General features: G+C 43.3%; 3 protein-coding genes and 2 pseudogenes across 14 annotated transcripts in view; 2 read left to right on the top strand and 3 right to left on the bottom strand.

The window, feature by feature from the left end:
* Positions 1 to 27,125: 27,125 nt before the first annotated feature.
* Positions 27,126 to 66,197, bottom strand: Anxa2 (annexin A2). 2 transcript variants are annotated; one of them, XM_021171402.3, is made up of 13 exons: positions 66,098 to 66,197; positions 55,652 to 55,717; positions 51,652 to 51,751; positions 42,863 to 42,957; positions 39,014 to 39,127; positions 35,836 to 35,926; positions 35,046 to 35,125; positions 33,722 to 33,781; positions 32,329 to 32,422; positions 31,253 to 31,348; positions 30,788 to 30,846; positions 29,151 to 29,273; positions 27,126 to 27,476 (listed from the first exon to the last, which is right to left on the bottom strand). In XM_021171402.3, the coding sequence occupies exons 2-13, from the start codon at positions 55,697 to 55,699 to the stop codon at positions 27,417 to 27,419; spliced, it is 1,020 nt and encodes a 339-aa protein (XP_021027061.1). In that variant the 5' UTR covers positions 55,700 to 55,717; positions 66,098 to 66,197; the 3' UTR covers positions 27,126 to 27,416. The 2 variants fall into 2 exon arrangements, with proteins under 2 accessions (XP_021027061.1, XP_029337810.1); XM_029481950.2 differs by lacking the exon at positions 66,098 to 66,197 and adding an exon at positions 65,658 to 65,792.
* Positions 66,198 to 68,788: 2,591 nt separating this feature from the next.
* Positions 68,789 to 69,556, top strand: LOC147002058 (large ribosomal subunit protein eL8 pseudogene; annotated as a pseudogene).
* Positions 69,557 to 83,270: 13,714 nt separating this feature from the next.
* On the top strand, positions 83,271 to 83,546 carry LOC110302363 (dynein light chain 1, cytoplasmic pseudogene; annotated as a pseudogene).
* Positions 83,547 to 88,537: 4,991 nt separating this feature from the next.
* Ice2 (interactor of little elongation complex ELL subunit 2) lies at positions 88,538 to 122,315 on the bottom strand. 4 transcript variants are annotated; one of them, XM_021171916.3, is made up of 16 exons: positions 122,202 to 122,315; positions 121,137 to 121,278; positions 119,635 to 119,739; positions 114,169 to 114,418; positions 112,829 to 112,948; positions 110,958 to 111,095; positions 110,318 to 110,434; positions 109,753 to 109,912; positions 108,841 to 109,022; positions 104,833 to 105,856; positions 104,082 to 104,257; positions 99,419 to 99,548; positions 95,508 to 95,592; positions 94,322 to 94,372; positions 92,642 to 92,900; positions 88,538 to 89,135 (listed from the first exon to the last, which is right to left on the bottom strand). In XM_021171916.3, the coding sequence occupies exons 2-16, from the start codon at positions 121,175 to 121,177 to the stop codon at positions 89,007 to 89,009; spliced, it is 2,967 nt and encodes a 988-aa protein (XP_021027575.1). In that variant the 5' UTR covers positions 121,178 to 121,278; positions 122,202 to 122,315; the 3' UTR covers positions 88,538 to 89,006. The 4 variants fall into 4 exon arrangements, with proteins under 4 accessions (XP_021027575.1, XP_085700889.1, XP_029337402.1 ...); XM_085844762.1 differs by lacking the exon at positions 88,538 to 89,135 and having other exon boundaries at positions 92,670 to 92,983; XM_085844763.1 differs by lacking the exons at positions 121,137 to 121,278; positions 122,202 to 122,315 and having other exon boundaries at positions 114,169 to 114,270; positions 119,635 to 119,734.
* Positions 122,316 to 138,699: 16,384 nt separating this feature from the next.
* Positions 138,700 to 144,179, bottom strand: part of Rora (RAR related orphan receptor A) — a 734,084-nt gene continuing 728,604 nt past the window's right edge. For all 8 annotated transcript variants that reach the window (XM_029481367.2, XM_085844758.1, XM_085844757.1 and 5 more), the window contains one exon: positions 138,700 to 144,179. This exon is cut by the window's right edge and continues 3,764 nt beyond it. The gene's annotated coding sequence lies outside the window, so the exon portion shown is untranslated.

Below are 144,179 nucleotides of genomic sequence, written 5' to 3'. Positions count from 1 at the left end.
GACAAGGGGGACTTTACAGCAAAGGGGGATCCCCAAAATCTCTTAGCTCAACTTCTTTCCAACCCCCCATCCCATCCTCAGAGGTTGCCTCTGCACTGGGAAATGCAACACGCTGGTCTGAACGGCTTCCCCCTTTGCTGAGCAGTTCTCCTGGAAGGATTCTCAAACAACGGCAAAAGACTCGAAAATCCAACGCAAGCAAGAATCCACTCCAAGCAGTTTGTCCAAGTTCCTGGCAGGAGGCAGGTGTTCCCTTCCACGTAAACAACGACGACGATTTGTTTTACGTGGATGGGCCCTTCTGAATAATGGTTTCGTCATTAAACATCTGGCTTCTTCTTAGCAGATTAGGCCTCCAATGAGGAAAGTGTGTTTATGATTCTAATTTGAAACATGGCACATTAATATGCTGATTCTCATCGTGTTTGCCTTAACCTGTTTGGAGAAAATTATGACTACAAATATCTTGTACACAACACCTCTAACTACCAGCTTGTACAAACAACACGAGAGCCGGAGCCACCTCATCTAGACGACTGGAAGCACTTCAGAGGCGCTCCTGATTAGCGTGTTGGCCGGAAGCCATATTTTACACATCAACTCAGCATCTGTGCCAGAGATGCCTTCCCATCGTAACAGACCCGCCTCTGCTGTTCCTAATAAGCGCATGCGAAGGAGCCAGATGGTCTTCGGGTAACAATTCTGCCTTTTCCTGAGCTAGGCACACGGGAGGGAGGGGAGCCTGAGCCGGCTGCAAGTCAGATTTCCTCAGGCTCCAGATCCCTGCGATGTGGTGTGTAAACAGCCGACCCACGGGTGGAAATGAGGGTGCTATTCATTATTCATGCCTGGCACCTTGCCATCTCCTGCTCCCTTGAGCACTGCCTGCCTGCGGGGGCAAGGAGAACGTCAGAAGTAGGAAGAAGCCCCATCCGGGCCCAGAGATTCTGCAGGCTCAGCACTTTTGATCCCTGAGGAAGAGCTTGCTCACTTCTGGTCTAGTAGTGTTACTGGGAAACTGGGGGGTCCCTTTTGTAGGGTTCTCAGTCTCCTTAATAAAACCATTTAAAATGGACGCAGATGGAAGCTCAAGGAACACTGTATTCGAATTTGAGAGAAAAACAACATGGCCGGCAAGGTGAAAACTCTATCTGGAGAAGCTGTCTGGAAGGTAGATGGAGATAAGGGAGAACCGTGCCTTTAGAGTTAGGGTCCGAGAAAGCAAGAATGGTCAAAGCAAGAATGCTCAGCAGTGGTGGTCAGCCAGCAGCTGTGCTGGGGCCTGGAGGGTGGGAGTAGGTTTGCTTCAGAGAAAGAGCAAGAAAGCCCAGAGGATTCGAGAAAGCATCCTTGGAATTTTAGCTGCTCTTTTAAAAAAAGAGACTCAGGCTAGATGTGGTAGCACACCCCTTTAACCTTAGCACTTGAGAGGCAGAGGCAGGAGGATCTCTGGGAGTTCTAGGACAGCTTGATCTCCAAGTGAACCCCAAGCCAGCCAGTGAGACACTATCTCAAAATAAAACAACACAACAAGGCTCCTGAGTTGGAGATATGCTTTGCCATAGACACCCACTTGCACATGAATACATTATTTCCTACTGTGAGAACATTCCACTTACACTAAATAGCTCATCTAGCCCCCCCCCCCCAAAAGAATTTGTCTTTGGAGCTAGAGAGGAAAAGAGGGAGGGAGGGATGGAAGCAAGAAGAGGGACAGAGACAGAGACAGAGACAGAGACAGAGAGACAGACAGAGCTCAATCAATTTGTCATGCAAGGGTAAGGACCTGAGTTTGATACCAGAACCCATAGTGGCATAGTGGCATAAGCTTTCAATCCCAGCACTGAAACTCTCTGGGGCCTGCATGCTAACCAGTCTCCCTTTCTTAGCAAGTTCTAGGCCAGTGGGAAACTCCGCCTCAAAGTAAGATGAGAAACCCTGGCTTTGTTCCTTGTTGTCACAGTAACAAGACTAACTCAGGCATGATAGCACAATCCTGTAATCCCTGCAGTATAGATGTGAGGGCAGGAAGATCACAAGTGCAAGGTTATACTTATCCAGGTACTGAGTTTGAGGCCAGCCTGGGCTACATGAGGAGAGGGAGTAAGAAATGACATCAGATGTTGTCCTCTGGCCTCCACATCCATGCACACATTCACACACACACACACACACACACACACACACACTTTTTTCACTATAACTGCCACCTTCGTCTAGTATGACCATACCACACCTCTGTTACCACAATGGTGTCCTTCAGTGACCACAGCCAACCTCTACTATCTGCCTGAGCCCTGCTTTCCAGATCAGGAAACAAGGTCAGGCTAAGTGCAAAACTTGGCTAAGGTCAGCCCTAGAGAGGTAGAGATGTGACCCAAACCCAGGTCATGGAGCATCAGCTGTAATCACCACACATCCCTGGCTTTCCATCCTGGGAGGTAAAGATTTCATACCCACCAAGAACATAAGTGGCCACCAGGCACACATTGTCATGTAAGGACAGGCAGGACGAGAGCTGCCTGGTGAGCTGGGGTTTGATATCATAATTTAACCTGAACACCGGTGGTTCAGGAACTTGTCCTTTTGAGGTGGCAAAATGAAACTTAAGGAAAGGTTCGTGTATTAATTATCCTACTTTTTTGTGTATGGGTGTTTTTGCATGCAGGTACATCTGTGCACCAAGCACAAAGGGCAGAAGAGGGCATCGTGGGATTGGAGTCTCGGGCAGTTGTGAGCTGCCTGAGGTTGCTAGGGATTGGATCTGGTCCTCTGGAAGAGAAGCTAGTACTGTTAGACTCTGAGCCATCTCTCCAGGAAGGGATTGTGTTGACTCGCACTCTGAGAAGACAGTTCCATTATGGTGGCAGAAGGCCTGGCAGCAGGAACGTGAGACAGCTGGCCACATCCCATCAGCAGCCAGGAAGCAGCGATGGATGTTGGCGCTCAGCTCACTCTCTTTTTTGTAATCAGTTCAGGACTCCAGCCCATGGGATGGCGCTACCAACAGCTAAGGTGGGCCTTCCCTCCTCAGTTAACATAGTCTAGAAGAGCCCTCACACACGCGCCCAGAGATGTGTCCCCTAGGTTGAGTCTGAATCCTGTCACGATGACAAACAACAGCAGCCATGACAATTGGGTAGCAATGCAGAAGACTATGGGAGTGGGGATTAACTCAGAAAGAACGCCTTCCAGGCCTTCAGTAATAAAAGAGGACATGCCCGACTCCCTGGGGAGCAGGGTATAATTGAGCAGTCATTTGCTCCTAGAACTAAAAAGCACAGGGGGTGGATATAAACCAAGAGGCAGTTAGATTTACAAGAATCAATACTAACTTTAGATCTCAAGTACACAGGTCAATGGATCAATGAACTTCCCCCACACTTCTTCAGTGCTGGGGAGCAGGAAGAATGACCAACTAGAACTTAAAATATTCAGTGGCAGTTGTGATATTGTGTGGTGCAGGTGGGTGTGTTCTTGCATATATGGCAGTCTGCTATGGACAGCAGAGGTCTTTCCTTGGCTTTTCTCCATCTTTAATTTTTGAGAGTCTCTCACTGAAGCTTGGTTGGCCAATGAGATACAGGGATCGCTATGTCTCTGCTATCACCCTTGGCTGGTGATCAGTACTTGCCACCACGCCCAGCTTTTGACATGGTTTCTGAAGATCAAAACTCCCTGGTTGGTACAACAGTTATTTACTGAATGACAGAGCCATCTTCCCAGTTCAGCTGTGAAGCATGGAGTTAAATCTCAGAGGTGATTTACTGTATTAAAAAGAAAAAATCAAAATAGTTTTTTGTTTAAAATTGTGGCCTTCAGAAAATGTGTCTGAACCACAGCCATTGAGAAACAGCTGAGCCTTTCGTGTTTGTCTTGTGAGTGGCAGAGTCTGTGCAAAGCTGCTGCATCCATGGTAAACAGACACCACACCGACTTCAGGTGTTGGCTGCAGGAGTCAAGCATGAAGCCCTTCAAAACGCCTTGTGGTTAATCTACAGTCAGTTTTTAGTATCTCCAGATGACCACCAGGACTGGCTCCACGAGGGCGTGCCTGGGCCCTTCCTCAGTGGCTCCATAAGGGTGTGCCTAGGCTGTCCCCAGTGGCTTCATGGGGTTTGCCTGTGCTGTTTCTCTGGGTTTTGCTGCTACCGCAAACTTGGAATCTTTGGTAAAACGGCCCAGCACCTCCATTTTGCACCAAATCTTTGAGCCCAGAATCAGAGCCTGGCACACAGCCCTGTGCTCAGCATCCAGAGCACAGTAAGAAAACAGACAACGGCTTGAGGAGTTCCAAGCAAGTGGATTACTCTGGAAGCAAAGCATACAAAACAAACAGGACACTTACTTAGGAAAGCAGGAAAGGGGCAGATTTCATTCCGTGATACAATCTTGGATTAGAAGCTGCAAAGATGAAAACTATTTATCAGAAATACTGCTCATAAAACACACACACATGCATCAGGTGTGCACACCTCTATAGACTCATGTGCCTCGTGCTTCTGAGCTGAAAAATAAGTGTTCCTGGACCCCTACAGAGCCTGTGTCACATACAGCTGATTCTGCCGTGGACAAGTGAGGGCCGAGGGTGGGACAGAGGGTAGGACAGAGGGTAGGATGGAGGGTAGGACGGAGGGTAAGGCTCCCTCTTAGTGAACAGTCCCCAGAGCACCAGTGCTTACCCTGCTTGGATCCTGGAACTCTGATGAGGGGCAGAAGCGGGAAGAAGAAAGGACAGACGCATACACAGATCTATCTTGGATGTTCAATGTGTTTATTATGCACAGATGAACAAGGAGGTAGGAGGATTGTGTACACATGAGCAAGGATGCAGACTTAGTATGCACAGATAAACAAAGAGGCTGGGTTAGTACACACAGCTGAAAAGGGAGGCAGAGTTAGCTAATCTTGGTAGGAGCTGCCTTCAGGTGGGGAAGGAGTTGTTTCGGAGTTTCTGCAAATGTGATGACCACCCACAAGGACCAGAGGAAGACTTCACTGTGCCTCTGAGACTCACCTGGGGAAGGCTTTGCCAGTCCCACAGGTCTGAGCCTTTGGGTCCTTCACATGGCTGTTCCCATCTTAACAGTCCACATTTACTACAGACTTCTCTCCCTACACAGTGACTTTGAAGTCTCTTAGGATCGAACCCTGTTAAAATTGTGGAGTCTCGGAGCTGGGGAGATGGGTCAGTGGGTGAGGTGCTTGTCCAATCCTAGAACCCATATAAAATACAAGCAAGGCAGGACTGCCATCTACTCCCTCTGTGCTGCCTTGGAAAGAGACAGACAGATCCCAGGAGCTCACTGGTTACGCAGTCAGTGAGCTCAGGGTTCTTCAAGAGACCCTGTCCACAAAATAAGGGGTGGAACTGAGGAGATGGCTCAGTCTGCAGTGCAAACATGAAGGTCTGAATTCAAATGCCCAGACCCATTTAGAAAAGCAAGGCCTGCTGATATACAACTGTAACCGAGTGTGTGAATGATAAAAATGGGAGTGGGGGTGTTCCAGAGCTTGCTGAGTTTAATGAGAAACCTAGTCTCAAAGGATAAGGTAAGAGATAGTGGAAGGCATGCAAGATAGAAATCTGGCCTCCATATGCAAGTACAATAGTACACACATACAAATATACACACACATGCACACACACAAACATTCACACCCACACATGTGCACACATACAAAAACACACACACATGCACACACACATGCTAAATAAAGTGAAGAGTGACTGAGAGATGCTTGACACCAGTGTCTGGCCTCCACTCGTGCACATACATGGACATAAATGATGCTTGCCCACCCCAGACCTCCTGCATCAGGACCTCTGGAGGTAGCCCAGCACTCTGAGCTTTAGCCAGCCCTCCAACAGACTCTAACCTATACATCAAATGAGCCGATAATCACTCTGCAATGTGTTTTTAGCTTGTTTCTGTTTCTCTTTCTTTATCCTCTCTTCTCTTCCTATAGAGACTGCATCAAGGAGAAACTGTGTTCAGGGTCCTGGACCATCCCCTCCAGATCATCCCCCCCATACCATCCCACACACACACACACACACACACACACACACCATAGCGACCATTCCCAAAGATCAGGCTCTCTGCTCTCTGTAATATTCTATTTACCTCCCACACTTTGTTTTTGCCTTCTCATTCGAGACACGGTGTGGCCCCCCGAGTCCCTGAAGAACAAATAGCCCATTTGAGCGCATCAAGCATCCTATTCATTTAAACTTATCCCCGTTGCTTAACGTCTGCCTCAGAAGCCGTGTGATAATCTTAATCTAAACAGCTGAGCTAATACTTTCAGACAAAGGGGGCTTGGGGTTGGGTGAGCCTCAGTAGGTTGCCCACAGAGGGAAGCTTGTTGAACTCACACATAAAAAGAGAGGAGGTGGGCGGCAGCTTCCCCGGGCCGTTACACTGATCATCCTGTCACGTTAGTTAAAGCATAAATCCATCCCTCAACCTGACAAAATACCACTTTACATCGTTTTATTTCACACTTTATCTTTTATAGCCAATAAAACACTTAAAAATTACAAAGGTTATATTCTCATCCATTTTGGTGCTAAGTGATAATAAATTAACTGGACATGAATGCTGTCACAACACAGATGTCACCGGAGAGTCTTGAAAGCTGACCTCCCCTCTGTTGGAGTCCAGAGCTGCTTATCAGAGACAGCTTGATTAGAATTTAAGCTGGAGCTTAGGATGACTCTGACAGTCACAGTCTATATAGTCAAACTACAAGCTCGCTTCCAGTGCTGTATGAGATCTGCTCTTCAGAGCCAACAAATAAAGGAGAGGGTGAGAAAGGGTTTCCCAGAAAACAAAAAGAAAAGCCACCTTTTATTAAGTTTATTCAAGTCTCATATCTTCTGGGGGGACATATGTTTGCTCGTGTGTGTGTGTGTGTGTGTGTGTGTGTGTGTGTGGTTGTGTGTACACTTTTGTGCCTGTATACCTGCAGGGACTAGAGACTGTGTTGGAAGTCTTCATTCCTCCCTCTCCACCCTACCTCCCCACTCCTAAGACAAGGTCACACTGAGCCTGGAACACACCCATTGGCTACACTGACTGGCCAGCCAGCTCTGGGGAGCCTGAAGTCTCCACAGCCCCTGTCCCCAACACTAGGATTACAGGTGAATGCCACCACACTGGGCTTTTTAAAAAACATTGGCTGGGGATTTAAACTCACATCTTGCTTGGATAGCAGACACTTTACGGACTGAACCATTTCTCCCTAGTCCAGCTGCTTAGCTTTGGGTATAATCAACAGTTTGCAAACTTTGACAATACTATATACACTTATTGGATGGACCCAAAATATATTTTTATTTATGTAAATCACGAGGCCACTCTAGTTGTTACACGAGCTGAGTTAGTAAGCAACAGGCATTTAGAATAACGGCTGGAGTGTGGCAAGGGCATAGCTGCATCAGCTCTCATTGCTTGCTACTCTTGCTCTGAGTTCCTAACACTGTTTTTCATCAAGTAATAGAGCTACAGTAACAAATGAATCATGGACCAAATCAGCACTCTTCCTTCAGTGTTTTTCAAGGTCATCCTATGCCATCAAACAGAGGCAAGCAAATGCATATGGAAGCCCCGAAGACTTACAAACAAATATTCATAGTTCAATATGTATCAATGGCAGAAACACCTTTAAGTCTCAGTTTATTTTCTGTAGCTATAACAGAATATGCAATTCTGGGTAATGTATCAAGTAGAAATTTTGGCAGCTTATGGGTCTAGTCTAGCACAGTCTCAACCTATGGGTCCTAACCCCTTTGAGGTCAAAAGATTCTTTTACAGGGGTCACCTAAGACCATCAGCATATCTGATATTTATAGTATGATTCATAACAGTAGCAGAATTACAGTTATGAAGTAACAACAAAGGTAATTTTATGGTTGGGATCGCCACAACATGAGGAACTGTATTAAGGGGTCCCAGCATTAGGAAGGTTGAGAGCCACTAGGCTGGAAAGACCAGGAGTGTAGTCCTGGTGTTTGGTGAGAGCTTTCTGGCTCCATGGTAACATGGTGGAGAAATGTCACACATGAGACAAAGCTAATGTGCCATCTATGGACTCTTCTCACAAAGCCATAAATACTATCATAGTGTCCCCGACCTCCTGACCACACCTAAGCCTACTCCCCAGAGCCCCACCCCTACCTCCAAACACCTTAACATAGGAGTTTAAAGGTCAAGTTCTAGAAGACATATTCAACCCATAGCATCGATTTATAGGTTCTAACTTTCTTCCCATTTTTCATGTGTGTGTGTGTGTGTGTGTGTGTTGGTACATATGTGTATTTTACATGTGTGTGGCATACATGTATTAGTATTGCCCAACAACAACTGTTAACATTCATCTCTATTCCTCCTACTTCTTTAGATATGCACATATTTTTAAACAAAAGCACACTAACTCCTGAACTTTTTTTTTTTTAATCAACAAGCATATCCGTAAACGTGTTTCCAGAACAGTTAATTTCCCTCTGGTACACTATTTTAATGACGGCACAGTATTCTTTTGTAGATACTTGTCTTAGGGTTTCTTTGCTCTGAAGAGACACCATGACTAAGGCAACTCTTATAAAGGACAGCGTTTATTGGGCTGGCTTCCAGTCAGAGGTTCAGTCTGTTACCATCATGGCAGGAAGCATGGTAGTATGCAGGCAGACATGGTGTTGGAGGAGCTGAGAATTCTACATCTTGATTTGCAGGTAGCCAGAAGGAGACTAGGAGCCCTCAAAGCCTGCCTACACAGTGACACACTTCCTCCTACAAGGCCACGCCTATTCCAACAAGGCCACACTGCTTAATAGTGCCACTCCCTATGGGCCAAGCATATTCAAACCACCACAATACCATAATCCCTTTAAGAACCACCCTCTTCAATTGGATCTCTGTCCCCATTTCAGTGATGTTAGTGATCATGAACATTCCAATGTCTTTTTATTCACAACTTTGATCACAACTTACTTGGGGTGGCTTCCGAGGGGTGGAGATAGGAGACCAGACATCTCCACAGTCTAAGGCTTGACGCCTACTCTTAGGTTGCCTTTCAGAGAGCCTGAGTCACGAAATGCCATCATTCTCCCTCATCTTCCCCCTCACTCCATGATGCTAGGTTTTAATCCATACACTTGGCATTTAAATTTTTTAACATATCCATTTTGCCAATTCATAAGTTCATTGCCAACTTGACAGGATCTAGGCTCACATAGGAAACATATCTCTGGGTGAGTGTGTGAGGGAGCATCCAGACTGAGTTAACTGAGGGGGAAGACTCACTTTAACTGTTGGTAGCACCATCCCACGGCCTGGGTCCTGGACTGCATGGAAGGAGAAGTGAGTGAGCACCAGAGCCCCTCTCTCTGCTTCCTGACTACAGATGCAACATGACAGCCACTTCATGTTCCTGAGGCCATGATGGACTAAACCTTCACACTATGAGCAGAAATAAGCCCTCCATCCCTCCATCTCTCCCTCTGTCCCTCCCTCTGTTCTTCCCTCCATGCCTCCCTCCCTTACTTCCTCGAGTTACCTGTATCTTGTTATACAGCAATGAGACCAGTAACTATCGCGCCATTAGCTAAGCAGGCCATTTTCTGCAGCAGCTGCTTTACCTAGGGCACTGGCATAGCTCTCCCATTATTCTAGCCGGAGTTTGGGGCTCTGGTGCTCCTTGCTCCCTACTGTGATAGAACTCACCCACAGGTTGCATCAAAATGCAATCCAAGTCCAGCAGTTCTGTGCTGGTCCAAGATGCTGTCTAAGAAACCCTAGATGCTGCTGATCCATAGACATGGCTCAGGGATTTAGATCATCTTCTCACTGGTCCCTCTCAGTCCCCCAGATATGCCTCCATTTCCCAAGCAGCCTTCTCTGGGCAGGTCCCCTGCAGAATCAAGATGAGATTCCCCACCCACTCCTTGTGTTGGCTTATATAATAACGCACTGAGTTGCAACGGGACCTCCATTTCCCCATCTGCAGAGTGAAATAAAAATGAAGAGTAGCTGGCCTTGAAGCCTATCTCATCTCCACCAGGAAGGGATGGCCCCCTGCTTAAATAGAACTCCGTGCCTCTTAGGTTCCCTCTCCCAAAATTTGTTCTTCCCATTTCAGCTTCCTTTAGAATATTTGAAACACTAACCAAGCTTTTATTTCTTAAAACAAACAAACAAACAAACAAACAAAAAACAATTATCATACCAATTCTCTTTTCTATTCCCTTATAATGAATGTCTCTCCCTCTTTCCAGAGGCTTCCACAAAGTTGCAATCAACTCCCATCAAACTTGCCAGAACCTAAAGAAAAACAAACCACAATAAACCATCACATGTCTTCCCTCTTTTTTGTTTTTGGTTTTTGTTGTTGTGCCCGTGTGCCACGGGGTTTGTGTTTGGAGGGGACAACTTATGACTTGTGGGAGTTCATACTCTTCTCCACTGTGTGTGTCCACTGTGTGTGTGACAGAGCTCAAGTCATCAGCCTTGGAAGCAAGCACCTTTACCGGGCTGAACCATCCCAACCTCACCTTCCACTCCCAACATTCATTTTGAATATTCTGCAAACCCCTTCCATCCTGCATGTCCCTGTGCCCCTTATGTTTTGAGCTGTTCGCCATTCTTTGTCCTACAGTTTCGAGGAACCTCATCTAAGACTCGTTTCTCTGAGGAGCAGCTAATCCAATTCCCCACCATCACCACAAAGCTTGCTGATCAATAAGAGAACAAATCCCATATTATTAGGTCCTGTTTGATCTTCAAATTTCAACTACATTACGCTAGCTCCGCAGGAGAGGCGCCAAGTTACCTTGTAAAAATAACTTAGGGAAGCACCCAGTTGAAGAGAAAATGAATTTGCAACCCTTAGAATGTTCCAGAGTCCCGAACGTGTCCCGCAAGCCAAGCAAAATGCAAGGATTACTTTCCCTGCCTTCTCTACGCATTTATACGCAACCCTCCTCTCTCCCTGCAGAAGAACAAACACTCGTTCTCTCCACAAACATTTTAGTGTATCCTCCTATTAGGGGTGGCTTAATTCCGATGTCTGCTGCAGTTTGTGTTACTGAGTTGCCGCAGACTCTGAGGAGGGTAGGGAAGGCCTGTGAGGAGCCTCGCTGCAGTCTGTCTGCTTAGATCACATCAAGATGGATACCTCATCGGGACCAGCGTGGAAGCAATCGCTTCCTTCCTCCTCCCTCTGCTCAGAGAGCCTCCACAGGGATTAGATTGTTATCCAAGCTTCCTGGACTCACTCCAGATGCAGACTGCAAGGCCGGCTCCAAGGGAAACTTTAAAAGGTGACAGAAAATAGACCTTCAGCAGAGCGGGTTCAGAAAACCCACATAATAACCTTTGCCGAGTTTAACTCCATCTTAGATACCCATAAATAGACCTGCTTTCAGGAACTAAGAGCTAATCCTACAGCGATAATACAAAGCCCCGTCTCTCATTCCGCAGCACCGTGCAGATTGCCTCAAGAATCACGAGCAATCTCCCCGACTCCTTAAGCTGTGTAATTCATTTCTGAGCACCCGTTCGAGAAACCTCATTAATTTAGGTGGCCTTTTTGCTGTACATCCGAGGCACACAAATATTTGGTATTTTTACCCGAGGTCGGAGTTAAAGAAAAAAATTAATTTCTCATTTTCAGAAGGGATTATGAACACGAAACACTGTGACAGTAACAAGCGTCCATTACCTGATTCTCTCTCTCTCTCTCTCTCTCTCTCTCTCTCTCTCTCTCTCTCTCTTTCTCCCCCCCCTCACATGCACACACACACAAGTAGAATACATGAAGATAAAATTGAAAGAAAAATGGGAAAGACTATTATAAAAGCAGTGAGTTTTCTGTAACCCCACCTCAACACTCCAATCAAACATAAGATGGAAGAGCTTTGATTGGGGAGGAAAAAGAGAGTCCTTTGAACATGGACGGGTGGGTGCTGTATGCAGTCACTTCACCTAGATTTAGCTCTCTGAATTACCAAGTCCCTGGGTGGAAGCTACACAGTCACCATTAAGCTGAGTTCACAATGGCCCCTAAAGGAGCTGGGACTTCAAAGGTGGCTCAATGGGTGTTTTCCGTTCTTCATTATCCCCGATACATGAGTAACCTGCACTAAACAACCCACTCTGCCTAATTAAACGGAATCTCTTCCTCTCTATTAAATATTTAGAAGTGCCAGCTGGGCATAAACATGTCACCAGAGAAGGTGGGAGGGGATACCCTCTTGATACTGGTCAATAACTGACTTAACCTCCTTTAAGCAAAGCTGTGGTCTGAATAGCACCAGGGCACATAAATTATTCTAATTACTTTATTATCAGTAAAAACTGTTTAGAGGTAAAATTGTGTTTATTCTCCACAATTATGCTCACAAGAACCATCAGGATATACAATCTGGAGGTGTGGGTCTTTGCTCCAGATACCAGCAGATAGCTTGTGGTACTTTCTTTTGCAATTCTCCATGTCTCTAAAAGCTATGACGGTATTTCCTACCATGGTCCTATCCAGATTAGATAGCAAGGTTTTGTTTTGTTTTAAAAATATTTTTATCATAGTTCTTAGTATTTTTAAAAAGACATTTCATGTCTTCTTTGAAGACGGAATTTCTCTTAATGTGCTTCGAGTTTGTGTGGTTTTTGTTTTGCGGTTAAAGCAAGAAAGGTGTGCAAATTGTTTGCTCCTTTTTGAAACTGGTGGAGGAATTACAAAGCTCTTTCGGCTCATCAAAGTAGTTTGGCTTGCATGCAAGGCTCACTGACAGACCTCCTAACCTTTTTTTAAAAATCATATGGTTTTTATTTGTAACAATATTTGTAACATAAGGTTTGTTCGTTATACAACCAGAAAGAAATTGTAGAAACCAAAGTGTTTGATGGCGATTATGAGTTGAGACGCTTTGTTGGAGCGCCCTCTTGTGACCAGGCTTCACCAGTGCAACTTCTGTCCTAAAAAAACATTTTTTTTATGATTATTTATTTATTCATTCATTTTCGGAACAGCATTGATCTATGGGTATAGACATAAATATTTAGAGGAGACTTTGACAATGCATCTATTTTTCAAACAGTAAATATGTTCTCCACTTAGACTTCTGACATCCCCAGCCACAGGCTTTTCTTGAGCAGGTTTACAGTGACAGGCATGGATCTCCTTTGAAGGGAGCCTCAAATCCAGTCAGAAAGCAGTTGGTTCCCCCCATAACGACCAAGTCATTGGGCACCTCCTAACTCCAAAAGCACTGAAAAAATGTATTTCACTGAAGTAAAGAAGTAAGTGAGAGTTTTTAAATGTATGTGAACGCTTAAAATGTACATACAGGATTTCCACAGAGCAGAAAGTGCTTTGAAAACAGAGACAGTTTGCACCCAACCCCAAGTACCCATCAGGAAGTCACAAGGGAGACACTGCTTATGCCCTGACTCAACACCTCTGTCAGATGCCAGTGGTGGGATTCAGATAGAACCTAGATGGCGGCGGCGGCGGCGGCGGCGGCAGCGGGGGGGGGGGGGGGGGGGGGCGGCGGCGGGGGGGGGGGGCCCAGCATGCTGTAAAGACATGTTTCCGTTGGTTAAGTCCTTAGTGGTTGCTGTCCTTGGATGAAATGTGGTTTTTCTTTGAGACCCTCCCTCTTATACTTGGACATGAGAACTTCAGCAAAAGAAAAGACATTAAAGGAGTTAGTTATGCTAACTATGTAAAATGCAGTGTTAAACATAATGTTAACTATGTAAAATATAATGTTAACTATGTAAAATGTAATGTTAACTATGTAAAACATAATATCCTAAGTAAAGTCTTCTGAAAGCATTTTTATGCTGCAATGTTCACTAAAAATAAAGTTATTTGGGGAAGATTGTTGCATTTTACCAGGAAACCTGGGTTGAGAAATTAATATATTTTGAGGGCTGGAGAGATAGCTCAATGGTTAAGAGCACCAACTGCTCTTCCAGAGGACCTGGGTTCAATTCCCGGCACCCACATGGTGGCTCAAAACTGTCTGTAACTCACACTCTCACACAGATGTACATGCAGGCAAAACACCAATGCACATGATATAAATTTTTAAAAAATGTTTTTAAAGAAATAAATACAATTCAAAATCGCCATGGTTATCATTCATAGAACTTTCTCTTTGAGATGAGAAAATGAGCATGCACTTATTACATATCTTTAATTTTATACAGTTTAAATTACTAATTTCGGCATTTAAAGTGTAACAGAGTTTCTTATTCATATAAGAAATTAAAAGCTCAATAATAATATAAAAAAGGAATTGATGAATGAAGACTATTTTCTTGAGGTAGAGTCTCAAAGTAACTTAAATTATCCCCAAACTCAGTAAGTAGCCAAGGATGGCCTTGAACTTCTGATCTTTCTGCCCCCATCTCCTGAGTGCTGGGATTACAGGCCTGGTCTATGCCGGGTACATGCGGTGCTAGGTGATGAACCCAGGTTGGTGTCTGCCAAGTAGACAGTCCACCCTCTGAGCTACCCTTCTAACCGAGGACTCCTCCTAGACACAGGAAATTGTAGATCTTGAAAAAGCTTGAAGCTATAGTGTTCAAACTAGACGTTTTACAGATTTAAAAACAAAACAAAACAGTTGAGGGCTGGTGACCTCAGTTAAACCCCTGAGATCCACGTGACCAAAGATCTGACTCCTGTAGGTTGTCCTCTATCATCGTCCCCCACTCCCATCCCCACCACACACACACACACTCACTGTGGCATGTGTGAACACAAGTACACACCCACAAATGTGAGTTAATTTTTTTATTAAAAAATACAGTTCATCACATGAGGCATGCCCGTAACCCAAGCCCTTTGGGGACTAAACTGGAAAATTGAGAAAATTGATGAGAATCTATATCAATGAGAAAAGAAGAAATACAAACAGCAAAACAAAGCCCACAGGTGGGTAGAAGCTTATCCACAGTCAAGATAAAGAGCCACCAACCTGGAACTAAAGCTGGAACCAGAAGAGCATCCTGTTTCCACAATGAGTGCAGCTCACAGTGGGACTCTGCTGCCTTTCGCTTCTACTAAAACTTCTGCCCGCTGCTGGGGGCGTCTTTGTTACTTACTAGTCTCTCTGTGTCTCTCTGACTCTGTCTCTGTCTCTGTCTCTCTCTCTCTCTCTGTCTGTCTGTCTGTCTCTTTCTCTCCCTCTCTGTCTCTTTGTCTCTTTGTCTCTATGTGTGTGTGTGTGTGTGTGTGTGTGTGTGTGTTCTCGCATGCACAGGAACGTGAGTTTGCACATGTGGGTTCCTGCATCTACATGGGATGCTGAGGGTGGCCTTCAGTGGCATTCCTCAGAGGGCCCTGTCTCCTTGCTTTTTGAGACACTGTCTCTCCTTGACCGGAAGCTCACTGGTCACATTAGCTGGCAGACCCACAAGCCCCAGGGATCCACCTGTCTCTGCCCATCTCCGTCTCGCCAGCACTGAGATTACAAATGTGCGACACCACACCCACACTTTTATTTTCATTGATGTGGATTCTGAGGAATGAACTCAGATCCTCCAGCTTGCACGACAAATGCTTCGCAGACTGTCTCGTTCTTTATAAATCATAACCGGATTTTTTAAGATAAGAAAGGCAGCTTTAGAAAACCCTCCATGCAACACTGGAAATAGGGCACCCTCTCTGAAAACTTCTGGAACTCTTATCCCATGCCTATTCGTGCCAGCCACAGTTCTTATAAATTACAGAGTGTGGGGCTGGAGAGATGGCTCGGCCGTTAAAGGCTAGGCTCAACAAAAACTGTTAAGAATTACAGAATGTAAACACCTGAGAATAAGAAGTTTGCCCTGAGGACCACAGCACACCTCGGAGACTGACCTCCATAGTTAGTAGGAATAACTTTTAGTCACTAAAGGAGAGTCCACAGGCTTTGCTGTAGATTTTTTTAAATTCCAAAAATCAGAAGCCCTCAAGTCTCCAGCAAATCCAAGGCTGTGGCCATTCTGCACTTCTCCACAAGGCGGCGCTCTGCCTCATTATAAACTCCTCCAAGAAGTGATGTTCCCAGCCGCAGAACAAATGGAATTGTGAACTGTAGAGATGGTTTCATGTGCCTCTGTGCTTAGTGTCCTGACGTTACAGTATAATAATCCGCTCCTCCCCCCAAAGTGGAAGCCTGTGCCTGCCTTGCACCCTGAGGTTCTGGCTAAGAACGTGTGATGCTCTGAGGGTTTCAAACCTGGAACAAAATTAGGTATATGCAAGAGACTACGTGTGTGTGAATGTGTGTGTGTGTGTGTGAGTGTATTTATGTGTGTATGCATGTTTTGTGCATGTATGTAAGTGTGTGAGTGTGTGAGAGAGTGTGCGTGCATGTTATATGAGTGTTTGAGTGTATGTTTGTTTGTGTGTATATGTGTGTGTAAGCATGTATATTTGCATGTGTGTATGTGTGCATGTGAGTGTGTGTGAGAGAGTGTGTGTGTGCATGTTGTATGAGTGTATGAGTGTGTGTTTGCATGTGTATATGTGTGTGCATAAGCATGTATATTTTGCATGTGCGAGCATGTGCCTTCTGGTCTGGGTTTGTATGAGCGTGTGCTAGTGTGTGAGTTTGTATAAGTGCAATGTGAGGTGTGTTTTCCTATGTGAATATGTTTATATTAGTGTGTGAAAATGTATATGTGATGCTGTGTGTGTGCGTGCTCGTGTGTGTGTTTTCTGTCATGTGAATTTGCATATGTATTTGTGTGTTGTGACGTGTATTTGAAAGTGTGTGTATTCTGTGCTCGCTTGTTCTCTCTCTCTCCCCTCCTCTGGGTATATATGTGTTAGTGTATGTGTGTATGTGTGTCTGTTGCTGTATGTGCCAAACCCCACCTCCTATAAGCCCCATGGCCTTCAAAATGCCACCACAACCTGAGACCCGGATCTCAAGTGTGCTTGTGAAAGACATTTCATATTCCAGCCAAGATGATTGCCCAAGCTCAAGGACCCACAGTAAACTTTGAGCTCCCTGATGGTACTGTCCTAAACATTTATCTGCTCCTTCCCCAGCTCCTTGCTACATCTTAAAACTTTTAAAATTATTTCAATTTGATTTTATGTGCATGAGTGTTTTGTTTGCGTGTATGTCTGTGTGCCATGTGAAGGCCATAGGAGGTGTTGGATCTCCTGCAGCAGGAGTTGGAAGTTGGCATGTGGGTTCTCGGAACCAAAATTGGGTCCTCTGCCAGAGTAGCCAGTGCTCCTAACCTCAGAGCCATCTCTCCAGCCCCTTGAATTTTATGATTAATTTTGATTTGTTTTTTTTGTTTGTTTGTTTGTTTGTTTGTTTGTTTGTTTTTGAGACAGGGTCTTCCTATACTGCGCAGGCTGGCCTTCAACTCTTCGGCTGAAGAGCCCATCTTGCCTCAGCCTCCTGAGTGCTTGGGACTGTGGGTCCGCCTCCCTCTGGAGCATATAGTTAGTGTTTAGACAGCTACTTGAAAGTAAATAGGCTTCGGCTGTAATAGGCAAGGGGCCAGGGAAGTTCCTACTATTTACAGTAACAGCCACCCCCACAGCCAGATTTGTTTCTTTGTGGCTAAATTCTCAATGTCAGAGAGCCGTGGTTTGGCTACATGGAAGCAGTGGAAAGGGGTCTGTTGAAGGAGAGCTGCTGATCGTCTGATCGTCCTAAACACAGCCACACATCCTAAAATGGCTTTTCGGCTGTATCCAGCAGTCACCCATAAGATTAAAGATTACTGCTTCATAAGCTTATGTATTATCCAGTGCCACTGTAAACTGTCTTGATTTGCACCCTTTGTGGGAAATGTAGTGTCAAACCTCACCTAACGAGGCAGTTCCTCTAACACCCATAATGATCAATCTTTTAGAAACTTTTAGAATTATGTTATTATTTTGTGTGTGAGTGTTTTACCTTCATGTACGCTTGTGCACCATGTGCGTGCTTGGTACCCAAGGAGTCCAGAAGAGGCTGTGAACGCCCTTGGACCTGGAGAACCATGTGATGCTGGGAGTGCAACCCCAGCCCTCCACAGTGCTTTTAACCACTGACCCATCGCCCAAGCCCAGTGAATTTTGTTGTTTACTTGATTCCATTCGAAATTGCTATGCATCCATTTGTCTAAGAATTCATAAATTCGTTGTTTTTAATAGCTGCGTAGTACTCCATTGTGGATGCCAACGAGTACTTGCTGACAGGAGCCTGATATAGCTGTCTCCTGAGAGGCTCTGCCAGTGCCTGACACATACAGAAGTGGATGCTCATAGCCATCCACTGGATGGAACACAGGGTCCACAATGAAGGAGCTAGAGAAAGGACCCAAGGAGCTGAAGAGGTTTGCAGCCCCATAGGAGGAACATCAATATGAACTAATCAGTACCCCCAGAGCTCCCTGGGACTCAACCACCAACCAAAGAAAACACATGGTGGGACTCATGGCTCTAGCTGTATATGTAGCAGAGGATGGCCTAGTAGGTCATCAATGGGAGGAGAGGCCCTTGGTCCTGTGAAGGTTCTATGCCCCAGTATTGGGGACTGCCAGGACCAAGAAGTGGGAGTGGGTGGGTTGACGAGCAGGAGGTGGAGTGGGGGGGGGGGAATAGAGGATTTTCAGAGGGGAAACTAGGAAAGGGGATAACATTTGTAATGTAAATAAGGAAAATATCTAATAAAAAAAGAAAGGAAGGAAGGAAGGAAGGAAGGAGGGAGGGAGGGAGGGAGGGAGGGAGGGAAGGAAGGAAGGAAGGAAGGAAGGAAGGAAGGAAGGAAGGAAGGAAGGAAGGAAGGAAGGAAGAAGAAAGAAAGAAAGAAAGAAAGAAAGAAAGAAAGAAAGAAAGAAAGAAAGAAAGAAAGAAAGAAAGCAGGCAGAGAGAGAGAGATTGCTATGCAAACATGCCTTTGGGTATATCTTCCATGGATAATCTAGATTAAGTTCATTGAAGTAGGTGGCCCTCTAAAATTTGGGCGGCACCATTCCCTAGGCTGGAACATTCTACTGAATAAACAGGGAAAAAAACGAGCTGAGCACCAGCATTCACATTTGCTGTCTCTCTTTCTGTCTCTTCCTCTCTGTGTCTCTCTGTTGCCAGCTGCCCCACACTCCTGCCAGTGTGCCATCTCACAATCCCCTGTTCTCTTAACTTCTATATTTGTCACAGCAGTGACTGAAGTAACTAATTCAACAGTTCAGCCATTGAGTGATACACGGCTATACCAAACAAATTACTTCATTGTGGTTTTAGGAGGCCAAGAAAGCCCTCTTGTACCCTGACCTTCCTCTATTTCTTCACATCCCATTAATTAAAGACTGTGCTTTCACTAGAGTTTCAAAATAAGGCCAACCATGTAAATTTGCCTCTGGGAAAGGTGTCCAGCTGTGTGATGGTTAATTTTAATCATCAACTGATACAACCTAAAATCATCTAGGGAAGAAGAGAGTCTCAGTAAGAAATTATATGCAGGGGTCTGTGGGTATGTCTGTCATGGAAAGGCTAAATTTCATTAATCAGTGTGGGAAGACCCAGCCCACCCACTCTGGGAAGCATCATCCCCTAGGCAGATGGTTTCAGAACAGTGTAAAAGTAGAGAAAGCAAGCAGAGAATGAGTGACCAAGTGAGTAGGCATGTGTACACCCATTGCTCTCTGCTCTCAACTCAGCGTGACATGATTATCATTTTGAAGTTCCTGTCTTGATTTCCCAACCATGCTGGCCTATAACCTGGAGTTGTATGGTTGAATAAAACCCTTTTATCCCTTACTTGCTTTTCATCTGGGTATTTTATCACTGCAACACCAATGAAACTAGAATAGAGCATCCAACACAAACCAAACCAAAAGCAGATAGTAGTGGTGTTGGTATTTGTTCTTTGTTTTAGAACCAGGAATCAAACCTAGGTCCTTATAAACCTTTGGCAAGTGATCTACCTCAGGGACATAATCCCAGCTCCTTCTCTTCTTATTGGTTTTTGAGACAGAGTCTCAGTATAATGCAGGCTGGCCTGGAGATGTGTATATACACATATACATCATATACATATACATATACACATAAATACCTATATCTAAATATGCTTACACAGCATCCTGATGACCCCAGAAGGAGAGCATCCAGGAAGTAGGTTGAGAGGCCTCCCATCCACTCCTGATGATGCCCCCCAGTTTTGCTCAGAACTGAATGCAGCAGAAGGCTCTCCCCACCCATGTGCACCACCGTCAGGATACCCATACAGAGTGGCTGCTGGCTCACTCACCCCTCTCACTCTAGTGTGAAGAACTGAGCTACACATTCTGATTAGGAACGCATGGCGTGGACTGGCACGAATGCAAAAGAGGGCATTAGAGGGGGCGAGGGGGCTTCTCTCACACACAGGAAACCTGCTGACACAGAGGATGCTTCAGTCTTTCCACAGAAAGGCTGCCTGCCACGGACAGAATTCCAACCACAGTCAAGCTAATTGAATGCACAAATGTAATATTTTTTTCCTGGGTACCTCCAACTTAACACCCAACGAGATGGCATCTTTCACATATATTTACAAAAGCCTTTCTTCACCCAGCAACGTCGGTTCAGATTGCTTATAGATGCTGAGATAGCAAGTCACCCTTCTAACGCAATGAGATAAGTCATCTCTATAAACTTTGCTTGCTCAAACGTACAGGAGTGAAAGAAATCAGGCCTCAGGCTTTTCTCAATAAATAGAATGAACAGCTAGGACTTGGTGGCTGCAGCGTGTTCTGCCTCATTGCTAGGAGATGTTTCAATTTCTCCCTTTCCTCTTCCCCTTTCCCTCTCTTCCCCTTCAGTGTGTCCCTCCCCACCCCTCCCTGTTTTTCCCTGGCACCAGAGTTTTCATCTCAATCATCGATAGAAAAAGGAGGCAAAGATACAAGCCACTTATCAAGCCCTGAGGAGAAGCCTAGACGCTGGCGTCCTTGGAAGGCTCAAGATTGATCTAAAGGATTTTTGTCCTCAAATCATTTTTCTTGCTAAATGTAACTAGCTACTTTGTAAGCCTGGTTTCCCCTGCTTTAGCTCTGGCTACTAGTAATTTGCATGCTGGAAACTTCATCTTCTGAGGAAGACTCTTACACATCATCATTTGTCCACTGTCCAGTAATCAGGCCAAGGGGATATGGGACCTTTGGGGTCTTCCCTTCAGCTTCCAATTAAGATTTCCCTCTTTTTATTTATCTTATTATTTGATTTCATTTTTAGCCCAGGCTTGCCTTCATCTCCAGGAAGCTGGGGATAGTCTTGGACTTCCATTTCTCCTGTCCCTACCTCCTAAGTGCTGGCATAATAGATGCACAACCATGCCCAATGTCCAAATTACTAGGAATCAAGCCCGGGGCTTCATGCATGCTCCAGCAATCACCTACCAGCTGATGCCCATCCCTTGCCTTGGTTTCTTGCTTCTTAATATGAAAGCCTACTTCCAAAACAAAAACAAAACAAAACAAACAAACAACAACAACAAACCCTAACAGACAATTCCGTTTCATACATGCCCTGGGAAATACAGTATAGACAGACCCACCATGTCTGGACACTCAAGTTGTATACAAGCACATGGGTGAAGTGGATACATGTAAATGGTTTCAATGTGCAAAGCATGTTATGTTGTGCCACATGACCATCCTAACCCACATACAGGTCAGGGGGAAACCTCCTGTGCATGGTCAGAGTGTGACATCTTTCATGGTTACCTGCCACATCCACGGCCCTTTATGCCTCAAAGAATAAAGTTAGACTTTTGGTTGTGATCAGGTGACAAAATACTAAAACCTGTCTGACATCTTTCTCTATCTCTTTGCAAAACAAAATTGTTTGAGAGTGTGCCAGTCTCCCAAACCGCGGCCTTAGCTTCAAGAGAAGCTTTGGAGAATGGGCTGGAATCTGGAAGACATTGAGATGGAATTCCAATGGCCTTGGGATTCTGAAACACACTGGACAACCACAACTCACAAAAGAAGACAGCAAGCAGGTCCTGACCCGTTTTCAAGAGTCCTTCCTCATCAGCTTGCCTTTTGGGGTTTTTCCTCACACCTGTGGGAGGATCAGGGCCAACAGATAAGAGGCTGGGCTCTTCCCGTCCCTCTGAGTCTGACTTCCCCTTCATCTTGCTGCCTCGCCCTCCTCCACCCTAAGCCCCGAGGCTCATTTTCTGGAGAGAGTAAAGCAAGCTTTAAACTTGGGCAGAAACACTGCCCTGGCAGCCTCTGCCCAGCCCTTTCAACTTGCAGTTCAGCACGATAATTCGGGGTTAAAGAGAGAGGTCCCACTTCTTATGCAGTTCCTTGAACTCTGCCCCCAAGCACACGGATAAGTGGATTTGGGGATTCAGAGCACTGATTCTAATGTGCTGGGAGATTATTTGACTAAACAGCCTGTTATTGGTAAGGTACCTTAGTAGCATACTGATGCATTATGGGCCCTATATGACCCAGGAGCCACAATCCATCTGAATTTCCATCTCAAGTTTGCCCAAGGGTCATCATAGCAAGGCAGTCAGCCACACTCAGCTTGCTCAACACTGCTGCTGCTGTCTTTGCTTTAACTGCATTTGATTTTCTGTATTTCCAGACTCCCCACATCTGTCCAGAGCTCATCTCACGCACACATTCTGTGCCTGGTTAACACCTGAAGACTATTTGAGCACAACCTTTGGCAAATAGAAAAGTCTCCTGATAGAAAAGTATAGTGAGGGGTTTGGGAGGGAGCCACAATTCAGCTTGGGGAAGGTACTGATATAAGCTGTTGTCAACAGGACCTGGGGCCAGCAGCCTACACCCAGGGTATTCACATGTATGAACACAGGTGATGATATAGAAACACACATGCTTATCTTTACACAGTCCATTCATGCAAGGACCTGCCAAAGACCAGGAGCCCTAGGGAAGGCCATGACTGGCCAGACAGAGGATCAGGGTCACACTGAATCCTCATTGTATTACAATTGTGTTGCCAAGGCCAAGTCTAAATAAATGCACTTTATTTGTTCTCGATTCACTCAAAAATCACTTATCTGGACTGGTGGGATTGTAAACTAGCCCAGAGTCATCATGAAAGACAAGAAGGAGGCCCCCCATAAATATTAACAATACCCCAGCTACGCCACTCCTGGGGATTCACCCCAAAGACTTCAAGCCAATGTTGTCCAGAGACGCTTACACATCAGCACTAATCCCAGTGGGGCAAGTACGAAAATAACCTAGGTGTCCAGCAAGAGTAGAACAGATAAGGGAATGTGGTTTGTGGACACAGTGACTTTTTTTTTTTGAGTCATAAAAAGAAAAAAAAAAAGAGCCATGTATTTGCAGGAAAATGAATGCAAGCAGAGATGATCATATTAAGTAAACCAAACCAGTTGCAGAAAAGACAAATGTCATATTTTTTTTATTCAAACATTGATGGTTTTCTCTCATTTGTGACTCCTAGATTTTATACATTCACACACAAAAAAAATTGTGTGTGTGTTTGTGTGTGTGTGTGTGTGAGACTAAAGTAGATGTAATACTTTCTAGGGGGGTAAAGGGGATCGATCAGTAGGGGGCAGGTGGCCTGGAGGAAGCATAAGAAAGAATGTGTTCAACATAAACTATATACATGTATAAAGCTTAAAAATAAATTTTAGAACTCCATCAGTGTTGAAGGCCATACAGCTAAACAAAACATCACTTGCCACCCACTAGCCTTGTGTAGAGAGCAGGGCTGGTTATGACAAGTACCTAGCTTACTTCCCGGGGACTCTTACTGAGGCCTGCAGAAGGTGATGGGAACATGAGGAAGATGTTTTTGACATCTGTCTTTGCATCTGTCTGTCTTCTCTTGACTTTTGGGCTATAGACACCTACAGCCTTCCATGAGTGAAAGCTCAGAGCCATGACAGGGACTCAAAGACATAGCACTAAGGACTTAGGGAGAGAACCTGGTGGGTAGGTAGCTCAGTGGGTCAGTGGTAGAGTGTTTGCTTAGCATGCACGAAACTCTGGGTTTGATCCCCAGTATGGGAGTTTGATGGTTTTAAAAGTCAGCTTGCCCTACTTAGACTCAGCTGAGCAGGAGTATCAATTTAGAAGTCATCTATATCAGGTTGACATGTTGGGATCGGTGGAGGATTCTCTTGATTGTTTTAATGGATGTGAGTAGGTCCAGATGTGGGCAGCACCTTCTGGTAGCAGCCCAAACCAAAAAGGATATGGGAGAAGGAAGGTTATCAGCTTTTTGCTGTTTGGCCCTTGTAGAGTCAGTTTACCCCAATGCTGCTGCTGATGCTGCTGCTGGTGACGGTGATGGTGATAATGCTGCTGTGGTGGTGATGGTGATGGTGATCCCTAAGTCCATTTTTCCAGACTTCCAACTAATGACCAGCAGCTCTCCAGAAACCCTCCAGGCCTTTAGTGCCATATTGGGGCTGCTGAAACATCCAGTCATGTAAATTGAACAACCACCAAGTTTTGGATCTTTCAGGTGTGAGACAACCATTGTTGGATTATTTTGACCCTATTCTGTAAGCTGTTTTAATAAATCTTTACATTTTGTTTTTTATATAAATTCATTCTATCAGTTCTGTCCTTCTAGCCCAGTGGTTCTCAACCTTCCTAATGCTGTGACCCTTAAATATAGTTCTTTATGTTGTGGTTGACTCCCAAACATAAAATTATTTTGTTTCTATTCATAGTAATTTTGACACTTATGAATCATAATGTAAATATCTAATATGCAGATATCTGAAATGCAACTCCTGTAAAAGGGTCTTGTGATCACACACACACACACACACACATCTCAACCCATAGGTTCTGAGAACTGCTCTCTAGAATCTAGAGGACCCTGACTGTCTTAGGGTTTTATTGCTATGAACAGACACCATGACCAAGGCAAGTCTTATAAAGGACAACATTTAATTGGGGCTGGCTTGCAGGTTCAGAGGTTCAGTCCAGTATCATCAAGGCAGGAACATGGCAGCATCCAGGCAGGCATGGTGTGGGAGGAGCTGAGAGTTCTACATCTTCATACAAAGGTGGCTAGCAGAATACTGGCTTCCAGGCAGCTAGAGTGAGGCCCATACCCACAGTGACACACACATTCCAACAAGGCCACAATTCCTAATAGTGCCACTCACCTGGTCTCTTGAGTCATTGACTTTCTCAAGGGGCAGAAGAAATGAACCACTTACTAGGCTGCAGTTGAATCTTTTACCAATTGTATGACTGGCATGTCCATCAATGGATGAGCCACTGGGATCTCTATGGTGGGCCTCCTCCCAGCTGTAAAGACTCACCACAGACTTTACACAGATGTTTCCTCCTTGCTCTCATCTACCTCAGTCCTCTCCATAAAGAAGTGCCCTTCCTTCCCTTGTTCCCAATCCACTGTGGGTGGCCTAGCCCAGCTATCTGAGCATGCTTGCTGTAGCCTGACTCATTGGCAGGCAGGCTCTCGAGGTTGGGATTGGATGCAATTTATTTTATAAGTCTAATGACTACCAGAGACATTTGCAACACTGGCTACAGAATCCAGGCTGGGGACTTAGTTCAGTAGTAGAGTGCCCACTAGCATATATGAAGCCCTGGGTTCAATTTCCAGTCATGGTGACACATGCCTATAATTCCAGCACTTGGGAATTGGAGGCAGAAAGTCACCTTCAGCTACACAGTGAGGCCACATGAGGCTTCCTGAACTACTTGAGACTCTATAAAATACATACATACATACATACATACATACATACATACATACATACATACATACAAGGGATTGGAGAGATGGCTCCGAGGTTAAGAGCACGTACTGCTTTTGCTGGGGTTCTGAGTTCAGTTTTTAGTACCTGAGTGTGAACCATCCCTCACAACTGCCTTTAACTCCAGCCCAGGTGACCTGATGCCCTCTTGTGGTCACTTCAGGTACCTGCACTCATGTGCACATCATACATACACACAAGCGCACATACGTCATCAAAAATAAAAATAAATCTCTCAAAAGTAGCAAAAACCAAACCTGTAAACCCACCCTGACAAAGAAAACCCAAAATATCTCATCCTACCTCAGACTTCTCCCCAGTTTGTGGCCACCTCAGATACTCACTTTCATCTACCTTACCCACAAAAGAGTCCCTGGGACCTTGCCCCTGGCCCTCTCACCTATAGCATGTGGATCGATCCAAAAGAAACTTCCATTAGAGTCCAGGTATTCTTTTCCCACCAGAAGTGGGGACTGAGCTTAAGAAATATAGAGTGGCCAGGCATGGTGGCGCATGCCTTTAATCCCAGCACTCGGGAGGCAGAGGCAGGCAGATTTCTGAGTTTGAGGCCAGCCTGGTTTACAAAATGAGTTCCAGGACAGCCAGGGCTATACAGAGAAACCCTGTCTCGAAAAACCAAAAAAAAAAAAAAAAAAAAAATAGAGTGACTGAAGCGAAGAATTTTTTTTTTCTTTTGTGTGGTGCTAGGGCTGTGTACTTGTGTGTTATAGGACACTATCTCCCAAACATGGCAGGACCTTTGCCCACTTGAAATCTCAGTAGCTGTGATACCCACTCAGTCACATAGCATGAAACAAGAAGGGGCTTGTGAGACCCCTTCCCCAGGGTGTACTCACCATTAGTGGGTTACGTCATGAGTGTGGGAAGAAGTGTATTGCCCACCCTACCCCGACTTGAGGATACATAAGACATATACTTCCTGGGAGGGACAGGGACATTTTATTCAGTGGTGAAGTTTCCCATGCCTCTTCAAGTAACCCTCAAGCGAGGTTCTCTTCTCTTAAGTAACTCTATACAAGCTCATTTGTTCACCAGGTTAGACTGGGGTGGAATCATTTCTCTGGTGTGTTGTCAGCGTTCATCTGGGTGAATAAAACATTTGTTGTCCCCAGGGAGAAGTACACACACACAGACCCAGATAAGAGCTGTAGTCCTTGCCTAAGGGGTAAAATTTGAACTGTATATAATTTTAAATTCACTCATCCTTTTTAAAAGTGCATCTGTATAGTGGCTACCAGAGGGAAGAGATAAGTTCTAGAACTTTCATCCTCTAGGGGCAACCTCCCTGGGTGAACAATCAAATCCCAAGTACGTCTGCTTTCTGAACAGTGGCTCGAAAGCAAAGGCAACGGCATTCTTGTTTCTAAAGTAAAAACGGTTTATTCACGACACAGTACATAAGAGGAAGTGTCTCATGTCACAGACGCTACGCCCCACTCCCTGGAATGTTCACTTCTTTGGCATAAAGGAAGAGAATGAGGAGAAAGCCAGGCAAGGGCAGCTAAGATGGGGAAAGGGTCGGTGGCCCTGTTGTCATCCTCACAGGGAGGAGCTCAGGGGTCCATTAGTGGAGAGCGGAGTCTCTAGAACATCAGGTTGGGGCACAGGTAGAGCCACTTCTGGGTGATCCACTGTGCTGAGCCCTTCAGTCATCCCCACCACACAGGTACAGCAGTGCCTTCTGGTAGTCACCCTTGGTGTCTTGCTGCAGTGGCCAGAAAGAAAGAAAAGCAATTGTAGTGTCAGAAAAAAAAAAAAAAAAAAAAAACAATAGATTGTACAGCAACCCGCCATAGCCTTGATGTACCCTGGGGACTTGCAGGCCTGCACAGTGGACCAAAGCCCTGGCCCTCTGAAGCACAGTACGAAATGGTACGTCTTCCTGTCATGACTGCGAGGGTAGAGAATGTCTCCCACACTGCAGGTCCGGCAGGGCGTTCTGCAGCATGCCTGAGTTTCTCCTGCACCTGGGCCCTTCTGCACAGGACAGGGTAGAACCTTGGCTGCCTCCCTCTGAAGTTTTGTGGGCTTTAAGGATGCATGAAAATAACTAGTGAAGTGGAGAAATAATTTCTAAGAGCTTTGCTGTCCCTGGCTTTAATCGTGTGCCCTAAGAAGCATGGCTGCACTGACCCCCGAACACACACACACACACACAACTGTCCTTGGTGACCATAGACCAAGATAGATATAGAAATGTCAGGATCTTTTAGAAAGGGGATTGCAGCCAAGCCTGGTAATGCACACCTATAAGCTTAGCTAACTAGGAGGATGAGGCAGGAGAATCACAAGTTCAAGGCCAGCTCAGATATCTTAGTGAGAACCCTTCTCAAAGAGAAGGAGGAGGGGTTGCTTTCCACACACGCGTGGGGACCTGAGTTCAGTTCCCCAGTTTAAGAAGCCAGGGCTGGTGACGTGCAATATCACCCGCACTGAGAAGCAGAGACAGGAGGATCTCTGGGATTCACCACCCAGCCAGCCTCATTCAGTCACTGAGTCCCGACTCTCAGTCAGAAATCCTGTCTCAGCAAACAAGGTGGACAGTTCCTGAGGAATGACTCCAGAGGTTGACCGCTGGCCTGCACACACACATGCACACCCACACCCAGACAATACACATACTACCACCCCCCCCAAAAAAAAAGTTTAAAAAGCTGTGGATGCTAGCTCAGTGGTAGAGGGCTTACTTAGCATATGCAAGGCCTAGGCTCTGTCTCCAGAGTAATACCCTGGGAGCTGAGCACAGTGTTAACACCAGGAATGCTCCAGCCTTCCAAAATGCAAACACTAAGTTCACAGAAGAGGTGGACTGGTGAGAGACAAATGGTCAGGCCTCTCTGAGGATCTTCAGGAAGCAGGAGCATCATAGAATACAAAACACCTTTGGCCTTCAGAGTCCCTCTGATTGTCACCAGGTCATGCAGGATCATCACTATAAACACCTATGACCACTGTAGAGTGACACTTGTGGGAAATGTATAAACCTTCTTTGAACCTATGAGCCTATGAAAATCATATAGGCTACTTTCAATATAAATCCCTGATTCTTGGTGCCCAGAGTCTATTCTCTACGAAATGAGAAAACAGGAAGGTCACCACTCTGCCATTGTTCTCTACAACCACCTGCACACACACACACACACATGCACATACACATATACACATGCACATACACATATACACATGCACATAGTCATACACACACACACTTGTACACACACACATACACACACAAATACATACACCCACATAGTCATACACATACATTCAGACACACATGCATGCACACCCACATAGTTATACACACACACACACACACACACACACACACACACACACACCATGCCTGGCAGAGCCAGGTCCATGCCACAGGCTTTACCTGGATGTAGTAGTACAGGGACTTGCCATATTTCCTCTTGAATTCAGATCTGATTTTCAGCATGTCCACTTCACTGCGAGAGACCATGATTCTAATCAGGACCTTGTCTCGAGTCCCCTTGCCCTGAAAGTCAAAGTGATGATCAGAGCTACGTTCCTTGACAAGGTTGTCATTAAAAAAGCACCCACCAGTTTTTTCTGGCTCTTGTGTGTGTTTTTAAAAAGATTGACTTCTGCTTTTTAAAGTGTGTGTGTGTGTGTGTGTGTGTGTGTCTAGGGAAGCCCTCTGGAATCCAGAAAAGAGTGTCAGATCCCCTGAAGCTGGCATTCCAGATGGTTCCTTGCTGTCCAGCCTGGAGCTGGGAGCCAAACCAGGATTTCGACAACAGCAGCCAGCTTCTTTAATGCCTGCACTCATGTGGGTCGTGATGCTGTTATCTTACAAGACTTAAAAATGCAGTGCTGAGACTGTTTCCTTAATGAAGACGAGCACCTTAGATTTCCAAGCACATCTGAATGTTTCAAGATTTATTTTTAAATTTCTAAGTATGTGTCTGGGGGAGCCCATAGGTGTACATGTAGGTGCACACAGAGGCCAGAAGAGGGCATCAGATACCCTGTAGCTGAAGTTTCAGGAGCCTATGAATGATTCAAACTAGAGAAGCCAAGGGGCCTCTGCAGGAGCAGTGTGTGCTCTTAACTGTTGAGCCGCCTCTCCAGTCAGCTCTGCTTCTGACCGCCAGCCTGCAAGTTTGCATACGCAGCAAAGGGCTGATGGACACTTAGGGATGCAGAGAGGATGGGCCGGCACGCTGTTCTTATGGCTCTTTGTGAATGCATGAAAGAGCCTGCACTAAGGAAACTATCTGTGACAGGGAGCCCAAGGAGAGCAGGCAGAGGGTCGACATGGACACGGAAGGTGCTCCAGAGAAGAAAGCAGGGGCCTGGAAGGCAGACCAGTCCTGGCAGGACAAGAACCAGAACAAGGCTGGTCGGGGCAGCTCATGCAGGAAGATCACCCAGCTGTGCATCTATAAAGCTGGCCTTGGCTCCAGGTGCCCTGCAGGGTTTCCTGCCAGGACTTAAGGGAGGGAACTGAAAAGCTGTTGTGTAGTGCCTGCTGATGGTCACTCACATCCTGTTTGCTTTTATCCTGGGACTAATGGGACACCATAGCTGAAAGCCCCAGCAGAAATCAGACACCGTTGTCACCTTACCCTTTCCCTCCAGTGACACCTTATTCTGGAGCTGCATCGCATGTATTTAAACAACTGAGAGAAGATGGAATGGTGCTTTCTCACCTGCCAAATACAATCTCAGCTAGCTAGTGGGAACCCATCCTCTAAACTAATGCTTATCAACCTGTGGGTCTCAACCCCTCAGGGGTTGCATACCAGGTATCCTGCGTTTCAGATATTTACATTGCAATTCATAACTATAGCAAAAGTCCAGTTCTGAAGTAGCAACCAAATAACCTTATGGTTAGGGGCCACCACAACATGAGGAACTGTATTAAAGGGTTGCAGCAACTGGAAGACTGAGAACCACTGCCCTACACACTAGTCACAGAGATTCAGTTTGAGCCAAAACAGAGGCGGAGCCTAGTGGAAATGGAGCCTCTGGGCCAGCAGTCCTTACCTTCATGGAGTCGTACAGTCGGTCAGCGAAGTACAGGGGCTTGTTCTGGATGCACTGGACTGTGGGAAGGAGACAGAGGTCAAGTCTGCCCACCTGACCCTAAGACACTGACCAGAATGGGCCTGTCCATGGGCAAAGGCTGTAGAAGGCTAAGGAAAACTCAGAATCTTGTGAACTAGTAGGCTCTACCCACTGCGGCACCTTCAACCACGAGGTGCAGAGGTCACTGATGACCGGGTGTCTATGTAAGCTTGCCCAGTATAGCCCTCCCTTCTCCACACCAAATTGTCCTTCTTGGCAATTTAAGCCCATTTCATATCTTTAAATCTACAGTCAATCCTAAAACTCTCTAAGACATGCAGAAAAGCCACCACACCTCTCAAGTCCCCTTGAAGCAAGCGCACAGCCATTCCTTCCTCCCGTTTCTGTCCTCCCTGCCAAGGTGGAAGGGCCATACTTGCTCACCCAGGTTCAGGAAGGCGTTCTCCAGGTCCCCTTTGACCTCTTTCTTGATGCTCTCCAGCATGTCATAAGGGCTGTAGCTCTTGTACCTTTCGAACACTAAGAAAAGCAACAAATTATATCAGAAGTGCTAGTCAAAGCTGCATGGATGATCTGTGTAATTAGATACTTTGATTAAACAACAACAGCAACAAAAACAAAACAACCAACAACTAGAGGTGATTCCTGATGCATCCTAGGGGTAGGCAGTCATCTAGGGGCTGGTGGTCACCTTGGTGGACCAGAGCTGATTTGTACCTGTCTTGCCAGAGGACCCAGGTCTAGCTCCTATCCCTAATGGCTCTGCCTAGGCCACAGAATGTGACCATCCCTATGCTCTGTCACTGGAATCCATCTGTGTGGATGTCATGTGAAACAGTAAGAGTCAGGTGGTCACATCCTGTACTTCAACAATCATGGCAAGAACAAAGGATCCTCTAGTAAGAAGGGGAATAGGGGAGGCCCAGGGAGACGGCTCGGTTGGCAGCATGCTTGTCTTACAACCAACCAGAAGGCCCTGTGTTTAGCCCCCAAACCCAAAACCCATGACTTGAAAATCAAAATCAAAACAAAACAAAAAAGCTAAACACGATGTTGTGCTTGCAATCCCAGCGCTGTGAAGGCTGAGGCGGGTGGATGGCAGGTCTCTTCTGTCCAGGTTACCTAGCCTAGTTTTTTAATTCAAGGGCAATGAGTCTAAAAGACAAACCAGACAAACAAAAACCACCCCAGGGTGAACGGTTCCAAAGGTGTGACACCTAAGGTTTACCTCTGGCTCCAATATGCACAAATACATCCATGTGAACACATACATACACACACACACACACACCACAGTGAAACAAGCTAACATATCAAATATTGAACATATTTGGGGACAGAGGATTCACAGTGAGATAGGAGGCCAAGTGATTTGATAAAGGAAACTGAAAGATCTGCGTGGAGAACAGGTGTTGTTCTAGAGATCTATCTGCTCCTCAGTGCAGCCTTCGCCACCTGAGAGCCTCCAGGCCCCGAGGCCTCGCTGGCACGGCACCCACCTTTCTGGAGGTGGCACACACTGCGCTCAGTCATGATGCTGATCCACTTGGGGACATCAGTTCCTTTCCTCTTCACCCCGGCATCATAGAGCTCCTGTGGGAGATGCAGCCAACCAGAAGTTAACCACACGCCCCTTGCAGAGATGCAGCCAACCAGGAGAAGTTAGTTAACCACACATACACCTAGCAGAGATGCAGCCAACCAGGAGAAGTTAACCACACACCCCTAGCAGAGATCAGCCAACCAGGAGAAGTTAACCACACACCCCTAGCAGAGATGCAGCCAACCAGGAGAAGTTAACCACACACCCCTAGCAAATGTTACTTAAAAAGCCTGTTCCAAGAGACAAGTGAGCACACGAGCCCATACTGCAGGTGTGACCCACAATGCACCACTTAGAACAGGTGTGCTCAAATTTTGGCTTCTGGGGCCACGCTTGAGCTATCTCCCTAGACCACAAAGCCTACTTGTAGCACTTGTTAAAAACCTTTCTCTTATACTTGAGCACTCCCCAGACTATATTAAAATGGAGGTGCATGATTTTGTCTGCAGCTATTATGACTTGCTTGCTTTAAGACAACCAAACAGCTGACCCCTCTGGGTGAGGCACACCTAGTTCGCAGCTATCTAAATTAGCTTTATGAGGAAGCCACAGGCCCCTTCCCCACTGAGTGGAGCAGGGAGCCTTCCTAGCCTGGTGTGCCTACCTCATCTGCTCCGGCTTTCCTACCAGCTTAGTGTCAGGACCTAGCACGTCTGTGGAGTCAGAGCCTGAATGAGCCAATGGGAAGTGGGTACAGAGCTGGTAACTGACCCAGGCATTACAACTACGGTTCCTAGAAACAAACCACATATTCTCAGATGGGCTGAGGCTTTAAAAGGCCCATTCCTCCCTTAGAAGGGATATCTCTTAGTTTTACCCCTCCCACGGCTGTGGGCTGGATTCATGGACACACTTCTAATGATGAGAGTATGACAAGAACGTGTGACACTTGAGACCAAGTCATAAGAGCATGAGGGCTTCTGGATCCCTCTTGGATCACTCTAGGGAGGGCAGCGGCAATGTTGTCAGGGACATTTCAAGCAGCCTGTGGAGGCCTACATGGAGGAGTGCTAACATCTCTTGCCAACAGTAAGTCACACATGAGCCACGTGGGAAAGAACCCTTTGACCTGGCCATGCTCTCAGTAATTACAGTCCTAACCAACGTCTTGTCTACAACCATATGAGAGACCTTGAGCCAGAATGATCTGATCAACCCAGTCTCCATCCCTGACCCAGAGGATCTGAGAGATAACAAATGTTAGTTTGAGGTTATTCATTGTACATAAAGAAATAGTTGCGTGCGATACAACCCCTCCAAATACACACGCCAGGAAGCTTGGCACATACCCGGGCATCCTGGTCAATCAGCTCGTAGTCAATAACTGAACCATCCTCTGCTCGTCTGCCCTGTAGGGGAAAAACAAGAAGGACCATCAGTTTCCTCTCCAACCTGGGTGAGCCATAACCTCATTCCTGAACGAATACAGCATTTCACATGTCAATCTAGACAAGGCCAAGGAAGAGAGAGATGGTCAGGGAAGGAAGCGGGTACGCTATGTCTCACCATTGCTAGCCAACCCTGGGTACCCAAGCCTGAGTGAGGATCTTACTGAATTCATGACCCACGTCCCAGAGAAACTGAACCCATCTAAGTCTCGTCCGTCAAGCTGGGTATAACGGTGAGATTCATGGCAACTGAGAGTGCCGTGATGATACAGTATGTAAATGAAGGGAAGAGCTATTGTAGTAAACAGTAGGCTGAGCCCAGAAGTGCTAGGACGGGGCCTGAACTGAACCCTCAGGAACCGGCAGTATGGTGGTGGCTGGGGGTGTTCTGCATTCACAGGCAGAAGGGGAACAGGTCTACAGGTGAGTGGTACAACACCCAGGGCCATCACAGAGCAGAAAGAAAGAAACACAGTGATGAAGATGGAGGTTCCCAGGCCCAGGGTGAAAGTGGTGGGGCTTTCTGGAAAGGAACAGCAGCTATGGGTTTTGGTCAAAGAAGCAAGATACAAGTAGATTCTAAAAGGACCCAGAGTCTGCAGTGCCTGAATGGGGAGCAAATGAAGACAGGAGAGTCACAGAGTTGTCACTGTCATGGAGATGCAAGTGGGCCAGGCTGCAGCACACTCCTCAGTCACTTGCCACAGGGCTCCCTGAGAGAATTCCCTTCCCTTGACAGACTGGTGTTTAGATGCATGCCGGCCGGAACTAGAGATTCACGGGAGACATGCCTTACATCTACATTGATGCGGTAATGTTAGCAAAGCACCTCAAAGACCCACACATATGCCAAAGGACTAGTGAGGCAAGGTTTGCATGTGCGCGCACACAAGTGAAAGGTGAAAGGAACAAGGTCACGTTAATGCGTCCGCTGTGGCCACAAATAGAGGCAAAGTGACCTTCCTTTAGTCACTCGGTGCAGGTTAGCACAGAAATCCAGGCCAGAGCTTGGGAGCTGCCCACCCCTCCCCTGGCCCCGGCGTCCAGTTGTCCACACGGTTCTGCAGGATAAGAAATCCTATTAACAAATATGACAGTTCTGCAGAGACGGGAGTGCAGCGGAATTTCTGAGCAGGCACAAGGATTTAGTTAATTCCCTCCCCAGTATAGAAGGAGCTGAGCCTGCTGTGGAAGGAGGCAAGGGGTGGGAGGGAGAGAGACCAACCTTGGCAAGGGCGACCATCAGCTTTCGGAAGTCTCCAGATGTGTCAGAGATGATGTCCTTCTCCAGATCAGTCTTGTACACTGAGGAGACAACACATCTGGCTTGACGCCTCCCGCAGGCACACCCAAGCACCCACTACAACTGTCTGTCACCCACCGAGTTTCAAAACGCAGGCATTGCTGTGTTAGTGTGGAAATAGCCTGAGTCCCCAACTGAGGATGGAGTTTCTAGAAGGGGGTCTCCTCACATGAGATCAAATCTAGGGTGACTGTCAGTCTAACGGACAAACAAGCCTAAGTCAAGCCCAGGGGTCCCCAGGTTCTCTTTAATCAGCGAACTCGTCTCTGACTAAAATATTGTTTCTCAAGCTGCTAAGATGGCTCAGTAGATAAAAGTGCTTTTGGCCACATCTGATGACCCGAGATCCAGGCACCGGACCCCCTCACAGTAGAAGGATAGAATCAGCAGCTTTGAGGGTTGTCCTCTGACCTCCACGACTGTGCCTAATGTGCTAAGGGTGTGCTTGAAACCCCAGTGCTGTGGAGGCAGAAGCAGGAGGCATCCCAGGACTCACTGGCCAGCCAGCCTCGACTAATTGGTATGCTCCAGGCTTAGCGAGAACCTTGTCAAAATGCAGGTGGATGGCTCCCAAGAACACCCCCTGAGGTTGACCCTTCTCTTCATACTCATGAACGCAAGCATGCACGGAAGCACACATGCAAGAGTGCACCCGGGGATGCACACACACGCTCTGGGCTAAGAGGGTGGGTCTCAGAAGCAGGCTACTCACTCTCCTTGTACACTCTGTTGATCTCTTGCAGCTCCTGGTTGGTTCGTGAGCAGATGATCTCAATGAGGGAGTCCTCGTCAGTCCCCAGGCCCTGGGAAGCAAGACGCCCAGACATCAGCAGCCTCCCTCACCTCATCAGCAGCCTCTCTCAAGGCTGGCCTCCGTCAAGTAAAAGGCAAACAGATAGCTCTGTCAGGGTCACCTGCCCCTCCTGAGCAGCCTGTGCTCTGCTCTTCAAGCACTACATAAAGCTGCCTTTTCTTTTCTTTTTCACATCACCAGATCCCGAGATGTTGTAAAAGCAGAACATCTATATTCTACTATGTTCTTGAAAAATGAATGAGAAGAGACAGCCTTGTAGTATCCCTGGGCGCCAGAGGAGGCCGTGGGGTTCCGACTCGCTATCTGTCTTTCTTAGTTCCTATCTCAGCCACCCACTATTTTAATAAACAGGAAATAGTTGTCTTCATTGACCAAGAAATGGTGTGGGGCCGCTGTCAGCAGCTGCCACAGATTAGAACATCTCCTTAGCGGAAAGGTGCTAGTTAGGATGAAAATTCGCTTCTCTTCTTTGAAACGCAAAAATGGCTTAATGTTTAAAAAAAAAAAATGCATCCTGTTACTTCCATTTTTGCTTGATTACTCTGCACTTTTCAGGTATTTAGGAAGAAGGAATAACAAAAGTGCTAAATAAGCCTAGAGGCTAGCACTTTATTAGGAAATGAGAGTTTAATGAGTGGGATATTTGAATTTAATATATACACTTTTGAGCGTGCTAGGGAGCTTGAAAGGACTCAATGAAACGTGTATTTCAAAGCTGGCTTCCTGATCAAAGTCAAGGCTTAATAACAAGGGTCTTCTAGTACATGTCTTCTCGAATATAGAGGTACCACTTTGAACTAAGTAGAATTACAACTGTTTAAAATGTAAATCAATTATAAGGTGTTAATACAATAAGAAAGGTACTTACCCACATGAAAAGTGTGTCAGCTATTAATTAAACTTATTAGAGAGTAGATGCCCCTTTAAAATGTGCCTTGTATAATCTAAGCTAAGCCCCGGGTTAATAGTTAATTTTGAATCTTAGTCTTAATCTCATCTTTGACTCTTCTCCCCGGGATTTTAATCATAGTTTTTTTTTCCACAGGTTCCAGTGAAACCCCAAATTCTTCCCTTGTTAGCCAAAGGTCTACATAGCACTCTGAACCTCTCAAGGGGTGTGCTGAGATGATCACGGAGCATCTCTGAGTATTTCCAGGGAGAGGCAGGCTTTTCAAAGATGACAGAAATAAAGTCTAACTCATGTGTCAGAAGAAATCCTGGGTCCTGACACCGAGGGAAAGTGAGCCGAGCGCAGTATCTCGCCTCCCATCGCCCACACATCGGAGAAGTCTAATAGGGCTTTATCTCCACTTTCAAAGGTGACCTTGGCAATTTCTAAAACTTGGCCCAAGCTTTCCACAGCTTAAGAATAATTCTTATCACAGGGCCAACCTCTCCTGTGACATATGGCAAAACACTGCCACTGGTATTGCCCGATGTGGAAACAGATTTTTTTTTTGAAAGCATCATTTTTGCTAACGTCACTTGAAGATCTTCGGAAGAGTCACTCAACCATGATAGCTAATGGAAGAGCTGGCGTCTGGTCAAAGATGGTGCAGTTAAAGCGCCTTTCCTTGGACCCAGTTACTTGGATTAGTGGAGTGACTGACAGCTCACACAGGTCTGCTTTAAGTCAATAATAACTCGACCATAGATACCAGTGAAATCACATAAATCTCAACTAAGTGGATTCTTGACAAAAATAAGATGAACTGATCCAAGTGTTGATAGTTAAAGAAACCTGGGGAAAGATTGGCTTACACATGACCCCAATGGCCCAAAGGCTTGGCAATCTCAGGAATGCTACCATCATCAAAGCTGTTGTTGGCATGAAAAGTACACTCTCCTTCCCTCCTCCCCCTCCTCCTCCTCCTCCTCCTCTTCTTCCTCCTCCTTCCTCTCTCTCTCTCTCTCTCTCTCTCTCTCTCTCTCAGGTCTCAGGTATCCCACCCTGGCCTTAAACTCCCAATACAGCCAAGGATCATCTTGAGCTTTTGATCCCCCTGCCTCCACCTCTGGAGTGCTAGGATTATTAGCCTGCACCCCGTGCCTGGTGTGTCACGGCACTGACTGGTATCTCCTCTGCATTACAGCCTGCCTAGCATGCCACTATACTAGCAAGAGCTATGCTGATGACCTAAAAAAGAGACAGAGAGAGATTTGACAAATCCTACAGTGGCTCTGGGCTATCAGTTCCAGGGTTCTGGTGGTACTTTACGTGTGAAGGGGCCTCATTCCTGGTGTCTTCTCCAGAAAAGATGACAACCCAACAGGGTGACATACAGCTTCCCCTCATTGAAGATGCCTTACCAAGAAGTACCAGCAGAGGGCAGCCTCAGATTATCCAACATGTCACAAGTACACAGAGAAGGGGCCCTGAGCTTTGCTGTGGCAGACATTTGTCTATCTCTTACATTTGAGTAATACTGGGTAGCTTAGGTGAGCACAAAATCCAAGGGCGTTTCTAAACTAGAATTTACTAATTTAACCTCAATTCCCATGTTCAAAATAGCTTTGCAAAGTCAAAACTTAGATAACAATATTATGTCCTGCAGAAACTTCCCATTGGATTCAGGTGCCAGTCCCACCTTGGTATCGATCCTCACCTGCACTGCATTGCTGATTTTTGGACTAAATCCAAATTTTGGCCCAGCAACGGATGGGGGGGGTGGGGAGGGGGAAGCCAGAGGAAGCAGCATCCAGGAGGGCATGGGCAGAATCTGCAAGCTTTACTGAACAAAAGCTGTTTTTCTTTCTCCTTAATACCACACATATCCTCCTTAAAAAGGAAGTGCAATCAAGGAAGCAGTTTTCCCAAGAGGCATTCCAATCGCCCAGGTGCCGAGTCTCAGCAGCTGCTAGCCAGCCTCTCAGCATCAGGAAATTTCTTTGCCGTCATTAAAAAAGAGAGAGATTGAAATATTTTTGGTTCAAATCCTGACAACTTATAGCATTGGGGGGAAATGACTTCAAATAAGACTCCAACACAACTGACAATCACCTAGTTACACTCAAAAGGCTGTAATTCACAGACACTAATGGGCAGGTTGACGGATGACACCCCACACATGTTTACCTTCATGGAAGCTTTTAGTTCCGAAGCATCATACTGGGCAGGTGTCTTCAATAGGCCCAAAATCACCGTCTCCAGGTGGCCAGATAAGGCTGACTTCAGCGCTGACGGGAGCTCCTGTAAAAGGGAGATGTCTCAGAGCTGCTTGGAACCAACGTCCACTCTGGAACCAGCGAGACAGAAATAAGATGGCTCTATCTAAAAAGCAGGCTATGTGTGAGTCTTTGACCACTCTGCGGTCTGGGGAGAACTTCCTCGTCCCCTACATCAGACCAGGAGGGCAGAAACCACGTGGTAAGGAAATCCACTAACACCCAGGCTGATCACTAGATAGAAACTGCTGTAGCTGATAGCTCCTGAGAGGAGAGCTAAGAGTGGAGTCTCAGGGAGACGCGGAGAGTCCCAAGGTCACTTTCCAAGGTCACTTTCCAAGTCAAGCTGAAAAGAAGTGAGGCAGAAAGACCAGTGGAGTCCTGCAGGTCTATAGAGGTCCCAGGGAAGGCGTTTGTGATGCTGTTCTAGGGTGGGACCTTGTAGCCTGCAGCTAGCTGTGCTAGCGAGGCTGGAGTGGGGGTGGGTGCTGAGCTTTCCCTATGTAAAACACTGCACCTCGCCCTGAGCCAACTCCCATCTCCTCCAGGTTGGGGCGATGAAGAATATGATGTGAACTCCAGCCCCTCGGAGTCCCTTTCAACTTCCTGTTGAACAATGTCATCATCATGCCACTATCATCATGAACACACAATCTTAATAAAGTCGGAGGTCTGAGGCAGCACTCAGATATGTAGACAGATATCCTTAATTCAGGGTGGCTCTTAAAGATATTTCCTCGGGGATTGGGTACTCACTAGCCATGGGAATGGACGAGGCCACAGCTGCACTGAGCTGAGCTGCATTTATTTTTATGTGGTGTACGTGTGTGTGTGTGTGTGTGTGTGTGTGTGTGTGTGTAGGAGCATATGTGGGTAAAGGTCACAGAACAAGCTTAGGTGTCATTCCTCAGGTGCCCTCCACTTTCTGGTTGAGATAAGGTCTCTTGATGGCCTGGAACTTGGCCCTGTAGGCTGGCTGGCCAACAATTTCTGAGGCTCCACAAGCCTCTAAAGGTGACATACAGCAAGTGTCAAGAAGGTCAGACCTGAGCAGGGCGGTGGTGGCGCATGCCTTTAATCCCAGCACTTGGGAGGCAGAGGCAGGTGGATTTCTGAGTTCGAGGCCATCCTGGTCTACAAAACATGAGTTCCAGGACAGCCAGAGCTATACAGAGAAACCCTGTCTCGAAAAAACCAAAATAAATAAATAAAGAAAGAAAGAAAGAAGAAGGTCAGACCTGGCGTGGATGCAAGCAAGCATTGGGCCCACCCCATTCACCTTCTTCTTCTGGCTTCTGATGCCCTAACCATGCATGGGAGGTAGGAGGGTCTTTCTAAAACAACACATACCAATTATAACACCAGCTTTCCAAATTGGAACCCTGAGGTTAAGTGACTCCCAACTTGGTCTGCCCTTGACACTCCTCCCCCCAACCTCCATCTCTGCTCTCACCTCAGGGGACATCTGGGCACCTACTGGATTTTTCCACTTTGACTTGAATTGCTCAGAATGCCCAGTATAGGACTCAGCACAAATAAAAATCCCAGAAGGGATCAATAGAACAATGAGTGTTCTCTGCGTAGAGAAACCTTGTGTCTAGCACTAGTTTGAAGGGACAAAGCATAAAATGCAAACTTCCTCCCTGTGTCCCTCTTTTACTAGCTGTGACAGTATCTGCAGCAGCTCACCACCTGGGCAGGGTCCCTTTGTCCCTCTAGACCAGTGGTTCACAACCTTCCTAGTGCTGCAACCCTTTAATAGGGTTCTTTGTCCTGGTCAGAAATGCCACGGTGATCCCAGCCACAAAAGTATTTTTGTTGCTACTTCATAACTGTGTGTTTGCTACTACTCTGGGTCATCATGTAAACATCTGTTTTCCGATGGTCTTAGGTGAGCCCTGGGAAAGGGTTGCTCAACCCCTGAAAGAGATCATGACCCACAGACTGTGAACCACTGCTGCAGACCATATCTTGACAAACAGTGCACCTAAAACAATACTAGGACGTCCTTTAGAAAATTACCTCAGGCAGTTGCGGCATCTTCCTGTGACAGATAATCACCCTGGACCATTAAGTATCATCAGGGCAGTGGGCTGTCCTTAGCACGTGCTAATGCCTGTGTGTTTGCTGACCCTTCTCATGATTCTAATAATGTGTTTACTCCAACAGGCTCTGAAGGATCTGCGTTCTCCAGCTACCTAACATGTGTGCACACACAGTTCCAAGGCCACAATGAATGAGCAGTTATTTCCTTCAGTCCAGAATAGTGGATCTCCTGTTCCAACGGGAACTTGGCTCTTGCGGCTCTCAGATCCTTTGGGAAAGCTAGAGACATAAAACACTCCCTTCTGAGCCTCACTGCAGAAGATTAACACACGTCATACCGTGAAAGGAGAATTGTAACGTGTGTGGGATGAAGGGAGCTAGCTGCTTTCCCATTTACGTCCTTTCCCAACTGCTTTGGAGCATGGAGGACAGAGCTTCAGCCAGGCTTGACCTGGAACTCCCAGGACCTGGTGGTCACGCCAACTCCAGGAACACACAGTTTCTCCTGGCATTCTTTCAGGTCAACGCTACTGTGGCGGGGAGTGAAAGCCTCAAGTCAGGCGGGAGCTGCATGAGGTCACCCTGATGGCATTGTCCGAATATAAGTCAAAAGCTTTTAATAGCAAAGCGTTAAGATTAAGTAGCATATCCTGAAAGGTAAAATGTCCTAGTGCTGTGGGAAACTAAGGTGGACAAGACGGGGCCTGCTTTAGCCACGAGTGGATAAGCAAAGGAAAAACACACACAGAAAACTCCATAAACACTAGGAGCGAAGCCTATTGAAGATAGCAGGCTGGACCACAGCACTTCAGCCAGGCTGAATCTGAAGACACCGTGTGTGTGTGTGTGTGTGTGTGTGTGTGTGTGTGTGTGTGTGTGTGTAATTTAGAGCTCTCTGAATCAGTTAAATTGACTGTCTGGGGAGCCCCAGGAATCCTTTCTAGCGTCCCTAGCACTGGGGTATTTAGCTCGTTTAACGTGGATGCTGAAGATTGAACTCAGGTACTCATGCTTGTGTGACAAGCACTTTACCAACGGAGCTGTCTCCCCAGCCCCTCCGTGTAAATGAGAAGCACACGTTAGGATTCACGCCCAGTGGAGGAAACCATTCTGAAATTACATTCACAACACCTGACGAAGAAGCCAGAGAAGCCATGAGAGGAAGTGAGTTGCTACCTAAGCACAGCAACGACATAGAGTCAGCACATAAACCAGTGGGACCATTGCTTCTCTTCCTTGTCGTCTATTCCAGAATGCCTCCCTCGTGTATTCCAGGATGTCACCTTTCCATTCTACCTCCCACGGGTGTACCTATGTAAGCAGCAACCCTCTCAAGGATGTAAGAGGGAAACCTTGGACATCCAAGAGTTCTAGAAGGATCCTTTTGGTTAAAGAAGATCCACAACTCACAAAAAGAAAAAGTAATGATGGACGGGGGCAGGGGTGGAGAATGGCTTAGCAGGTAATGGTGCTAGATGTAAAAAAAAAAAAAAAAAAGCCAGATGCGGTAGCACACATCTGTATCCCCAGCATTTCTGTGACAAGATAGAAATTGAAGACAGGGAAACATCTGGAAGCTTTAGGGCCTGCCACCCTACGGTATGCAGGGCAACACAAACAAGGGACACACACACTTATTAATTAAGAACAGAACAGGCAATATCTGAGAACATTAACTCAACAAGGCCTGCCCTCCACGCTAAGGTTCCAGTACCTTTTTGGTCCTTCTCTGATAGGCGAAGGCAATGTCCTGCCTCTGCACATTGCTGCGGTTTGTCAGGATGTTGACAATGGTGACCTCATCCACTCCTGTGGAGAGACAAGTTATGAACAGTTACCCCACCACACGCTTTAGGAGACGTTCACACAGTGAAATCCACATACTCTCTCCCAAACCCAATACTAGAATGTCACGACTAGCTCATCCCAAACACAGGCACCCTCATTACCTTCTTCCCCAGAAAGCCTTGGACCTTGGGCCTCAACCCTTTAAATATTTGCACTTAAAAAGCTATTTTATTCATGAATTGGTTTCCAAAATCAACAGTGGGAGGTACACGTGTGGAACTCTGGCAGTCAGATGGAACGAACAACAAAGATTTTAAATGAAGGTCTCCAAATTGCCACTTAACTGGAGAATTAATAGACAGAACCTTCAAAATGAATTAATAGAGACAATTATTTATATTTATTGCAAGATTATGGCTGTATAAATGGCTAGGTATAATTTTTATAATTATACCAGCTGTCATGACAAATGAGTCAGGCTTAATATGGCAGTTATATTTTAATAGCTAATTGATTAATAGAACCACACTTATTGAAGACGAGATTGTCTCACAAGGAAAGTATACATCCTATGCTTTCAATCTTCAATAGGTGACTTTAATAATCAATTTTACAACTGTATTAAAAAAGAATAAGTGCTTTAATCTAAATTAAATCTAAATTGGGAGTTTTGAAGTGCCACCCAAATGTTTCAGTACCTATTTTAATTGGAACATGTGTATTTACAAAGATAAGCAAGGTTCGAGGTATCTGAAAGTTTCCAATTTTTATATCAGAAATAGTCCTCACATGTCATTTAACTCAGCAAAGCTCAGTTTTGAGGATTCGGGCAGCAAGAGAGCTTTCCGCTGTCTGACTATGAACTTTGCCCAATAAAAGGAAAAGCCTTTGCCATGACTGGGTGGGCAATTCCAGAGTCTCTAAGCACACAAGGTCACTTACAGACTGCACCCATCTTGTCTTACAGAAAGTCAGAGGCATCCCAAAGCACTTGGAGCCCAGAACTATGATGTTTGGGTGGCAGAACAATGAACAGTTGGACAGGGGAAGCATCCTGATGCTTCACGCGCATTTACAACGTGATAATTTCCGGGTATAAAAAGAAAGATGCTTTAAAACGTTTATGTACTCATTTCCAAGTGGGGCCACATACTAACAAATGTCTAGCACTCCACCTATGATTTTAGAGCAGTCAGTGTGAATACAGAAACCCTATTGCTAGACACTGGGTTGGGTTTGAGGATACGGATTATCACCCTTGTATGTCCAATAAAGGACTGATTAAATAATCTCATTTTGTCCACATGCTGGAATACTATGCTATGTATGTGGTCATTTAAAATAGAGCAAGGAAGTACTAACTGATTTGGGGAAAATACTCAACATACAAACAAAAAAGCATGCTTGTAAACCAGAGTGCCCAGTATAATCTGAATTTTATTTATTCTTTTTTGAGGGTTTTGCTGTTGTTGTTGTTGTTGTTGTGCTTTTGTTTGTTTGTTTGTTTTTCAGTTTTTTTGGTTTTTGGTTTTGAGACAGGGATTCACCCAGCTGGTCTCAAATTCACAGAAAATCTGCCTGCCTCTGCCTCTGCCTCCTGCCTGCTGAGATTAAAGCTGTATGGGTATACAAAGAAACCCTGTCTCGAAAAACAAACAAACAAAACCAACAAAGGAATATGGATCTGTGTAGAAGGCTGGATCTAGAAGCAGATTTATCAAAGGTTTCGCCGTATCATGCTGATGACTACAGAGAAACTGAACAGAGATTGTCTACAAGTGGGCAGCTCTGGACCCTAAACCCTCTAAACCCTCATCTGCATCAGTGCTGTGTCACAGGTAGTTGCTGGCATGTCTCAAGAAGCCCAGCATTCTCTGGGCTTATGTGCCTTGACTGGCACATAAGGCATAACCTATGCCAAAGCACAAGAATACCCATTGGTGATATTATCTTTAAAAAAAATTATTTATTATGTATACATCATTCTGCCTGCATGTATGATCGCAATCCAGTAGAAGACACCAGATCTCATTACAAATGGCTGTGAGCCACCGTGCAGTTGCTGGGAATTGAACCCCTGGAAGAAGAGACAGTGCTCTTAACCTCTGAGCCATCTCTCCCGGTGATATTATCTTTAGACCACTATTGCTTCTCCTTGGCCTGACATCCCAGTGGGTGAAACAGTTTGTTCCTGTGGAAAACTATCCAGCATAGCTTGAAGCTGCAGGGATCAAGAAGCCATTGGCCACCACAGTCTAAATACAGATGAAAGAGGTGGGGCAAACACTCAGCCATCCAGGTGGGCAATGTAGTCAATACTGATGGCCATGCCTTCAAGGTTAGCTCCAGAAATTAGAGGATAAGGCTCTGCATCTATGCACTGGGTTCTTTCCAACTTCTCACTCCCCACCATTTAAGCAAGGACTGACTAGGTAGAAGGATCTGAGATCTAAAGAAACTGTGGGCCAGACGAAAGCGTCCACAGATCCCCCTACAGCTGCATCTACAGGGGGCTGTGAATAGCTCAACTTGGGTACTAGGAACCAAGCTTGAGTCCTCTGCGAGGGCAGCGAGCATTCTTACCTGTTGGGCCCTACTCAAGTGATCTTTGTAAAAACTTATCCAACAGACTCAAATTTTACAGAAGTAAAGCGGCCTAAGCCCAACAAAGATCCAAGATGTAGAGACACACGGGTGCAGGGTCGCAGTTAAGCATGTTTTCCTTGGATGAAGATGGTTGGCTAATCTAATCACCTGCATATTTTCAATATTCCAATTGAAGACATGGTAAAAAAAAAAAAAAGGTCCATCGTTGTTCTAAGCAGAGTCTACCTGAGGGAGGTCTTTGCATGACTGACAGCTGAGTTCCAGCAGAGACTTTGAGGGGCCGGGTCTTCTCAGCTGCCCACCATATTTTTCAAGCATTAAAAAGGTTTCAAGCATTGAATCCAAACCCACAAAGCCCGCCCTGCTCTCTTCCTCTCTGCGGGCAGAAATCCTTGGCCCGCTCTGGACTCCGGCATTCCATGGAAAATGCGTGTCTCCACTGTCTCTGGCAGGGAACCAAGAACCCTCTGGAACAGGATGCTGATTCACAACACCAGAGACATGCTGACTGCACAGAGAGTGGATTCTGTCTGGCTGATGAGGGCTCAAGAGGCCTCGGGGTGGGAGCTGTCTGGTTGGAAAGAAAAGGAAAATTGCTTTATCTAGTTGGGGGCGGGAGGATAGGCCTACAGCTCAGATTGCTGGCTATCTTGAGATCTTTGGCTTAGAAGAAATCATCTGTCTTCACAAAAGGGCCTGAAGTATGCCAGAGAGGACCGGGCCAGGGAGTCAGGATCTGAAATCACCTAGGAGACAAACCTCTATGCATGACTAGTGAAGGGTGACCTAGGTAGGATTGACTGAGGTGGGAAAACCCCACTGTAAATATGGACAGCACCATCCCATTGGCGGAGGTCCTTGAGCACTGTGAGGGGAGCACCAGTATTCCTCGCTCTGCTCCATGCCTGGTGCAGTGTGGCTGGGCTATACATTCCTGCTGTCCTGCCTTCACCGCCATGATGCACTATACTCTCTGACTGTGAGCCAGAGGAAACCCTCTCTCCCTTAACTCGCTTTTGTTCGGCATTTTGGCCCAGGGATGAGACAGTGCCAAATACAGGAGGTCTCTGCATAAGCAGGGGAGGCGATATTCTGAAAGGTACCTGGGACTCAAGCATATACGACCTTGGGGCTCCATGCTTCTCTCTCTGCACCTGGCTTTCCCAGATAGAAAACAGGGACCATCGTAAGACTTAGGTTGCTAGGACACAAAAAAGACTGACGGAATGATGGGAGGCAAGTCCCTCCCTTGGCTTCTCAGACCCAGACTCAGCCGCTGCCTGGATTCAACTATTGGCCTATGAAAAGACAGGGCAGAGAGAAGCCCAGGCCATGTTTGCTTATAGCTTCCATGAGGTTAACAGTGCAGTTTCCATGTGAACAACGGAAGCTCCAGAGAGCTGAGACAGGAATTGGATACCCAGGGGAGGGGCTGAGGAGCATCAGGCCTCTGACAGGTGTGCTATAGTTGAGGGACAGAGACCCGGTTCAAGGACGGCCTAGCTCCACGGAATACCCAAGAAGGCACTTTAGCCCAAAGATCAAACTTCTATTCCCATTCTGTTCTGATGTCACCTCGGCTAGGTTTCTTAGATAGGACCTAAGGCCTAGTCTCCTTTGTTATCAGTATGGGATGCATTTGTCATCTAAAAACCCAGGCTTGGGGGTATAGCTCAGTAGGTAGAATGGTTGTCTAGCATGCAAGCCCTGAGTTTGGAACCTAGTGCCACATAAACTGGGTGTCATGGCACATCCTTGTAATCCTAGCACTTGGGAGGTGGAAGCCAGAGGATTAGAAGCTTTAAGTCATCTGTGGCTACATGGCAAGTTCTGCGATACAAGAGACCCTGACTTAAAAATAATTTAAAAAAAAAAAAAAAAAAGCCCTTCGAATTCTCAGAGAATAATCTAGTGTGTTTCTAAAATTCCACCTAGAACCAGTAGGAAAACACAAAGAAATAATAAAAAAAAAAAGTAATGTGTGTACAATGTGGGCACCTTTTTATGCCCTGGTACCCTAGTTGCCTCAAAGAACAGGAAAGGAAAAACCTGAACAGCTGTAACAACGGAACCCTGCAGGCTCACCCTTCACTCAGCCCACCATGCAGATGCCAGATTAGAATCTGGTTTCTTCCAACGTTCGTGGGTGAAACTGGTTTTTGGATCCCCTCAGTAGAAAGAAGAAAGGGCTGAGGAGGGAGAGGCAGCCAATGAAGCCAGCAATGAAAGAGCCCTGGGCACTCCCTCCCCAGTGCTTTGCAGCCACCTGGTTCCTGCACAGCTATGCAGACAATGCTCTTAGACAGGAATGCTGTGCTCAGGCGTTAAAGCAGCTGTGAAGGCTCAACAGGGTCTGACTCTGAGAACAGCTGTCAGATGAGGGCTGGTTTGCAGTGACCCGGAGCCTCAAGCGAGAGGCCTCTGCAAAGGGAAGAGTGGGGCCAGTTTCCCTTCTAGTCGAACAATATGGCCCTGGGCCAATGAGTTACGAAGGACTTCTTCATGGGGTGCGCCCCACAGAGGCACCCCAATCTTACAAGAAAGAGGTTCTGCTCCCCAGCCAGTATGCCTCCTGGCACTTTCAAGAGAATACACTCCCTTAATTACTGCACCCAGCTGCTTGCATTCACCTGCAAAAGGGACCCAAATGACTTGTCCTGGCTCCCTTCTCCGCTACATAGGAGAGTGGTCTTGTAGCCTTGCTGGGAATCTTAGGTGGTTCTATTTTAAAATGTTAAGAAAAAAGAAACTCACTTCTATAGTTGGAATTCTTGCTCATGAAGAATTGGGGGGGGGGGGCTCGCCCTTCCGGAGAACACAAATACTGCTCAAATCAAAACTGGCAATAATAGAGCTACTCCCAGCCCTCCCCTCTGCAGACGCCAAAGCTGTTCAGATTCACTGGCACCAGTGCTAACTCCAGGGCTGTGCTGTTGCTAATTACCATCTATTTCATGGAGTTGAGATTCATCCTTTTCTAATTTAGCTGACTTTCCTTTCTACTTATTTGGACCCATATGGTAAACCATCCCCAGCTGTGTTGAACACTCCATAGTATATATTTAACCCAAGGCCAATCTAGACCAAGAAACTCCTACGGATCAAGTCTCAGAAACCTCTTGTTAATTAAGCAATATTACTACTTTTGCATGACTTAACTCAGCTTCTAACCAGACATAAATTAACATAAGGTATTACACCGTCCACCTCCGGGCCAGAGAGCAAATACAAAGCAACCATGCACTGGGTTTAGTTGATGCAAGAAGATACATTCAGTACCCCTCCGACTAGAATGGAAGAAGTTGGCTCACAAGAGGGAGCTAAATTCAGCTGGTGAAGGTGGGGCAAAGCTCACAGGGACTATTCACTTTTCTGGCAACACCCAGACCCTGTAATGAACCTGTGCTCCCTGTCCCAGAAGTGCATCTGTGCTTCCTCTGTGCTCTGACACCTGTACAACTTTTGAATGCTATGTGGGGGTTTTTAATCTCCTCACACAACCTCATGGCCCTGGGCATTTATAAAAGGTTAAGAAATAAAACCACGTAAAAAAAAAAAGAGAGAGACAGATCTAGAAGTTAGTAAGTATAGCATTGTGACAAGAAGGAGATTCCACATGAAGTGGAGACCCAGGAGACACTGAGGTGATCAGCCCTACACAGGTGTAGACACAGGGAGTCCTGGGGACACAGGGGGAAGACAATCAGATCAAAAGCTTGGGCTAGCCTAAGCCACACTGCAAGACCATGTCTGGGGTGTGGGGAAGGAGGATATTGGAGTAGAGCTATGCTTGGCAATTGTTAGGGACTCAGGGATAAAAAGTTCCACACCTCTGGAGTAGCAAAGGCAGATAGGCACCCACCATCTGCTTAGCAGAGGTCCTCAAACCTTCCTGATGCTGTGACCCTTTAACTCGGCCTCTCATGTTGTGGTGACCCCCAGACAATAAAATCATCTCATTGCTACTTTGTAACTATAATTTGCTACTGTTAGGAATCATAATGTAACTATATGATACACAGGGTATCTGATATACACTCCCTGTGGGAGTGGAGACATTCTGGCTGAGAACGGCTGGCTTAGGGCACTGTATGGAATAGGAGAAGAAGCTAGAAGAGGAAGCAGAAGGGGAATCCTGTTTAAAAGAGAGCCACCATAATGCCCAAAGGTGAGTTCTCACAGGCGGGCGCTGGGAGAGGAGTTACTAGGCAGAGCCAGATCTCTGTGCACTCTGCCCCTCCTAGTAACTGCACTGGTGTCTAGCCTCCTCTCACACCCAGTCCTCAGATTTCACAGCAATTATTCAGCCCGGGGCAATGGGCTCCGTGCTCCTCCCCTCCTCGCTCTGACGAGCCTGCAAGAGCCCAGCTCACCACCTCTGCATCAAATGCAAGGCCACAGGGAACTGGCAGCCATCCTTCAGCCCTTGGTTTGTGTTTCTACGGGACACTCAAGGTTTACTTCTGTTTCCTTTGATGTCAAGATAAAGCCAGCTCCTGATCTGAGGCGAAGGTGCTCAGGAGTGTCTCAATCACTCCAGATTCCTGTCAGCTCATTATCTAAGTGATGCTACTTATCTGAAATATCAGGGGCATGCATTTTTAAAAAGAATTATTTATTTATTTTGTGTATGTAAGTACATTGTAGCCTACACAGACATACCAGAAGAGGGCATTGGATCCCATTTACAGATAGATGTGGTTGCTGGGAATTCAACTCAGGACCTCTGGAAGAGCAGTCAGTGCTCCTAACAGCAGCCATCTGTCCAGCCCCCAGGGGCATGTTTTTAATGAGTTTGCCCTGCCTGTCTAGAAAGGCAATACATAGCCATCACAGATAATTTGGCAAACACAGAAACAGAATATATATTGAAAGCATAAGAGTCAATAATTCATAATTTCATAATTCAATTACCAATGCCTTTGATTTTCCCCCTTTTAAGTAAAAAATTATAACTGTCATAATAACATATGATATACTCGATTTTGTCTTTTTTTTTTCTGCAGAACTGAGAAGTTTAAGGTGAATGAATGTTAAAATGAGCATATTAAACTGCCAACATTGGTATATAAATATCTGCAAAATACACGTAAAATAATACATGTTAAATCTTATACTGTAAAGAGGAACAGACTTAAGAAAACTGTTACTCGCTAAAACCACTAGGCACAAAAAGTCAAGGACAACATGGAGCATTAAATGATGGGGGTTGGGTGGGATGAAGGCAAAAAGACACAGATGCCCCCACTAGTGCTGGACCACAACTGTGGAGGGTATCCGATGGCAGCAGGATCAGGCTGCACACTGGTTTTCACTCCTGGAGATGCTGCTCTAAGTCAACACAAAGGAATGAGTCTAATCCTAACCGCTGGCTGCTATGTCACAGAACTATGTCCAACTCCAAGTAAGAACCAAGGCCAGAAGACATGAAGCGTGTTAACTAGCTAGCTCTCAGTTGTGCCATATGTAAATTGGGAATGACACAACATGACACCTGAAATCAATCTGAGGGTCGGCTAAGCAGGAAGCTTCAGAGCGGCTCAATGCAGTATCTGCTCCTGGTGAGCACTTAATAAATATTGGTAAAGACGACCAAGATGATGATGGTGGTGATGACGTCAGACACTCCTGCCCACACAGGAATGTGGGGGCCCATGGCTCAGCCCTCGGGACTTTCTTGGCTTAGGGAACTACAGTGTTTTTCTGCTGACTCGGGGAAGGCCCGGAAGTGTGAGTTTTATTAATGTGTGAGTATCAGCTGTGGCCAGAGTTCCTCTGTGCAGTCTTTACATTCCAGTAGGCTAAGAGCTTTCTCATGCCGGGATAAAAAGCACCCTTTGTGCTAAGCTTGTAAAAGACACCATCTTTGTCAAATGACTTAACTATTAACTTGCAGGGTATGTTCTACAAAGGCAGGCGGAGAAACCGCAGAATCTAGGCGTGTCCAATGGTGAAAGAGGAATTGTTTTAAGAAAATAGATGATATGTAGTGAGTGTGTCTGTGTGTGTGGTGACTGAAAAAGGCATCTGATACTTTCACCGGTGGTTGTGACTCGGCTGCAATATGAGTTCAAGGCCGCCCTGACGTGGACAAGGCGCATGGCCTACCTTTGGTCTTGACTGCTGTCTCAATGTTCAGAGCATCCCTCTCAGCATCGAAGTTGGTGTAGGGTTTGACTGACCCGTAGGCACTTGGGGGTGTAGAATGCTGCGATGAGAACACAGATACAATCAAATTATACCCGGCACACCCTCGCATTGAAACAACACTTTTGAAACCTGATTCTGTGCTCTCGCTCCTCTTCACGATTCTAACCTCTTTCATACTGCGTAAATAGGTGTCCACAGACCATCACACACCAGTTGTCTTTTTTTTTTTAAATATATATATAAGAAGGTTCATTTTGATCCTGGGAATGCAGCCCAATAGCTGGAAGGCTTGTGTAGCATAACTAAGCTCTGACTTCCACCTCTCAGAACCACATACACTGGGCTTGGTAGCCCACACCTGTAATCCTAACACTCTGGAGGTAGAGACAGGAGGATCAGAAGTTCAAAGACATCCTATGCTACATTATGAGTTTGAGGCCAGCTTGGGCTACATGAGACTATATCCAAAAGAAGAAGAAGAGAGGAGGAGGAGGAGAAGTTTGCTTGCTTCTACAAAGAGCTGTCCTTCAAAGGCTCCACTAGTTTAGAGCATGCTGCTGTTCCTCCCCTCTGCATTTTATTTGTAGTGGGAGCTTCAGAGCAGAGGGCACCAAGCTGGAGATCTGGGATGAGTACCTAGTCAAGTTTCTGAAGAGAAAGAAAGTGGTCTAGCAAGAATTTGAACTAATTTAAACTGTGGAAATGCCTGGAAGATGAGTGTGCACTGCCGAGCCTTCACTACCAGCCTGTGCTGCCCAGATTCCCACTCTTTAAACAGTGGATGCCAGGCTGGGGGTGTGGGTCGGTTGGTAGAGTGTGTGTCCCAGCTGCATGGAGCCTTGAGTTTGACCCCCAGCAGCATAGGGGCGGGGAAAGGGTAGCTCCAGCACTGGGGAGTGGAGGCAGATGAATCAGAAGTCCAAAGTGCATGCTCTCTGAGCTGTGCAAGGGAAGGGACTTCTGCCAGCACTGTGCTGTGAGTGCCCACCTTGGTGCCACATCCTCCTTACTGTGACAAGTTCCTCTTCCTCTCCGTTCCACCTCCTCAGTGCTCCCCCTGCCTTCTCCAGGATGCCCCCTGCTTACAGGGCTGGCACATTTTCCTTATTGTCTTATAAATAGTCCTTCCTTTTTGGAAACCTGTCAGAGCCAACTACTTTTCCGGGCTGATAGATGGGAGCCTCTGCCCACTCCCCAAGCTAATGGCCGACTTCTCTATCTGTTCTCTCTTCTACTCACTTAACATCCCCCTTCCTTTGAATGTTCCCGCACGATAACTTGCCCCAAAATGAAGGGCAGACAATGAGTTTGTGTGATATGTCCTTGGTTGGTGGTGGTCCCAAATCCCCTACACAATGGCTCTTCATCCTGCAATGCCCCCTCACAGCCTCCCTGGTACAAACAACGAGTGGTGTTGTCACATGCTGATGATGTTCAACCTCAGAGCAGCTCCTATAGAGAGTCAGCTGGCTGTGGGGACGTCAGGGATTGCTGAGCCAGCCCAGCAACCACACCATTGGGTTCTTAGTAATGAAGCGACACGTGGAAACAACTGAGACACAACTCCAAGCGTCCCTCAGGATAAGCTAGGACTCTAAGTTCATAGTCAGACACCTGTTAATTGGGGCCAAATGGTAAAGCTGGTTCATATTTATAGTTCTGAAACAACACAAATGCATTAACAAAGTTGGTCCTTGCCTCATTTCCAGGCATGACCAATCTCATAACATAACATTACCATCTACAATGTTCACTGTAGCAGGATTCTAGCAGAACTGTTACATCTGGCCTGAATCTGGAATGATGGCACCTGGGCTTTGGGGGAGCCTTTGGCCAGTGGTTGTTGTCTGAGATTTTATAGAGTTATTCTTTTGAAGGACTCTCATGGCCTTTGAGGCATGCCTGGCAAACAGAATGGCTCTGCATGGCTAAGGATTCCTTAGGTGAGAGGCCTTTCAAGACAGCTCCTAGATCAGATAAGTTTTGGTATTCAGAAACTGACTTGCTAAAGGTGCCCTTTTGTGTAACAATAAAAAGAGCTTTCTGGAAGCTGTCAGTGCTCAGTCCTTGAGAGGCTGAACCCCTGCTGCTGAGAGGCCTAAATCCATCCTGTATTGGCTCTCTTTTCTTGAATTGATCAGTTGATCAATTGTCCCATGTAACCCAGAACACCAACAGTTCATGCTCAAAAAAATGAGGTAATTGAGTTAGTTGGGTCCCCTCCGTAGCTCTCCTGGGCATGCGGCCTGTGGTGTTGTGAGTTGGACACCAGGGGCTCAGGCAGGGGAACACTCTGGGAAGATGATGATGTGATGTGCAGGTTACATGAGAGACACTTCGACCGAAGCGCTTTCTGCAAACGTCCTCATTCTAAACAGGACCACCAGTCACTTATTGACAAGGGCAGGCAGCCAGTCATGCACCACGCCACACTTGGCTTCATTGATCAGATGACATGCTGTCGTCATATCAGTGAGTGGGAGAAAGGTGGGTGTGGGCCTGTGGTAGTTCTAGAAACATAAAGAAATGTCTATAAAACTCACTTGTCTGAATTTAAGTAATTTGGTAAAAGTGATCTTTCCTTCCCATAAAATATTGGGCAATGCGGGGCATTTTTTACTTTAGCTGGTTTAGTCCCATCTCTCCACACAGGGAACACGTACACCTGGGGCAGAGTAACTTAAAGAGATGACTGGAAAGCTCTCTCACAAAACTTCTTAAAAAGGGTGTCATGTAGTCCAGGCTAGCCTCCAACTTGATAGATAGCCGAGGATAAGTTAGAATTTTTAATCCTCCTGCCTCCATGTCCCAACGCTGAGGTTATAGATGTGTGCCACCACGCCTGACTTAGGCACTGCTGTGGATGGAGCCTATGGCTTCACACAAACTAAGCTAGGTATATACTCTACCAACCTGGCCATAGCCACAGCCACCTCTCATGAAACTTTATACCAAGAACAATCTCATTATCAAAAGGCATTAGATAAAATCCACTGGAGAAACAAATTACATAATGGCAAGACTTGTCTAGGCCCTACCAGCAGGCCACGTTCCAAGAAGAGGAAAGATTTCAATGAGGGAACAACAGAGGCTTTAATATTTCACACAGTCTGTGTTTGAACAGGCCCGTTCATTTGCACATCATGAGAGCAGGTTCCACAGACAACACAGAGGATCTTGTACACATGACCCAAGTTGTCACCTGTCTTTTGACAAATTTTAATTCTGAGCTCCCAGATAGACAAAAGGAAAACAACAAAGCCCTAGGATTAATGACATAAATTCAATTCTTTTAAAAATATACATTCTGATTTATTTTAGAGAAAAGATTTCCCGGGTGCTAGAGTAAAAATAGAAAAGCCAAGGCTTCTGAGGTCTATCCACTCTAACTGAGGAACTATCGTGGCTGGCAGTTGCTTTGAGAGAGAGTCACTTCTCTTTGGGGATGTGGCCATGATAGGTTCCATAGTCCAGTAGACGAAGACCCATGCACATATGGGCAGCACTGACTGAACTCAGTGGGTTAATAATAATAATAATAATAATAAGCCATTTGCCTAGAAGAATACCGCAGATATTCTAAGAAAAAGACATAAGAATTGTTTTTTGACATGCTTGAAGCTTATGATAAATAAAACCCTCAAGGGTTGACATTAAGAACTAGCATGTCATCAAAGCAGATGCAGTAAGTCCAACAAAACACAGTTCCAGCAAAGAGTTCCTTGCACAGATGCTGTCCAAGTCTCATTCGATGCCAAAAACGGTTTTAGCACCATGACATTTATTTCAAATAAAATTGCTAAGAACAGTTAAAGCAATGAGGAACCCAGGCACTGGGAGACGCCTAATAATGACTGAATTATGGCCCCATTTTCTTTGTATACACAGCAAGATTGTAACACAGTTCAACAGATGTCCAATTTGCGAAATCCCACAAAGTGAGTTTAGATGGACTTACATCACCCTCCAAGCTGAGCTTGCACAGGATTTCGTGGACAGTAGACATTTTGAAGAAAAGAAAAAGCTGAAAAAAAAATACAAAGTCTTTATTAAAAACACACACACACACACAAACTTCTTTTCCCTGAAGCACAGCAATTCATCACACTAATGTCTTCTTGGACCATTGCATCTGAGGCTGTTAAAGCAAGTGCTTTTTTAAAGCAGGCAATTCTCTGTCTTACCACTGGGAAAGTTAAAGCTTAGAGACAAGTGTCTTAGGTTGGGGATGGACTTCGGAGCTGCTCTGTCTCTTGCTCTGGTTAAACAGGACCTGGCAAATTCTGGTCTGCGAATGCAAAACCTAAAAGCTCCCCGTGGCAAACACCACTTGTTCAAACAGAAAACATGTTCTTCCATCAAAAGTGGCAAGCACAAGCCGGGCATGGTGGTGCATGCCTTTAATCCCAGCACTTGGGAGGCAGAGGCAGGCAGATTTCTGAGTTCGAGGCCAGCCTGGTCTACAGAGTGAGTTCCAGGACAGCCAGGGCTATACAGAGAAACCCTGTCTTGAAAAACAAACAAACAAAAAAAAAAGTGGCAAGCACATCAAAACTGCCATGACTTGTGTGTTGCTCACAGTGACTTCACATTGTAAGAAAGTCAAGAACTGGGCTCAATAGTGCCTCCATGTTGGCCCAAATGGAATCTTTTACAATTAGCCCCACAACTGTTTTTCCCAGTGACACTCGGAAGGTTCAGGGGCTAGACCATGGGTTCATCTATAACACGCTCACCTAATAAGTACAAGACTTTGGTTTGATCCCCAGAACCCATATGAAAAAGTCTGGGAATCTCGAAGCACTAGGAGGTGGGTGGCGGTGGGTGGATTTCTGGGGCTCCATGGCGGCCAGCCAGCCCAACCTAATTGGCAAGGCTCAAGTCACTGAGAGCCTTGCCTCAAAAAGCAAGGTGGATACCACCTGAGGAGACCTCTGACCTCCACTCACAAGTGCACCCAGGCCCATACATATGCACATGCATGCGTACATACGCAAAGAAGTTATTAAACTGTTCTTAAAATGCAAATAGACCAACTTTCTGATATGAACACATCTCTTTGAGGGCTGATCCTGCATTTAGGATTTAGAGCAATTGCAATGTCATCATCATCCCCTAAATACACTTCATCAGTCAGGCCTGCTATCCCGATGAAAGGCCTTTGCCTATTTGTGGAGGAAGTTCTTGGGACGGACAGCCCCACATGCCCAGCCCCCATCACCAAGATTGATTACTACTGAGACAAGATGAGTCATTCTGCATTGTCACACACACACCCCGAAAAGAAACAGCTACCTCCCCAAAAGGTTGCCAACAGTGTTTGCACCAGCAGTTGTCTTGGTACTTGTGGGAATTAAGCTCTCTATTCTGTTCAAGGAACTTGCTTTGCCTAAATGTTTTCTTAAAATATATATATTTTAAGAAATATAATATGTTATATTTCTTACAATATATGACCTAGCCATTTGCCCAACTTACAGGGGAGTTCTGAACCAAGCAGAATCTAGGCTGTGTGAGGTGGGAGGTTGGGGAGAGAGCAGCAGTATTCATGGTCAAGATGTACTCACTTCTTGCAAGATGCTCTCTCCCTCTCCTTCTCTCTCCCTCTCGTTCTCTCTCCCTCTGAAGCCTTTTAAACCAGACAAAAAAGGAAGCTCATCCAAGACCTTTAAATTACCTTCACTCCCTCAGCTTCCTCACTGTGTCAAAATCTTGCTGTATCAGTAAACTGTGGTGCATCCTTCCCCCCCCCCAAGGAATATTATTTGATGCTAAAAAATTTTCCATCTCAGAAGACACAGAGGAACTTTAGATGCACATTCCAGAGCGATGGGAACTGGTCTGAAGAGCTGCAGATGGCTGATTCTGGTTATAGGGCATTCTAGAAGAGGCAGCTCTATGGAGACGGTGAGATGATGCTCAGTGGCCAAGGTCAAGGGAGAGATACAGTTGGAGCACTGTGTGTGTGTGTGTGTGTGTGTGTGAGAGAGAGAGAGAGAGAGAGAGAGAGAGAGAGAGAGAGAGAGAGGTGTGTGTGTGTGTGTGTGTGTATACACACTTGCCAACGGCACACATTCGAAGTGCGGGTGCCTACAGAGGCCAGAAGAGGTTGATGGCTTCCCTGGGGCTGGAGTTCAGGTGACTGTGATCCACTGATGTGGGTGCTGGGAACCAAACTCAAGATCCTCAGCAAGAAAAACAAGAGCCCTTAACCTTAAGCTCTCTCCATATTACTACTTTTAACAGTATGCTTTAATGTTTTTAACTTAAAACTGTACTGTGCGCACAGGTGCATGCCCTGGCATACACTCGGAGGTCAGAGGACAACTTGTGGTTGGTTCTATCCCTCCACCATGTGGGTTGTAAGCAAGCACTGGACTCAGGTCCTCAGGCTTGGTGGCAAGTATCTTTTCCTTGCAAAGCTATCTCACTGAACCATTTTGTTGTTGTATAATGTGACTAAGAGGAAAATCATATATGCAGCTCCCATTCTGTGTCTTTGTCAGAGTAAAGTGGAACTAGCACTCTTCATATTAGTGCTGGTCTAAAGGAATTCCAGAAAGCCACAGTCCAATCTCAGTCCCCAGAGGCCTTTTATGGAGCCTATACAGACATCTTCCTTTGCTGACCACCCCCCAGCTCTGCGGTCCAGGTGACTTCAGCTACGCAGTACAGCAAGTTTTGATTGAATTGTTCTTCCAGGCTGTCTGCCCAGCTCTGAGTCCTGCTTGCTCCTCGGATGGCTGCCCTCCCCCAAGTGCCCTGCAGATCAAAGACATCTGATGTACTACTTCACATTCTCAGTTCCGGTTAATTCTTCTCCCACAGCCCCGACTCCTTGAGAGGACAAATAAGGGGGATTTGGGGGAGCCCCACAAATCTTGCTTTCTGTGCCAGCATTTATAATCATCTGTTCTTTTGTCAAGTCGCTCCTCTCTGCTGCTACCAACTCAATCTCCCAATCTGATCTTGTCAGATAGTTAGAAATCAAGGCCACTGCTTCCTCCAACTCCAGGGGAGCACAGCCCTCAGAGATCAGCATCAGGAGTCAGCCATACCTCCCCCTATCCATTCCCGGGAAAAAGATTCAGTACTCAAAAAGTGCTGCTAGCCTTGGCTTTGTCTGTAGCAAATTGGTTTACTTTCTGGTTCCTGTCATTCCCACCCCTGTCCCCTCCCCCTCACAACGGGGTGTCATGGAAATGGAGAGATGCTCAGTTGATAAAGGACTGACCACAAAGGTGTAAGGACCAGAGTTCAGATCCCCAGCACCCACCTAAAAGCCTGGTGAGTATGACAGTCCATCTGTGATCCCAGCGTTCCAGAGGCAAAGACAGGAGCTCTCTGGAGAAAGATGCCTCACTAGTCCAGCTGAGAGAGAGAGCCCCTTTGTGCTGAGATGTGAAGTTTGATTCTCATTGTGTAACAAGCACTCTTCACTATTAGCTCCTAAATATGACCTCAAGAGGGGGTTTTAATATGTAACATTTACATCACAACCATTCTGTACCAAGGAATCCAAAAATATCATAATAAGCCCCAAGTCACAGAGATTGACAAGCAATATGTAAGTGCCTATGCCCATAAATATTTCCTATCTCATTCAAGTTTAATGGCAACCCTATTTTAGCTTAGAGATAAAATACAGCCTTTGCTCCTCTACCTCACCCCCAGGCTGTGCAGTGTCTCGCAATAGGGAAGTTGCTAGAAGAAACAGAGTGAGCTTGCTTCTCACTAGGATTGCTAAGACTCTAGTTTGATTACTGAGAAGGGGTCAGTGCGTTACAACTCCCCAGGTCAGCAAAGGCCTTTGCAGTGCCAGTGAAGTCTCCAGACCCTGGTAATGGTCAGATCCTCCACAAACTCAGGATAACCACGCACTGACACGGCGCTGAAGAGATGAAGAATTCTCAACCTCAGCTTCCCTCCTGTCATGGAAAAGGTTCACTGCTGAACTTCAGTAGATTTCCATTTACCATGGAAACGCATCTTGGGAGGTTTCTATGAGGGATTTCCCAGTGTAGAGTCATTAGAATGGGAAGACCCATCTTAAATGGGAGTGGTACTACGTCGTGAGCTTCGGTCATAAACTACATACAAAACAACACAAACAAAAATCCCCAAAGACAGTAAGTACCCTGAGATTCAGCTTTCATCTCTCTGAGCTTCTGGCCTGTGTGTGCAATGTGACCAGCTGCCTCCTCAAGCTCCTGCCTCCCTGCCTTCCCAGCTGTTACAATGTATCCACTTCAACTATAAGCTGAAGTAAGCCCCGCCCCCTTCACCGGGCTTGTAGTTGGTTAGGTATTTAGTCACAGGAACCTGAGAAGTAAGGAATAGACCACTTGTATGAGAGACACTTAAGAGAATAGCCCTAGCCTGCAGAAAAGCAGGGACCTTTAAGCCCTCTGCCTTTGCCCTTTAGACCCTGATGGCTCCTCAATGGAGGTTTAACATCACAAAGATCTAGGAAGTAGAGGGCCTAATGGTGAGGCCTCTATGCGTAGGCTGAGAGAAATGAGTCATCAGCCAGAGGAACACGTCATCGGGGATGGAGATAGTAGGACTCTGTGGAGGAATACATACCTCAGCATATATCGTATCTCAGGCAAACAAGGGGACAGGCGTGGTAGGAAGCCATGTCCATGAGATGACCCTAAAACCCAAGGGCCCGAGCAAATGGTGCAAAGTTAAGTTTGGTTAACAGAACGGTGGAAGGTGGGAGGGCCAAAGTGACTAGACCAGTACCAGTTAGTATTGACCCACGCACCAAAACGCGACATTTAAAGAGATCTACAAAAGCCAGCTGTGAAGTGCCACGCCTGTAATCCCAGCTCTTAGCAGTGGAGGTGGGAGGACGGCAAGTTCATCGTTGCCTACATACTGAGTTTGAGGCTAACCTGAGCTACATGAGACCCTGTCTTAAGGAGCTCCTCCAAAATGTAAGACTCAGGGTGACTTAGTTGCAGACACAGCCACCCTCCCCTTCTGCCAGGCTGCTCCCCAAAACTGCATCTCTCTTCCCTGTACCTCAACTTCACCCAGCTGACCAACTAGTTTCAGCCTGCATACCAGAAAGAGCTATCTGGTGAGCTATCTGCTAGAGAACGCTAAGCTAAGCAGGCTGGGACCTGGCTACACTGTGAAAAGGGCTCTTTCTCAGGCAGGTGTTTTTGTTTAAGAAAATAAACCAGCCAAGTCCTGGCAGACTGAGAGCTACACACCCCTCCAGCCAATCTCAAGTGGCTCTGCCCAACCCCCACTGGTGGGAAAACAGGCCTGCCTCAGCTCCTCCCTAAATGAAGGGAACAGAGTGTCTCCTGTGGCCTTGAAAATATTAGTAAATGAGACTTAACCTGATGGCTCAAGGCTCTCAGGGGGCAAAGCCTGGCAGTAACACAATCTGTGGGGCTCTTACAAGGTCAGCCAGGCAGTCGTTTGCCTGTAACAGACAATCTGTTTACAAATAATTTATAGGTTTGTCTTAAAAAAAAAAAAAAAAAAAAACAAAGAAAACCTAATATCTAGCTCTTATTACATTTTATTGTTTTGTTCGAAAAACCTTAGTTACAACAATGACCAGAAAGTACAAATGGCGTTCTTTTTAACCTCTCTCCTGTAAAAAGAAAGCCAAACAGAGGTTTTCAAAAAACCTGAGGGAAAGAGTCTCACAGGCAACGCTGGAAACAGTAAAAATAAGATTCACAGAGTTAAAAAGTGCTAATTCCTGGAAGCCCAAATATTAATTTGAAACAAACAAACAAACAAACAAAAAAACAACAAAAAACCAACAACTAAACCCAGGAGCTTGACAGGGCTGGTTTGTAGGGAATCCAACCTGGCAGTTTCAGAGACACACCCACTGGCAGTTTCAGAGACACACCCACTTGGAGAGTGGTTAAAAAGACAAGTCTGTTGTTGGGTTACCCAAAACAGATGCCTAGCAACCACCGCGATGAATCAATCAGGGAATGGAATGACCTCAAACCAGGATTTTAAAGCCAGAATGTGTGGGGGTGGGAATGTGGAGGGCTGGGTTTCCCCACCACAGCCCTTACTGTAGGTCCTGGACATCGAAGTGTACAAACCACACTGGGATTTTAAACAACAATTAAAAAAAAAAACCACGCGTGAATGATGGGAGAGGGAGTTCCCACTGTACCCCACCCTTCACCCCGTTAAATCATCTCTGGTTAACAGAACCTTCTTGAAGGCCCATACTTTCCCCCTTAGTTTTATGGTTCTGATTAATGCTTGAGTCACAGGGCCAAGTTAAGCCCCAGCACTCCTGGAATTCTGCCCATGGCCTTGATCAGACTCAGAAGAGGCCTCTCCAGTGCTTGCCGTCCCCCTGGCTGTCTGATCTGAATCAATATTTGTTTGCTAGCTACACACACTGCCACGTTGCCTTGGGAGCTGATAGAGTTGGAGCTGGTGGAAAGAGGCCATCCAGGAAGAAACACGTTCGGGCTTGAGGATCGAAGCCTGGGGAGCATCTACAATTCAATCTCGGTGTCTTATGGCCCGCCCACACACTAGGCTTCCAACAAGGCACAGCTGCCAGAGAAAAGTCCAAGTTCAAGATAATCCACCACACCCTGAACCTCCCTCCCTCTCTTTAAGTCTGTGGTTTCTTCTCCCTCCTCCTCCTCCTCCTCCCCTTTTCTCTCTTTAGACGAGGTCTCTTCTGTAGCACAGGCTGGCCTCAAACTCACTATGTAGCTGAGGGTGATCTTGAACCTCCCACCTCCCGGTTTCATGAGGTGCTGGGGATGGAATCCAGGACTTGTTCCTGTAGGCATGTACTCTACCCATTCAGCAACACTATCAGTATTTCACTATAGTCTTAGCACATGAACACACAAGCACCCTCCATATAAGTCAGGCTAGGTCACTAACTCTCCTCTCAACATGCCTAGTACTATCTGCCTGTCCACCAGGAGCACTCCATCTTGATCAGTGGGCATTTAAGTGAGACTTTAAGTCATAGACAATCATAACGATGTCACCTTGCCCAGATCTCCTGCCCTGCCAGAGCTGAGTGTGTAGAGGACACCTCCCACACTGTCCAGTCATGGGGCTTGTGCCTTACTCTTTTCTCCTGACTTCTGGGACTGATGGTACCTAGTGCATAGCAGGTAGTTCACACACTGGGCCTTCCTGTTTTAGGTCTACTTTGTCATTTCCAAAATAGTCACCTTTTTCAATTTCCTTTCTCTCACAGGAGCAGGCAGAGAGCCAGATGACGACGACAAAGAGGTAGCAGAAGGGACGTGGGAGATCCATGTGGCCCTATGACTCCTTAGAGCTGTGAGTGTCCTTTGGGTGTGGCCAGGAGACAAAGGGCACACACAAACGGTTCCATGTCATTCCTGTGGTCAGAGTGTCCACATCAAGTCTGGGATTGGAACTAGACTGCTCCCGTGCTGCAGACGGGTACCCTGAGAAGATCGGAGCTCAGATCATTTAAAAACTTCAGTGTGTGTCCTAGTGGGAACATCTGGAGATCATATCAGTGGACCCACCCAGAATCACAAGTCCCCTCCACAACACGGATGGGCACTGCCTCTGGTAACAAAAGGAAAACCACGCCAGACAGGGAATGGGTGGAAAGAATTTCTGTTAAGGCCTGGAATTTCCTCTCTCGTGGCCCACAGCTAGAGAAGGGTGTGGCCGGGGGAATTACTTGTAGGTGCAGAAAAAGAGAACACAGTCAACTTCTATTCAAATCTCACAGTTGATTCCGCAGACAGGGTGAACCCAGGGATTCTGTACACTTCTTTGGGATAAGCTCAACGCCAAGTCCAGCTCTATTAACAACTGGATGAAAGCCAGGAAAGGAGACCCAGCTAGGTTTGGGAGTGGATATTAATTTGAGGAAAATATAAAATGTCAAGTCAAATTGCCATCTGCCCAGTCAATTCGCTTATCTTGTCTCTTGTTTTCTTTCCCAATAGGTTCAACATCTAAAAAGTAAGGATGTGTGAGTGTGTTTGTGTGAGCATGTGGATATGCACGTTGTGTGCATATTTATGTGTATGTGTGTCCAGTCCACTGCTGCATTCTCAGTACCATTACCTGTGATTAGGACATCATGGATACCTACAAGATAGTTTGTAAAACAAAATGGCCCATAGTGCCTGGTACTCCTTTCGTAACACAACCACCTTTGCTTGATGAAACAGGTCTCCCTACAAGCCAAGAGTTAGAGCAAAAATTCCCATAAATGCTCACACATATTAATCTAGGCCCAAAGGTGCAGGGAGAATCCACAGTCCTCAAAAATCAATAGCAATTTAGAAGAGTGCCTGCCTTGCCAGGAAAACTACTTAAATCAGAGACTAGCCAGGAAGCCAATGACCAAGACTGCCTGCCTAATGCCAATCAATAGGGTACTTTAATAGCTCAAAGACACAGGATGTGAAACATTGAGGCACCAGTCCAAGCACTCTGTCAAAGCCTCAAGTGCTGCCTGGCTAGTTAGTCAAACTTCCTGAACCTCTAACACACCAAACAGGAAACCCTCAACCGAGAGATGCACCTAGTGGGTTACCCCTGCTGCAGCAGACCTGATGGGTGCTCCTGGAGAAACCCTTGGACTTCAGATCAGCTGTGTGCTTCAGAGAGCGGAAGAGGACAGGGCTCTGCCCTGCTCTCCTCTGCTGGCTCCAAGTTCCCTGACTCAGATCCACAGAGTGCTTCATACTCTGAAATGAGCAGGAAGTGGGTGGGACTGCAAGTCTCCAAAGCCAACCTAACAGGTCAAGGCACACAGGCTGCAAGACAGTGGGAGGAATGCAGGAAACAGAAATGGGAGAAGGGTTTCCAATTGATATGATTTATGATTTGATCAAGACTATCTTTAGAATTAAGGAAGAAAAAAATTGAGCCCCACATCAGTGATTTATTCTTCCCACCCACAGATCACCCCTCACCCTCCCAGTTTGCATTCTGCTCCCCTGCCTTTAGCCAGAACTCAAATACACGGCAAATTAATCTTTTTCTGGTGCTAGCTTGGGATTCCAAACACATTCTATAGCTTCGTTGGGGTTGGGCAGGGGAGTGGCTTCCCGAGTCCAAGTTGCAGACCCACCTAATTATACTCCTGAGTGTTTCAGACTCAGGGCCTTGGATTCCAAGAGTTTATGGTTGCTCTTAAGGGCTGGAGTTGAATATGGCATAGTAGTTTACACATGAATAGCTTTTTCCAGGTCTGGGAATGAAGTTCAACCTACTATGGTACTCTACCAATAAGCTTGATCGTGATCATAAGCTCTTGGGTTTTTGTTTTTTTTTTTTTTTGTTGTTGTTAGTTGGGTTCCCCCCCCCCCCCCCCCCGGGATCTCACTTACTATGTAGCTCAGGTCGGATTCAAAAGGGATCTTGCTGCTCCAGTCTTCTGAGTGTTGAGATTACCGCTCTGTCTCAAGTAACAGTTATTTTGTTGCCTTTGCTTTGTTTTTACATTTGCATGACACTGTTTTCAGTGTGCTTTATTTAGCTATTTTTGAATGAACTTGTTTTCAGAAACCTTCAATAACTCAGTGTGAGTGGCGCTACCAACAGCAGAGTTCGGAAACCACTTTCATAGATAAAGAAACTTCTCGAACCACAGCCCTCCGCGCCAGCTTTGTAACCTGCTGCCCAGGAACCACGCCCTTTTCTATAGACCCTATCAACTGATTCATGGTGGCATCAGCACAGTCGAGGCAACGTTCCCTACAACCACCGGGGGACACTTCCTTCTGCACACATTCTAAGCGAGCCACAAACTCCCCAGAAGGAATGAAGTCTGAGGTCGCTGACCTAGCAGGCAATCTAGAGTTCATGGCAAAGACTGAGTTGAGATTGTAAAGAAGGGCACCCCGTAGTCAAGACTTGAGGTTCTGGTGTCCCCCGGACCTCCCCCAGATACCCTGCTCCGACTCCACAAAGGCAAGTCCCTCAGTTGCAAGGAAATTCACCTGAAATTGCAGAAGTTACGGTCCAGAGTGAGAGAACGCAGTGCGGAAAGCGAAGCCAGGAGAGTCCACAGACTTCTTTCTCACTGCTGGGCTGGAGGCTCCTCCAGCGGCCACACCCAGTCCCCCTCCTGACATCTAGCACGTCTGGAATGCCGCCCCCCTCGGCTCCCCGCCCCACACAGGGTCTCCCCGTTCCGAGGAAACCTCAAGGGGAAGCACGCCCCCTACCCCTGCGCCCCGACCCCTCAGAAGAATGGCATGCAAAGAGCACGGTCACTCGCGGGACACTTTGCAACTCTGTTGCAGGGCCTCGCAGATCACCGGGTGGGGTGGGTCCCTCTCCGTGCCTCCCGGGGTCCCCATCGCCGGAGCCTGCCCGCTCCCGGTTCAGCACCGCAACCCCGAGGCCATAGCGGGCGACCGGGCCGCGCCCCACTTACCTGGGCCGGCCACCTATCGCTGAGAGCCTCCCTTGAAGCGGAGCAGCCCGGCTGGGCTGGGTGGGGCTTTTATACCCGCCCCATCCTCCCAGCGCGAGGCCGCCCCACATCCCCTCCCTCCCCGGCCTGTTCCCACCCTGCTGGGTGACTCACCCAACTTGGAACGCAGCCCAAGCCCAGTCCTGCCCTACGTGACAGCTCCACAGCCTACCCAGGTCCTACAAGTATCCACCCATTTCCCCCGCCCCAATCCCCTTACTCCTAGAGTACCGGGCCCTGCTCAGGCTGGCTCTGGGTTATTAAGATTTTAGCTGCTTGGCTTGCCCAACTCACTTCTTTTGCTTTTAAAAGGCTTCTAGGCAGCGAGGTAATGGAGGGTAGAATTGTTTCAAGGCGCATATATTTGGATTCCTCTGAACTGGGCTGTTGGCACCCAGCTCTCCATCACTGTCTGCAAACATATTAGCTTAACCTCTGGTCACCAGCTGGAGCAGTGTGAGGAGGGCTGTTTGCTTGGCCCTGCTCTACACAGTCTACTCCGCCTTGTAAATCAAAGCGGAGAGGCCTCTAACCAGCTAGGGAGACTAAGAGGCAAGGCTAGAAGGTACCTCCTTCCCCCAGTACTCCAATACACCCCAGGTCCTACAGTCTTTTCTAATTGTACGTTATTGAAGGTTTTTCCCCCTTCTCGTTCCTTGACAAACTGTTTCTCTGGGTCATATTGTTTCTTTTCTATCTTGCTTTTCCAGGAAACAACAGTAGTGAACTGTGTTTGTGGGTGACTGTTCACACGGCATTAAACTTCAAGCTAGCAAGAGAGCTGGAAATACCTTAAACACTAGTTTTGGTTCTTTTGTTTTGTTTTGTTTTGTTTTGTTTTGTTTTGTTTTTCAAGACAGGGTTTCTCTGTATAGATCTGGTTATCTGGAGGCTAGGCTGGTCTCGAAATCAGAGATGTGCCTGCCTCTGCCTCCCCAGTGCTGGAATTAAAAGTGTACACCACCACCACTGCCCAGTCACATTTGTCTTTCAACTCCGTCCTTGCAGAGTCCACCTCTCTACTTTCTCTAGGTTCTAATGATTCTTTTCCATCTAGTTGTGTGTGCTTGTGGTTCACGTGTATCACACATGGTCACGTGTATCACACATGACCTGCAAGGCACTGTCAGCCTCTAGAATGCTGTCCCTTCAGAACACCCACCTTGGCCCAGCTTGTTATTTGAGACAAGCTATCTCTTTGGCCTGGAGCTCACAAATTAGGCAAGATTGGTTGGCCAATAAGCCTTCTACCTGAACTGGGAACAGAACTCAGGTTCTTAAGCTACAAGATCTTAGGCCACTATCTTCTCAGCCCTGGTCCCTTCTGATATCAACATCTGTTTATACTTTCCACTATGGTCTCATTCACTCCTAGGAACCAAAGGATGACAGTTAGGGAAAGAGATAGGCCCAGTGACCACTGTCACATAGACAGGTAGCTGTGAAGTTGGCCCCAGCAGAGTGACAAACAGAAAACAAGATATCCCTTTTGATACAGTGTCTGATTTACATTCATTGTGTTTCAGTGTGGGCAGCTTTAAAGACGAAACCTTGTTTATCTGATTACTGGGGGTGAACATCTTGGAACATAAGACACAGGCACTTACTACGAGCAAGCAGTAGCCTGCCTCCCTGGGTTATTTCTCCACCCAGGCCTGCAGGCTCCACATTCCTGCTTGTGTGAGGGAGGGTAGGAGGTCCCGTGTCAAAAGTAGCATTGAATTGACATCATGTGAAACATAAAAAAAGCCACCAACCATCCAAAACAATTTTTGACTTATCGTGGACATCTGGCAAAGCTAAATGTACAGAGAGCTGTATGTGGCCAGGCCTCATTTATGTCCTGCTGAATACGAGGTCTTTCTTCTTGTCCTATCTCCTTAGCATCTCACATTCCTTCGGGGGATCTCATTGGTTCTGTCTGCAAGTTCATCTGACACACATTTTATCAAAAGCCAATCTGAGGGGACTCTTCCTTGAGACACAGTTGGGATGGTTTGGAAATCAAATTAACCAATGCCAGCAACGATTGTATTACACTGAATACCCTGACTAGATAGTTTATAAAAATCCACAAAAAGGTCAGATGGGTGGGGGATGGGAGGAGGTAAAGTGCCTGCCTTGGAAATCGTGAAGACCAGAGCTCAGTCTCCAGAATCTATAGTGAAAGCTGACTGTGCTAGCTGAGGTAGCCCAGATCTAGGGCTTTCAGTTGGCTCATCCCAACATCTACCTCATGCAGGGCCTGTCCTGCAGATCCAAAGCCGCAGGAACTTCCAAACACAGGGTATCTACAGGTTAGCCGAGAGGAGTCACAGTGAGGATCCAGTATTGATGGTGCAGCAGAAGCCAGAGGCCTCTAACCAGACCAAGAACTCACTGCAATGAACACTGCAAGTAAAGCTATTTGAGCAAAGGGGTGTACTGTGTGACACACCATGACACACTACAGTTTCCATAGGGAGGCTTTTTTTTTCTTTTTAAGTTTTTTATTATTATTATTATTATTTTTGGTTTTCTTTTGTAGAGGAGGTTGCAAGGATGGAGGACAGGTAGAAAGGGACAGGGAGATGAGTGGGGTTGGGTGCATGATGTGAAACTCACAAAGAATCAATAAAAAGTTAAAAAAAAATCTCTCCACCAGCTGAGCAAGATGCCCAAAGGGAAGAAGGCCAAGGGGAAGAAGGTGGCCCCAGCCCCCGCCGTCGTCAAGAAACAGGAGGCCAAGAAGGTGGTCAACCCTCTGTTTGAGAAGAGGCCCAAAAGAGATCTAACATGCTTCGTCAAATGGCCCCCCTACATCAGGCTGCAGTGGCAAAGAGCCATCCTCTTTAAGCGGCTCAAAGTACCTCCTGCCACTAACCAGTTCACCCAGGTGCTGGACAGGAAGACAGCTACTCAGTTGCTTAAGCTTGCCCACAAGTACAGGCCAGAGACAAAGCAAGAGAAGAAGCAAAGGCTACTGGCCTGTGCTGAGAAGAAAGCTGCTGGCAAAGGGGACGTCCCAACTAAAAGACCACCTGTCCTCTGAGCAGGAGTCAATACAGTCACCACCTTGGTGGAGAACAAGAAGGCTCAACTGGTGGTGATTGCCCATGATGTAGACCCCATTAAGCTGGTGGTTTTCCTACCTGCCCTGTGTCGAAAGATGGGGGTGCTCTACTGCATCATCAAGGGAAAGGCAGGCTGGGGTGCCTGGTCCACAGGAAGACATGTACCACTGTTGCCTTCACACAGGTTAACTCAGAAGACAAGGGTGCTCTGGCTAAGCTGATGGAAACTATTAGGACCAATTATAATGGCAGATATGATGAGATCCGTCGCCACTGGGGAGGCAACGTCCTGGGTCCTAAGTCTGTGGCTTGCATTGCCAAGCTGGAAAAGGCAAAGGCTAAAGAACTCGCCACTAAATTGGGTTAAATGTACACTAAGTTTTCTGTACACAAATATAATTATAAAATTTTTTTTAAAAAGTTAAAAAAAAAATAGCCGACTGTGGAGGTGTGCCCTTATATGTGTGCCAGCATCAGGGAGTTGGGGGTTGGAGTGGGTCTGCCAGGCTCTCTGGCCAGCCAGCCTTCCCTACTTGACCTGTTGCTGGCCACTGAGTGATCATGTCTCAAAAGAGTCCCTGAGGAACTGTAATAGAGGCTGTTCTCTTGTCTCTATATACACATATACACTCACACTTACACACACTCACACACACACACTCACATATACACACACACACTCATTCACATATAGACTCATACATATACACCCCATCACACACACATATACTCACATATACACACACACTCATTCACATAAATACTCATACACACACTCATTCACATATATACATTCATACATACACACACATACACACACTCATACACACATACACACATATACACACACATACATTCACATATACACACTCACACACACTCATCCACATATACACTCATACATACATACACACACACACACACTCACACACATGCATGTACACACATACTCATACAGGTACACACACACACACACACACACACACACACACACACACACAGACAGGGAAAGCTCTCATTCCAGCCTAACAGCAGTTTGTAAAAGTGTCAGGAAAGCTCTGTAGCCAGATTAGCCTCTGAAAAGCCAGTTTTCCCCTCAGCGGGACTAACTCTGGTCCCCTGCAGGTCGTGGGGACAGTGGTCATTTTACTAGCTTTTAAGTCTCTTCAGCTCTAGCAACTCTGGACTCAAAATAAGACCTCAGGCAGATTCTGTGAAGCTCCTGTCATGACCTAAGCCACACAGAGGCCGCCACGTGGACAAGTCACTTTGTTTTGAGATATGTTCAGAAACATCTGTAAGAAACATCTGCAGGACACCGGTGTTATTCTCAAACATCCCAGGTCCTTTGCCTCCCCACTGATTTGTTACAAAGCAGCCAGAATGATCTTGCTCAAAGGCATTTCAAGGCTTTTTTGAGTTTGTTTGGTTTGGGTATTATTTATTTTTGAAGCAGGGTCTCATGTATCCCTGGATGGTCTTGAATTCACAGTGTAGCCGAGGATGACCTGGCCCCTCTGATCTTCTAGTCTCTACTGCTTCAGTGCTGGGCTTACAGGCATACATTATCACGTTTGCATTTTTATAGTGGCAGGATTGAAGCCAGGGCCTTGTGCACACTGGGCAAGCACTATATCTACTGAGTTACATCACCAGACCTCTATGACACAACTGGATAAAAATGACCCACATTCCTGACATCTTTCCCCTTTACTCTAAGGATTGTGCCAGTACTCAGGCTGAGCCTGTGCAGCTCTCCTCCCTGTGCTCAGTTAATCCATTCTTAGGCCAACTCACAGGGATGCTGCCTGAGCCCACTCTAATGTTTATTTTATTTTATACGTATGGGTGTTTTGACTGCGTGTGTATCTGTGTACCACATGCATGCCTGATATCCATGAAAGCCAGAAGTGGGCATTGGATCCTCAGGAATTGGATGGCCAACTGTGTGGGCACTAGGAAATCTGAGTTCTCTGGAAGAACAGCCAGTGAGTGTTCTTAACTACTGAGCTATCCCTCCAGTCTGCAGCAGCTTAGTTCTTAGTGCATTTCACTGCAATTGAGGGAATAGGCAGTGTTGGGAATTGAACCCAGGGTCTTGCAAGTGCGGGACAAGTGTCCTATCATTGAGCTAGCTACCTTTTTGAAAATCAGATCGGTAAGGCAAAGGATGAATATCTCAAATCCTATCAGTCACCATCATTTTTTTTCAACCAGCATTTTTCAACATAATTTTGCACATTATTTTGTCTTTGTATTTGCACACAGGTATTTAGAAGTTAAATATCTGTCATCAAGGAAAAAACATAATTCCGCAGGCAGGACGTGTTAGTCATGCTCTTACCTCTATTCAGAAAAAGAGCCATATTTTTCATAACTTTCAGTATGAATGAGGGGCTGGAGAGACGGCTCAGCGGTTACACGGGTCCTGTTCTAGCAGAGCACCTGAGGGTGGCCCCGAGCACCCAGGTAGGAGAGCTCACAACTGCCTTTAACTCCAGCTCCAGAGGTATCTGATGACTCCTGCTGGACACATAGGGACCGCACTTATAGTGCTTATAACCGCCCCCCCCCCCCACACACACACAGCGTCATACACATGAATCTTTCAAAAGGATTTAGTTAGTATAAAAACATACAGAAAATATCATTTTACTGTCAACTTTATTAAAGGCTACCTGATATATTATGAAAGCTTTGAATATATTTAAAATTTAAATACCATATCCTGTTGGCTGGAGTGTTTTTAAAAAGCTAAACAGAATAAGATATTAGTAATTCAATTATATCCATGTTAGGCCTTAAATGTAAATACATATATGTGTCGGTACACACATGTACACACAGGTGTATGTAAATACACAGGAGAAAAGAGGCCAAATTGATCATGGCTGCCTTTTGGAAAGTGCACATCAAGAGAATGATCACCTTTTAAATGTATTTTTTTAAAGGTAAAAATGAATCATTTATTAACATGTGTATAAATGTTTGCCTGCATGTATATCTGTATACCACATTCATGCATAGCCTATGTAGGGCAGAAGGCGGCATTGGATCCCCTGGAACTGGAGTTAGAGGTGGTTGTGAGCCACCATGTAGGTGCTAAGAACCAAACGAGAGTCCTTAGGAAGAGCAAGCAGTCTGTGCTCTGAACCACAGAGAAATCTCTCCAACCCTCGTTTATTAATATTTTGAGTAGCATCTCTTGTATACCAAACTAGTTTGGAACTCAGATCTCTACCTCCCAAATGCTGGGATTACAGGGACATGACCCCTCTCCAGTTTTATACAGAGCTGGGGATCCAGGCTTCATACATACTAGGCAAGCATTCTGCCAACTGAGGCACACATTAATATTTAACATAGGTGCTTCCATAATATTGGAAAGAGCTGAAAAAAAGAAAACAGATAAACAGCCAGGTGAGGGTGAGCTGCTTGCTTAAGACATTAAGATTAGAGCTGGGCATGGTGGCACACGCCTTTAATCCCAGCACTTGGGAGGTAGAGGCAGGCAGATTTCTGAGTTCTAGGCCAGCCTGGTCTACAAAGTGAGCTCCAGGACAGCCAGGGCTACACAGAGAAACCCTGTCTCGAAAAAAAAAAAAAAAAAAAAAAAAAAAAACAGAACAAAACAAAGAACAAAAACAAAAAACAAAAGACATTAAGATTATGATGGTCTGTGCCAGGTTTGGAGGGACACTCAGATCTTTAAGAAATATCATCATTATTACGCATGTGAGTGTCTGGTACATTTATGGATGTGCACATGTGTGGTGGTCAGAGCACAACTGGGTAGCATCAGTTGTCCTTTTCCATCTTTTCATGGGGTGAAACTCAGAGCTCTGGACTTGCACAGCAGGCACCTTCACCCATTGAACCATCTTATTCGCATTCAAATATTTTTAAAATTTTTCCTCCACATGAAGAAAATCCAATTATTAAGAAAAACATCTACAGATGAAGGACAGGTTGGAACACTATAGCGCTCTCTGTTGACAAAGAAAACACTGCACACTTAGAACACGTGGATGAAGGGCACAAACCTCACTTGACGTTGATTCTCTACTGGTGATTTAGGATTGAACAATCAAGGCAGGGTGTACATGGAGGGTTTCTGAAGAACACAAATACATACTGGGCACAAATACATAACAAGACATGTGGAGGCATGAAGTTTATGGGCACATATACATAACAAGACATGTGGAGGCATGAAGTTTATGGGCACATATACATAACAAGACACGTGGAGGCATGAAGTTTATGGGAGAGGTACAGTTGGTGACTTTATTCCCATGACTCTGCATTGTTTGGGTTGTACCTTATCTCCTGGTGCTATACATGTGTGTGGGGCTTCACTCTCCGACTAGGAGCTGCAAGGTCTGCTTTGTAAAGCCCTGCCCCTGGCCAGTGTGGACCTCCTAACAAATGTCCCCAATGCTGCGCAGCTGCCTTAGCTGAAAGGGACTCTAGTGAGTGCTGGGAACCATGGACTTGAAAAAAAGAAACATCATATTCTCTTTCATCTTTAAACCTAGGTCCAGAATGAGCACCGTGTACTATGTTTAGGTCTAGTGATCTTGTACACACATCTGAGCGTTGATTCACAGAACAGGTTTTTCTTATTTACTGAAAAGGCCATGTATTTTTTTTTATAAGTAGAAGTGCTTTAAATAATTAAATTCTGGCCTAACAAATAGATCGATAGATCAATAGGTTTTTTTTTCAAGTATACGTCTTTCTCTTTCTCGGACCCATTGTCTGTGCAAACTTCACTAATGTTAGTGAAGATTACTGACCCTTCACATACATGGTTTCCATACCCAGATGTTCAAACATCTGCTCACAGAAAACCTTTTAAAATGAATCGTGTGCCTGCATCGAGCATGGACAGCATTCCCTAAACAATACACTAAGACAACTACTTATAGGGCGTTCACCTTACATTCAATTTTATAAGCAATAAAGATGGCTTAAAGCCTTTTAACGTTGCAACATGATGGTACAGTGTGTGAAAACGTTGGGCCACACTGGAAACTCTCCAGGGCCACATAGTTCTCTATGGGCTACAGGCTGCACATATCTGGAAAGCACACGGGACAGTGTGCACACTTGTAATGGGAGAGTGTGCAGATACCGTGTCATTTTATATAATTATATTTTCATTTCATTTCAATTCAAAACACTGTGGTATTAAATAAAGTCCAAGTGGTGCTGAGTTGGTCTTTGTTCAGCCTTCAGCTCAAAGACGAAGCAGGGCTGAGCCCAGGAACACAAGAAGACCATTTACCAAGGCAACTAACTGAACAAGGAGGTCCAGCACCAGAACCATCTGCTGAGACAGGGTGCTGAGGACAGGCTCTTCTTCCTTCTGTGGTACTGACTGAGACTGGGACTCCAGCAGGAGCCAGAGTAAGCAGGAGCTACTTGGATGCCATCAGGGAAGTATTAGGCCACCTATGGCTGGCTAGTCAACTGCTATTGTCATGGGCCGGGATGCTACCCCCTAGAAGGGAAACCAGTGGTTGTGGTTTCTACCCAGGCTGTTCCCCAGCCTCTTGGATTTCCTCTTGTTTGGCTTTCTCCAGGTTTTCACAATCCATGATGGCCTTGTTTCTGAGGAGCCAAAGACTGGGAGACCTCAGCCTTGACAACTTCACATAGTGTGTGTATGCCAACAGCTTCTGTCCCCAGCTTCTGTGGCAGAAGGATGGCTCTACCAACGTCATATAGTGACTTCCTATTGCTCTTGCTGTTTCTTGAATCCACTTCCCATAAATGAGAGCCTCCCACCTTATTCTGTGGTCATGGGTATCAGACACAGCAGAGAAATGAACCCCAGATTTCCTATCATGGGGTCCTTTGATGGCATTTTGCTCCTTAGAGCTACTAGGTTGGTTAATGTAGTCATGGGTCAGTACCCCCAACCTTAGATTTGGGGTGAGCATATAGCTGCATTAGTTAACCACACAATTGTTTATAGCCAGAAACCAGAAAACCCTGACTAGAAATGTCACATTCCAGAGTGGCTACACTGCATGCACACGGAATCTGTCTAGCAGTGTCACAGTGGGTCAGCCATGCAGGAAATTAAACCCCAGTTGACCAGTATGACCTGGGCCTATGCTTTGGTCAAAGCTAGGTGTCTTGGTGTGGTCAAAGATCTGGGCTAGTGCTCACTTACCAGTTAGACCTCCTAACACAAAATCACAGATCACTGCTAGTTAAGACTGGTGCTTAGTGTAAGAGAGGAGCCATCAGGTAGCACACTAGAATCATATGTAAATCTGTCTCCATGGTCTCATCAATGCCTGCCCAATGACTTTGCATTTACTTAGTCCAGCCTGCCCACTCTCTGGGCCCCGTCTTCATGGTTCTCCTGTGTCATTTTAAAGACGGGATCTGAGCATCTTCAAATTTTGTTACCCATGGGAAAGGGAGCCCCAGAATGCATTCCAATACCATGGAAAACAAGGACTGACTATGTACAAGAAGTTAATGCTGTAGTTCACACTGGACTACAGATCCCCCAACATGTTTTCGGGTCCTGCGTTGTTTAAATGTGTATCTGTGATTAAAAAATGTTTCTTTATTGTCAAATGAAGCTGGACAAAGTTATCATCATCATCGTAATCATCATCATCATCATCATCATCGACAGAGTCTCTCTACATAGTCCTGGCTATATGAGAACTCACTAGCCGAGGCTGGTCTTGAAGTCACAGAGATCCACCTGCCTCTGTCTCCCAGGTACTTGGAAGAAAGGCATATGCCACTGGGCCTTCCAGACACAGCATTATTAAAAATAACACCAGAGAGCTGTTAAATATCCTTAATGCTCTGTATTCCTAATAATATGTGACATGCCTGTGAGAACAGGGGTGACAGCTAGAGATAGGAGCATATGGTGGGGACACACGCTGTCACCACTGACAAGCATAGGGAGAGCGGGAGGGAGTGGAGCCCTATTTTGTTACTCGCAAGGCCAGAGTTGATGCAGAAGGACTAGGCCATAAGAGGATGCAGGGAACTGAGGTGGAGCTCAGCTAGACACTGAAGCCGAGGGCACTATGATCCATTAACAATATCTACAGGGCAGGGCGGGGGAGAACAGAAACAGGAAGTGAAACCAAGTCTCCACAGGTGGAAGAACAGAGACATTTCCAGAAGAGAAGTCAGGAAGTGGGGTGGGGGGCAGGCTGCCTGTGGGCTAAGGGGGCTTCACCTGATCTGTGATGCTCCCTGCAGGGTGACAGCAGTCAGGCCTAGAGTGGACAGCTTGTTACAAAGTCACCCCTGCCATTTCTTCAGAAAACAGAACCAAGAGAGGACAAGGAAGAAATGGAGACTTAAGGAGGAAGGGGCAGGTGAGGGGAAGGCCAGGAGGGGGGGACACTGTGCATAGTGGGATAGGGTGGGTCTGAGTTCCTGCCCTGGGTATATCTGGGGTTTCATACTTCTCCAGTGATAGTCTCTCAACATCTGGGAACTATGCAGTTTGGGCCAGGTTATCTCCAAGTTCCTTACAAGCTTCGAAGTTAATAAAGTTCTGCAAAGGTAAGAGTCTCACATTTTCTCAGACTGCTAAATCAATCACTAAATGAGTCCCAGTCCAGCTTTATTATTCAGGTGATTGGGCTTCAGCCCCTCCCCTAGCATGGCAGCATCTGCTTTTCTCGGGAGGGATGCCTATCTGCTTTCTAAGAGGGTGGTGGGTCAGAGGATTGTGCTAAGAAGCCAAAGGCAAAGCTGTTCACTCGATTCTAGTTCACTCTTTTTTTTTTTCTCTCTCTCTCTCTTCTTGGTCATCCCCACATCCCAGTGCTCCACTCCCTGATCTGGAGATTGGCCAGATGATCTCACTGGTCTTTCCCGACTCTGGTTCCTATGATTCATCAGCTATAGCAACCAGGGTGGGGTCAAAGACACAACTCCAGTCTCAGGCTATGCAGCCCAAAAGGAAGGACTCAGAAAAACTGTTAGGAGAGAGAGACACACACAGAGAGAGACAGAGACAGAGAGAGACAGAGAGAGACACACACAGAGACAGAGAGAGACAGAGAGAGACACAGAGAGAGACAGAGAGAGACACAGAGAGAGAGAGACAAAAAGCCAGAGAGAAAGAAACAGAAAGACAGAGACAGAGATAGACAGAGGGACAGACAGAGAGACAGACACAGAGAGAATGAATTTCCTTTCTTATCAAATTTTTATAAATATTTTCTATAAAATTAGAGATTAAAAAAAGCTTATCCTGTAATAGATGGAAACATTCTTGGTTTGGCTCCTCCATGCCCCACCCCGCTAAACTGCCAGGATCAATCTGGTTATAACCGTCACTGACTTCCAGGATGGGTTCATCTATTGCAGCCAACATTAGACTCCACTAAGTGTCAAGCGCTAGGCAGGGCTGGGCAACAGGAACTATGGAAGCAATAATTATAAGTTGGCAAACATCAGAAAAGAAACCCAAGTGTCTGAGAACACAGGAAGAAAAGACCAGCCCTGCGAGGGACAGTTAACCATTAGAGAACAGCAAGTCACTCTTTCTGAACCAATGTTTCAGTTACTCAGGTTTCTTTGAAGTTATTGCACAACCTAAAAGTCAGAGAGGAAATAGAATACACGCCCATGCCTTCTGGACAGGCAGGAAGTGGCTGGGCAGAGGTGTGACTGTTTATTTTTATACAACCCATCCAGAATAAAGGCTGGTGGCGAGGTTGGTCACTAGGGACATGATTAATCACTCCTATCTTCCTCTGCTTAAGTATTTCTGTCAAAAGCAAATCCTGGTCATAGTTTTGTAGAAAAGCTAACGGTCACTCCCAGCCAAGTCTGGTGACTAAGAGGGCAGAAGTTAGCAGGAAGATAGAAAACTGTCTGGTTGGGGTTAAAGGTATACAAAGCCACGGCCAGGCTCTTAGTTGAGGACACTGATTTATGAACGCAGCAGGATTGCTTTTGTTTTAAAGACATTTACTCATTTTGATATGAGGTTCAAAGTAGAGATCTGTTAGCCCAATCAAGCTTTTATAGTTTGCTGATATACTAAATAATTCAGAAAGAGCAATGCTACTTTAAAAATTACTTGTTTGGAGGGAAGGATAAAGCGGTAAAGTTTCAAGGGCTGAGGTGGACATTTCAGTGGTACCATAGTTATAGGTAAGGACACTACAACACAAGGCTCTTAAAAGCTAACACGCCAAGGTCTGAATAGGAGTACAGACTGGTAATGCCAGTAGAAGCAGAAGACTGTTCAAAGCCTTTCTAGGTCACATATCCAGGCTAGCCATGGGCTAAATATACAGCCAAGGATGATCCTGGACTTCTGGTCCTCCTACTTTAGCTTCCTCAGTGCTGGGGTTATAGGTATGTGCCACCATGTTTAATCAAGCCAGGGTTACATTCTAGGTGGGCACGCTCTTAACTCAGATACATTTTCAAACTGGAGCTGTTTTTTTTTTAAATTTATTTTTACTTTGTGTGTATGAATGTTTTGCCTACATGCATGTGTGTATACAACATGCATGCCTGTTGGATCTCCTGAAATTGGCATTACAGATGTGTGTGAACCGTCACATGGTATTGGGAATCGAACTTGGGTCCTCTGCAAAAGTAATAACTGTTATAATTGCCGAGCCATCACTTCAGCCCCTGAGCTATTATTTCTTAAGTGACTTTCTTGGGAAGTCACTGATCTTTTTTCAGAGTCAAGAGTTTCTTCAAATGATGCATCTGGAGTTCAATTCTCCATAGAGGAAGTGCAGAAAGAAACCTGTACTTTATTTAGCTCTATGCTTTCAAGTAAGCACAGACACCCGATGTGTTCACAGAAAGGCTGCAGAACTCACCACCCTAGCTAGGACTTACCTATCTCTAGGACATTTGCCACTGAACCTCCAAGCCAGGGCATGGCTGCATTCCAATAATTATGGCAGGTTTGTCTGGCATTAAAGACATAGGGTGGCTGGCTTGCCCAGGAAGAGCTTTCACTGTGCCCTTAGGCTTACATCATAAGGTAGTTTCCTCATACTGCCCTCAGACTGCCTTCATTCCCAACCTATCCTCCATCTCTTGTACAATGACTCTCTTTAGAGAAGGTCAGCCATCTTGCCTACTCTACCCCAAGTCCCATGAAAAGCTTTTGATTAACCCCCATGTCAGCAGAATGCTCCACAATGTTCCCCCCACAAATCCCCCACCCCGACCCCCGAGCAGCATATCCTGTAGGCTGACTCTTCCTCTACTTCCCCAATGGAGAGGCCTTTACCCCACTGGGTGACCTGCTATTCCAACAGCTCATGGTTGTATGTGGTCCTCCGCAGTGTTGTACTTTATCTCCCAACTTGAGATTCCCAAAACTCCTTTCAGGGTTTGGTCCCCAATGGTAGTTATGCCCCTCATTGATTCAATCTGACCTCGATTCACATTTACACTGACTTGCCACCTAAAAGGAAATTTTCTATCTATTTAAGTTGCTATTCGATAAATTAAGTATTAAGTGGCTAGCCTGTAGAATATGCTGAGAAGCATGAGGACTTCAGCAATAAAAAGACCCAGGCTTGAAGAGAGAAGAGATGGGTCATATCCATTGGTAGGGTTGAGAGTCAACCTCAGTGCTAGTCCCAACCACTCTTCTAACAATTGCCAGCTCTGGAGGACTGGTCGAGAGCTCATTTGGTAAAATACATGCTGTGCACCCCGCCCCCGCCCCCCAACCCACATAAAAGAGCCGGGCATGGTGGCAAACTTGGAATCCCAGCACTAGCGAATTGGGACAGACAGATCTCTGGGTCTTATTAGACTAGTTGATCCAGAGAGCTCTGGACACAGAAAGAGACCCGGTCTCAAAAACAAGGTAGAGAAAAAATTAAAAACAGACCCAAGGTTGACCTCTGGCTTTTACATGCCCCCACCCCCACATACACACACATACACACATAGATACACAGACACACACACAGACACACACACAGACACACACCACACACACACACACACACACACACACACACGCATGCATGCACATGCACATACATGCACGCACCCACGCACACAGGGCTGGCTACCTCAAAGCTTATCCACTGACATTTCTTAACCCCTCAAAGTTGTAGCTGACAGCTGTAGCCTGCTGGATGTGAATTAGCATAGCGCTGGCTGCTGGGAGGCAGAAGACTTCCTGTCAGCAAACTCAGCACTCCCCTGGATACAGAATGACATTTTGGCCCCAGGCACTTACAAAGTTACCTAGTGCTGGCTCCTTATGAGTAAAAGTTTGCAGGCACTAGGGTGTAGCATTAAAAAGAGCCAAACTGAATTAGGGACTGACCGACCACTCTATTAGCCTCCCCCGCCCTCCACACACTGGGGCACAAAGACGGTCAAGCTTAATGCTCTGAGATTTCACAACTTCCTTTAGCACTCATACTGTACTCTGAAGCCACTAACTGGTTGTGCAAGTGTGTGAGATTGTAGGTTGGGGCTGGACAGAACTGTCATCTGCCTGCAGAGGCACTGGGGAGTTAGAATTCTCATCACTTTTGGTAGGGCAGAGGGCAGACATACTTGCAAAATGCATTCTATTGTGTCATTCTGCAGCACAGTCAATGTGTTTGCAATATTTTGAGGCCCTAGACTATTTGGTTAAACATAAATGACTGACTCTACAATATACAAACTGGAAGTAGAATACACTATTTTTAAAAAGGGCTTTTTATTTTATTTTTTATTTTTGGTTTTTCAAGACAGGGTTTCTCTGTGTAGCCCTGGCTGTCCTGGAACTCACTTTGTAGACCAGGCTGGCCTCGAACTCAAGAATCCGCCTGCCTCTGCCTCCCGAGTGCTGGAATTAAAGGCGTGTGCCACTACGCCGGGCTGGACTTTTTAAATTTTTTATGCAGGTTATTTTGCCTGCATGGCTGTGTACTATGTGCATGCAACATGCAGTGCTTTTGGAAGCCAGAAGAGAGGGGGCGGTCCATATCCTGGAACTAGAGTTAAAGACATTTGTGAAGTGCCATGTTAGAGCTGGAAGCTGAACTTGGGTCCCTGGAGGAGTAGCCAGAGCTCTGATTCATGGAGTCCTCTCTCGCACCCAGTGCATTCTATGCCTTAGTTGTACAGGACTACTAACTCTCTCACCCAATAAAACAAACAGCTCTGAAAACCATCATTTAATCTGAATCTATTCACGTTCTAGTCTCTTTACTATAGATGCATTCTTCAGTGCTTCACAAATGATGTTTTTAATTGACACATTAAGCTCAAACATAATTATGAAGTATCCTCTCATGTTTTAAATCATGCACACGCCATGTAATGTTCAAACTGGGTGAGCATATCTGACTCCTTAAGCATTCCCCACTTAAGTTTCAATCTTTTTTTGAACTTATGGACACAGAACAGTTCCATATCTTTTCCTGCCGTGCCTCTGTGGGGCAGCAGCACATTCGGGGCTTATTTCTTCTACCCAAGAAAGGCTCTGTACCCACTGATTAGCCCTTCCTCGCTTTCTGATGACATCCACGGAGACAAAAAAATATCAATCGCCTCATGAATTCTAGAAGCAGGAAAACTGGTCATGGACACAATATTGTCTTTGTTTATTGGGATCATTGCTAATAGGTGGGATGGAAAAGGTTACAGTTTAAAGTCTGTTCCAGCAGTTTATGTTGGATGCCGGTCTGTGTAAAGGCTGGTTTGCAAACACTCTGTCACTGAAGCACATTCTGGGTCAGTGGTGAACAGGTATTTTTCCCAGCATCCCAAGGCCTGCAGATAAAGCTTTTGGGTTTTGGTGGTGGTGTTGCATGAAGAAACAGAGGCTATGTATTCAAGTTCAGACAAGCTTTGCAGCTGGGAAGACTGTCTTCAAGAGGTTTTAAAGTAGGTTATCCTTCAAACGGAATCTTTGCTTTTACCTTGGAGACAGGGTCCCACTGTGCAGGCCAGGCTGGCTGAATCCATTGAGTTAGGCTAACATTAAATTAGTATTGTAAAAATGTGTCTAAAAATACAAGTTCACAACATTTAAAAATCACAACTCCCTTCCCCTAGGTACTCTTTCTGGTTTACTGACTTTCCTTTCCACATCCTGCTCAGGGCCTCTCTACTCTCCCTGGTCGCCTCCCTCCCCACTCGCCTGCACTGCTGGCTGTTTCACATCAGAATCAGCATCAGAGGAGGGCTGAATCTAATAACACTCTCCTATTTAATCTTTATTTCCCCTGAATTCCCCGATAATGCAAATCGTACCTTTCAAAAAGATCTACTCTGCCATAACCCTAAATTCATAACAACATTGCAGAAAGACATATAAGTATACACATTGCTCTTGTATACCTAGTATCAATGCTCCCTACTGCCCCTTCCACATCTAAGTCTTCCAACTTGTAAATAAGTTGGACATCATATCTCATATCAATATACACATAGGCATTTACTTCACAAGTATGGCTTCTCTCTGGCCTCGCAAGGTTAAAACAAGATTAGCCTTCATCTACCAATACTCACTAACCTATGTGTGCTAAGGTATGCTGCTCTGATGATCCTCTCCACTGGATTAGGAACCAAATCTAAACCATGGTCGTGAGTCAGTTAGCTAGTGTCCACAACCAGGAGCAACTCTGTGGCCTTCCTGTGTCTTTCATAGAAAAGATGGGATTCTTGAAAATCTCCACCCACTTGCTTTATAGACTGTCTCTGGCTTGGGTCCTCTGGGTATTTCTCCATGATGGACCCCTTTATGCCAGGAAGAGTCCTTATTGCTGACACTGTACTTTCTTCTGGCGTAAACTAGGAAACACAACTGTTATGTTCCTGAATCTTATTAGTGGCTGCCTTCTGTCTTAGGACAATTTCTGACAGTTTCTTCAACTCTAAGTAAATTAATAAACCCACTATATTCACCAAATAATAACAATTTTCAGGGTGATTTTTAAAATAAGACTGTGTAATTGTTCCCACTTATCATCAAAAAACTCTTGCTAGATGTGTCCCGGCTTCGGTAGCGACCGGTTGTCCTCTGCTGCACCCGCACCTTCCCTAGGAGCTCGCAGCAGCCAGCTGGCCTCTGCTCCAGGGTAACTATGTGCGACCGGAAGGTGATGATCAAAAATGCAGACATGTGGGAAGAGATACAACAGGACTCGGTGGAGTGTGCTACCCAGGCGTTGGAGAAATACAACATCAAGAAGGATATTGCGGCCCATATCAAGAAGGGTTTTGACAAGAAGTAAAACCCTACCTGGCACTGCATTGTGGGCCAAAACGTCGACAGTCACGTGACACACAAAACCAAACACTTCATCTACTTCTACCCGGGTCAGGTGGCCATTCTTCTGTTCAAATCCGATTAAAAGCATGATCAGTGAGTACATATTGTGTGAGTTCCTTTGTGATTGGGTTACCTCACTCAGGATGATGCCCTCTAGGTCCATCCATTTGCCTAGGAATTTCATAAATTCATTCTTTTTAATAGCTGAGTAGTACTCATCCTGAGTGAGGTAACCCAATCACAAAGGAACTCACACAATATGTACTCACTGATAAGTGGATATTAGCCCAGAAACTTAGGATACCCAAGATATAAGATACAATTTGCTAAACGCATGAAACTCAAGAAGAACGAAGACCAAAGTGTGGACACTTTGCCCCTTCTTAGAATTGGGAACAAAACACCCATGGAAGGAGTTACAGAGACAAAATTTGGAGCTGTGACGAAAGGATGGACCATCTAGTGATTGCCATATCCAGGGATCCATCCCATAATCAGCTTCCAAACACTTACACCATTGCATACACTAGCAAGATTTTGCTGAAAGGACCCAGATATAGCTGTCTCTTGTGAGACTATGCCGGGGCCTAGCAAACACAGAAGTGGATGCTCACAGTCAGCTATTGGATGGATCACAGGGCCCCCAGTGGAGGAGCTAGAGAAAGCACCCAAGGAACTAAAGGGAACTGCAACCCTATAGGTGGAACAACAATATGAACTAACCAGTACCCCTGAGCTCTTGTCTCTAGCTGCATATGTATCAAAAGATGGCCTAGTCAGCCATCACTGGAAAGAGAGGCCCATTGGACTTGCAAACTTTATATGCCCCAGTACATGGGAACGCCAGGGCCAAAAAGGGGGAGTGAGTGGGTATGGGAGTGGGGGAGTGGGTAGGGGGGACTTTTGGGATAGCATTGGAAATGTAAATGAGGAAAATACCAAAAAAAAAAAAAAAAGCATGATCAGTGCCAAACACTCAGCGATCACCCCAAAGCAAGGACAGCATCCTAAGTTCCAAATGCCAGAGACTGAGTCTTCAGCCTTGCTAAGGGAACGCCCCGTTTGAATCTGGTGTGTTCTGTACAGGGCATTGCTCTCTGTACAAGTTTGTGATCATAAAATTAGTAAAACAGCTTACATTTGTATTTATTTTCTAGTCCATACTCCTGTACCCCCATTTTTTCTCCCTTAGCTCATTCCTTTAAAAATAAATCTGTTGGAGATGTAAAAAAAAAAAAAAAAAACCCTCTTGCTAACTTTAACTGCTGACTGCTAAGTAATTGTTACTTTAGTGCTTACAAATGGGTGTCTTTTCTAATTCTGTCATTCCATTGGCTGTTTGGCCTTCTGTAGAACTGAACAGTCCCCTCCTTCTTGTTTATTCATTTATGATCAGTATAGACTCTTGAATTACTATTTAACTCAGAGGATTGCCGATGATTACTATAGTCATTTAACGTTTAAATTTTCTTGGACCTGGGACTCCTTTTCAACTAGCCCTGTGTCCTTCTGATTTGTCCCCACAACTTTCTGGGAATTTTCTGGTACAACTAAAATGTCCAGTTTCCCCTGGTATCCTTTTTCTTATTCATTTTTGCTGATCCATCTTGCCCTTTGCTCCAATTTCAATCACCATGGATATGCCAGTGACTCTGAAATCTGTATTGATGTCCCTTCTAGCTTGAATACAACTCTTTAAGATACAAGTCATTACTACCTCAGTTTAATGTGTTGATAGTAACTGATATCAGGGTCCTGTTGTGTAGCCCAGCTGCTGAGATGGCTCCTTTAAGAATGGCCACCCCCCACCCCATGCACTAAGTCTCTTTTACACCCCTAAATGTGTACATGGCATGTATGGTCATTTAAAAATAGATTCATACTTGTGAGCTACCATAGTAACTCCCTGGTGCAACAGTGGCACAAATGGTATAGAAATAACCAATTACTGTCTGATTAGATTTAAGGCCCACCTACACACATCTGTGTGAACCTTGGCTTGGAGGAAGTGGATGTCTCCAGTCAACAGCATGACTGCAATTACAGCTCATGAGCTTGGGGCAGTAAGCTGGGCTGCACCTGGACTCCAATTCACTAAGACTAGGAGACAGTATCTGTCATTTAAATATGGTGTATTAGGTAACTTAACACTCAGCAACCATAGTGTCCAAACCCAGAAGCCAGGGAGTAGAAATGGTTATAGCAAACACTCCCAATGTGCTTTCTTCCTTAACCACACTTCTATTTTTTTTTTTTTTTTCCCAGTGAATAACCCCATCATTCTCCCAGCACTACAGGTGCTTCTGGGTAGGCTATAGCTGATTGACAGTGCTGACTTATTAACTCTGGACCTTTCCCATTTTCAAATCCTACCTCCTAATATCCAACCTTTAGCCAGTGCACTCTGTACACTAATGCTGACAAGAGCCCTGATGGTACTATTTATTTGGTTAAATTCACTACTGGTTTCCGAGTTGTGTGGGCTGGGATCCCGTTTCCTTGGTCGTCTCCATGTGCACAGCCTGCGTTTCAGCCAACTGTGACCTTTGAGTCTGCAGCTTTACTTCTCTAACTCCTATGCATTAGAGACAACAGCAACCAGACAGAAAGCAGTCAGCTGAAGCGTTACATCAGAAACACCCTCCTTAGTTATCAGGACGTGGTTGCATGGATGGCTTTTTCTTCTTTTTTGTAGTTGTAAGGATGGAACTCAGGCTCTCGTGCTAGCTCTCTACTGCTGAGCTATATACCCCCACCCAAGGTGACTTTTAACATGTACTTGATCAGAGCACTCACCACAGAAATTCTACTAGAATGTATACCTACAAGGAAAAGAAAAATCTGATTTGGGACAGGCTCATGTAACCATATATCCTTGATATCTACTTATTTATCCATTCTGTAATGAAACACACACCTCCTGAGCATGGTAACTATACTACACTACCCTATTATCTAATGATGAGCAAATATGCTTCCTTCCCTCAAGAGTTTATTGTCTACTGTGAAGTGAACAATACTCTGAGGTCTGAATGTAACAGGACAATAATGGTGACTTAGTGGATGTGTCATGATACAAAGCTGTAGTCAAATTCTTTTACTTGTTTTCTAAGACTTTTATATTAATTATACACTCACATAAAAGAACAAATGAGCCAGGTTTAGGCTTACAATATTGTAATATCTCATTTTTCCCCTATGTATCTAGACAGAACTTTTTGTCACAGGCATGGTAGGTGAATACTCTACCTAATTCCCAGCTTGGAGTAAAACAAAACAAAACAACAAAAACAACAACAACAACAAAAAACCCAAACAGTAAAAATGTTGCTATAGTATTATCAACATTACTTCCTTGCTTACAAATCCCTTCATATTTGCAGCAATGTAGAACAACAATGGACACTAAATATGTGTTTAAAAAGAGCCTTTGCTAAGCTTAAGTGGAAAAGCAGCTCTTCTTGATCAGAGTTGTCCAGAGGTTTGGTCACATGTAGAAAGTGGAAGCCTCTGATATGCAGACTGCAGCAAGTACTGTCCATCTTTGGGATAGAGCTAATTTCGAAGGGATCTTCTACTGTCACACCCCTAAACTGAATGACAAATGAGTCACAACTATTTCTGGATTTGGACATATGTGACAAAGTTTAGGGGGAAGGTGAAGGGCTTTAAAAGGAGACTGGTAGGCTGAGGAAATGCTACATTAAACCTTTTACAGTAGGGGCTGGAGAAACGGCAAAGCAGGCAAGAGCACGGACTGCTCTTCCAGAGGCCTCGAGTTCAATTCCCAGCAACCTCATGGCAACTCACAACCATGTGTACAGGGACCCGATGCTCCCTTCTGGTGTGTCTGAAGACAGCTACAGTGCACTCATGGAAAAAAATTATATAGTAATTGGATGTTTTAATCCCAGCACTCAGGAGGCAGAGGCAGGTGGAGTTCTTTGAGTTACAGGACAGGACTATGTACAGACCCCGTCTCAAAAATCAAAACAAAAATCTGTATGTACTAATAATTTAGGTAACCAACCTCTCAAGAAAATCAATGCAAAAGAAAACTTGATTGTGAAAAGAATTTCAACAAATTATTTTAAAGGATTTTGGGTCTAACTTTTTTCTTTCTTTTTTTTATGATTTATTTATTTATTATATGTAAGTACACTATAGCTGTCTTCAGACACTCCAGAAGAGGGTGCCAGATCTTGTTACGGATGGTTGTGAGCCACCATGTGGTTGCTGGGAATTGAACTCAGGACCTTCAGAAGAGCAATCAGTGCTCTTAACCGCTGAGCCACCTCTCTAGGCCCAGGTCTTCCTCTTTTAAAGTAAATTTTATGTGTATGAATGTTTTGTTTGTATGTAAGTGCACCACATAGATGCAGTGCCCACAGAAGCCAGAAAATAGGTCATCTGGTCCCCTGGAACTCCAGGTACAGATGGTTGTCGGCACCCAAGTGATTGGGAATCAAACCTGGGTCCTCTGCAATAAGCCACTTCTTTAGACTCCAATTTTTGGGTATAATTTTTTATATTGACATAGAAAACACACACACGCACACATGCGCACACACACACCTTCTAAAGAACAACATGAAAATTGCCATTGATGACAAAGCTTGTATTTCTGAAATGACAAACACATTTCTGAAGCTTTTAGTGTTTATTAAAAAACAGGTAACAAAAAGTAAACATATTCTGTCCCCTCAAATGCAAACTGGCCAAACCCACTGCTGATGCTGCTTTCTGAATTAACCACAATACATGAGAAGAAACAATCTTAGGTTTAATGGCACCTTCACCATGTCTGATAGGATCATCAAGTGTTTTTGTTTTTGTTTTTTTTCCTGCATCCTCATGGTTATTTCTGCTTTGGGTAGTATTTTACCACATTTACATGGAATTTGTGCAAAGTAGTAGAGATATTGCCACCAAAGCTGTCACACCACAGAATGTTTTTTGTTTTTATAAAACACAAGGGTGGTTGCCTAGTAAGAAAATATTAATTTGCCACTTTTCAGAGATGAGGATCTTTCTTGTTTTCACTTTCGGGGTCCACAAAGGAATTTCAACAGGTTTTCAAACATCAACAGCAGTTTTAATACTGACAAAAATAGGTCATAAACAATGCACAGAGCTGTTTCTAACATTGGCAATATTTAACTATTGGGCCAGTCTCATTTGAGTGGCAATATAATCAAATTGATAACATAATACATGACAGTTCCTAAATCAGCAAGTGGTTTTCCTACCTATGATCTTTAGAAAAGAATGCTATAAAAATATTTTTCTTATTCAGTTTGCTGCCATGCTAATGGAGCATTCTACATTCTCCGTGCACCAGTGCTGAGGAGTGACTAACTCCTGCTGTCACCACCATTCCTGCAGTCAGTAGGTTTCCAAGGCACTTTGTAAGAACTCCAGGATAGCGAGGGGAAACACTTTTCTCACTCGCTGATCTTCTGGGTATGTTTCCCCTTAAAGTTCAACATTAAACACTGTTATAACTGGGTTTTCTGAAACTTCATTTTCTATGGTCCAGCCCTTACATTATTTTCCTTTTATTCCGAGCCACTCCTTCATTTTCAACTTGCTGAACAGGCAGGCGACTGCTTTTGGTTTCCATGGAGACAGGATTCTTGTGGTTACGGGTAGGCATTCTTGTCCCACCAACCTTAGAGATGAAGCAAGAGCAGAATAACTTAATACATTCACAACTTGCCTGCACACAAGCCACTCTGCATCATTTACACAGGGACTCTCAACATGGGAATGACCTTTTGTAAATTTTTAAGTCCCAGCCACATGGCTAATCTTTTTTTTTTTTTTTTTTTGGTTTTTTGATCTGACCCAGTTTTAAAAACATTAAATTTCTAGCAACAATGAGGAAAAAAGCTGGAGCAGGGCTCAGCTGTAAACTGCTGTTACATTTACAAGATGCTGAAATGTGAAATTAGAAAATGAGGAAAGGCCAGGCCTTTGAAACACTGTGAAATTTTGTAGAAAGGCAAGAGAGGAAGGAGAAAGTGAGGACAGGGAGAGGAAATACAAAGGGATGGAAAGACAAACGAGAGGCCAGACATAAGATGGAGCAAGGCAAGGAGATAAGGAAAGAAGTTGGGAGAAGAGGCAGTCTAAAAAAGAAGGAATAAAAAATATGAAAGGAAAGAAGGGGAGAAACCGGAGGAGGAGAAAACTGGAGGTGGAAGGAGAAGAGGATGCCAACTGAACGGGGAGGAAAAGGCCTAGAAAGGAAGAGAGGATAGAGCAGGTGAGAGAACCCCATCTCCTCTTCATGCCTGCTCCAACTTGTACCCAGCCCAGAACCAGAGTCCTGCCTAAAGAGAAGACTTGGAAATGCTATAACCTTCCTGACCAATTAGAGGCCTCACACAGGACCAAAATTGTATATAGCCCACAACCATTTCCACAAAGCTGCCTGTAGCTGCCTCAGATCCCCTTGCCACCTCGCACCAGAAGTGTTTCTGTACATCCCGTGCAGTCAATCCCACAGATGGGAAGGTAGGGTTATGATACATTCAAACCCACTCTCTCAGTCTAGCCTAATGAACAAAATGCCAGCATGGAGGTTCACTATGAATGTACCATAATCTAGTATCTCTACTTTCTCTTTCCTAAGCTCTTTTGGTTTGTTTTTAAATTACATGACTAGAAATGGGGCAAACTTGAGCGCTTCAGTCAGTGTGTCTGTTGGTCTCTGATGCTCAGGTCTAGCAATGAGCGGCCAGTGAGTGCTGACTCTCAAGATGCCTGTCACTTGCCCACTCAGCAGGCGTTTTCCCTGAAGGTATTCATTAATTGAGTTTTTGAGGAAGGCAAACATTCTGAAAACTGTGTTCAGTAAATGGCTACTATAGAACCTATAGTGGTAAAAGGGGAGCAGATGGGACTCTGCAGTCCAACTCTTCTTGGTGTAGTAGAAGGCAGATGCAGATCAACTGGAAAATGTGTTACAGTTCAGGGCTGCAGCCCTGTCCAAGGATAAACACCTCATTTGAGAGCAGTTGGGATGGATGGTCACACTAAGGCAAGGCTACACCAGAAGGGATGCAGACAAATGCTTCACACAGGCTCTGACTTCCCAGTTTTAAGAAAGCTCTGATCTTTCTACATATATGCTAAGACTAGAATCCTACAGGTGCTGAGCTTGGTTGGAATTATTAAAGTCCTGTTTCTATGGCCTGGCTAGGAAGGCAGGGAGGTGACATCAGGGTGGAGAACTGCACAGTGTACACAGTCTTATACAATGTGAACACCAACACCCAACAACAACAAAATGAACAATGAAAAAGTCCTTAGATTTGTAGGAAAAGCTATTTCTTAAAGGGCTTCAGGATGTTTACTGCCTGGGCATAACAGAAAGAAAAGAAGAACAGGGTGTCCAGGAGATGCACGCACACATTTACTATAGGCTAGCTGTGGGGGAAGGGGTTCTGTTGACTTTTAAAACACACCTAGGGAATGTTAGTTATCTAACTGTCTATGTCACCAGTGCTGGGCTATGCAACAGTCTGGTCTCAGAAAATCTCAAGAGCATCTGTCCCTGTACTGGACACTGTTCAGTAATACACATGGTTGAATAGTTAGAATGTATTTATGTGTTCACACAGAATTTCTCCTTGTCTATCAAAATTTTCTTGTTACACTGCATATTTGACTACTCTACTGAAAAAGTTAAATCTTCCAAGAAATGCTCAGGTATAATAAGCATTCAATATTTGTAGTTAGTCTATACACTCACTTCTTTTAAAAACACCTTGTATGTTTTCTTCATTCGGGAGGCAGAGGCAGGCAGATCTCTTTGAGTTTGAGGCAGCCTAGTTTAAAGAGTGAGTTCCAGGACAGCCAGGGCTACACAGAGAAACACTATCTTGAAAACAAAGAAAGAAAAAAAGTTGTCTTTAACTTAAAGTTGTTCAGTTCTAAGTTATTAAACCTCTCATTTTCACCAAAAAGGAATAAAACACCCCATACAGAATTACATGTTACAGTTGGCAGACTATGATTAGTGTTTCTAAATTAAAAGAAAACTGTCTTTTTAGAATATAGGGTTTCAAAAACATTTTTCTAATTATTATTTTTAAGTTACTTAAGAAATTTCCTTAGATTATAAAAATCACTAGTTAGAATATTTATAAACTAAAAACAGTCACCGAAACCGAAGGTAAATACAGTGTTAACTAACTTTCTCCATGCTCTCAGTTTCTCAACGAGTTTGGCACATTTCTATTTCTTCTTAAGCTCACTAGGAATGAGGTAGATGGCTGCTTGGCATGCACCAAAATACTGACAAGTAAATAGAATGATCTTCTCAAACGGTGACACTGGATGGAGAACTGAAGAGCATACACAACCCCACCCAATGTAAACAATACAAACAGTATCAACAATTAAAATGCTCTTGGCAATTGTAGGAAGGCTATTTTCTCAAAAGTAGTTGGAGACATTCACAGACTAATTGGGCATAACAGAGAAAGGGAAAAAGAAGACAGTGTTCACAAGACACACATATGGGCTCCATGTGAGCTTTGTGTGAGCTCTAGAGGAGCTCCCAGGAAACCAGACAGAGATGAACGACCTCAGTATTCTGACTAGAAGGTGTTTAGCAACATGGCAGGAAAACACACTGGATTTGTGCTTACAGACATTTGGATTCATTTGCAGACAGCAGCGTCCTTCCTTGGCTAAGCTCAAACTGAACTAGTGACATGACAAGGAATGGGTGGCATGATAGGCACAGTGTAGATGGACATCTTCAAACTCTAGGTTTAAATAGGCTATTCAACTGATATTTCTAGAAGGGTTTTATAGTGAGTATAACATTAATAATAATTCAATAAATCCTGTTATAAAATACTTAGCATAATATAACTTCGCTCTTAATATTTTACTGTATTTTTAATAAGCCACTTTACTAATTACTAGTGCTTGCTTTTAAGTATTTCTTTATCTTACTAATCAATTTTTAATTATATCATAATTTTACTATATGGACTCTTTTACAAGTTGCCTCAACTATATAATGGAAGAGGATATACATAAATAGTAACTAAGGAAATACAAGTGTGCTTTGGGCAAACACTCAGGCATTGGATGCCTCGTGCATGCACACATACAGCAAGTAGAGAATAGAACATTTAATTGTAAAACAGATCTTACCTTTGCTTGTGCTGCAGGGCGCAGTGGTTTAGGTGGAAAAGTGCAAGGTACTCGTCCATGATGGATATGATATGGTAACAGGTAACTGGGATCTAGTGGGACCCAAGGAACCGAGAGACTGGAGGGTACGCCAGGAAGGTCACAATGTGCCTTATGCAAATTATATGCTGTTCTAGTAACTTTTCCATCTGAGGTCTTGTAGATCAGGAGTGAAGAATCTTCTGCTGCGTGAGACAGCAAGTAGGACCCTTCCTGCAAGCTGCATCCAACACTGAGACTCAACTTACAGGTTTATGGTGCCAATCTCATCATGTTCTCCTAACCCCACAGAGCAAAACTGAGCTGCCACAGGAAGAGAACACCACTTTGGAAAGTATTTCAGGACCAGCAAAAGTAAAGATTTCAGAAGCCTTTAAAATTGCTTTATACTCTCCAGGCAACTATTCAAAGTTTTTATTCTGAAATTCAAACATATCTAATCATTTCCTTTTTACCATTTTATCAATCTGTAAATGTCAATCATTTAATGGGTAAACAATCCATCTAACTCTCTAACCCATGACATACTCAAACCATACATTTTCATTCATTTAACACTACACTTATATTGTTTCTAGTAGGTAAGAGACTAGAGACACAAAAGTGAATGTGACATGTCCAGGACCTCAAAAGTGTCAGAAACAGGCAAGGGAACATGCAGGGAAGATGTAGGAACCACAGCAGTCTTATGTGTTAATGAGCTACCTGTTATACTACCCACCACCCAGTTCCATATTAAATCCTTCACACAGCTTTTGAGATTAACTCCAACTGGGCATAAGCTAATATGAGAGATGCTAAGCAATTTGCCTACAGTTCTGCACATAGTAGATCTGCACATAGCTCAATACAGATCTGGCTTTTTGGTCTGCACACAAGTCAGAGCCTCATTTACAATCCTCTACTAACACAAAAATTGATGTAATCTACTACATTTTCTTTGCTTTCTGGAAAGCTTCAAGGGATTCAATGTATCACCATAAAGAAAAGGCACATGGGTAGTGGGCTATGTTTTCTTGAGAATACATAACCTCTAGGTGAAAGAGCTAAATAAAGAGAAAAGTTCTTTTCCACATTATTAAAATGAAGATGATCAGCTTTAGTTAGACAGAGTTGCCCACACATATAATGAGCTACATTTTCACCACTTTCAAACTGCAAGTAACTCGTGTTGACAAAGGAGGTCAGAGAATTATTCTTAGCTTCTAGGGAGGCTTTTCCCTCTCTCATCAATTTCATATAAGGAAGCAAATGACTATTTGGTAAAAAGAATAAATAACATTTCTAATATTGAGTTTCTAATCAATGAAACTCATGTATCTTAGAGGATTGACAGTTTGAGGTCAAACTGGGCTATACAGCAAGATGTTCTGTGTGTGTCTGTGTGTCTGTGTGCACATGTGTATAGTGTGTTTGAGAGAGAGAGAGACAGAGAGAAATATGAACAAAACAAACACATTTGCAATTTCAGTATAGCCAGACACTATCATGTTATCTTTCACTCCTATTTTTAATTTTCAACTTTGATACTTTTTACACTTATAGTTTTTTCATCTATTTCTAACAGCACATTATCCAAACTTGTAATAATTTCCAGCAAAGAAAATCAAAATTTCTATGCCAATATCCCAAAGTACTTACCTACATAATTTCTTTAGAATGTGCTGGAGAATGTTAAATAAACTTGAAATCCTATTAAACAGAAGAGAAACTGATATAAAATTAAATTGAAAACAAACCTAGAAGTATAACCTCACTAATAACGTGTGGCCTATTGCTCACAGTCAAAGGCAGCAGCAGCAGCCACTAGTGCCAAACAAGGACCAGCAAGTAGATGACGCTGGGGTGAGACACAAATTCCATAATTTTCTTTCATGTTCATGAAGTATTTTGTGTTAGAGCTGTTATAATCATATAATTTAAAAATACCCAAATAAAATTAAAATATAGAATAGCTGTAATCAGTTGCCAAGAAAACTGACTTTATGCATGTGTGATGACAGAGACGTAGCAGAGTGGGGTCAGACCAGCCAAAGGAAAAGTAAACACTGCATTTTAGCTATCTGGTGCCTCATCTACATACGAACTGATTTCCACTATTATTTCTCTTTAAATTTTTTTTTTTTTAACTAAGAGAAGTAAGGCAAGGGGTTAGCTAGCAATGTACTGAAAGACTTTTCTGTGCACACATATAAAGCAATCCTTAGACAGAGGACTTTTGTGTAAGCAGGGTTCAAGTGTGACTGTTCCTTCACAAATCTGTGTCAAGTGGAGCTTTGCCATTAACAGTGGTGACTTTAGCACTGCTGGAATGAACCACTCCCAGTCCCAGCTTCTCTGTATGAAATGGCCATGATGCTACCATAGCCTTTCCTGCCAAGTTGTGTGATAGAATGAGATCATCTGCATAAGCTTTTCCCACACAATGAGGCACTCCGAGTTCTGAGGACCACTAATTTACTTCTGATGTCTAACATTTGGTAGGATGGAGAAATTTCAGAAGTCAGGCTGTCCAATCAGTCACATAGTTCTGGGGGCTGAAAGTCTGTGGCTGTCTCATCCTCCTCTTCTCTACACAGGGCTAAAATGTGTGTTTCCCTGCACTTTACAGCACATGCTCTGGCTCCAGCCTCCTGTGTATGAAGTGGAAAGGCTGGTGTTGCTAGCAGTATGTTTCATTGTAGATGGAAACAAAGTAAACTGAGTTAGGAGACCTCAAGATCTAGAGAGTAATCAAACATTGCCACTATTTAGAGGTACAGGAAAAGCCACCATCACATTACATGAGTCCAGTCTTTTCAATGCCTGCCACAAAGCACTTCCTTACTTGAGTGCTGCAAGTTTTTCTTTTAATTCTTCTGAAGTGATTTCTTCTAGCATGAAAAGCTTTGAAGTAAATGCATCAATATGCCCTAAAAGAAAATACAAAACTTAATGACCCAAGTCATTGTGCTTATAAAATAATAAAAAAATAAGTTACCTCGGCTCTCTATATAAAGATGTTCAACTAAAAAGGACTTTGTATTTCAAAGGAGAGATATATTTCACTGGTATCAAGTAAGCCTGAATTTAAAATGACATACAGATTATGGTATGTTTCATGGTAAAATATTTGTTAAATATATAAAAGTTGGCACATGTCCATATACTCCAAAGAGAATTATTACCCTAACCTCCCATTTAAGAGAAAACCCTGCTCAGCTATGGTGGTCCTGGCTCTCACTAAAGCTGCATCTCCATGAAGTTGTAAAGAGAGGCATGAGCTCGCCATATAAACAAGCAATTAAAGTCAAAGCTGTGCACAGGGGATGCTCTGTAAGTATCAAAGACACATTATTATGAAACTTATAAAAATATAGCTATTTTTTATTAAAGCAATCATAAAGGTCTCTGTGGGTAAAGCAATCTATTCAAAGTCTTATTTTCTTGTATGCCTGATATAAATCTACAATCCACAAAATCCAAAATATTATATTCTTAAAATGATATTTCTGTTGAAGAAAGTAATGTGTACATTTTAAAACAAAATTTGCAGAGGCATGCACAGAGATGCTGTGATATATATACCAAGCGACAGAGGAGATTCTGAGGCAAATGTAATACACATGGGTCAACAGAAAAACCGGGCTATTACTATTGTAGGAAGGTTAAAAACATCACAGCGTAAGAGTAACACCCAGGGGGCTGGAGTGAAGGCTCAGTGGCTAAGAGCACTTACTGTTCTTCCAGAGGTTCTGAGCTTAATTCCCAGCAACCACATGGTGTGCATGAAGACAGTGTACTCATACACATAAGTGAATAAATCTTTTTAAAAAAAAGAAGAGTTACACCCACCAATGCGGGAAATAATGCTTTAGGCTTATTTATATTTTTATGTTTTAGATTTTACTTATATTTTTAACTCCTAATATTTTATTGTCAAAAGAAATTGCTTAGAAAGTAGGTATCAGTCATTAGGACTACAAAAATTGCATATAGTTTATTACCTCCTTTCCATATCTAGCCTACTTTAATCTCATTTGCTTTATGCTCAAAGAAGTTAATTAGAAACATTTTTACAAGACGTCTTCCCACCCAGACAACATATCTGTTTGTTCTCACAGTCATTTGTTATTTCTTAAGCCAACTTAAGTTTCACCTCTCCATCTCTAATGCTCATTATATGTGACATTCCTAATAATAAAGACACATTTTAATGGTTTAACAGCTATAAATAGAGGATATTAAGTGCAAAAAATGTATTTTTGGATGTTTAATAAACCTGAGACTACTAATAGAACTTACCTTAAAAATATTTCAACATAAAAGTATGTAGTATAGTATCCAGCAAATACAGTCTATCAAAGAACTAACTAGACAGGGAATCCTGTACCAAGTGCTATGAAGGCCTACTTCCTCAAGGAAGCTACAGCTCTCAACAGTGGAGCTTTCTAACCTGCCAGTCCACGTGAGTTCTATTAGAGCCTGAGATACTTGTCTCCTCAGCCTTGGGGTACTTGAGCCAGATTTGCGAAGCTGAAATCTCTGGCCACTGTCCTTCAGTAACAACCAATCTCTTTTTGATCACACTTTAAGATGAGTTACACTTGGGAGGCATTGCTTTAGGTAACAAAAATGAAGCCTCTATGTTTGTGAATTATTTACACATAATGCATATAAGTGTTCCTAGCTTTAAATGCAGTATATGTTTATAAAAATGATCATACAAGCAGAAATAATGTATTTTGGTAATAAATGAGAAAATTTACAATTATTTCACTATTTTTACATGTTTTACCAAAGTCTCCATCAACTGTATTTAGAGGAATGAAATATAAAAAAATATGCATTTAGTACACTGCAATTTAAAACATCAAAACCAGCACAATATAACATTTTCAAAAAGTCTTACCAAGAGTAGTGTGAACAGTGCTCACTGCCTTCTTAGACAGCTCCTGATAGAGAAGTGTCTTTCCCCACTGTGGCAACTGGCATACTCTCATCTAAGTTAAGATCAACTCCTCAACTCCTATACTCTGCCCAAGAGTTCCTTTAATTAAAGCCTTATGCTGGTGTTACCTGTCTTTCATGTAACAGTACGGCTCTCGTTTACATCATTAGGTAGTTAGCCTTCACCAAGTCTCTGTGGCAGCGCTTAAAGAGTCTGAGCAGTGGTAGTGTTAACATTCCGAGCCAGCTATTTTTTTTTCTACAGCTCCACCATGCAAGTTTGATTACAATTTCACTTCTGGCACTACTACCTTTTGTGTTCCCCCCACTTACTCATTGCTGGCCAATTCCTTGTTTTCATTATCTATTTTCATAAAATCTCAAACAATTGATCACTGGGAGACAAGGAGGTACCACACCACATATTTGATTTCTGTATACAAACTGGTAAGAAGTACACAGCGACCTCTTTCACAGACTGAAAGAAGGGATGTAGGTAGTCACTGATCATGTGTGTCTGTAATCTACTTCATAATTAGTGGACTGCAGAGCTGGCAGTAAGGTTTATATGCAACTTCTACTCTTAATATACTGTCATAACTGAAGGTCGTGCTTATAAGAATTGCGTAAAGTGAGGACTGACTGAATGTCACCTCTATAGATTTGATAAACATCATAACACTGGACAGCAGATAGAGAAGTTGTGATGAGACTACAGATTTTCTTAAAGGAACATCTCAAAGTTTTTAAGGCGCAAGAGACACTAATCTAGAGAAGGAGTTGAGCATATTTATAAATAGTGAAGCAGGTAAGCAAACAGAAAGCAAATGTGTTTCATGCACCGAAGACTATGAGCTATGGTGGATTTCAGAGTGCCCCAGATTAGCAGCATTATTATCTGAGAGCGGGTTAGGAGCATGAAGACCCAGATCCCATTCTAGACCACTCAATCAGATACTCTAGGACCAGCGCTAAAACATTAACCAGGTATGGCAGTACAGCACTCATTTCAGCACTTGGGAGGCTGAGGCAGGATTGGGCATTTGAGGCCATCCAGATGCTATATAAAAAAACAACAACAACAACAACAATAAGAACTCCCCCAAAATACTCATTACTCAGAATGGAGGGCAAATTTTCAAATAAATAATCACTGTTTCTAGATCAGGCAAGAAAATGCCTATGCTCTGTACTAGGAATACAAAGCTCTACCAGGCTCCAACCTCAAACTACTTACTAATAGAAAAAAGTGATGGCCTAAGAAAGAATAATGATGTAGGGGTAACAAAGGGCAAGTGAAAGAACACATTTAGAGATCAAAAGAAGGAGAAGACGGGGGAGATGGGAGCTAGTAGGGCAGACAGATCAATCAATATTACCTTGTACTGGTATAGAGACCAAGACAAGAGATGACAGAGATGTTCATCGTGTAACATTCCAATGTGAAGGAACAGAATGAATAATGGGAGCATTAACTTGTCAAGTGAAGCACGTTAACCATACAAGAACCCTGGCAACATCTTTCAGAGTCCTGCTAATTTCCTTCTGCTCAAAACTTCAAAACCAAAATAAAGTCAAATGCTGTTTCAAGATGAGAATCCTAAGACAATGAATGCCATTATAAGAAAATCACAAAATATGTGTTAATCGATTTACTAGCTCACTACTACTCTCTGTCACTGCTTAACTAGAGTCAGCGTAAGCAGAGAATGGAAAACAAAGAAGTACAAAATGGAAGTATGTAAAGCTGAATTCAAAGGTAAGCACTTAAAGAGAGTTACAAAGGGGAGAGGACTCCTATAGACTCACCAACATAAAACGAGCAGTTGGAATGCAATAAACTTTCAGTCCAGAAGCGACAGAGCTCGCTTTCAGTCAGAGCTTCAACTCCATAACAACCTTGATACTCTACTTTTGGTAGCACGTAAACTGGAAATTGCTGCAATGCAAAATTGCATTTTGTCAAAGCTCTAAATCTGATCTCCACACACATTCCATGGTACACAAGTGCCCCCAAATCATAAATACATACAATAAATCAAAACCCAAACAAAAACAAAGTTTGCTTTCCAAAGAAAATACATTTGCCTATATAGCCAGTAACTTTTGAGTGCTTGCAGGAAATTTAACTTTATTTTGCATAGTGTAGGATTTGGGAAGGAAGATATGGCTACATTTGCCTCCGAGGGATGGATTCAGGAAGCAGAGGATGGACAAGGGATCACTAACCATCGCCCTCATCACCAATATAAACAGGCACACTCCCTGCCAGCGAATGTGATTCACAGCAGATTCTTTGGAACAGAGCCTGGTACATACAATTGTTCATAGGCCCAAAGCTAAATGCTAGAAGGCAATAACTAACATATACTAATAATTCTCAAAAGAAAAGAGAAAGGACCCTCCCCTCTTTAGACATTAGCCACTCAAATTCCTGAGCAGCTGGTTTTCTAAGAATGAGCATTAATAACCGTCAAGAACAACTGTGGATATTACTAAATTTACAACACAAAATACTTTATTCCAAGCACTAAGCATGTGACAAATCATCCATTTAGAGCTTCCTGGTCAGGATATCAAGTAGATGGAGCAAGATGACTATGCCCATTACTGGTATAAGGGAGAATGTGCAAGCAAGTACCTTCTTGCAGAATACTGTAGCAGATGTGTTTTCTGCCAATGAAAACTTAATTCTTTCTAATGGTGCTGGACATTAAACCCAAGGTCATGTGCATGCTACACAAGTGCTCTACTACTGAGCTATGATACATCCCCAGCCTGAAAATTCTACTCCCAACAGGATTCTCCATTCACTGCTACAAAAGAAACAAGGTTTACAGTACCTACTCAAGTGACTTGGCTAGTTAGCACTTTAGGTACTTTCTTTCACAGATCTAAAAACATTTAATCATTGTTTCTCAGTTTCTGGCTTTCCTAATGTGGTTTAGCGTCTTTCGCACACCAGTGATGCTAAGAAAAATTCAAACAGCATTTCAGCCATCAGCACACAGAATGGTGTGGTTTGTGTGACTACTGATGTCTGTAAGATGTTGAATGGTATATCCCTATAATGTAATGCATGTAATAACCTGGTGAGCCTGCTCAAATGTAGACGTAGGTGGTGCCTAAGGCTTTCCATTTTTTAGAAGTTGTAGTTCTAAGGACCATAGTTTGCACCTGCAGTAAAGATCGCAAAGTGGCTTATCAATTAAAAAAAATTGTTATTGGATTAAAATCATTGTATCATATAATAATTCTGTAGCAAACAAATGGTAAATATGATTAGGCCTCCCAACTTTAAAGCAAATAGAACCTAGAGACAAAATTTCCATTTTCTATTCCATCTCCAGAATGCTGAGAAATTTGGGCCACTGACGGCCCAGCAGATAAACTGCTGAAAAACCTAATAATCTGAATCCACACAAAATATATATAGTGAGAACAGACTCTAGTATTGTCCTCTCATCTCCACACGTTTCATGGCACACGAGTGATCATATGCCACTTACATACGTACAATCAAAACCTAAACAAAAATCTCAAGCCTCATGTCAGAGAGCTAAGAAATGTGTTCAGTGAGATGGTTGATTACAGCAGAAATAGAACAGAACAGATGATGCAAAGCAAAGATGATTATCTTTCTGGATCTTAATTGGATTATATTATTATTTACACATGGAAAGTAATCTTCAAGACACACACACACACACACACATATATATACACACACACATATATATATATATGTAACTTGTATGTGTGTATATATGTATGTATGTGTATATATATATATATATACATATATATATATATATATATATATATGTGTGTATGTATATGTATATTTGAGAGCAGTGTGCTTCACTTTGATATAAAACCAAGTCTTAGATTTACTTTACTTCTATATGCATTCTACTGCCATCTCCAGGAAGTCAGGGGAAGGGCCTGAATGTTTTCTCTCTCCTTAGTATCTACAATTGAAGTGCAAATCTCAATTTGCATCAAGATTTGTGATGTAAAAGTTTCCCATTTCCCCAGAAGGGCAGCTGTAGTCTATGCTGCCTAGGTGAAAGCTTTTCTTGCATCTGTTTGCCAGTTTTTACATAAACCTCTTAAATCCTATGTCTGTTCCTAAACAGATAGTTCACATTTAGTCTTCTCAGTACCACTGAGTAACTTCTATTCTTCTTAACATATTGCATCTTTAAGAAGTCTTTTTTTCCTCAAGACCTAGGATGCCAACCTAAAATTTCAATAACTGGATCTGAAATTGTTAACCATTTTAAAATGCAGCACCCAGGATATATGGTTAACTGGCAGTCAAGAGCTACTAGCTACTTAGCGGTTAGGTGGCCTGGAATTCACAGTTCTACACAGAATGTGTAAGCTTCAGTTTTGCCTTAGTCCACATCAGCCTCTTCACTTCTGTTCTCTCAAACTGGTTGTCTTTAAGTTCTCTTCAAACAAGAGCTTTTATAAGCACAGGTGTTGCTGGCTTTTTTGTTGTTGTTAGTTTTTTGTTTTTGTTTTGTTTTGTTTTTTGAGACAGGGACTTATTACTCTGGCCTGGAACTTAGCATGTAGAGTAGCTGGCCTCAATTGCTGACAATACTCCTGCCTCAGCCCCCCAAGTGCAGAGTTTTGTTGAGGAAGATATCAACAAAATAAAACTGCAGAGGGAAGGAAAAAAATCAGAGATGATAGTTTTGAACATCAGGAATTGTGCAAACCTGAAAACCTTGTCTAAACAAGCTGGTTCTCATGAAGGAAATACTGCAAAGATACACTCTTAAATGGCAATATCTTAAAGTTTTTCAAACTAGTATGGATTCCTTACAAAGATTCTTAGCCTTCCAACCCCTCAAGTTTTCTCATCTCTTTATTGAGTTTCTGTGTTGCTAACATTTCAGAAAGAGAGAAAAGTGGGGCACAAGTCCAAGGGGTATACGTTACAGTACGGAAATCATACCATGTGTGCTAACCCAGCACATAAAGGACAACAATACAAGGGGCAAGCATTCCAGCAAAGCTTTCAAGCTTTACTCTGAGTTTGACAGTCAGAAATATGACTTCTATTTAGATATTCTTTGGGGCTCAATTATTTTGACATCTTGATAAATAATTTTTCCTAGATGGTTATAGCTTGATATTTATAAATTTTACTTTTTGAGAGAATTACAATGATCCTACCAAGTTATACTGGTCAATAATTAAACTGGTGTCCAAAGTTTCCCTGTGCTATTTTTATTTAGGAGATACTGGCATCAACAGTATTTTGAACATATAAATAAGAAGACAAAGTGGTACAGATTCACAAGGTAGAATGTGAAATGAGGTTGCCTACAAAAAAATGAGAGCACAAAATAAGTATAAAAATAAAAATTAAAACACACACACACACACAAAGGGGATAGATTGTTCAGCAGTTAAGAGCACTGGCTGCTGCTCTAGAATCCAGGTTTGATTTCCAGAACTCATATTATAGCTCATAAATGTCTGTAACTCTAGTTCCAAGGGACCTAAGTCCCTCTTCTGGAATCTTCAGACAACAGGTACTCAGATGTGGTACACAGGGTCATGCAGGGAAAACACCAAAGTACATAAAAGAAAATAATGAAAAAGCTTACAAAAAGAATACAATTTAAGACATTGTCTTGACCTGGTGAAATGGCTCAATGTGTCAGTGTGTCAGCTGCTTCCCACCAAGCTCATGACCAGAGCTCTATCCTAGGAACTCACATGGCAGAAGAAGAGAACCAATTTCCAGAAGTTGTCTCTGACCTCCACACCTCCATTCACACATGTATGTGCATACATGTATGTGTATGCATGTACAAACACATACCCTCTCTTAATAAATGAACATTTCAAAAAAAGAATGCTTTTAAGAAACAATAAAAGACACTTCAGTACTTCTACTTCTTAGCAACCAATTAAAACATGCTTCTCTTTATTTCCCAGACTCCAGAAGTCACGTGGAGAGTGTCAAGTGATCTAAGAGAAGCTCAGTTGCAGAAGGGATACTGGGAAAGCTGTAACAATCATTTGCTTCATTTTCTGAGGAGACTTTATATCACACTCCAAAAGGAGCCAAACTGGTGCCCCAGCAGCCTTAAACTCCAGGACTCTTAAAGTTTCTAAAAGATGTTGAGAAATGTCTCAGGGTAAAGAAAGGGCTCATAGGTGACAAGAAAATGCAAAGTCATACACAGATAGGAGTGTTAGTCTGGTCAAATCAATCTAAATGACATTTTCCCTAGAGTTTTTATGTACTAGTCAAGGCAATTACTAGCATTTATGATGATGGAGTGTGTATCTTATTAAAACTGATTTCAACATCTTACTAAAAGAAGTTTACCCAGAAATATTATAGGAGTGGTCAGTAATTTAAAATCAAATTTTGTTAGAATGCCATATTTAGCATTTGGTATTATCACTCGCATTGCCACATCACAACTGTCAGATAACTTACTCTTCTGATCTTCTTCCGTTTTTTGGAGCGTGGTCTCGTCTCTACCCTCTGGACGCTGCACCGCACAAGTACCAGCAGGTCTTGTAGGCTGAACAACTTGTAGACAAAGTTTCCTTCTTGAGGAGCTGTATACTCTGATCTATCTTCCACATAGTCTTGAAGTTCATATGGCAATCCTTGAAAAACACTCCTCATTACCATTTAAAAGTATGCAACCCCTTTATGCATTGTAATCTGGGCTATAGCAACTCAATAATTGTGACTGTCAATTCTCCACCTTGGGCCATATTTACTTACAGACATTGCCTCAGAAAGCTGTCAACCAGAGCTTTAAGGTTCTTTTCACAAATACCTCCACGAGCACTGGGCAAAACATGCATCAGGGTGATAAGCATTGAGAAGGAAGAACTTTAAAGGCCCCACTAGTCCCAAGCCAGGAGGAATGAGGAGCACTGTCACACTCCTTCTGTAGTCCACTACAGAGCAGACAGAATGTCTGGGTAGGCCAATGACTGCGATCCCCTCCATAAACTTAGTAGCCCAGGTATATGCCAAGTAAACAGATTATAGCACATAAATAAGTTGGATAGATATACAAAGAGGACATATTTCATACAAAGTGATCAACAGACTGAAATAAAATGTTAGTGACTAGGTAAAAATTATAAAATGGGTTATAATAGTATGAAAGAAGAAAGAAAAGTTAAAGAAAAGCAAGAGACAAACTGGTAAGTTCTCGATATTCACTTACGTCCTTTAGGCTTCTGAAACGCAGAGGGCCAACTGGATTTTGGCCAGGTAGTGGCATCCAAAGCAGCAGAGGGTTGCTCAGAAGCAGGCGGCTGTTTACATTCTTCTGAATTAGTCAAGGGCAACTCAGGTACTTTCCTGGAAACTGGTTTTAAAAGCTCATCCTGCATTTTTAGAATTTCTCCAACTGGATCAAATTTTTTGTAGACTCTTTTGATAGGTTTCTTTAAAACACAAGATTCCTCAGAAACAGTAGTAGCGGCCTGGTTCCCCGCAGAAGCCTGTGCTGAAGAATTTGGCCTAGAACCTAAATCAGCTGTCTTTCCATCACAACTTCTACTCTCTGTATCAATGATTAAGCAGTCCTCATCTGTATCACTGCCACAAGGAATCCCTTTCTCACTTTCAGCTGCTTCTGATGCAGTAGCTGTGTTGTTAGGATTGTTTGCATTCCCCTGATCACCCTGTCTTTCATCATTGGTACACAGCACACCTACGTCACTTTCCTTAGAAATTCCCTCAGTTCTGTGGACTTCATTATCTTGTGTTAGAGATTTTGCATTGGCACTGAGAACCTCTTCACCACATGGTTCAAGTCCTTGATCATCTTTATTTTTGCACCCTTCAGGACCACTTTCCACACCAGAGAATAGCTGTTTCTCCTTCTGTAATTGTTTCATCAGAATCTGACATAAACTTCTAGAATCATCAGTAATGTTAGGTGTAGCTGATGCCTCAGGTGTAGCTGGTGCCACAGGCATAGTGGGTGCCACAGGCATAGCTGGTGCCACAGGCATAGTGGGTGCCACAGGCGTAGCTGGTGCCACAGGCACAGCTGCTATTTTGGGGACTGCGTGGACATCTGTCATGAGGGGTGCAGAGGAGTCACTTTCTGAACTTGGTGACCTAGGTGGACTAGTAGTAGTTACTCCAAAGGTTTCAAGTTCTGTGACATCACCATCAAAGTCCATATCCAAATTTTCCAGAGTTTCAATTTTCCGGCACTCACTAGCTTCAGTGGGCATCTTGGAAGAAAATATATTGATACATTATTAGGGAAAAGTCAGGTCATAGTTACTTAATGCCCTTATCAATAACATCATAGTTCATGTTTTTAAAAGTAGAAAGATGTCTCCGTGAGTAAAAGGATTTCTATGCAAGCATAGGAACTGAGTCTCTATCTCCAGCACCCAAGCAAAAGCCAGACATGGTGATGTGTGCCAGTAATCCCAGTGTTCTAGCAGAGGAGGGAGCACGGTGAAGGAAGATCCCAGGGACTTGCTAGCCAGCCAATTCAGCTGAAAAGGTTACCCTCCGGGTCAGTGAGAGAGTATATTTCAAAAACTAAGGTGGCGAGTAATAAAGAAAGATGCTCAGTGTTGACCTCTCTGGATTCCACATGTGCATACACACACTACATGTCCCAACCTTCATATTTATACAACACAGCAGAAAGACAAGTCTAATAGCTCCAAAATGTATACAACTTACATTCAAGTACTTAATTTTGTATTCTCCTTGAAAATGGTCACATAGACAGTCAAGGTATAATAGCACAGGAAAATAAATTGTGAAATGCCAGACCTAAAGTTCTCTCACGTATGCTCACTTCATATACCCTGGGGGAGAACCTTGAACTTGGATGATCAGGACAGTTTCTTCATGGCTGTTAGGCAATGGGAAGGCCCATTAGCAGAGTCATTCTGTGACTTTTATCTTTCTTAATCTACTTTGTTTCTTTGTAGCACTTCTCATCTCTTGATATGCACTTGCCACCAGGATATATTCCAAAATTAAAATGTAAAAAAATAAACCATAAAACAATTTGGAAGTGCTTTATGATACATCTTGAAAATATCAATGCTCAGATGGCAAACAGAAAAAATTATAAACATGTAAAAATGAAAACATCAACATCCTTAAAAGACTGTAAGTTCTTAAAGGTAGAAAAACATTTTTTTATCTTATTTTAAATTGTTTGATTTCTTACTTGACTAAAAAAATCTCTGACCATATATACTATTGCTGGGCTTTCTTTGTCCTTACTATAAAACAGCCCCATTTCTGTCGATTTTCCTATTTCTTAATGTATCCTGTTCTTCTTCATAATATTTACCAGTACCTGCTATTTCTGCTGTTGCATATGCAGTATGTGTTGTCTACTACAGTGTAAGCACAGAGAGACACCAGGCTGCATTCCTATTTACCCATCTTTAGCACACAGTGAATATTTGCAGAATGGATTATTTTCTATAAACAAAATATTTCACTTTACTAATCATAGTAAATTACTTATGTACACATCATTAAAACTAATATTTATACCACGCCAACTGTCACTGTAATGTTTGCATGTAGCTTGAACTCAAATCGCTAATAAGTAATGTGACAGCCATCTTACAGATGGCCTCTGATGAGACCATTCTCTGTTCAGTTTTGAAATACAAAATACTATTAACTATGGCTGCCTTCCTGTCTTACAGAACCATACTAACCGCTACCTCTGTCTCACAGTGCCTCTGCTCCTGTTAATTAACCTCTCTCCAGCCTTCTTCCCAGCTGCCCTTCTTGGCTTCTGGGACGACTGCTCTGCTGTCCCCTTCTATAGCCTTATCTTTTGGATGTCACGTTAGAAAGGGAACTCACATGGCATTGGTTTTCTGTAACTGGCTTATTTTATTTAACATTCTGATCTTTGGGTACATTCATACTGTTGCTAATGACAGAATTTTCTTATCTTTAAAGGTTTACTAGTATTCCAGTGTATATATACATCCCATTTTCTTGTTCCAATTGCCCACTCCTGGACACTGAAGCTGACTCCATATCTGGGCCAGTGTGCATAATGCTGCAATCAACATTAGGCACAAGGGTCTAAGCTCTTTGGTTTGCTATTTTCTTTGAAGTATCTGTTCACTAGACAGTTGCTGGAACATATGACAGTCTTATTTTTAAGGGACTTCCTCACTGTTTTCTGAGGTGGCTGAACTAACTTGCATTCTGAACAAGTGCTCCATATCCTCCTCAGTGTGTATCTTTTTGTTACTTGTAAATTCTGACACAGGTTGCACAATTGCTGCCTCAGCTTCCCAAACAGTGGGGCTACCATATGAGCCACATGCCTAACTAGCACTAGTCACTTCTGTTGTTCCACTTTTACTCTGAGAAGATGATACCTCGCTGCAGTTTGTGTGGATGAGGGATGTGGAGGTCAAAGGCTGAGGCCATGTGTCCTCTTCCTCAGTCACTCTCCACCTTATTGTCTGAGAGGTGAATACTCTCTCGGAACCTAGAGCTCTCAGTTTAGCTAGGGTGGCTGACCAATAAACTCCAGAGATCTCCTTGTTCTCTCCTTACCCACCCAGTGCTGTGCCTACAGGTATGTTCAGTCACACCTGCTTTGTATATGGGTGCTCGGGATCAGAACCCAGGTCCTCATGCTTCTGCAGCAAGCACTAGTGACTGAGCCTTCTCCTTGACACCACATGGTTTTCACTTGCGTTTCCATTGTCATGGAAACTGGTGATGGTGAATATTCTTTCATATATTTGTCAGCTGCTCATATATCTTGTTTTAGAATGTATGCTCAAATCACTGTGCTGGTTTTTAAAATTTATTTTACATAAGGGGGTTAGAGAGATGGCTCAGGGGTTAAGAGCAACTGCTGCCTTTCCAGAGGGCCCAGGTTCAGTTCTAAGCATTCACATCAGGGGCTCACAACTGCCTGCAACTCCAGAGAATTTGAGGCCTTTGGCCTCTGAAGACACCTACTCTCACATATACATATTCACATGCAGGCACACACCTACATATAACTAAAACTAAACATATTTTAAAAAATCATAAGTGATACACAAAAACTGCAGTATTAATCACATACCATGTAATGTTTCATTGCATGTATATTAAAGACTATTTTAACTACAAAGTTTAGAGATTTGCAACATGAGTTTATGCTTCAAAATGATAAACAATATATCCTAAACAGGGGAGAAAAAATATTACATACGTCCACCTCAGAGGTGTACTCTTCAGGTTTGTCCATAAAGACAGCAGAGACTGGAACAGATGTGTTTTTTGATATTATATGTTTTAATGGAACTTCATGGAAGATTTGATTTCTTTCTCTCATTGTCATTTGCTTTCGAGGAAGTGGAGAATTGATATAAATTACTTTAACTGGTTTGGAACCTTAAAATAGAAACAAAAACAAGTGGTGATTACTATCTGGTAGTTTTAAAAGAGGAAAAGGATGCATGGCAGAAGGATCACTAAACAGAGACAGGATAGGAAAATGGTGTCATGCCCATCGCATCTGTCTCTTTTGGATTACATGTCTTTAAGCCCCTTAGTACCAAAGGACAAGGGGGCCCAGCCAGAAGGAGAAATGTGTTCTAACAATGTTTAAAGGTTTCTGGGCTTTAGAACTAACTGGAAGATAAACTAGAAGATAGTTTGGAAGATAAAATGACCAAATATGAACCAGACTGACAGGGGAACTAATGTGCAAACATTAATTTACTGGTAACAAAGGCTATCTTCTGTCAACACATTTTAATTCTGGTTCCCAATTACAAAGCAGTCCTGGAAATTTGTCCATTGCAAGCTATCTAATGCGATGCATTCCTTCATCTCAATGACAAAAAAGGAGTCCCGCGTCTTCCCCTATTTCTGGCTAGCCTGAGTAATAATTCCTTCTCTTTTTCTCACCCCTACACATGACTGCAGGTACCACAGGTTCCAGCAGTTTTATTGTAACTTTACAGCTGAATAAGCTCTACTGAGTTTAAATGTCAGATTCTCATTCTCCTTAAACAAAGATGGAGACCTGTGTGTGGCACACAGCCATCTATGTCTGCATAGCTGAAATGGGGGAGTTCCAGCCCTTTGAGTACATTATCTGGGATACCAAATCACGCACCTTCCACAGCTATCATCTCAACACACACTGGAATTTCCCACTGCTCCTTGTAGCTTGGTCCATGGTTATTGAGCAAGGTGAATAATGCTTGGCTAGTCAGAGCTATCTGCGGATGGTATCTTGAAACAAGCTTCTCTGCGTTCGGGTCTTTACTAATATCCTGAAAAACAATTGTGTTCTACATTGTGACATTGTGATTTATGCTTCATAAATAAACAGAATCATATGCACCTTATTATCTAGGTCATTCTCAACATTTCCACTACAAAGTAATGAGGAGGAAAGAGAATGTTATGGAAAGAATGTTAGAACAACCAGGATTCATGCTTTTTTTTTGTTTTGTTTTGTTTTGTTTTTTGAGACAGGGTTTCTCTGTGTAGCCCTGGCTGTCCTGGGACTCACTTTGTAGACCAGGCTGGTCTCGAACTCAGAAATCCGACTGCCTCTGCCTCCCAGTGCTGGGATTAAAGGCGTGCGCCACCACGCCCCACTTGAATTCATGCTTTTTGTGTAATACAATTATTAAGATTATTTTAAGTGTTTAGAGAAGCCTCTTGAAACTTACACAGTGCATAACTTCAGCTTTTTGCTGTGGGGTCTCAATGGAAGACATGTCCTCTTTTGAGAGCTGTAATTTCACAGGCATCGAGGGAAATGCTGTTTTTACAAACTTTGCACTGCCCTAAATAAGTGAAAAATGAATGTTACTGTCAAAGCCTTCATGTATTTTTCTTACAACACAGAAAACTTAACTGAAATTTCAAATGTCAATCTTAGAATTTCCTCTAGCTAAGACATTCATTCACGATTTTGCTTGACAACCATAAGCAATGTTTTTGTTATTGTTATTGCATATAAAAAGGTCTCTTGAAATCTTCCTGCCACTTTAAGTTTCACTTTTTTAAATGAAGCATAAATCACAATACAGAAGAATGAAAGCACTAAAATATCCTTTCCATAGACTTATTTTTCAAGCATTTGTGAATATATCTTTAAGTGGGGTTCCCTACTTTATTTGAAAAGTATTAAGGAAAGTGGGAGGGAAAAAAAGTCAAGAAACAAAATTAGTAGCTATATTTTTAAAAAGGTATTGCACCTGCATCATGTATCTCAGAAGTATAAACACAGTGTCCACATGAGACATAAATGAGGTTTCTAGCTGAAGCCTGCAGTTGCCCCCTTCATCTTCACAGAATAAACCTTACCAAAACAAGAAGAGTCTTTTCCAGCTTCAGTCCCATCTCTGTTTTGAAGGGGAAGAATCCCATTAGGCTGGTAACTTCATGAAGAGTATAAAATTCTGGGTACTTTTTCACTTGTCCAATGCAAGCTCTTAGGAGTTGCTGGGAAATAGAAAATAAAAACTATTCATCTGTATTATACTTCCCTAACAAATGTTCTTCAGTTACATATGACTATACATTCCTTAATTGCAAAGTTAGATCCTTTTCAGTCCTTCCATCTTCTTCCAATAATCCACACGTTCTGTTTATTTCTTATTTGATCTAATCTTTGTTTTTATAACAAATTTCAACCTAATTTCTTAAAATAGTGATATTTAATAATACTAAAATTAGTGATCTTATTCAATTTTAAAATTATATAAAGAAGACAAGATTTTTTTATACTTCTTAGGAAACTGACAAAAGAAATGAAGCCACATGAAATTTTCTGCATAATGTATTACAGTAGAGCAATACATGAAGCTGGGCCTGGCCATATGTGCACATTCCTAAACTCTCAGTACTTGGAAGGTAGAGGAAGGAGGGCCAGGAGTTTGATGTCAGCCTAGGCTACATGAAAACCTGTCTTTGAAAAAAAAAACAATGACTAAGTACTTAAGTTTCTTCTCCAATTTCCAAAATATTAATGACTAACCAGGAAATGTATTTGGGAAGAAGTATTCATAGCATTACCCACAGAAAGCATATACCTATGATAACATGAAAGTAACTCAGAGGAGCAGAGCATCACTGGGGGAAGTTTTGATCATTTTAAAAGCACACACATGTGCTGTCTTCTAAGGTACTCATCTTTTGTCAGTGGGTGGTAGCTAGAACTTTATTTTTTAGTCAGGCTTTCACTGGATAGTGTTCTGGCTGGACTAGAATGCATTACATAGACCAGGCTGGCCTGGAACTCACAGAGATCAAAGATCTGCCTATCTCTGCCTCCCAAGTGCTAAGATTAAAGGCATGTGCCATGACACCAGCTAGGATGTATTTTAGATCACAGAAGCTCTAACTTACATCTTTACCTCCTCCTTCTACATAGTTACAAATGTTTCAAGTTACAAATCAATAATTAGCTTAGTACATTTTAATTATTTATTTATTGGTGTGTATGTGTGAGAGAGAGACAGAGAGAAAGACACACACACACACACACACAGAGAAAGACAGAAACAGAGATGGGGGTGCAAACAGGCAAGGGGCAAGAGACACTTGGAGGAGTCAGCTCTCTCCTTCTACCATATGGGTGGGTGGGGGGTTCCTGGGATGGAAATCAGGTAGACAAGCTTGGTACATATGCCTTTAGTGTCTGAGCCAAGTCTTGCAGTTCCATATCCCGTTCCTCTTCCTGATACACATGCCCCACTGTGTTTAACACTTGAGACTGTGTTCACTTATCTCAGCACTTGCTCAAAAAAAAAAATAATAATAAAGTAAGCAAGCCAGCTAGCTCCAAGAGGAAGCATTTACACGGCTCCACTTTCATAGTTGCTGTTGCCTGCTATCAAATAAAGAATGAAAGACTGATGGAAAATTCCAGAAACAAGAACTTCCTAAGTTCTAAACTGTGAATAATTTTGAGCAGCACATTAAAGCCTTGTGACACCCAGCTCTGTCCAAATAAGTCATTTGCTCAGTAGCAAGCCCAGGTACGGACTGCAACCTACCTACCTTTACACTCCACTGAGCTGTCAGAAGTTCTACATCACACACTGACTAGTGCGATGGTCTCTTTGTACTACATTGCTAGAGCAGATGGTTCCCTAAGCTGCAGGGTCCTCACGCACTTAGAGATGCAGCTATCACCAATTGCTCAACAGTTTATGGAAATATGATCTTTTTACCTCTGTGAAGAGACGGGCCTCATCAGAAAGCATATTATAATCCTGTGCACATTTCTTTGCAGAATTTTGTAAAAACTTTAGGAATTCATTAACTTCTTCATTCACATGTTTTTTCATATCCTTTTAAAAAGAGCACACATTTAAACTTTCATTAAAAGTAATCACTCATCAATAGTTGCCCTAATACTTTGAATTTCAAAGCATCAAATAAAAAATCTAGAGTGAAAACCAAAAAGAAAATAATTGAAATATTACTATATAATTAATAAGCTTGTTAAAAAATTCTAGGGTATAATTTATTGTTAGATTGCGGACTTAGCATGTGTGAGGCATGGGTTCAACGCCAAGGCTCTATGTGTACACACACACACCCAAACCCATTAAAAACCCTTTAGAAATAGAAAAGCAAATGACCAAAATTATAGAATATGCATAGGAAATTTTATTTCTACTTTTTAAAAAGACAAACATCTAAGAAGAAAAAGAGCAAACTGTCTGGGAAAGTTACAGCAACTGCCTGCTGCTGGGTGTGGTGGCACATTCTACACCCTCGGCACTGCAGGAGGCGCAGCAGTGGTTGTTCAGTCAACCTTGGTACCAATGACTGCGGACAGCTTGGAATAGGTAAGTCATTGTTTCAAAAACAAAATGGTAAGAAAAATAGAAAACAATGGTTTATAGATACACGGAGATTTTATTAGTACTTGGTGTATTTATTTAGGTAAAACAAGAAATCACCCATTTCCTCATATAACATAGGCCAAAAAAGAGAAAGCAATTATCTGGTGTTGGTGAAGGTACCTGCACAACCTTTTGCCTTACGAAATGAACAAACAATTCAAACCTTTTGAAGAATAATTTATCAATCCATAACTACAGCCCAATGCTCTAAAAACAAGTACAGCCTTTGATCTTAAAACTCTTATTTTAAAAATACTTTATTTAAAGAATCTATCTTTTAAAAAAAAATCACAGGAATACACAAAGAATTTGTTAGGAAGACACTCAGCAGAGCATCATCTCTATAAGAAGAGACAAGGACACAATTTACTCAGAACGGCCCCAGCAGGCTTATAAAGATGTTCTTGCTAGGACGTAAGATGAACTAGAACTAGGGCACCACGCAGCAGAGCAGGTGCCAGGACTACACACAATAAAATCAACAGAAGGGTTAAAGTGCCAACACTGTAATTAAATTCCTTTCTTTCCCATTTCTGTAAATATGACTACCTAATAATAAGAGAAATAAATAATACATTAACAATGGCAAAGAGAATTAAAGGAAATGTAGAGTTATTTCTTAATTTTTGATATTTTTACTAAACAGAATACACACATACCAGATACTGCAGGTATTCATTTGTATTTGTTCCAACAGTCTTGGAATTTGAGGGGATCTTTGCATATTTAGCCAACAAATCCACATACGTTCTCTGCTCTCTCTGTGAGAACCGAGAGAAGCGAGGATAAGGAACTCTTGGTTTGGGAAGGAGAATCATCCCAACTTTTTCCTTTGCTTGAGTTGCTGAACTAACTGCAGGCTCATTTTCTACAGAACTTGCTGAGACACTCAAATTTTCTCCTATACGTCTGGAAAAAAAATACAATTTACAAATATGTGCTTTTCACATGAAGATTACTATCATGGAACTTATGGTTCTCAATCAAAAGGGAGAATAATATGGCATGATTAACAGTAACTTCTGGATTATTATCTACTCTGCCACCTGCATTCTGATGTTCAGTCATTTAGCGTAGATTAAGTATTCTCCATGAAAAAGACCTCACTGCAGGTTTACCTTCAGCCACCTGAGAGAGGGGGAGAGGCACACTTCAACTAACTGCTCTACTTGGAACTTCCCCCTTTTATTAAAAGGGGAAATCATAATGTGAATTATACTAACATTTACTTATTACAGTGCTACTCAGTTTTTAATGCTTACTGTCTTCACTAAAGTGTACCAGTTAATATGGTGAACAAAGAACACTGAAAACAGAAATAAAATGGGGTCACAAACTTGAAGTTAATTAATTCTCTGAAATTCTTAAGGTTTCCATCGGTTACCTCAGAACTTAAAAATAAAATTCTAGTATCTGTCACATTTTATGGCAGCAGTAATGATTTTAGAAAGATTAGACAATTCTATCACATATATGGCTAAATTCACAGAAATGTCTCTATGCTTTTTATGGACGCAAAAGAAAAACCATGGCACATCTGTAAGGAGGTGCTGCTGCAAGAAGAGGTAAAGCGTAGTAGCAGCCAGAGAACCTGATGTTAGGCTTGTTTGTAAAATGACAGCCCAATAAGTAAAACTACCTATTTCTAGTAAGATATATTACTATAGATTATCTTTTTCATAATAGTGTCTATCTTTGCTATTCAGTTATTTAGTCTACAATTTGAGGAAAAGGGTAGAAATCTACCAAAAACTCTCTGTTCTTGGTCTCCAAACTCTGATTTCTGCCACTGTCATTGCTTCTTTAACTTGATTCCAAATTAAACAAGAATTCATGGAGGAAAGGAAACTAATGAAAAAGAATGAATATTAACTCATTCATTAATATGCACTGGTATCTATAATTGCTAGTGTATGCTATGTCCAAGAGCTTTAACAAGTAGATTACAATACAATCTTCAATCGCCATGATGTTAAGTCAGTGGTTTGACAAATGAATGAAAGAAAACTACATCCATATGAAAGAAGGAAACTAACTTACAAAGGTCTTTTTTTCTCTTACATAAAAACAATTTTATAATTGTTACTCTGACACTACATTTTTCCCCTATGATTATTTCTTAGTATGCTTCATTCTGCTTCTCTTAAATACATTTTCATTATGGTGTTTGGTGCTGAGAATTGAATCCAGGGTCCTCTTATAGGTTATACACATGTCATACACTGTAAATGGACCATCTCCACAAATCATCCCATCTTCTGCTGCAGGAATATATCTGCACAAATGCATTATACATTATATAATACAGCATAGGTATTATTTTTATTTCACATTACATATCTAGAACACATTGTTTTTAAAAGTTATTTGTGTTAATGAGCTATCAATTTAATTTCTAATAAAAAGTACATAAATTCTTACAAATAGTTGTTAAAAATGAGAAGGTTTGGGCCTTATCGATAATGTTGGGAACTATTAATTTATAATAGTATAATAAATATAGTATAAATTCCAAAGTCTGGAAATAGCATTTTCGAAGAGGGTAAAAACCTTCCTCCCCCAAATAAAGCAAAGTCATTTTATAACACTTCAGAGATACACTATGAATGAAAAATTCAACAAATAGCTACTACTTAGTTAAAGAGAAAAAAATTTTGGAAATTAAAATTGTGGCATTCAGGCTGACTCTAGAAATACAGACAAGAAAACACATACTTAGCTACCAAAGTTTCTCCAGTAACTATAAAAATAAGCTCGTTTTAGGTTAACAAAATGAATATTAACTGCTGATCTTGGTAGAAATGTATTACAGCAAATTGATTTCTCACTAGAATACGTCTTGAGAGCTATTCAAACCTAACAGTATTGTGTCCGCAACTCTTAACAATACTGCTTCACAGCTGTCTCTCTAAATATGAGAACATGTCTGTCCTCCTGGCACAAACTGGCAAATTTAATTAAGCTGCAGCAGCAACGAGCTGCTGACTCAGATATGCCCGAGTAGGAATGTCAAGACACTCCAGCAGTGTAAATTGGCCACATCCAGCAGAGAATGCACGGCAGCACATCAAGATCATTTTCAAGTGCAGCGCTGTCAAAATCTTCATCAGGTGCAGCCACAAGTCCCCAGCAGCACTCCCCACATACATTACACCACTGCATTTTATTCCAGCTGATAGTTTGAAGCTTCCTCCTTCATTTTGTCAACTACCATTTTCCTTTTTATTTCAAGTTGCTATGAAATAAAAGAAGGTTCCAAGCAGTTTGCAAGACTCTTAAGTTGACTAGTTTGGCAGTTTCTTTAAGAACCACATTTGGAAATGATATTTCTGGGCTCCATCTCAAAGTCTTCCTAAATCTTGTAGTTTAGTTTTCTTTTATATTAATCAGATTAACAGTAACTATATCTCCTCATCAAATTCAAAACTATCCAGTCACTTGTTGGCTCAAAACTCAATGATAAGGATCTCTAATCAGAATGTTTAATTTTAGATAAAGGAAGATTTTTATTTCTCCATGAAAAGCTCTTTATTTTTCTCATTTACTCTTGGCTAAACTTTTTAAATACTGTAATGAACTTGATCTTCCCAGGAGAAAAGCCATACTGACTTTCTACCTTACTCACACTGCTACTACCATGCTAGTCTGGCGGTCCTTTTATCCTATAAACAGGCATGCAAGTGCAGCAAGTCTAGTGAATGTTTCTTCTGAAATTAAGAGTAAACACCTTTTAGTGATGAGATGGGGCTGATTTCAGTTTTGAAATCAGCACAATTAAAGGTATATTTTCTTCCAACATGCTAGAGAACACAGCAATTACTATATTATGGAAAATAATGAAGAATGCTTTTCCCCAGCAAGGAAAGTTCTAAGTAACTGAACTCCAAAATCAGTTCCTTGCTATAACAAAAAAAAAAATCCAGAAACATGAATCAATGCTTTGTGCTTTCCTCTTAAACTAAACTGTAAATCACACTAATAAATCATGCTATGTAAAAAAAAAAAAAAAAAATCTAAAGAAAGGAAAGCCTATTCTAAAAAAAAGATTTTAGGAGGTTTTTGTTCTTTTTGTTTTTTTCCTAACTGCCAGCAAAATATCATTTCCTTTATACAGCTCATGCCTAGGAAATGCTGAGAGAGATTGCAAAGAACCATCAAAATAACAAAGCAGCAGCTACGGTAAGACGAGGACTACTATTGAAGTCAGCCGCAGCAGCCACACATAGTCCTAGCACTGAAAGAGGCAGACGCAGGCAGAGCTTTATGAGGTCAGATGGGTCTAAATGATGAGCTATGGGCTAGCCAGAGTTACATAAGGAGATGCAGACATTTTTACCTGAAACAATGAAGGCAGAAACAATTGTAAGAACTTTCTAGAAAACATACAATGAAATTTTATGCAGCTATATAAAAATATGAAATCAGACTATCTATAAGGAAATGGATACAATTAGAAATTATTCTGTTAAGCAAAATAAGCCAGAATAAGAAATAAGGGACAAAGGACTTACATTTAAAACTTTATATTTGTGTTCATCTTAAATATATTATACATGCATGTGTGTATTTGTAGGTCATAAAATTAGGAAACGAGTCACTGGTGGAGAGAAAGACTTAATTAAGGGAGGTGGGAAATCAAGGGGATAGTTAATAGCATGTAGTAAGAAAGCAATGAGTTATTATCTGGGGCAGAAAGGGAACCAGCTTGGGCTGTAGAGAGAACATGGACAGAGGGAATGAATGGGAACACAGTATAATGGAATGTATGTATGAAGATGGCATGATGAACCCATTATTTTGTATGCTAACCTTAGAAACAAAAAACAAACAAACAAAAAAACACCAAAAACCAAAAACTAACCAACCAACCAAACAAACAAAAAACCAACCCTCAAATAAACAAACAAAAAACACAAAGAAAAAAATGTCCCCAAATCCAGACTAAAGGGCTTAGAGAAGACACTGGGAAAGAGAGAGAGCAGAGAGCTTTTCAATAACCTCTCTTGTTACAAGACACATGTACTCCTTGCAGACGCACAAGGTCAACCCTGGAGGAAAGAAGAAACTTCCAACAGGTGGAATGAGAAAACAGGACACCAGAAGAGGACATGCCCAGACAGAGAGAGGCCTATGTTCCTGTGGTTTTTAATCATCTACTGATTTGCCTTAAATTGATAAGTCTTACCTACCTATACTTAACTACTGCTGTGGAAGGACCACCACATTTGTGTTAATGTTTGCTATACACTTTACATATTTATCATTCCTCACTTCTTGTCAGCACATACACACCTCTGAAGTAGTGTAAGTTCAAAGGAAAGAAGAGATAACAGAAAAGAATGTGGAGAGGATTATTTAAAACAGAAACTTAAGTATATCCAAATGTTGATCAAAAGCAAGAGAAAATGAAGACAGAAGTGTAAGTAGAAAAACAGACTGAAAGAACACTGAGAAGATGGAAAAGGTGGGGAGAGAAAGAGTTCTTCCACTGTAAAAGCTCATAGGATCACAGAAGATCTAAGCTCCTTTGCAGGAGGTCTCTAACTCCCTATCTCTGGTCTCCAGAGTAACCTACAACAGAACAGACACAGTCAAACAAAAGGGAAAAGGAGATGCTACAGGCGTGAGAGCAGGAGGACTGCTGAGTAGTCACTTTTATACCAGAGAAGGAAAAACTCTTGTGACGATTTGGTACCATCTATTAAAATATAAAATATACACAATAATTTGTATGATTTTTACCTTACAGAAATAACTGCAGAATTTCTTTAAAAATTCCCACACAGGACTTGCTACAGGGATTTAAAGTACATATATAAAGAATAAGCAATTATTAATTAAGATTAAGGGTAAAATATTATATGTATACATGAAAAATACAACACTGATTTTTAATGACAGAATTATGTTTTATGGTGTTCTGATGTAATTACAACTATGATCTCATTCTGTGTATATAAATATACAGCTGTGTATGGAGAAAGGTAAATATCAAAGTGTTATCAGCAGCTTTCTTCTATTTTTTACATTTTTATAATTCAAATGTTTACTATGAGAGTCATAAAATTTCAGTTATCAGAAAAACAGCAATGAAATGTAAAACTAAATAACCAAGTGAACATTACCTGTTAGACAAAATATAGAGTTCTTTTAAACTTGGAGCCATGGAATGGTCTTTATAATTTTCTGGAGAGAAAAATGCTTTAAGGCCATTTTTGGGTGTAACATCCCTGTGAAATAAAGTAATTTACTTGTACTTGACAATTCAAAATCTCATGTTAGACAAAGAAGCATAATGTTAGAGCTGTAAGTTATAACCTCCACCCCAGCGTTTCCCAATCACCTCCTAGCCAGTTTAATTTCATGTACCAGATCTTGTGTATTTACGTGTTTTACTTCTTAGATAGCTTTAAGCTTGGGGCAGTGTGAAATTCTCAAGGTCCAATAGTCTGTTTTCCTGTAGTATACAAATAACTTCAGAAGCCTGAACAGTAAAGGTGGGACAGAATGACATTTAATCAAGGGTCTGTCAGGGCCAGGGCTCACCTCTGGCATGAATAGTAATGTTAAAATGTAACAACTTATTTTTGATTTGGGTACTATTGTGCCAAGTGAAAACACTGGCCCTCCTATTTACTGTTAACTTGATCTGACTTGTTAAATGGGGTGAATGACAGGCGTTTCCTAAACCCATCCCTAAAGTGATAAGTTCTATAATATCAAAATTAGTTTGAGACTAATACAGCCAGTGTTGGTTAAATGAAAGAAATAAAGAATTGAAGTCCTGAGATTAATTAATTTAAGGATTAATCTGTGGGAATGGAAACTGTAACACATCAAAATCACTTTGGTTTCACGGTGCCAGAGGAGTGTGGGAGCATCCGCACAGCGCGGAACTATCTAGGGAATACCTAGATATCATGAGAATACCTAGTTCTAGTACTAGGAAGAATTTTAAATGATTCAGTACAGGCTGGACATGGTGGAACACACCTTTAATCCAGCACTCAGGATGCTGAGGCAGGTGGATCTCTCTGAGTTCAAGGCCAGGCTGATCTCCATAGTGAGCTCCAGGTAAGCCTGGAGACCAGAAAGACCCAGCTCCCAACCCACCCCAAAATATCCCATTATAATTGAGACTGATACGTTATGGTCAATGTTGCCTGAGTGAAGGAATTAAACTGAAATGTTGACAACAATTTGAGCACTTCTCCTCCACAAGAAAACTGTAATCATGATATGAAATTATAACTAAGAACTTGAGTGTTAGGTTGTCATTTTAGGAATTGAAATCTTTCCAGCTAGGGGGCTGGAGAGATGGCTCAGCAAAGGTCCTGAGTTCAATTCCCAGCAACCACATGGTGGCTCACAACCATTTGTAATGGGATCTGATGCCCTCTTCTGGTGTGTCTGCAGACAGCTACAGTGTACTCATATACATAATAAAAGAAAAACTTTTAAAATCAGTCAGCTATAACTCAACAAACTTGGTATATGACAGGGTAATTTCTGAGACTCTGGGGGCTAAGAATTATAAACTCTCTCCAGGCCAGAAATCTCCCTTCCTAAGATACCCACCATCCCCAGCTCATTCCTCCACAGTGGATCAGGAAGAGGACCAACTCACCAGTTCAGCCTTGGTTCACTCATGGTTAGGCTAGAGCTCATCTTCCTAGAATTCTCCTTCACTCTAGCCCACAATTATTTCAGCCGAGCAGTGAAGGCTCCCAGAGTGTGAGAATCGAATCCTTCCTAGAGTCTACAGTCAACTGAAGACAAACAAAAGGTCAAGATCAAACCTATATCACCTTGGGTGAGAAAGAGCCTTTGCTTATTAGCATCTACCCTCAAGTGACTAAAACACACAGGCAGGCAGAACGATTCTTTGTAGCAGAGATGGCACTAGAGTCCGTTCCCTTTAACTTATGCAAGGAGTGTTAGCCTCAACATTAGCTGAGTTAGTAAGACCCCAAACCAGAAGGGTGCCCTGTGTTCTCGCATTGTTTACATTATGGCAGGGCTGTCTTCCCTTTCCCTCACTCCCTTACCACCAATACAAATCGTGTTTCCATTTCCTCTAGTTATAGACAGCTATGGAGACGGTCTATGACATGCGATGCACACAGAAAAGGCTCTCTGGATCCCAGGGACCGTGTCATGCGATGTACACAGAAAAGGCTCTCTGGATCCCAGGGACCCTGTCTTTTTCAAAGAGAACTTTGCACTTGTGACACTCAGGCGCGAGCAACTCCAGAAAACAATTCACAGGCACCTTTAAAGGTGTCATCGGAATTAACGCTGTAGCTTGACTTCTTCACTCACGCTGGGTGTCTGTCCCTGTCACCCCGTGCGGCCTTGAGATACTTAGGAGTCCAATGCAGGAATTGGTCTCTGGGTCCCTGTGGGGTCTCACGGGCGTCCCTCTCCGCCTACCACCTACCTCTCCTTTCCCCTGAGTGTGGGGCTGAGGGGAAGGGGCGGGAACTGCAGGGAAGCAAAGGAAGACAAAAGTATCGGGGAAGGAGAGGGGACGAAGGAAGAAAGCCTTAGGGCCTGTGAGCGAAACCGCCGAGGAAGGCCTGTGAGCAAAGTCCGGGGAGGCGCTGCCTCAGACCGGGGTCGCCATGTTCCCTCTCCCGCCCCTCGCGTCCCCGACGAGCCGGAGCCCGCGCGCAGCAGCTTTTCCGCCCACCTCAGGGTCCCAAGCGGCTCTGGCCCCCGAGAAAAGCCGACGTTTTGACACACGTTTTGTGCTGAACTCACTGCTGCCGGCCTAGGAAGGCCTCATTTAAAAGCCCCGAGGGCGCCCGCACGGCCGCGCGTGATGACGTCACGCGAGCGCCGCGGGATGGGCCTGCGCGCGAATGCACTGGGAGGACTGGCCACAGTGTTAAGGGACCAGGTAGACCCGGGCTGTGACTTCAGGCTTCCCTCATTCTGATCCTGACTCGTCAGTAGTTTCTATGTGTGTGCTGATTGTCTGTCTGTCTTAGAAATAGTGTCTCAAGTAGGGCAGGTTCACTTTAAATATCCTATGTACTCCAGCCAAGGCTAACCTTGAACTTCTCATCCTTATCACCCTGAGTGTTGGGATTACAGACATGCACCACCACCACACCCCATGTATACGGTGTTGGAAAGGGAACCTAATCTTTCAGGATGCCAGGCAAGCACCCTACCAAATTACATATTCAGCCCCTATCATCAATTTTTATTACATACAGATAAGGGTTTTTGGAAAGGTCTAAGTAAGACAAAGAATGAATCTATATTTAGCCACTACTCAACGCATACTAGACTCTCATTACACCCAAATTCTCCACTCCACTCTCTTTTTCATTTTAGAGATATGCCAATGCCTGCTAGTGGGCCTTCGAGTCTCTCACGCTATTCTTGCAGCAATTCTTTTTTTTTTTTCTTTTCGAGACAGGGTTTCTCTGTGTAGCCCTGGCTGTCCTGGAACTCACTTTGTAGACCAGGCTGGCCTCGAACTCAGAAATCCTCCTGCCTCTGCCTCCCGAGTGCTGGGATTAAAGGCGTGCGCCACCACGCCCGGCTGCAGCAATTCATTAAGAAGAGATGGATTAAGCACAAATATTTTCTGTTTGGTGTTGAGTGCATGAAGGACCAAAACTAAAACTGACTTTTCCAGAACTTCTGATCTTTGGGACTCAAAGTCATCGTGAGTAAACGGATTAAAAAAGAAAGTGACAAGCCACTTAAAGTGTTACGGGGGCTGGAGAAAAGGCTTGGTAGTTAAGAATGTTTGCTGCTGTTTTTCCAGAGGACTCCAGTTCTCAGCACCCACATGAGGTGGCTCACAAACATTTGTTATCCAGCTCCAGAGGATTTGGTACCTACCCGCTGTCCTCCGAGAGTACCCAAACATATGTGGCACATACATGGAGACATTTAAATAAAAATAAATCTTTTAAGACAAGGTGTTGTGGCTAGGACCATAAATATCTCCCTTTTAAACCGGGCGTGGTGGCACACGCCTTTAATCCCAGCACTCGGGAGGCAGAGGCAGGCAGATTTCTGAGTTCGAGGCCAGCCTGGTCTACAGAGTGAGTTCCAGGACAGCCAGGGCTACACAGAGAAACCCTGTCTTGAAAAACCAAAATAAATAAATAAATAAATATCCCCCTTTCAAGTTTACTCATCTTAAACTTTCCTCTTTCACTTGCTTGAAATATCTGATTCTCTTCTATATGTCTTTTGCATATTTTCTAGTAACATTACTGTTTTAACACACCCATGATGTTATCTTTCTTTCACTTCTGAGTCCCCCATAAAGTATCTATTGTAAGGTAAGGTTGGTAGTCCCCAGTTTCCTCAGTTTTTGCTTATCTTGGAAGATCTTTGTTTCCCCCTCATTTCTGAAGGATAGCTCTGCTGAGTATAGTGATCCTGATTGGCAGTTGTTTTCTTTTGTGACTTGAAATATGTCATTCTGTGCTTTCCTTGCCTGTAGGGCTTTTGCTGAGAAATTTCCTCTTACTCTAACAGGGCTTCTATTAAATGTGATTTAGTGCTTTGCAGATTTTACAGTTCTTTTCTATCACGTATTTAGCTGTTTATTGATTTATTGCTGTTATCTTGCTGCTGTCCTAGGGATTTAACCCCGAGCTTTATGTATGCTAACCAGGCATTAGCACTGAGCTATAGCCCCAGTGCTGTCCTATCCTTTTGACAGTGTGGTTATGTAATGGTGAGGATTCTTTTCTGCTCATGTCTTTTCTGGGGATCCAGAGGTCTTCGGTATATGAGTGTCCATACCTTTTTGAAGCTAGGGAAGTTTTCTGTTAGCATTTCATTTAGTGAGTGTTCTACACATTTAAACTTTCTTCTCTTGACCTGGGTATGGCAGTGAGAGAAATGTTTGTCCCTGATTCAGTGCTGTCTCCCAGAATCTTGAATGTCCTTTTTTCCTCTTTTGTCTGAATTTGATGTTTTGAAAGGTATGCCTTTAAGTTCTCACAGTCTCTCTTCCACTTGATGTGCTCTGTAGTTGAGGCATTCACATGAATTTTCTAAAAGATATTTATTTTTAAAATAAATTATTTCAGGTTTATGTGTCTTCTTTAATGTACATAAATGTTTTACCTGCATATATGTCTGTGTGTGCAGTGCCTGTAGGACCTCAGAAGAGGGCATTATAGTCCCTGAAAGTGGAGCTATGGATGTCTGTGAATCACCATGTGGGTGCTGGAACAAATGCTCTTAACTGCTGAGCCATCTCTTCAGCCATTATCTATTTTAATTTAATTTTCTTTTATGTGTACATTTGCACAGGTATGGTATGTATGTATGTATGTATGTATGTATGTATGTATGTGTGTGTACGATGTATAGGTAGTATCACATGCCAGAAGAGGGCGTTGGATCCTCTGCAACTGGAGTTAAAGACAATTGTGAGCCACCATGTGAGTGCTCAGAACTGAACTCAGGTCCTCTACAGGAGCAACCAGTGAGTGCTCTTAGCTGCTGAGCCAGCTTTCTAATCCTCAAATGAACTTTTTTTTTTTTAATTGTTTTTTTCTAGACTTGCTCCTGATTTTAAGCATTTCTGTTTGGTTCTTGTTCAGAACTGGTTTTCACTTGATTTTCTCTCTCAAATCTCACACTGTCTTCCTAGCTCCAGTTACTGGTTCAGTTGTGTTCTCTTGGGCTTCTTTGGGCTTTGCAAAGTTACTCTTTTGAATCCTTTATCGGGTGGTCCATTCATGCTGTGCTCATGTCTAGTTTTCTCAAAAGCAAGTGGTCAAAGTGTGGGGACAGCAGCTACTGTGGCTGTGGCTAGGAGCGGGATGTCAGATCCTTCCTACCAGTGTATCATGGGCATAGGGCAGCACTTTCTCTCCTCAGTTCACTGCTTGCCTGCTTGCCTGCTTGCCTGCCTGCCTGCTTCCCTCCCTTCCTTCCTCCCTCCCTCCCTTCCTTCCTTCCTTTCTTTTTTTTACTTTTCTATTTTTCTTTTTCAGACAATGTCTCAGTCTGTAGCCTTGGCTAGCCTGATACTCAGTTTATATCACCTAGGACTTATAATCTTCCTGCCTCAGCCTCCTAAATGTTGGGATTACAGGTAGGCTCCAACATGCTAAGCAGTCTCTTCAGCAATTTCAGTTGTAGTGCCCTTCAAGGAACAAACGGGGGAGTTTCTTCCCAGACAGAGTATGCAGGGCCTCTGACAGCTAGGCCCCACTGTTGCCTCTGATTGCTTAACCTCACTCCTTTGGGCATTGGAACCACAGACTTCTTCCCTTGTTCTTTATGTGACAAGTTGGTGGAGCTAGGGGTGGAGGGAACTGTGTAGCTAAGTGACATCAGGCCTGACCTGACACTGGTGTGAAACCTCAGGAGGAGCTCCACTGCTGGTCTTAGAGCTAATGGCGCCAGTGGCCCTATGGAGAGCAGGTGTTTCCTCTACAATGACATAATTGTTGCCATCTTGAAGCAGAGCATTGGTGGTGACTGACAGCTCTCTCAAGATTGGGTGTTTTAGCATCCTCAGGTGTGTGTGTGTGTGTGTGTGTGTGTGTATGGGGGGGTGGGGACTCATGCTGCCCCGCCCCCTCCCGAGGTTATATAACTTAGAAGCGACTGCAGGGAAGGGTAGATGCTTTGTGGAGTTGTGAAGAACCTGTTCCCCAGCATTGTGGAGGCTTCCTCATGACCCAGCTGCCTTTGCCACACGATCCTGTAAGTCCGGGTCCACCAAACTGCAGTTGCATGGAATCCCTTCTTTGGCTTTTCTGTGTCTATTAAAAATAGATTGCTTAGGGAAATTTCCACAAGAATCATGCTAGGTTGTGAGAGAGTCATTAGGTCACTCCAAAGTTGGGTTGTGAGGCACCTGCCCACTGACTAGTGCAGGGGAGTGTCCGTGGGGCTTCAGAGATGGGAATACATGAGGATTTCTGACCCTTAATGTGGTCCAAATTTAGATAATATGTACCATTTCAAGATGGTGTCCAGCTACAGCCTCACAAGGCTGTTTGATTCAAGTCCTTGTCCGGAGTCAAAGCACTGTGCTGCTTGAGGTCTCACACCATTTAACTTATAAGCCTACAGGGCCCAGGAGACTCCTAGCTAGGCACACCATGATCTTTGTTGGTTAAGTCTGCTGAGACCCTCTCTTCTACTCTTTCCCTGCTGAGGGGTACTTCCCAACCCAGCTCCAGAGTGGCCAAGGCCAGGGTATTTTATTTCTCTATCTGTGCCTCTTACAAGATTCCCCTTTCCTACTACTGAGTCCAGGATCCTCCCCTGGCTGCTCTTCTCAGTGTGTACTAGGAACACCTGTTGCTTTGGTACCGCCTCCTTGGAGGAGCAGGTGAATGCTGGGAGCTGTGTTAGGCCATCTTGCTCCTCCTGCATTGGCTCTTGAAGGATGAGGACAGAAGCTGTTTCAGCTTTGTAAAAAGCCCAGCAGTGTGTGAAGCAGCATTGAATGTTGGGAAGGAAAGAAAAGTGGTTGCCTTATGGAGGGGGAAGGGGAGGGGGAGCTTTGGATTGGAAAGGTGATGGGAGCAAGGGTTGTCTTTAAGATAGTAGAGAATTGGACTTTATTTTCTGGTCATGGCAAACAACTTTGTGTAACGACAGATTCTTGTGCTGTGTTCTACATATCATTTTAGATTGCATATCATATCCCTTCATTCTTAACTGTATCGCTAAGTGACTTTTAGAGAAGGTACAGGGCTTGTAACCACCATCACTCCCTTCCTTACCCCTGACTATTTGCTTTCCTGTCCAGGAGCACTTAATCCTTTCTATCCTCAGCCCCAGGACAATCATGAATTTCACCTGTGTTTTTGCCTTGCCTGGATCTTCCATACAAACAGAATGATACAACATGTGACTTTCTGTGCATACGCTCTTAGCCTGGGTGTTTAGGACTTGCCTGTGCTGCTGTAGTAGTCTGCTGCTTTTTGTAGGTGTACAGTAGTTCACTTCCAGACATATACAAATGTGCTTATTCAACGTGTGATGACTGTTCAGAGGCAGCCCCCACTTTGGGGAAACTATGAAAAATGTTGCTAGGAACATTAAGGCACAGCCCTTGTGAGACCTTTGTTGTCTTGTTTTGCTTGAATAGATGCCTAGGCATAGCATTGCCTATTAGCATGAGAGATTACTTGAGTAACTCTTGAAGGATCTGCCAGATTCTTTTCCAAGTTAACTGGACCATTGTTTTCTCTGCGTTTTTAAGCAACGAAGGCTTCGGCTTTCTATCCAACTCTGCAAAACTTCACGGCAGACTCCTAAGTTGAGTGAGCTAGTTTGACTTTGGACTAATTGACAGACGTTTATATTTGTTCTGAGTTTGTGCAATGTTTTATTGGGCCAGGATTTTGTTGATGGCAGTCATTACTAGGTGTGTATTTCTTCTTGCAGACCAATTCAAGACAGAAATAGACAAGATTCTGTCCCCTTGACCTCATCAGTACCCAGGAATTTCCAGAACCCCTCAGCTAATAAGCTCCCTTTGTTGACGTGGCGTGAACTAGGCTTTGGGAATTTATAGTTTGATAACCACTTCACTCAGTGAATTGCCTCACCAGTCACTGGTCATTCTTTTTTTTTTTTTTTTTTTGTTTTGTTTTGTTTTGTTTTGTTTTTTGAGACAGGGTTTCTCTGTATAGCCCTGGCTGTCCTGGAACTCACTTTGTAGACCAGGCTGGCCTCGAACTCAGAAATCCGCCTGCCTCCGCCTCCCGAGTGCTGGGATTAAAGGCATGCGCCACCACGCCCAGCTGTCACTGGTCATTCTTAAGGTACTCTGGATGCGGGAATCCAGAAATAGCCCTGGAGCAAAGATGTTTGGTTTAGAAATGTGGGGAAAGGTTGCTAGTAACAGTTTGCATAAATCTGGCTTTTCAATAAGGTGATATTTTATGTGTGTGTATAGGTTTGTCATCCATCATGCAATCAACACAGTATATACTGTTGCTCAGGAGGGGCAGCGTCAAAAAGCCTGCAGATTTTCATACTTGGTGTTTAATGTTTTCTGCAGCATGTTTCACTATGTTCTGTATGACTTGGGCCCTGGGCAGAACAAAAGGGACCCCAAGCGGGAGAGCAGGGTTGCCTGACACCCGCCAGCTACCCACGACTCCCGCCGCAGGATTTTGGGACTGCTGGTGAGTGGAACACAGCTTCTGCTCCAGTCCAATCACGCGGGACCTGAGACTGCTCTGGTTGGGGAGAGAGAAATCCGGCATACATAGGGCCACAACCCTCTTCCAGTCAGAAAAGCACTGGGGCAGCTGGGGCGCAGGGTCGGCTGACACTCGCCAGCTACCCACAACACCCGCCACAGGATCTTAAGACTTCTGGTGAGTGGAGCACAGCTTCTGCTCCAATCCAATTGCGCGGGACCTGAGACTGCACTAGTTAGGGAAGCAGAAACCGGCCTGAGTAGGGCCACAGGCCTCATCCGGCCGGATCAGCGCCGGGGTAGCGGGAGCGCAGGGTTGCCTGACACCCGCCAGCTACCCACGACCCCCGCCGCAGGATTTTGGGACTGCTGGTGAGTGGAACACAGCTTCTGCTCCAATCTTTAAACAGTGACAACGATAACAACTAACCCCAGAGATTACCAGATGGCGAAAGGTAAACGTAATAATCTTACTAACAGAAACCAAGACCACTCACCATCATCAGAACCCAGCACCCCCACTTCGCCCAGTCCAGGGCACCCCAACACACCGGAAAAGCTAGACACGGATTTAAAAGCATATCTCCTGATGATGATAGAGGACTTCAAGAAGGACTTTAATAACACACTTAAAGAAATGCAGGAGAACACTGCTAAACAGGCAGAAGACAATAAAGAGGAAGCACAAAAATCCCTTAAAGAATTGCAGGAGAACACTGCTAAAGAGTTACAAATCCTTAAAGAAAAACAGGATAACATAATCAAACAGGTAGAAGTCCTTACAGAAAAACAGGAAAACACATCCAAACAGATGATGGAAATGAACAAAACCATACTAGACCTAAAAAGGGAAGTAGACACAATAAAGAAAACCCAAAATGAGGCAACACTGGAGATAGAAACCCTAGGAAAGAAATCTGGAACCATAGATACGAGCATCAGCAACAGAATACAAGAGATGGAAGAGAGAATCTCAGGTGCAGAAGATTCCATAGAGAACATCGGCACAACAATCAAGGAAAATGTAAAATGCAAAAAGATCCTAACTCAAAACATCCAAGAAATACAGGACACAATGAGAAGACCAAACCTACGGATAATAGGAGTGGATGAGAATGAAGATTTTCAACTCAAAGGACCAGCAAACATCTTCAACAAAATTATAGAAGAAAACTTCCCAAATCTAAAGAAAGAGATGCCCATGAACATACAAGAAGCCTACAGAACTCCAAATAGACTGGACCAGAAAAGAAATACCTCCCGACACATTATAATCAGAACAACAAATGCTCTAAATAAAGATAGAATACTAAAAGCAGTAAGAGAAAAAGGCCAAGTAACATATAAAGGCAAGCCTATCAGAATTACACCAGATTTTTCACCAGAGACTATGAAAGCCAGAAGATCCTGGACGGATGTTATACAGACACTAAAAGAACACAAATTCCAGCCCAGGCTACTATACCCAGCCAAACTCTCAATTAACATAGATGGAGAAACCAAAGTATTCCACGACAAAACCAAATTCACACATTATCTCTCCACGAATCCAGCCCTTCAAAGGATAATAACAGAAAAAAACCAATACAAGGACAGGAACCACGCCCTAGAAACAACAAGAAGGTAATCCCTCAACAAACCTAAAAGAAGACAGCCACAAGAACAAAATGCCAACTTTAACAACAAAAATAACAGGAAACAACAATTACTTCTCCTTAATATCTCTTAATATCAATGGACTCAACTCCCCGATAAAAAGACATAGACTAACAAACTGGCTACACAAACAAGACCCAACATTTTGCTGCTTACAGGAAACTCATCTCAGAGAAAAGGATAGACACTACCTCAGAATGAAAGGCTGGAAAACAATTTTCCAAGCAAATGGCATGAAGAAACAAGCTGGAGTAGCCATTCTAATATCTGATAAGATTGACTTCCAACCCAAAGTCATTAAAAAAGACAGGGAGGGACACTTCATACCCATCAAAGGTAAATTCCTCCAAGAGGAACTATCAATCCTGAATATCTATGCTCCAAATACAAAGGCAGCCACATTCATTAAAGAAACTTTAGTAAATCTCAAAGCACACATTGCACCTCATACAATAATAGTGGGAGACTTCAACACACCACTTTCACCAATGGACAGATCATGGAAACAGAAACTAAACAGGGACACAGTGAAACTAAGAGAAATTATGAATCAATGGATCTGGCAGATATCTACAGAACATTCTATCCTAAAACAAAAGGATATACCTTCTTCTCAGCACCTCATGGTACCTTCTCCAAAATTGACCACATAATGGTCACAAAGCAGGCCTCAACAGATACAAAAATATTGAAATTGTCCCATGCATCCTATCAGATCACCATGGACTAAGGCTGATCTTCAATAACAAAATAAATAATAGAAAGCCAACCTTCACGTGGAAACTGAACAACACTCTTCTCAATGATACCTTGGTCAAGGAAGGAATAAAGAAAGAAATTAAGGACTTTTTAGAGTTCAATGAAAATGAAGCCACAACATACCCAAACTTATGGGACGCAATGAAAGCATTTCTAAGAGGAAAACTCATAGCTCTGAGTGCCTCCAAAAGGAAACTAGAGAGCGCACACATTAGCAGCTTGACAACACACCTAAAAGCACTAGAACAAAAGGAAGCAAATTCACCCAAGAGGAGTAGATGGCAGGAAATAATCAAACTCAGGGGTGAAATCAACCAAGTGGAAACAAGAAAAACTATTCAAAGAATCAACCAATCAAGGAGCTGGTTCTTTGAGAAAATCAACAAGATAGATAAACCCTTAGCCAGACTCACTAGAGGGCACAGGGAAAGCATCCTAATTAACAAAATCAGAAATGAAAAAGGAGACATAACAACAGATCCTGAAGACATCCAAAACACCATCAGATCCTTCTACCAAAGGCTATACTCAACAAAACTGGAGAACCTGGATGAAATGGAGAAGTTCCTAGACAGATGCCAGGTACCAAAGTTGAATCAAGATCAGGTTAATGATCTAAACAGCCCTATATCCCCCAAAGATAGAAGCAGTCATTAATAGTCTCCCAACTAAAAAAAGCCCAGGACCAGATGGGTTTAGTGCAGAGTTCTATCAGACCTTCAAAGAAGATCTAATCCCAGTACTTCACAAACTATTCCACAAAATAGAAACAGAAGGTACTCTACCCAACTCATTCTATGAAGCCACAATTACTCTGATACCTAAACCACAAAAAGACCCAACAAAGATAGAAAACTTCAGACCAATATCCCTTATGAATATTGATGCAAAAATCCTCAATAAAGTTCTTGCTAACCGAATCCAAGAACACATCAAAACAATCATCCATCCTGACCAAGTAGGTTTCATCCCAGGGATGCAGGGATGGTTCAATATACGGAAATCCATCAACGTAATCCAGTATATAAACAAACTCAAAGACAAAAACCACATGGTCATCTCGTTAGATGCGGAAAAAGCATTTGACAAGATCCAACACCCATTCATGATAAAAGTCTTGGAAAGATCAGGAATTCAAGGCCCATACCTAAACATGATAAAAGCAATCTACAGCAAACCAGTAGCCAACATCAAAGTAAATGGTGAGAAGCTTGAAGCAATCCCTCTAAAATCAGGGACTAGACAAGGCTGTCCACTTTCTCCATACCTATTCAACATTGTACTTGAAGTCCTAGCCAGAGCAATTCGACAACAAAAGGAGATCAAAGGGATACAAATTGGAAAAGATGAAGTCAAAATATCACTTTTTGCAGATGATATGATAGTATATATAAGTGACCCTAAAAATTCCACCAGAGAACTCCTAAGCCTGATAAACAGCTTCGGTGAAGTAGCTGGATATAAAATTAACTCAAACAAATCAATGGCCTTTCTCTACACAAAGAATAAACAGGCTGAGAAAGAAATTAGGGAAACAACACCCTTCTCAATAGTCACAAATAATATAAAATATCTTGGCGTGACTCTAACTAAGGAAGTGAAAGATCTGTATAATAAAAACTTCAAGTCTCTGAAGAAAGAAATTATAGAAGATCTCAGAAGATGGAAAGATCTCCCATGCTCATGGATTGGCAGGATCAACATTGTAAAAATGGCTATCTTGCCAAAAGCAATCTACAGATTCAATGCAATCCCCATCAAAATTCCAAATCAATTCTTCAACGAATTAGAAAGTGCAATCTGCAAATTCATCTGGAATAACAAAAAACCTAGGATAGCAAAAACTCTTCTCAAGGATAAAAGAACCTCTGGTGGAATCACCATGCCGGACCTAAAGCTCTACTACAGAGCAATTGTGATAAAAACTGCATGGTACTGGTATAGTGACAGAAAATAGACCAATGGAATAGAATTGAAGACCCAGAAATGAACCCACACACCTATGGTCACTTGATCTTCGACAAGGGAGCTAAAAACATCCAGTGGAAGAAAGACAGCATTTTCAACAAATGGTGCTGGCACAACTGGTTGTTAACATGTAGAAGAATGCGAATCGATCCATTCCTATCTCCTTGTACTAAGGTCAAGTCTAAGTGGATCAAGGAACTTCACATAAAACCAGAGACACTGAAACTTATAGAGGAGAAAGTGGGGAAAAGCCTTGAAGATATGGGCACAGGGGAAAAATTCCTGAATAGAACAGTAATGGCTTGTGCTGTAAGATCGAGAATTGACAAGTGGGACCTCATGAAACTACAAAGCTTCTGCAAGGCTAAAGACACCATCAATAAGACAAAAAAACCACCAACAGATTGGGAAAGGATCTTCACCTATCCTAAATCAGATAAGGGACTAATATCCAATATATATAAAGAACTCAAGAAGGTGGACTCCAGAAAGTCAAATAACCCCATTAAAAAATGGGGCTCAGAACTGAACAAAGAATTCTCACCTGAGGAATACCGAATGGCAGAGAAACACCTGAAAAAATGTTCAACATCCTTAATCATCAGGGAAATGCAAATCAAAACAACCCTGAGATTCCACCTCACACCAGTCAGAATGGCTAAGATCAAAAATTCAGGTGACAGCAGATGCTGGCGATGATGTGGAGAAAGAGGAACACTCCTCCATTGTTGGTGGGATTGCAAGCTTGTACAACCACTCTGGAAATCAGTCTGGCGGTTCCTCAGAAAATTGGACATAGTACTACCGGAGGATCCAGCAATACCTCTCCTGGGCATATATCCAGAAGATGTCCCAACCGGTAAAAAGGACACATGCTCCACTATGTTCATAGCAGCCCTATTTATAATAGCCAGAAGCTGGAAAGAACCCAGATGTCCCTCAACAGAGGAATGGATACAGAAATTATGGTACATTTACACAATGGAGTACTACTCAGCTATTAAAAAGAATGAATTTATGAAATTCCTAGCCAAATGGATGGACCTGGAGGGCATCATCTTGAGTGAAGTAACACAATCACAAAAGAACTCACACAATATGTATTCATTGATAAGTGGATATTAGCCCAAAACTTAGGATACCCAAGATATAAGATACAATTTGATAAACGCATGAAACTCAAGAAGAATGAAGACCAAAGTGTGGACACTGTGCACCTTCTTAGAATTGGGAACAAAACACCCAGGGAAGGAGTTACAGAGACAAAGTTCGTAGCTGTGATGAAAGGATGAACCATTTAGAGACTGCCGTATCCAGGGATCCATCCCATAAGCAGCTTCTAAACGCTGACACCATTGCATACACTAGCAAGATTTTGCTGAAAGGACCCAAATATAGCTGTCTCTTGTGAGACGATGCCGGGGCCTAGCAAACACAGGAGTGGATGTTCACAGTCAGCTATTGGATGTATCACAGGGCTCCCAATGGAGAAGCTAGAGAAAGTACCCAAGGAGCTAAAGGGATCTGCAACCCTATTGTTGGAACAACATGATGTACTAACCAGAACCCCGGAGCTCTTGTCTCTAGCTGCATATGTATCAAAAGATGGCCTAGTCGGCCATCAATGGAAAGAGAGGCCCATTGGACTTGCAAACTTTATATGCCCCAATATAGGGGAACGCCAGGGCCAAAAGAATGGGAATGGGTGGGTAGGGAAGTGGGGGGCGCTATGGGGGACTTTTGGGATAGCATTGGAAATGTAATTGAGGAAAATATGTAATAAAAATATTAAAAATCAAAAAAAAGGGACCCCAAAATAATTGCTCATTGGAAGGACCATCTTTTCTGCACGTGCCTAAACAGCTCAGAGAAGATTGCAACGTCTAATTTCAAGTAGAGAATGAAACATTTTTCTTTGTCTTTAGGATTCAGTGAGTGTTTTATTAGAGGGCTAGGCTGAGGATGGTAGAAGTGCAGATGTGGAGCTAGTTCACAGCCACAATGAATTAGGCTAGTAGTAAAAATAATTTTGTCTTCTAAGTGAAAAATAATTGATAAAGCAACTTCTCCTTTCCAAAGGGAAAGTCATCTTAGGGTAGAAACGTGATCCTAGAATTCCCTCAAGTGGACAGGAACAGTTCCTGAGAGGTGACTGTGTTTTATTGGAATCAATTATTTCACTTTCCAAGGTGAGAAAAAGAAAATTCAGAATACAATTAAATTCAGAGACACCAATTTACCTGTTCCCAACATCCGAAGTCATTGAAGCCAGAACAAAGCAAACTTCTCCTCAATCCACAGCTGGAGCTAATCTCTGAGCCTGAGGCCTCTGTGCCTCCAGGGTGGGGGTATGGGAGTGTGTGGGTGGGGCTGGCAGGAGGCGCTTCGGTGTGATTCTTCTGGGGTTCAGGAGAAATCTCTTAACAAAACACCCTCCTCTTATAGGTGTAGTAGGTACAAAATAGTTGTCCATGCTTATGGACTGCAGTGTGATGTTTGGACAACAGTGTTAGCATTAAGTCGAACTAATGAGCTTGTTGATCATTTTGAAGTTTGCTCATTTGTGTTGGTAATGATCAAATCCTCTTATTTCCTTTGAAATGCAAATTTTTGTTGACAATTGCAGTTGCCCTACTGCATGCTACAACATTAGCACAGCAGAACTTCCTCTTCCTAATCTAACTGTATTTTGGGGCCTATTTATTCATCCTTTCCACTCTTATTGTCCTTTCTCTGGTGGCTCTGTGGCCTTCATAACCATTTTTGGACCTTGGCAATGAACACTGTACAATGAACACTTGGCAATGACTACATCTCTAGACTTGTGTTCAAAAGGAGAAGCTGCCAAGGTGCTAAGCTGTACCAGCACAGCAGGGGCCTCCCCAGCACCATGGACTCCGTCTGTTGGGAGCAACTGAGGCTGTGGTCCCTGTGCACCCGATCTGTGTGCACATTAGATCTCTACATTCTGAAGCTACTCAACTTCTTTGTTTCTGGAGGTCAGGGGAGCCTGGTAATTCCAACCAGACACTGAAACATTCTTGTGAGCGGGGTTCACTGGCTGGTCGGTGGCAGCTGCTTTTGCTTTCTTTCATAGAGTCTCTTCCTGAGCTGAGATTTGCTCTTCTATCTGCCTTTCCTGTGTGACCACTATGATAAGAAGTCTAAGAAATTCTCTTTGTATCCCCATCTGAGCGCTCTCATGGACACTGGAATTATTATTGTAGTAAGCAGAAGGAATTTAGGTATGGACTTGGATAAGGCCTGGAGGTGGCTGATTGTGATTGTGAACTTTTTCATTAGTGCTCAGTTTCCCGAGACAGCAGAAGAGAGGAGTTGTAGCTGCCCAGGGCAATACTGTAAGACAGTGCCATGGGCATGATCTTTCCCTCTTTGTTTGCGTACTTGGGAAGAAAATGACGGGGAATGATTTTCTTACGTGAAGTCAAATTTCAGACCAATTCAGATATTTATGGAACATCTGTTGCTTATAAAAGATGCTTTGGTAGTGTAGTGTGTGTATGGAGCAACACACCAAGACACTTTATTCTGGGTTGGAATATTTTAAAATATGCATATGGAGTCACAGGTGAAGCAGGAGGATTACAGTGAGCTCAAGACTACTCTGTGACATACAATATGTCAAACAAGTAAACCAATGAACACAAACAAAGCCCAAAACCTTACAAAGGGACCTAGGGAGATTATAATAAAGTGCTTGCTGCTTCAGTATAACGGCCTGGGTTTGATACCTAATATGAACATACGATTCCTAATGTGGTGACACACATTTATTATCCCACTTCTGGGGAGGCAGGGACAGAGGATCCTTCGGGCTCTCTGGCCACTCAACCTAGTCTACTTCATGAGGCCCAGATCCCAGTGAGAGATCTTGTCTCAATAAACTCAGTTAGACAACTCCTGAGGAACACACACACACACACTCTTACACTCCCTAAGAGTTTTTGATATTATTTTAAAAATAATTCACAATAATTTTGTTGTACCATTAAAATGATGTGATGCTCAACCCATGGTTCACTCCAAAGTAATCTACTGAAGGGAGGCCTGAGAGTGGGGTTGGAGGTGGGGGTGGGGCAGGGCGGTAGCAGTGCAGGTCACATCAGGCTTTGAATCTTTGGCATCTTTTTAGCCATGCCATCTCAATGGCTTCTGAAGCAAAGATGAAAGTAGGATGTACATTCAGGACTTCATTATTGACCATTTCCATCAGCAATTACTAATCCCTAGCTATTATCTGCATGGTAACACTTCTTCAAGTGCTGTGGTGGATCGAACGAGAACGGCTCCTACAGGCTTATGTATTTGGATGCTTAGTCCCCAGTTGATGAACTGTTTGGGAAGGATAGGAGGTGAGGCCTAGTAGGAGTAGTTGTGTCCTTGTTGCAGGAAGTTTGTGGCTGGGGGGGGGGGGGGTGAGCTTTAAGGTTTAAGAAGCCCATAGCAGGCCCTATGTCTTTCTCTGCCCTGCTGCCTGTGGATCAGGGGTGTATAGCCCTCAGCTACTGCTCCAGTGCTGTGCCTGTCTGTCTCCCACCATGATGATAATGAACTAGTGCTATGAAACAGTAAGAAAGCCTCCAATTAAATGCTTTCTTTTGTAAGAGTTGCCTTGGTCACGGTGCCTCTTCACAGTAATAGAACAGTGACTAAGACATGTGTTCCCACAGGCTAAGAGGGTAGCTTGTATTGTTACACTATTTTTTTTTTCCTTTGCAGAATGAAAGTGAATGCATTTTTTTAAATGATCACATAATCAGTGTTCCTGAGGCTTGTGACATCACCAAATGCCTGGGCTTGAGAAACTGCAGATCCTGATGTACGAGGTCTTGGGTGGAGTTTGGAACTCTTCCTATTTATTTATTTGCTTGCTTACTTACTTACTGTTAAAATTTCTCTATTTTTATTTCATATGTATGAGTATTTTATGTGTATGAGTGTTTGCCTACCGGAACACATGCACACCACATGCAAGTTTGGTGTCCATGGAGACCGGAAAAGGTATGTCCTGAAACTGGAGTTAATAGACAGTTATAAGCTACTATATGGGAACTGGAAACTGGAACTGTTCTAGAGCAGCTAGTGCTCTGAATCACTGAGCCATCTCTTTTTGTTATTTGTGTGTGTGTGTATGTGTGTGTTTCTCCCTTTGGCGCTAAGGACCTAACAGGGCCTTTGTGTTTGCTTGCTAGGCAAACACTCTACCATTGAGCTAAATCCCCAACCCCACCTGAGCCACTTCTAACAGTCCAGGTAGTGCCACTGATGTTGGTCTATGGACCTTACTGACAATCAGAGCTCACTATGAGACCATTCATAGGAGGGAAGATACAATCAGAAGAGTATACAGTGCCACTCGTTAAGGAAGAAATTCGAGACAAATGTTCCATTAGAAGCTGAAGTTTTATTATAGGATAATAGCACACAAAGCACATCTAAAATTGATGTGTTCAATGCACTTTTAATAAAGGTACTGTAATGTTAAAGGTACAGTTTCTAAGTACAATATAACAACATCCATATTAGAATGAAAATCGGAGTATTTAAAAGACAACATTAAATCTCTCTTTTTTTTTACAGCTTGTATTTACAAAATGAATCAAAATATTTTTTTTTCTTTAAATTCAGGACTCAATAAAATAAACAGCTGGGAATATGCAATCTACGACTGTGTAGAGAGGACTGAAAAGAAAACCCAATGTCAGTGAAAAGTGGGGTGAGACTCTAGTAAAGATCATTAGCAAAGTTTTAGGTCCATACTATGGTTTTTAGGAATCCCATAAATGGTTTGCATTTCTAGTGTGACAGAAAACGAAGCTTTACATCCTGTACACAAAAGAGACAGCATCTTATTTATAGGTTCGGCATCGCTGCTTCCAAACTTTCACAACTACTCACAGCAGGCCAGTCTTGTCACTTGTAGAGTTGTGTGACATTTGTGTGATCCTGGAGACCCCCACACAAGTAGACTCAGCATTTCGTGTCCTCCAGAAGGACAATGTGACTCTTAGACTTGGTTGGAATTGTTAACTGTAAGACTTCACAGGCTTTATCAGTTTGCCAAAACACCCTGGGTTGGGGAGTGTTTTAGTTGGGTTGTCAAGTGTTGTTGACATTTGCTGGCCATGTGCAAGTGCAAAGAGAGACAAATCACTGCCCTAGGGAAGCTTGGGATACTAAACTGTGCAAAAACCAATCAATCAAATCCATCCATCCATCAAACAAACAAAATGTTTCAATCTCTCTTCATGCTAGACAGTTAAGGAATGGCGTGATTGCATTAGAAGAGATTTCTCTCTTAATTGTAACAAATTCACTTTAAAAAGTCAATTGTTGTCAGCTTTCATTAACCACCTGATTGCATTGATAATCAAGGGCATAGCAATAAAAATGGAAAATGTCCAGCATGGTGGGTAGGTACGCATTGTGATGCATGGGATCCACTAATTGTGACTTGAGAAGTTATCACCTTCAGTTACAAAATGTGCAATAAACAGAAACATTTGCTCTATGTTTATAAATTGCTCAAAAATCTTTGCTAAAGATCTTACAAATTCAGTAATATTACAGAACAATTCTAATCAATATTTAAGAAGGCTAATTACATCCTTAGTTAGATATTTGATACTTTAACAATGCCAATCAATCTTGGGTCATAGTGTTTACTTAGCTCATTATTAAACAATTTTTAAAACAAAGGTCCTTCACTCAGTTCACAGAACTGGTTGCCATATTAGAACATCATCCCTTGTTGAATTTATAGTATAGCCCAATGTATATGCTTGTACATCTCGTGACTCAGATGAGGTGAATGGCCTAGGGTCCTATCAATCTGCCATGACTATTCTACATATTATCTATACTAGAAATTAAATGTACAGTCCAGTCAGGTGCCAATTACAGAGTTCCCCAGTAAGGGAAGAAAGGATTTCTCCACTAAACAAAATTGTTGCTTTGGGATCAAGGCCTGTCAAATTATTTTTCAGCTCAGGAGATGTGATGTAGAGCTGAGCAACACACTTAAATAAATGGTAACAGGTTTTCATGTCTATATTTATGAACAAACTTACCCAACAGATGTCAAATATCCATACTAAGGAAGTAATTTTATCCTAATTAAATACACTCTAGAATAATTTATATAATGATATTATGTATTTAAAGAGAAAAGCATGTCCCAAATCTAGCACTCTGATACAGTTGCCAGTTGGGTACAGGTAGATATATATATATAGATATATATATATGTATATATATACAAATATATAGTTATACTCAGTGAAATTAACAAGACCCAAAGGTGGTTTTGTCTAGGAATAAAAGGGATATCTTTTTGTTGTTGTTCACAAAAGTAACTTATCTAGCACCACACATCAGAAAAACACAAAAATAGCACACTCTAGTTCTAAACAGCTATGTCTAAAATAGATTATATAGTAAAACCAGTATTACACAGCATATTGTGGATTTGATAAACAGATAAATATTTGCACTGAGTAGGCTGTTTATAATATAACATCTTATCTATACAGAACAAAAGCCAGAAAGTTAACTGTATAGAGGTGTGCAGAACAACATTAAATATTATGACTCAAAAGCAGGGTGAAGGTAAATTTGAAAGAAGAGTAGGAGAGAAAATGTGTACAGGCCGTTACAAGTTCTTAAGTTAATAGTAAATAAGGAATCTGTTGCTTGAGTTGAAGAAAGCAGTAAACAAGAGATTGCATTTACATGCAGATGTCTAAAATTTGTAGTTTTTAAAGTCTATGCACAAAAGTCATTTGTTTTATTGCTTGACATTCAGTTATGGCTAGATTATTTAACCTATTTTTTTTTGTACTTTGGAAACAAGTATATTGTTAAAGGTGCCATAAAAATGGACAACATTGAAAACGGTTTGTAAATAAACCACCCAACACTGCAGTTCTTTACAGATTAAAAGCCTTGTCTGGGGTTTGTCATAAGTTCAATATATTTAAACTGGGAAAATATGTTGTAGCTTGAAGCCTCCCATTGGCCCAAACATCCAATACAAAAACTTGTCTCCGCAAAAGGAGCACGCAGACAATACAGGTACATTTAAAGAAGCAGCCAGCTAATGTCCTACTGTCTAAAACATCCACCACTGTTGTAGATGAGATTTCAAACCATTATGATTAAGCAGAGAATTGGGGATTCAGGAAGATGTATACAGTACATACAGATGGTGTGTGTGTGTGTGTATGTATGTATGTGAAGTCATAGTCATTATATTGCTCAAGAAGTATCTGCATTTACATATGCAATGTGTTCAGTGATTATCATCTTCTTAGATGTAGTTACTCCTACACACAAGTCACAATGAATGAGAAAGGGATCATGCGTGAACACTGGAGAGAAGCCTGTTGTTCTGGGGGGAACAATGACAAGCACAGCCCATAAAGCTAACAGCCAGCTGTCTGTCATTAGCTTCTAGAAGACCAAAGAAAAAGCACAGGACAGCTAATGCAACAGAACACACGGGATGTAAACAGAGAACATGGATCTCTTCCAAACATTCATCTCCACTCTCCACACTGGACCCTGGGAAAGGTGGTTTCTATTTGGATCAAATATTCTGTCACCCATTTACAAGTAAATAAGGGACTGAATAGTGTTTATTGCTCTAAGTTCTGAGGGTATGGTCGAGCATGCTCAGTCCCCATCCCTGATGGCTTCCTGATATGAAGCCAGTTTTCCTGTTTGTTTTAAAAAAATATTTTGAGAGTCTGACAAACTGATCACATACAAGCATGCATAGATGCACACACACACACACACACACACACACACACACACACACGATCGCTTTTGAAGACATTGACAGCTGGCCTTCTCATTAGTTTAACAGCAGTGGGGAGGTCGCTATCATCAAAGCTGGTGGAAGCGTTTCATGCATTAGTGTTTCAGGAATAGAATGAAGACCAGCATGGCAGAGAGCAACAGTTGACCAGTATTTGACTGTTGCAACTGCATTTTTTGGGCACATATCTGATCCACAGTAAAAGGCTGCTGTTGTGGGGTTCTGCATCACAACTTTATGAGTAAGCAGTGGTTCTGTGATGGTATGTAAGAATGTCTATCACATGTGCATGTGTATGTATGTATGTATGTATGGAGAGGTAAAAGGGGTGGGGAGGGAGATTTCTGTCACCTACACTCCAAATACGTGTGAAGTATCAACTGTCACCCAATGGACAGACTTCTCATACTTTGTGCTCTCCTACTGTAATAAGAAGCTATGTAATTCTGCCAAGTGTGTGTTATGGGGCAGGGGACTCAGAACCATTAGCTACTCTAAGCTTCTCTGGCCTTATGGAAAGTGGTGCGTGGGACCTTGTGAACTGAACTGCAGCTCAGAGCATGGATCCCTTAAACTAAAGCTATGGGTCTGTCATGCAGGGACCAATTAGTCTTTCAAGGGCAACTTTTCCAGGAAAACAAACAAACACTTCCCCTCCCCCAAATCAAAAAAACTAGGGATGGGGAATAGGAATTGTGGTTTGCCCCTGGAGGAGAATACAGTGAAAAACCCCTTTGTTTTCTAGTTCTGAAGGACTCTGTTGGGGGCCACTTCACTGATAGGTTTTCCTGCTGGTTTAAAAAACATCTAAATTCCTACTACAGAGAATCTGAAATTGTTGAAAGGTGTGTTTCACGGGAGCATCTTAGTTTCTTAGGGAGAGTGCAGATAGGCTGCACTGTGCTCCCGATTGGGATGTCACTTCCGGATTCATCTTCCATTCACACTGCCTCAGGAGTTAATGTGTTTTGAAACACAATAATTTTGAACTCAACAAGATGAGATGGTGAAGAATTCACACAGACAGACAGACAGACAGACACTTCTCTACAGTTCGCTTGTGCCTTTGGAGGGATACTGTTACCATCATTGTTTTTAATAGTAAAACCACAATTTGTCCCAGTCCACTGGCCACCCTGTTTTAAGAGTTTTAGAAGTTCCCTGAGCACAGTGTTTCTGACTCTCAGCCCCAACTCCAGATGACAGGGCTCTGTCCTTGATACCAAGATGGATTGTCGTTCACAGTAAGTCAACCATAAGGTGCTTATTTCTATTATTATTATTATTTTTACCCTTTTTTCTACCAGTCAGCACAAAGAACTGTCAGAAAATAGCTTTTTATTATTATTATTATTATTAATATCATTTTAAAATAATAGTACTGGAAAGACATGACTCAAACAATCGGTGTTTGAAACAGTGGCTTTAGGCTGATTATCTGGCTGCCTCTCAACAATAACAAGTGATTCGATCGACATTCCATAGCCAAAAAACGAAAAAGGAAAATAAATCAAACAACAAACAGAAAAACCAAAACAAACCCAACAACTGTACAAATATGTGTTTTTCCCTGAGGGATCAAAGTACACCCGCAAGTGCTCTATGTACAGATATTGCACTAGGTAAGAATTAAAAGACTTGTGCAAAAAAAGCAACAAGGAGAGACGCTTGCATCCTACCGAAACCTCCTCATCAAGGCTTCTGCTAAGTTGCTTTGCATTTTGGAATGTCGGAACACAAACAGCCATCCCTTAGTCTAAAACAAAAAGCACGTACATCTACTATGGCACATTCAATGAAATAAAAAGTTTTCCAAAGACAGATAGGCAAATTCCATCAAGAAAATAATACAAAGTTTGTTTGTTTGTATTTTTTTTTTTAGAAAATTACATTACTTTCTTTCTTTGTTTCACATTACAAAATCTTTTTTTTTCTTTACACAAATCACATTTTATTGCAGGAATATTTCTAGTGCCATCAAATATTTATAGAGGGTTTAAAAAAATAGAAGTCTCTCTAGAGTGGTCCAGACAAGGCTTTGTATAGAATAAATCTTTTTTTTCCATCTTCTAGTTTTGATTTATGTATTTTGAATACATTTTCTTTTCCATTGACACTTAGTAGCCTAGAAGCGGTCTAACACACATACACACTTCATACACACAAAAGCCACACACCCAGGCAAACACGCTCCTTCCTCCCCTGACTCTCAGCCCACTCCCATCCACTCACAGAGATCTGGTATCCACTGGCTAAAGGACAACCAAACTTAGAAGCAGTGT

The sequence above is a fragment of the Mus caroli genome, unplaced genomic scaffold (genome assembly GCF_978045245.1).
Source record: "Mus caroli unplaced genomic scaffold, Mus_caroli_1 scaffold_11, whole genome shotgun sequence".
In the NCBI taxonomy this organism is placed as follows: domain Eukaryota; kingdom Metazoa; phylum Chordata; class Mammalia; order Rodentia; family Muridae; genus Mus; species Mus caroli.
The sequence above is the reverse complement of the archived record's forward strand: the minus strand, read 5'-3'. Positions and strand labels throughout refer to the sequence as shown.

Coding starts and splice junctions, on each gene's coding strand:
- Anxa2 (XM_021171402.3), bottom strand. CDS start 55,699: ATGTCTACTGTCCACGAAATCCTGTGCAAGCTCAGCTTGGAGGGTGAT. Junction 33,782..35,045: donor TGATGGTCGCCCTTGCCAAG/GTTGGTCTCTCT, acceptor TTTCCCCTACAG/GGCAGACGAGCAGAGGATGG. Junction 30,847..31,252: donor GAACGCCTTCCTGAACCTGG/GTGAGCAAGTAT, acceptor TCCTTCCCACAG/TCCAGTGCATCCAGAACAAG.
- Ice2 (XM_021171916.3), bottom strand. CDS start 121,177: ATGAGCTCTAGCCTAACCATGAGTGAACCAAGGCTGAACTG. Junction 119,740..121,136: donor AGTGAACCAAGGCTGAACTG/GTGAGTTGGTCC, acceptor TTTATTTCACAG/GGATGTTACACCCAAAAATG. Junction 111,096..112,828: donor AGGCCCGTCTCTTCACAGAG/GTAAAAAGATCA, acceptor TCTATTTCCCAG/CAACTCCTAAGAGCTTGCAT.